We start from the raw sequence: 144,179 nt of genomic DNA on the forward strand, positions 1-144,179 counted from the left end.
CCCACCCAGAGCACTTTTCTAATAAACCCATTTTTAAATACTCTAATCTGGCTTGAATGGTTTCATTTCACCATCACAGAAATAATTATCAGAATCGTGTGTGGATTACCACATTGACTTGGATATAGATGGACATAGATGACTCAAGAGACAGAGTTGTGGGCTAGCCTTTCCTAACTCACTCAGAACTCTGTGGACAAGGAACAGTGGGTATAACAAGGTCTTGGGATGACACATGATCTTCTTTGTGCTATCCTTCTGTTGAAGTTCATGTGGTCCATTGGCAACCTGGGATAGCTGTTTCATTGAGCAGAAGGCAGTGATGAATGTCATGTGACTGGAAAGTATGTGGTCCAGCAAGAGTAAAAGTCAAGCTTCCTGTGGATGCTGGGGAGTCTGGCTCATGGGAAAGACATGTGTATTTAAGGTTTGCAAGCCTACACAATCTGAAGTGAATGTCCGGGAACATCATTGTGAAATGGCTGGTGAGTCTAAATCAGAGCTATTATTTTTTATTAAATATTAATGCTACACATTCCTGCAGGGTGCAGAGAACAGATGTTAGACATGACATCCTGTCATTTTTATCAATGTCTGGATTTCCAATGACTATTAAATTTGATAGTATAAAACACAGGAAGGAATAATTAATACTCCATTTCCATCCATGGCTCTCTGCTGACATTGGACCCTAGAGAGTCTATAGCTCTCTCTAGAATATTTGTTTAGAGGCAGAGATAAGCTGAGATGGTTGTCTCTTAGCAAATTGTTCCATTGGGCCTCTGGCTGGACAGCAGCCTGGTTTGTAAGCACAATTTTTTCTTCTTAGTTTTAAGAAAACAAATAAACTTAAAGTAAGCTTTGCTTTAATGGCAAAAAAATCTCCACAGGGGTTTCTTTCTACCTTATGTCTCTAAGTAATTTCTCTTAACATTACCCTAGATTTAAATAGTAAATAGTGAATTAATTAACTAACAAACGAACTAACTACCAGTAGACAAATTTCTGCTGAGAGACATAGAATCCAAGCAGGTGGGGAGGACCTATTTTGAGCAAAGTCACTATGACATAAAATGTGGCTTATGGTGATTTAGTACCAGGAAATATTTGTTAAGTAGAAATCTCCGGAAAGAAAATCATTCTTGGTCAGGTGCAGCTTATAATGGGCCTATTCATAAGAAAAATATGTACAAGGCCCACTCCTCACACAGTTATATTATTTACATGGACAAAATACAACCATGTATTTGCCTTGTAGCACACTGTTGTCTTGTAATTATTTAAGTGCTTCTGGACACCATGTTGAAATTTTTGGTATGTCTTGAAGGGAGGGTAGCCTGTTAAAAGAGAAGGAAAGAAGATGTCTTGTTTTTAGGTCTGAAAATAAAATCATTGAATTAATTTTTTTATACAAAATGAGGTAAATTTGAGCTCATGAAAACCTGCTGCGTGCTGGAGAGATGATTCTGCTCTGCAATTTATAGTGTTTGCTGCTCTTGCCAAGGACTGGAGTTCAGTTCCCAGTACTCACATCTGAATGGCTCACAACTTCAGGGGATCTAACACCCTCTTCTGACCTCTACTCTCTCCCTCTCTCTAAGACAGCTACTCAAATAATAAAACAAATCTTAAAAACCAAAATAAACAAAAGCTGTTTTGCTAAAGTGGACTGGGGATTGAAAGGTGCTCTTTGAAGCTAATTTCTAGGAAGTGGTGAGGCAGAGGAGTGGAACCCTCTTTGTCAACTTGAGAAGAGACAGTATGGGTGACCTTGGATGAGACCTTCTGCAACATATTATAGTATGTGCTTCTGGGAAGTAAGGACAGGTGCTTGGCCATGATATAATTTAACAGCACCCAAATGTCTTACCATGCAAGCCTGTCAGCAAAGGTCAGCATGATTGTTGAGGGAACCTTGCTAAAATGTTCTTCATTTGGATGTCATACCATAAAGTGATGAGCACACAGGATAGATTGATGGCCAATTGTATATTTGAGAAGCAAAGACAAAGATGAGAGCAAGATCTGACTGTGTGTGACATCTGTCACCCCACCTATTGCCATGGTTGATCTGATTGATCTGGCTGGCTACGCTGGTGTCCCATTCCTCCATCGCTGATCCATGCGTTTCCCTCCTGAAGCTGCAATGCTCAACAGAAGAGAGCCTTCCCTGAATTGGGAAAGGCAGGAGGATGGTAGCTGTACTCCCCCGCTAGAGCTTCTAAGCAAGATCATAAGAAGCTGGGACAAGTCTCTTGTAGTCACAGTATGAACAGCTAGTAAGTCTTACTAGCCTTAGGGAGAGTGGGACAAGCCTAGGAATAGACTTTATTTGTGTGGATGCCAAGTGCAGATTGAAAGCTCAATTGGGTGGCCCAAGCCACCAAGTAGTTGCAGAGTAGACAGCTGGGAAATGAAGAACCACTGGAAACTTTTTACTCTCTTTCTAGGTCCTAGCTATGTGGAGTACTGCCATTTAACACCTAGACAAGTGTCCCCACAGAACATGTTTCTAAGAGGACCAACCCCCAAGCACCTGGTTTTCTTACTCCTGTTCTCTAGCTAACAGACATGGGGCCCAAATGACATTCTAAAGCTCAGAGACAGGAAGACACAGCTTCTGTGGACTCTGCCTAGCATGCTGAGCCTCAGTCTCTGCTTTGCTGCTATGTTCGCAGGAACAGAGTGAGTGGGAATAAACACGTGGCCTAAGTGGAAACTCTGGAGATGTTTATAGCCATGGAACCAAAACACAGAAGGTGGCAGGTGGGCCAAATTTGCGTAGGTTGTCTCCATGTGAATAAATTGTGGGCTCTTGTTCATTTAGGAGGAAAATGAAGCCTTCCTGAAACAAACCTGTTCCCCTCAGCTTTTTTAATGTGCCTTTTCATGAGTTTTGCTTTCAAATCTGCATGAATTATTTTTCTTCTATTAAATATTAATGTGCCTCTCTCAGTAAAAGAAGGGGGCAAATTAGGTCTGGTACACATCTTCCCATCACTATTTACTGCTGCTGGGGGAATGAACCAAATGCCAGCTCCCAACACATTATTAAATCAGGTCTGCACAGAGCCCAGATGTTACCCAGGACCCAAGTGCAGGGTATGCAGGCTGAGAAACAAACGGGACTGAGTAGCAGGCTTTGTCTTCCCACATCCTCACCACGCCTTTCCACCCACTGTGCCCACCTGGCCCTTTGAGAGATTCACCCTCCGCTGGGCACAGCTTGCTACTCCAGAAACAGTACGTGTGTGAAAGGGGATTCATTTCTTAAGCCTTTACTTTACCCCAGTGACTCTTTCTCCTTTATTAGTTCAGGATCAATCTGTCTGTGGGCAGAAATGACCAGGAGAAATGATTGATCATGGTCAGAGGGAGAGTGGCCTGTGTTCCCTGTGGTTCTCCTCTTCCTAATACACACACATAGACATGCTAACACAAATGCATACACAGCACACAATGCACACACATGTGCACACACATGCTTATATACATACACATGCACATAACCACACACACATTTACACACATGTGTACATACATGCACAGACATGTATACACACTCACAGGCACACACACAAACATACAAATGCATGCACATACACATGCAAACACACAAACACCCACACACACCTATACACACATGCATGTACTCATGCAGATACATGCACACATACATAGATGTGCACATAAACCCACACACAGTCACACATATATGCACATATGTATGTGCACACACTGGTACAGAAACACATGCACCTGCACACATGCACATACACACACATGCACACCCATACATGCACATACACACAAACATACATGTACCCATGAACACACACATGCTCACACTCACATGTACACACAGACAGGTACATGCATACACATACTCATGCACACATACATGCTCACATGCAAATACACAAACACAAGCACACACATAGAGATGCACATGCATATATATGAACATACAGGTACACACTTAAAAATGTAAGCACACATGAACACATGCACATACACACTCGGAAGGACATGTACCCATGTACATGCACACACCTACATGCAGATGCATACACACATGCACACATGAAAGCATAAAAGCATGCACACACAGACCTGTACACACACATACACACAAATGCCTACACACACTCATACACATGCACACATTAACACAAACACAGGCATAAACACACACATGCACAAACATATGCACACATACACAGATATGCACACATGTACACATAGACACTCACTCACACACATGCACACTGACACACATACACAAATACACACATATGCACACACACTGGCACACACCCAAGTACATACACAAACATGCCTATACACATACATATGCACTTATATGAGCACATAAACACACATGCATACCAACACACACATGCACACAGACACACACACAAACATAGACACACATGCCCATGAACACATATGCACACATGCACACACATGCACACACAATGCTCACATACATACATGCACACAGACATGCATACACATGTGTGCACATGCATGCACAGAAACAAGAGTCAGAAATAGAGACAGAGACAGAGAGACAAAATGAGACAGAGAGACAGAGAGCAAGAGCACGCTTTTACCCTGCAATTTTTTCTCTAATTTTTCCGTCATCTAAATTTTATCAACTTGCACAGTCTAGATGAATTTGTCTCTTTCAAAACCACATTCTTTAATTCCTAAGTTGTAACTCTAAATGAACTATGATGTTCTTGAATGAGGTGTTACATGGTGTAAGTTCTCCCTTGACAAGGAATAAGACCTCTAGACCATGCTACCCGAGGAACATAGAGGCTTGGAAGAACATTGGTTTATGTAATTTCTGAGTAGCCACAATGTAACTTCAAGAAAATTATTAACCTGTAGAGATTATGATGTCATGTCTTTCAACATTAACACTTTCATCACCATCATCAGCACCATCATCAGCACCATCATCAGCACTATCATCACCACCACCACCACCACTACCACCACCACCATCATCACTGTTCCTAAAAGTCAGCTGGGTAGGTAGTGGGGGTTGGAGTAGGACCCCATTTCTAACAGGCTTCCAGGCAGTTTTGATGATCTGATCGTCACAATTTGATTTTAGAAGTTCAAGGTTAAACTGCTAGCAGAGTTGAAGTCTGCTCATGGCCAGTTCTTCAGAGATGACAGATGTTTTGCTGTTACCTCAGGAGATAGATGGGGCAACTGAGTTCTGTAAGGTGTCCTTTGAATTAATGCTTTTAGTTAGCATAATTGTATGGCTACATTTTCATACATATTTTCTTAGCTAGTGTTGCTATTGCTGTGATAAGGACCATGGTCAAAGGCAATTTGGGGAGGACCAGGTTTATTTCAGCTTACAACTCCTCGGGTCACATCCATTGCAAAGGGAAGTCAGGACAGGAACCTGACTGCAGGAACTAAGGAAAGGTCATAGAACACTGCTTATTGCTTATCAGCTGCTTCTTTTATACCTCAGGACCAGGCACCACCCACAGTGAGCTGAGCCCTCCCATTTCAATCATCAATCCAAATAATGCCTTACACATAGTTCCTACAAGCATGTCTTATGAAAGCATTTTCTCAAGACTGCCTCTTCCCAGATATGTCTAGGTTTGTGTCAAGCTGACAAAATCTAAACATGTGTGTGCACATGGACATTTCTGTGTGTATACACATATGTACATCCAAGGGTATATGTGTATAATTATCTAAGCAGTACATGTGCACATAAAATTATCTAAGCAGTACATACACACATATGCACATAGACATGTATATATGTATATATACAATGTAAATATATATATATATATATATATATATATATATATATATATATAGTTACATTTTGTTCTCATTCATTTCCGTGCTGTTCTTATCTTCTATATCTCTTGCTGGTCCCTCCATCCCTAAATCAGTGCCCTTTGTGTCATGAATTATTTTATTATTCTCTATTTCTCTATTGTTCCTTATCCTCATTTCTGACTCTTTTCTTTCTTCTCAAAATTCCCTTTATTCTTTCTGATCCTGCATATGTATATCATACACATTCCATAAGTCTAGATTCTGCAAAGAAGACATAATGTCACAGTTGTTTGAATCTGACTTATTTTGTTGAACATAACGATTTATAGTTAACCTATTTTCTTGCAAATGTTAATTTTTATTTTATCCTTACAACTAAATAAAATCTTATTGTGTATAGCTACTGCATTTTCATTACCTGGTCTTCTGTTGGTGGCCTAAGCTGGCTTTATGTCTCACTTATTGTGAATGGTGGAGGAGCCAAGATGGCAGCCAAGCGTCTCTATGGTTGCCAATGTCGAATCCTGGCATGTGCTCAGGAGTGAGATGTCTGGGTCATATGGTAGTCATTACTTTAGTTTTGCCAGACTGATGTTCACAGTGGCTGTACACTTCACTTTACATTCCCACCTATGATGTATAAGGATTATTCTTTACCCATGTCCAAGCCAACATTTGCTGTTTTCTTGCTGATTGCCACTCTGCCTCTGATGAGATGGGATATCGGGAAAGTTTCAATCCGTGTTTCGCTAATGGTTTGGGATGTTGAAAGTTGGCATTTCTTCCATTGACAACAGTCTACTCAACTCATTAGCCCATTTATTATTTTGATGATTTTTCTTTTCAGTATATAATTTTGGAGATCTTTCAATCTCCTCTAAGTGGATAACTGGTAAGGTATTTCTGCTATGCAGTAGGCTGTTTCTAATTTGACAATTGTTTCCTTTGAGAATAAAGCTTTAGATTGCGTGTGGCCACGTTTGTCAAATTATCCCCATGAAGTCTTGCATACACCTGTAGTAATTCCACTTACGATGACTTCAGTCTAATCAACCAATCATCTCTCACTGGTGCTCTCACTTCAGTAATTAGGGGTTCAGCATATGAACGGGAATACAAACCTTCAGACTAGCAACTATGTTGTCTCTTGCTTAGAGATGGTCCAATGATTCTTTTGCTTTTTTTCTTGTCTCCCTTCACCTGTTCACAGTGCACTTCATTTCTGAAATGCTCTGTGCTCTCCCAAACTCTTCAGTAGCTCACAGTGGCTTAACTCATATCATCACGGCCATCATTTCCTCCCTCAACTCTTTCACTTCTTCCTTATATGAGTATGTAGATCACTCTTCAATTTTACCTAGCTTTTCCTTTTCAACTTGTCTACTTAAAGTAGCAACCCCTCACTCTCATCTCTTATCCACATTTATTTATGTGCATGTGAGAATGTGCACATATATGTGTGCATGTGAGAATGTATAGATATATGTGTGCATGTGTATATGCACATGTATGTGCATGTGAGTGTGTGTTTGCATCTGTGTGTGGGTCCCCTATCACCACATAATTTTCTGCCTAGTATTTATATGTTTGTCTATGGTCTATCTTGTCGGTGACTCTATATGGAACTAGAAATAAGTAAGCTCCTTAAGGCAGAAGGTCATCTGCCTTATTCTCTTCCTTACTGTTAGCATGTAGAACATTGCGGAACACACAATAGACACCTTAGTTCCTTTTCATGTTGCTGTAATAAAATACCATGACAAAAGCAGCTTAAGGGAGAAAGGATTTATATTAGCTTGCAGTTCAAGGTGCAGTTCATCATGGCAGAGAAGCTAAGGCAGAAGGATCTTGAAGCAGCTGATCCCATCACATCCGCAGTCAACAACTGAAAGGTGAAGGCAATATTTGTCTCTACTCTTTCTCCATTTGTACAGTCAGGATCTCCAGCTCAAGCAACAATCATGCCCACAATTGAAATAGATATTCCCACATTTATTAATATAATTAAAGTGATACCCTCACAGTTATGTTAAGAGATTCATCTCCCAGGTGACTCTAGATTTTGTAAAGTTAATAATGCCAGCTATCACAACAGGTCTTTAGACACTTGCTCGGTTATAAAAAATAACAGAACAATTCTTATTTACTAAATTGCTTTGGACATTCTCTGTCTAACAGAGTAGTGCTTCTTAACCATTTCCTGCTCAGTCAACTCTGAATTGGCTCTCTAAATAGTTAGTCCTTGGATAATTTTTAGTGTCAATCAGTCATTTTTTCTGTGAATCATGCAAATTAATATGACTCATTGAAAATACATATGTATTTGCTATATAACCTAGGCTATCTTCAAACTACATAGGTCTGATTGACCTCAAACCTGCCATTTTCCTGCTTCTGTTTCTGAGTGCGGATATGTCAGTCACATGCTTCCAAACTCAGTTAAAACCAAAGCCCTGTTAGCAAGAAGTAGAGGTCAATGTCTGGATCCCAGGAGGCTAGGACTGTGGGAATTGGTATGAGAAGGAGGTATCTGGGGTTCCAGAATCTTTACTTGTGTCTTTGTCGAAATATCACAAATACATACATACATACATACATACATACATACATACATACATACACACACACTACCCTAATCAACTAAGAAGAAAAAGCATCCAAATCAAATCACCCAACTAAACATTAAACACAAAAAGTAACCACAGCACCACTAAGAACTGAAACGGCTCTATAAATTGAGAATGTGTTTCTACTTGGATACAAACATTTTATTCAGGGAAGGGCTTCTCAAGCTGGGTAATGGAATCCCTTTTCACTTCAGCTCATCTAACGTAGCACATTAATAAGCTGAACCAAATGTGGTGCTACAGCTGGTTTTATTGGTCATTAACATTTAAAGATCCACATGAAGTCATGTTTTCCAATTTTGACATTAAAAGACTAGCTGGCCTAATTATCGTCTCTAAATGGAGACGGCAGCAAAGCCTAGTCAGCACAGCAGAATCATTTGTCTTTTGTGATGCACTAACCTTCCCAGAGTAGGTGAACAGGAGACAAATGTGTTGATTGACCTTTGGCTAGATATGGCCTTCCAGTAGGGTAGTACTGGCAGCTGTTCTAGATTTCACTCTGGGCCTGTCTCACCAGTGTCCTGCATTCCTCTGAAGGCTGTAAGTTCACCCTAAAGCAAACGGAATCTGTCCTCAGAACCTGGATCTCGGCTTAGGTTCTCATTCTTTTCCTGTTTTGCTATTCCATGAGTTTGAGCGGTTACTTGTGTAAAGTTTGACTAACGTCTCCCGGTGAGATCATATGTGTCTATTTTGTTCTGAGTAGCTCAGTATTTGCATTCTAACTCAGTAGAAACAGGGCTGACCCAGACGTCTGAAGTTTTGATTCAAGAAAAATGACAGACCTGAGGCAAAAGGAGCAGAAGACAGTAAGAGAAGGAGGAAGGGGTGTACGAATAGAAAGATGCACACCCTGGAAATGCTAGTCCCCCCCATCCCATTTGAATGACAGACACTGACGGAGGCTGTGGAAGAGAACCATGGACTTGTTCTCGGGGCCAATCATGTACCTGTCCCTATCACAAAGCAGAAGGTGTTCTGCCATTTATTTGTACTTAGAAGCCAGTGGAGCTGTGCTGTAGGTGCACACATTGTATGTGGGGTTGTGGTTGAATCATGAACACTGCTTTTTCTTCCTGCTCACCCGAGATTCAAATAGATGTCACTAAGAAGCCATTACAATAACAGTTTTCCGATTAGTCACAGCTGTTTTCATTTTTCTATACTTTCTCAAACTTCCAAGATATAAATAAAATTTCATGAGGGTATTGGCAGTTTTTCTTTCTTTCTTTTCTTGATGGAGGACATTGGAGACACATTCCTAGTCTGCAATTTGCTCTGATATCTTCTCGGTTAATCACAGTTGGATCTTGGCTTCCCGTTTTCTCTTTCTATTAGCTATCAGAGAGTACACACTCTAAACAGCCTGCTGATACTCCAGGAGGCAAGTGGCCCAATGAAGATCCAACCCAAAGTCAGGAAGGCTTACTTTAATTTTGACCTCCAACATCCCAGCAACACACTAAATGAACATACAAATTCAACAATTTTGAGTTCAAAGCTGAAACTCACACCTAGAAAGAGTGAAGAGGAGTCTTTATACCTGCAGTAGGAAAGCAGGGCTATTAAAGATGGTGTGCTCCCCTTGGGCTAAACAATTGTTATGGAGGCCTCTACTAATTCATATGTAGCTTATGGGGAGGTACATTCCTGTGCATTTTCAATTTAGTATCTTCTCATCATGCACGTTTGACTAAGAGAACAGATCCTATCCTATCATGGCTACTAACTCTGCGAAATCTGAGTATTTCATGGCTTAAGCCACCCAGTTTCTGATATTTTGTTATAATATCTCTACCACATTTGTATTAGTCAGAATTCTCTAGACTAGTAGAATTTATAGAATCTCTCTCTCTCTCTCTCTCTCTCTCTCTCTCTCTCTCTCTCTCTCTCCATATATTCTATATATACATATATATGAAGAGGTTTTACTATAATGAGTTACAGACTGTGATCCAGCTAATCTAATGATGGCTAGCTGTGTAGAAGAATCTAGTAGTTTCTCAGTCTATGTGATTAGATGTCTTAGCTGGACTGTAATGTCAGTGAAGGAATGGACTTGCTAGAAGGCAAAGGCAAGAGTATATATATATGTGTGTATGTGTGTGTGTGTGTATGATGTATATGTATGTGTGTATACATGTTTATATTATATGTATATTATTTGTATATGTATGTGTATATGATGTATATGTATGTATACGATGTATATGTGTGTATATATATGTATGTATGTATATATGTATATGATGTACATGCATATGTAAATATGCAGAAGATGTGGTTCAGATTAGAGGTGGGTTTTCTCAGCTCAAAATATCTGGAGTAAAATCATGTCTCCCTACCTCAAAAATCTGATCTTCCCACTTCAAATTAGGCAAAAGTCTCTCATAATTGTACCTTCCATTTTTGGGTTTTAGTGAATTCCAGATGAAGTCAAGTTGAAAACTAAGACTAGCCATCACGCACACAGATACATTATGCTTCTGAAATTTTGGCTTTAGACATTTTCTGATACCAGCTGATTTCAATATTTTAGAGGATTAACCCTTGTGCTTCTTAGTTGACTGTTTCTTGAGTGGGATGCTGGGAGAGAAAACGATACCCTTGTAGACTGAAGCAGCTTGACCTCCTCCTGGTTTTGTGCCCACTTCTATGCTACCACCCGTGGTCTGCTGGAGCCCAAACCTTATGCATGCTTTTAATTTCCAGCTTCTGAAGCTTGCAGGAAGGAAAAACTAGCGATTTTTCAACTCATTTGCTTGGTTTCTGAGAACTGTTGTCATGCAAGCTCAGCATTCTTGGATTTGTGCCAAAATATCCAAATAGTTACTCCAGAGTATGACTCAAAAATTGGGGTGGAATCAAAGAAATCATAATTGAAATAATGTGATAATTTTGAACAATATTAAATTCTTAAATATTATTAAATGTTTAAAGTGCACACAAAAATATAAGAGCCCGAAGGGACTTCATCATCTCTACAGAAAGTCAGAAAGTATTCAATATGTATATTTTCATCAAGTTTCTTATTTAATATAACAACGGCATTCACTGAGTTTAAAATAGATGCTTTGGCCATTTCTGATCGGCCTCGATTTACTAAATTGAGTCAAAGAAAGCAGACATTGTTGTCTATAGACAAACCTTGCCCATTAAGTTGTGCTAAAAATATAAATTTGGTCTCTGTCCTGTAAAAGGTTTCCAAAAGTAGTTAAGGGATAAAATATCCAGATTCCAAGCATGTTGAAGACCATTAAATGCTAAGGTGTTGAACTGGTTTCGATGTAGTTGGAGTCTGACTTAATGGTTAAGAAATGTTTCCTCAGAAACACGGCACTTTAGTTGGTTGCTGAAAAGGTCAGGGTGCCCTGCCTATCTTCTCTTCGAACTGTCTACATTACAGGTTACTTGACTGCAAATCAGGTTCCAATACAGTATATAAAATGGCTCAAGGTTGGTGCTGATGGAGGAGACTGACTCCTTTAAAGCTGTGATGAATACTTTGTGTACTGGCTGGTTTTGTGGGTCTACTTGACACTAGCTGGAGTTGTCACAGGGAAAGGAGCCTCAATTGAAGAAATGCCTCCATGAGACAAAGCTGTAAGGCATTTTCTCAATTAGCGATCAAGAGGGGAGGGTCCAGACCATTGTGGGTGGTGCCATCCCTGGGCTGGTAGTCCTGCCTAGCTTCTATAAGAGAGAAAGCTGCGCAAGGCAGGGGAAGCAAGCCAGTAAGAAACATCCCTCCATGGCCTCTGCATCAGCTCCTGCTCCCTGACTTGCTTGAGTTCCAGTTCTGACTTCCTTGGGTGATGAACAGCAATGTGGAAGTGTAAGCTGAATAAGCCATTTCCTCCCCAACGTACTTCTTGGTCATGATAATCGTGCAGCAATAGAAATCCTGACTAAGATACCTTGGTAGTATGAACTTCAGATAAACACCTCTTAGCATCACGAGACAGCTTCCTGTCAGTCAAAGCATTTTCCTTTCCCTGTGTTATTCTTAAATTTCAAGGTTACTAATAAGATTTAAATGAGGGCCCTGGCAGTTTCTTTTCTATCTTCTTGGTAAAGGACTGAGAAGGCACATTTCCAGCTTGAAACTTACACACAATTTTTCCCAGTATGGCACTAGTGGCCTCGCGTCTCCATTGTTGCCCGTCTCTTAGCTACTAGGCAGTGCAGATGAAGTGTGAGCTCATGCACTTGTGGTAGTGCCATCATTCATATTTCTTCACATGCGAAGGGCCCCTTCCCTTCCCACAGAAGCACAGCTTTAATATGAAGCTGGGGGAAAGAAATAGGAAAAACAATGTTTCAAACACGAGGCAACATTTCTTCTTAATAGAGACCACATTTTCTTTCTAAGTTACGGTACCTGAGGGCCTCATACACAGTTTGGGAGCTGACAAAGGTGGGCTTTGGGAGGCTGAGAGTGACTGAGATGTTGGCCCATATGGTTCCCTACAGTTTGAATTTCTTTTTATTTTATTTTGAGATTCCTGGCACATACTCGGGCCCTGGTGAAACGTGTGAAACTCTTCAGAAAGATAACTGTGGAAATAAATCTCAATGGATCATGTAGTTAAACTATACACCAGACTGCTGCTTTAGTTCTGAGGATCATTAATGTGTTAAATAAGGTCTGAGGTCACTGACGGCAAGACCAAGGCATAGGACTTGGGGAAGAAATGAAGTAAAGAAGTGAGGAAATAGTGCCTATAACAGATTGATCGATATAGTCAACCTTCTGTGCCTTCTTTTGATTAAATTGTGATCTTTGACGTAAAGCAAGATTCTCATGATTTTCTTCATAAGATGGCCTAGGGATTTCTAAAGGGGCCTGAATATTTTTATAGTTTTAATTTCTATATGTGAAAGGTGATTAATATAAATAAAGAGTGAATATGCAGTGGATATGAGCTTGGGAACTTTTCTCCCACCATGGAATTCTCTCATGCTATGGGCAGGGACTGTTAACAATAATTGGTAGGAGACTATGTGATAGTTAGACATAATTGTCAACTTAATACAACCTAGAATCTCCTAGGATTCTCAGTGAGGACTGTCTAGTCCAGGATGTCCTGTGAGTATATCTTTCTGGGATTGTCTTGATTGTTTATGGATATGGGAAGAGATTGTGGATAATACTGTTGCATGTTTTATGCTAATTTGGTCCCCCAAATTGCACAAGAATCCTCACATCTGCACATAAGACCCTGAGGAACCCTGTCTCTAGTTGGTTTTGATTGGCAAATAAAGTTGCCAATGGCCAATGATTGGGTAGGGAGACAGAGGTGGGACTTTAGAATTCCTGGGCAAGGGACTGAGGAAGGAGCAGGAAGAGACATAGCCGCCATGTCAGGGAAAGATGTAGAAGCTACGCCTGAGGTGTGCTGGACAGAGAACATAGCCATCATGTAGGTACTGGGGAACTCGACCTGAGACAGTTACAGGTCTGGGTCTGGGGCAGCCAAGACGAAATATTAGTAAGTAATAAATAACTCAGGAATATTTGAGGGGAATGTGTTTGCCACGTGGAGGTTTGGAAGTGGCCCAGCTACTGAGCTGTTTAAGGCTCTCTCTCTCTCTCTCTCTCTCTCTCTCTCTCTCTCTCTCTCTTTCCCTCTCTCTCTCTCTCTCTCTCTCTCTCTCTCTCTCTCTGTGTGTGTGTGTGTGTGTGTGTGTGTGTGTGTGTGTGTGTGTGTGTGTGTTATGTAGCATGGAGCACCACTGCTGGAACTATTTGAGTAGAGATATTTGGGTTAAGCAACAGATGGCATCTAACCTGTAGGCTTGAGCTCAGTATTAAAAATTTGAGGTTCATGAATGGAAAACATACATTGTGATGTAAGATTAGGAGGTACGAATCAGTTTCTTAGCAGAACTGTGTGTTTGGTTTTTTTTTTCCCAGGCCACATGGTTTTGGGACCAGAACAAAAGGCATGCTAAACCGGTGCACATAATCCTGGGGTTTGTGCCTTAAGTCTGAGCCACACCCAGACTGGCCCAGGGACGTGGGCAGTGGGCTAATGATTCAGCAAGAGCTCTCTCAGGTTCTGTAAGAGCTTAAGCCCTGAATGCTAATGGCTCCTGTAGGGAGAAGGCAGGCAGCAATAAGCAGGCAGCTCCTGTTGAGGAGAACACAGGTCACTGAGAGCAAATCTAAATAAAATGTAGAAGAGAAGAAATGATGGTAATTGCTTTAAGGGAATTTTTAAAGTCTATGCTATAGTAAGCAACTGTGTTCTTTGAACATGGGCTCGGTGGGAATTCTGGGATTGCTTAGCCTGACATATGATAGAGTAGCAGTCTAGGTACAGGCTTTATACAGTAGGTAGAAGGGAATTTAATTGAAGTTATATAGGAACAGGGCAGGAGTTAGGGTAAAGACTCTATCTCAGTAGAGAGTAGAAACTTGGGCCTTTGATCTCATGTAAGTAAGAACGAAGGCAGAAGACGGTTAAGGAGCAGTGTCTCAATGGATAATGACGGTTTAGATTGATGTAATTGACTGGAATTGTTTTAATTATCAAAATAGTGTGGTTATAAGTTTGGTGGTTATGGTATTAAAAATCCTCTGTGGGACAGGTCAAAATAGAGCAGGCTTAAAGAGGATGGAGATTGCTAAGTTGAATCAATCTATACTTTTGATGATTTTTGCTTGCTAAACCAAGGATGTGCTATTTTGGCTCTACGTTTGTGGTAATAGGAAAGAAGAAAAGGCTTTGGATCCCTTCCAAAGGGACGTGGATCAGATATGATATAGGAAGACCCCCTGAAGATTTTGGTTACAGACAGAAAAGAAAAATTTAAGAAGCTCAAACAGGATAGGTAATATAATTTGCTGATTCCTCTACATGGAAACATCCCTGTAACCGACTTAGACATACTAATGTCTCTAGCCAAAACTTCAGCTAAAATTAGACAAGAAATCTTGTTGGTTTTGGGATTCTTAAGACTCATTATGCCATCCTTCATGTGGCATGAATTAAGATTTATTACAATTGATTATTGATCAAATTAATTAATAAAAGGGATAGTTGCCTTTCACCTGATCAGACAAGGAGCAAAAATTCATCCTTAACTGATCTTTGCACCTTGAACAATTCATATGACCATATTAATAGTACTAAAATTTTGGTTGTAAGACTCATATATTGCAGAATGTGCAGCTTTCACAAGATTTATCCTCAGTCATGCTGAAATGACGTGCTGTCCCAGCTCCCTGATTCTTGAAGCTGTTTCCAGAGTCTTGCTCACAGAACAGCTTCAGAAGAGCTGGTTCTTCCTAATGACCTTGGTTCATCCAGTCTTCCAGGTGTATCTAGTCAGAATTTCAGTCAAGCCCTGAACCGTCTGGATAGCATCTGTTATCCAGTCTCTGTATGCTTAGAAATCTTTATATTTGATGCAAAATTGAAGTTCTAATTTCTTACATTGGTACAAAATTTATATATTGATATAAGTTTAAGGTTTTTGTTGGTAAACATCGTTGTATATTGATTCGAAATTAATTTTGTTACTCTTAGATAGACATTGTATTGATCCAATTGTTTAAGAATACCATGCCTCGACCCAGTCCTTTTAATATCTGGTATTACAAACTGTTTAGGATGATTAAGTAATGCAAGTTGAGGGCCAGATAGTAAACTCACGGATATATTAGATTCTGATTTAATTATAATATTTTCAATATTATTCAAATAGAAATAGCTAAAGGTAGTCAAAGTTCAACAATTATGATATATTATACATATGCAAGATAGTCTTCAAAAGCATTAGAAATCCACAGAATATGGCATTTAAAATCATTTTATCATTAACAGATCTTTTGAGCAGGATTCGTGTCTGCTCCTGACAGTACCCCTTCATGGTTCAAAGAAGGAATTGAGCATTATAACCTCCATGCAAAGTTGCTCTGGTTGTGGCAAGGTAGCCGCTGGGCAAGAATGGCTCTTATTCATCTGCAGACAAATAATAATAATAATAATAATAATAATAATAATAATAATACTGCCCAGGAAAGGACATGAGATGCAGGATAGTTGACAGCTCAGCTCTGCCATGTCAGGGTAAGCTAGTCCTTCATATTTCCTGCTTCACTTAAGGTCTGTCAGATAGTTCTGGGCCAGAAGGCTGAAGACAGATGCTACGACATCTTGAGAAATAGGAGACTGTCCAGGTAGTCAGCTGTCTCTAAAATTTGTTTAAGTTTTGGAAGCTATGTTTTTGTGCTTCCTATATATTCAGATAATATTTAATTCATTCTCAGATCTCTGATGGGGATGAAGACTAAGATATAGTCTCATAATCAAACTTAAATTGTTTAGCATTAGGAAAGATGATCTAGATTTAAAAGGATGGTTTTCAGATGGTAACGTAAGTTGAAATCAAAACATAATTCAGGTATAGAATTGAAAACTCTTTAAGGTAGATGTTAGAATAATACACCTAAATTGAAAAAAAATTGATGGACTTAATGTTATAGATGTATATCATACCTTATAGTTTACATAACTGTTATAACTATTTTCAATCTATAACTATATCTGAGAGAAAAGACCTTTTTAGTGGAAAAATGGGGAAATGTGGATTGGTCTAATGCTGCATGTTAGTTGGTCCCTCAAAATTGCATGAGAATCTGCATGTCTGCACGTAAGACCCTGAGGGACCCTGCCCCAAGTTGGTTTTGGTTGGTAAAGTTGCTGGTAGCCAATGGCTGGGCAGGGAGACAGAGGCAGGACCTTAGGATTCCCAGGCAAGGGACTGAAGAAAGATGAGGAAGAGAGATGGTCACCATGCCAGGAAAGTAGGAGCTATGCCTGAGGTGTGCTGGTGAGAACATAGTCATCATGTAGGTGCTGGGGAACTCAACCTGAGAGGGCTGCAGGTCTGGGTTCAGGGCAGCCAAGATGGGATGTAGATTTTAGTAAGTAATAACTAATGAATATCAGAGGGGAGTGTATTAGCCATGTGCAGGTATGGATGTGGCCAAGCCATTTAATGGTTTTAGACATATTAAAAATAAGGCGCTCTCTCTCTCTCTCTCTCTCTCTCTCTCTCTCTCTCTCTCTCTCTCGTGTGTGTGTGTGTGTGTGTGTGTGTGTGTGTGTGTGTGTGTGTGTATGTATGTGTGTTTGTGTGTTTCATTCAAGAGCCCAGAACACTGGAGCAGGTAGCAATGAGTGATGCTGCCACTGCAAGGCTGATTTGAGTGGAGTTATTTGGGTACAGGAAGATCCAGCCTGAAAGTGGGTAACATCACTCCCTCATTTGGTGTCTAGGACTATATATAAGAATAAAGTGTAAAGCTTACTATTACACATGTATATGTCTCTTCTTCCTGTTCTTAGATATGATGTAACTCCTCAAGTTCTTGCATGACTTCTCCATAATGACAGATTAAACCTGGAATTGAAAGCCAAATAAATGTCATGTCCTCTAAATTGCTTTCTCTAGTACACTTTATCACAAGAGGAAGCTATAACAATGTAATTAAATGTTCGAGACTGCTCCTCTGTTGGCTGAATACCTTTGCTACCTCCATATGATTCCTGATATGGACTCAAATTTGCTGGCTTTGATTGGACATAGTAGCATTAGAAAGAAACATGGCTTCTGCCTTTTTAGCAACAAGAATTTACTGAAAAGTTTATGTGATATTTGAATCTTGCTAAGCTTGTAATCAAAGTTCTTTTTCTCCCAAGAGAAGGCAGAAATTATTTTGAATGAGGGGAATTATTATTTAGATAGTATTGTAAAATGGTACACAATAAAGTAGCTTAGATACAGATTTTAGTATTATATGGTACAAAGCTTTTCGTATCAGCAAAGGCTTGGAGGTAGTTTTACATTATTATTATTAATTATTATTTATTATGCTAATATTCTTTTGTTTTAGCTTTCTGTAACACCAGAGCCATACTTTTCAACCATTCATCATCTCTTTTTACTTACCTATACATCAACCTACAAGTAAATATCCATAGGACCTTCCTTGTACTGGGAACAGAGCTAGGAACTGAGAAATGGCTGAAACATGATGCTTGACCTAGAGAAACTCACAGTTCAGGGTATGTTTCTGTGGTCTGTGGTGTGTGTGTGTGTGTGTGTGTGTGTGTGTGTGTGTGTGTGTGTGTGTGAGGCAGAGAGAAAGAGAGAGAGAGAGAGAAAGAGAGAGAGAGAGAGAGAGAGAGCAGTTATAATGGAATGATGAATGTTCTAATAAAGCTCAGAGCAGGATGCTCAGCTGCCTCCACAGAGCTGTAAGTAAGTGATCATCTGATTTACTTCAGCTTTCTAAAGTTCTTTGATTCCTCCAAGTATAAGCTGTGATTCCAAATTCTCAGGGGTACAGGATAGTCTTAAAACAAGACATACAGAGTCAACAGCTACTACTAATTTGGAGATTGAAGGAGATGATTGTGAGACTTATTTCCAGAGTGCCTGGATAACCGTGCATAAATTCTCTCAACTTTCTTTTGTCTCTGGGGTGTAAATATATACCACAGTATATCAGGCTCCATTTCCACTATGGCCTACCTTTCTCCAACCTGCTACATAACTTGATTCTTTGGGAGGCCTGCCCATATGTAGTGAATTTCATATAAACTGATATGTAGGAAAGATTACTAGAGTTCAAATCTCTAACTCTACCCAAGATCAATCAGAAAACCACTGGTAAGGCTTGGGACCAGGTTGAACAGATACTTTGCAATTCCTCCAGATTTTTCTTTGTCTTCATCAATCCATAAAGTATAAATTGCTGATTAGACAAAAAAGACTCTTCTATTTGAAAATTGGGGCACAAATCCCTGAGAAGAAAGGAAGAAAACAAATACAGTCAAATACTCAGTGGCTTTATATTACTACCATAAGTAAGAATTGGAGGATAAAATTAGGTAGTCACTGTGGCTTGACTCATTACAGCATCAGTGGTCAGAGACTACATCACATTGAGAAAGATGGTTTTATTGACTTCATGGAGATATGTTTTTTTAATGGTGTTTATGACTTAGAATGAGATCTTCAACTGAAGGTGTGGAGGGTTCTACATCATACATCATGTTGACTGTAAATCCCCAAACCTCAGTATAGAGAAAAGTCCTCCAAAAGCTTCTCCCTTAAATGTCTATGCGAGTTTCTTTGGTTTGTTGAAAAGGTAGCTGCTTGGCAGACATTTCTGTGAATTACATGATTGAAGCATATTGATGGCTAGGCCACCCAGAAAATGTGATTTTTTTTAACAGTTAAGAAAAAAAATATGAAGACAAACTAAAAGAGGGGAGAATTAATTGGTATTTTAAGTCATAAAACCAAAATTTAAAACAAAACAGATAAGGATTTTTCATTATTGTTGCTTGGTATTTTTTGTTTTGTTTTGTTTTGTTTTTAGTAATGGACTTGCTATATAAACTTTTTGCTTGGTTTATATTAATATGACTTTGGGGAAACCAGGATGCAATTTTCTAAGTGTTGGCACTTGAGAGAAACATGCATTTAGACATATAGATCAAGGCCAACCCACTTGGGTGACTCTATTTGTTACTATTCCCTCTGAACTTTGGACAAGAGCCCAGAAATTGGAGCAGTCCTTTGAGGGCCTGATTTAGGACAAGGGAATGAATAGGATTTGGTAAGCTATGTGTCAACAATGCTGTATAAAGCTTTAAGACCATGTGTGTATATATGTATATATGACCATGCATGTATATATGAAGAGTCATGAATGTTTGCCAACCGTATTTGATGTTTGCTCTGCTAGCTTTGATTTTACTTTGGTGTTTCCTTACTATGTCTCCACTCTTTCTTTCTGGAATGGAATTGCTTACTCTATATGATTATATACTGAAAGTATGTAACTGGTATTTAAACTTGATTAGATGCTGTTAAGAAATTTGAGTCTCAGAAGAGAGTTTGGGCTTTTGAACAAGGTTTAAACTTTGAAAAGTATAAGAACTTTTGAATTTGAAATGAATACATTTTGTATTCTGAGATGTCTGGAATCTCATGAGACCTGATGCTATGATTGAAAAGTGATTTGTGTTGCTGTCAAATTGACAAATGGTAGAGTTGATCATCTAGTTGTCATGATTTAGAATCATCTAGGAGACACAATACTTAAAGGGTAGCCACTGAAAGATGTTACATAAGACATAACCTGACACAAATTATGAACTCGGGAGATAACAGTCCAAGAAGAGAGATAGATAGCTGTAGCCATACTGATGAAGTATGTGAGGTTAATTTTATTTTTGAGACAGGGTCTCCTGTATCCGGTGTTATCCACCAGTTTGTTGTGTAACTGAACCTGGCCCCAAACTCAAACTTCCTACCTCTATCTTCCCAGTACATGAATTACAGACATGACCACTCCAAACTTTGTGCTGACTAATCTTAATTATCAATCTGCTTGAGTTGAGCCACACGCATAAGACTTGTAAGAGTACATCTCTGAGTGTTTCTGAGGACTCTGACTTAATTAAAGGGTTAATACATCCATGTAGTCAATGCTGAATAGACTATTAAGAAAGGAGATGAGGCCTGGATGAAGAAAGCAGGTAACTGGGGCAGGTCTTGGGAGCTATATCTTGCCCCGGCACACTCCTCGTAGTGCCAGACCCTGCTTTCTATCCACTACTATAATGTGAACTACTTCTCTGTGCTCCCTCCCTGCCATGACATTAAAACTATGAAAAATTATCGGGTATTTGGTGTAATGTGCATATATAATTGTATCAGACATTTTCTTACACCAATGCTAAGTCTAAATAACACTCTATCACATTGTATAACATCAAAGAATTGGGGTTATGGTGGGCCAGTGGAAATTAGATATTAGACAAGGGAACATAAAATACATCCTAGAGGATTTTGAAAGGAAGAAATCTCAGATTTGTTTGAAGATGATTATAGATAAAGCAAATGCACTTACATTTTTATTATTTGAAAACATGCATATAAATTTGTTTGATCAAATCTATCACCCTGTTTCCTTTCCTCCACTTCTTCCCCACCCCACCTATCCCTGATTAATTTGCCTGTGGCAAAGCAAGCATATAATTTCAGTAGCACACAGTAAAAGATAACCAACTACCTCATGCTAGGAACGATTAAAAAGAGTGAGAAGGGAACTTGGATCTGACAATACCCTTGAAGAGCACCTCCCCTATGACTTAAAGACCACCTGGGTCTGTGGCCAGAGTCTTACTAGCTTTTCCCAGAGGCCTTGTTGTATGGAGAAGGAACAAAGTTTCTTTCCTAAAAGCAGGAACAAGCTTTGCAGAGACAGTAATACCAAGGAACAGGGCACAGGAGGAGTTTTGGGTTTGGCCACTGAGAACCTACCTCTTCTCACCTAAGTGGTATCAGTTCCATAGTTCCAAGGCCCACCATATGCTCAGTCTCTTATGTCTTGACCTGTGTTTCCATTTTTTAACATTCTTTTGATTAACGTCTTACTGAATTTTTTTCATTGTATAGTAGCTTTCCATCAACTCTGTCCCATTTTTTCAGATACACACACATTATATATACATACACACACATATTATATATATTATATATAAAATGCTGTACTTCTTAATGAACTTGCTTGGCATAAGACATAGCTTATGCTAGATCTCTCAGCCCCAGTTTTCTGTCTTTAGCTTCTACTCTCCTGTCCCTCCTACTTACGACATTATTATTGAAGAACAATCTGCCCCTCCTGGTCAGTTGCCCACCAGAACTAGTTGATTTGTTGAGGATACAATATATTTTGTTCCAACATATAGAGAAATCAAGCTGAATTAAACCAGAAGCTCAATTTCTTGTTTGCTATTGTTCATACTGTTGAAAGGTTCTAGACAAATTGCTAGGAGGGAAAAGACATACATGGTCTTACACAGCTGAGAAACCTTATTGTGGACAATACCAATCAGTTAGGCAGTATTATACCCACCTGAACAATAGTGGTGTGACTATGTAGAAGTAATTAACTACTCTCTGATTGAATTTGAGGTTCACTCCACAGGGGGAATCTGTAGTTGATACTGCAAACCCAGTAGAAGCAAACAAACAGACCAAACAAACAAACAAACAAACAAACCAAAAAACAAACAGGGTGGAGGAGATCCTAGGCCCTGAGGATGAACTTACTACTTTTCTTTAGCCAAGTTGTCATTGTGCCAAGCTATTCATTAAAAGCTCTGTCCGCTTTAGTCAAGGAAGACTATCTTTGCCATGATCTGTGGTGAATTCAGTTCTATGGCTTCCCAAGATGCTGAGAGTATGTTGAGTTCTCAGTTGAGCATACAGTCATAAACAAGACATTTCCCATCATCTCTAATGTGCAGGGGTGATTGTGGAACAAGGAAGAGAAAGAATTAAGATCTATAAGACAAGGAAAATGGCTGTGAAATGCTGCCTATTGGGTGTGACAGAGCCAATGTAACCATGACCTCATGGTAGCAGTATGACTTCATATGCTACTTACAATGTGTCTAGACAAGACAGGTAATCATCAGCCAATTCCAGATTGGTGAAGGGCCCCTAGGGCTCTACCACTCTCTGCTGAAGTATTGGCTACTCATGAATCCCTGGGTAGAATAAGTCTTTGTATTCAATTGTACACCCACTAAGGTGTCCACTGTGCACCAATGGATAATTCCCAATCTGTGTCCATATATATGGTCCTTGTTAATCTCAGTAGATTTTACACGTACACACACACACACACACACACACACACACACACACACACACAATCATACACCAAACAGGAGACATGAATCTTTGAGAGAATTTTAGAGAAGAGAGAGCATCAATAAGGTTGGAGGAGAGCTTGGAGGAGGTAGGAATTATACAAAGAACAATGTACCTTACATGTGTATGAAATTGTCACTGGACAAGTAAAATGAAATAAAAATATTAAGAACCTTTCTTTATGACGCCATCATGGAGATAAAATTCTTTAAGAAACTAAGGATTAAATAGCATCTGCCTATGGTCCCTGGCGCTCAAACCCTAATCAGCTCTATTAATTCCTAAGTGAAGCATGTGCTTTTAATGTCTACAATGTACTGTGGGGTTTACACTCACCCTCACTTTGAGGATTATGAGACTTAGCATTCAGTTTTCAGCATCCATGGACGTCTGTGTCTCCAGACGAGTTCCTTTCTTTGGGATGCTAGAGCTTAGTGCCTATGTCTGTAACCTTCCTGCGTTAAAGATGTGGGGGTGCTCAGAGTGTAAAATGAAGTAGAGGACGCAGACTTGTATCTTAATTGTGCTGCAAGTTTTCGGAAAGGCTTTAGGCAGCTAACTCTAGCCTTTTGAACTTACTTAAAGTTCATTCATGGACCTCATTGATGATAGTCGGGCTCATTTCCATGAAACCTTAAGAGGATCCATGTCAAGTGTTTAGGAGTTTGACAAACCTTCCATTTGAATTTCTCTTGGAGAATATACTTTGAACATTATTTTAGAGACAGCAACAAATACAAGATACATTTGGATGTGTTTTATTTTACATTTTAACGTGTCTGTGAACACCAATATGTTAAAATGTGTTGCTAGATTGAGTTGGAATGAGCTTCAGAATAACATCTTGTCATCTGGGTGCACATATTTAATGGGTACTGCTGCTTTCTGCACTTGTCTGACTGACTTGGTCTGACACGGCTGCTGCACATCTACAGTGACATAATTTTGCACGTGTGTGTGAGAGACCAGGGTGAATTCGCACCTGCTCACTTAGGGGCCAGGTCAAGTTAATTTACATGTGCCCTCCTCACAGCATGCGACATGTCTGTAGGGTCCAAACCAACTCCCACATCTTGAAAACATCACATTAGTGCTAAAGCGGATGCTTCCTTTCTGACTTTATGATGAGGAATGCATGACTTTATTAGGTGTTGTTAACAACTCAAGTTTGAAACAGAGATTTCCTACCACTTCTCCTGTGTGCTTCTGGATGAGTTGAGTTGAGCAGGGTCCAAAGTTGCTGCGAAAGTTTCTTTGAAACAGAACAGAAACTATGACCATTTGCAACTGTTTAACTAGAAAAATAAATATTTTACAAATGTGCAAACAAAGTAAAATAAAAGAATAAGCCAGATGCCGAGGATAGTGTGATTATTTAATTTTTCACATTCCCCACAGCTGGCTCACAGCCATCAGTGATGCACTTTGTCTTGTGAAGTTCTGTGTCTGTCTGGATATTGGGATTCTATACACAACTTTATTTTCATCAGGGATACAGAGAAGTCACTAGTTCAAGTGACCTCCAATATTCCTTTAGAACAAACCCTTGAGTCTTTCAAAGTAGGTGTGAGCAAAGTATAGGGAAGAATGAGTTGGTGACTCAGGCAAGGTAACAGAGTGCCAGTCTCTTTAACAGAGAGGACTGCATGTCTAAGTACACACACACACACACACACACACACAGAGACACAAACAGACACACACACACACACACACGCACACCCCTTTGGATACATTACTTTTATTCAATATTCAACTATAAATATACATGGTCCAGGAAAAACAACATGGTTATCAAAAATTCTATATATTTTTTACATAACTCAGAAATTCGGAAAATCATTTATTATCATTACCAAGCATTGTACACTATATACAACTGCATGCTGTATACATTAATATAACTGGCAGCACAGTGGCTTATTTGTAGTATTCTCACCACAAACACAGGAGTAAGACAGTGACAGATCCATTATGAGACTTAGGAAGGCAATACAGCTCTTCAGCTGCATTAGAATCATATCAGACTACCACTGTATATTTACTGTGACATTTTCAAAATGTTCTTACATGGTCCATGACTTCACTTTTTTATCTCTTATTAAGAATAGATTTTTTTCATACATTATATTCTGATTATGGTTTTCCCTCCCAGTTTCCACCACTTCTTCTGTCTAGATGTACCCCTTTCTGTCTCTCATTGGAAAACAGGCATTTAAGGGGTCATAACATAACATAACACTATAAAACAGAACATTATACAACAACATAAAACAGAAACAAACATGTAGGGATGGCACAAAACAAACAGAAGAGAAAGAACCCAAGAGAAGGTACCGGAAACAGATCTAGACAGAGAAATACTCACTAGCACATCCAGGCATCCCAAAAGAACATAAAACCAGAGCCATGATTTACATGCAAAACCTGTAGGGTTAAAAAAATTAAAACCAAAACCATAACAAACTAGTCATGATTCAACATGGTTGAGACAAGAAACTTCCAAAAAAATGTCATTGAATTTGTTTTCTACTGGCTATTTCCTGCTGGGCATGTAGTCCAGACTTAAGAGTAATTTGTTTCTCTTGTGAGACTTCCTTGGAGAAAACTAATTTTTTTATTTGAAAGTGGTTATCAATTGGAGAGAGCTTCTGGGTTTAGCAGCAAGTGTTCTGATGTCTCTCATCTTCGTGTGTTGTCTGGCTGTGCATCTCTGTCTTTAGACCCATCCGCTGCAGGAGAAAGCTTCTCTGGCTGAGCAAGGCACTGACCTAGGAATGTAGTATGGGCTTTAGAAGCCATTTTATTACTATGTTCCTTTTGTAGAGCAATAAGATTTTGCCTTGCCAAGTCCCTGGTATATCTAACATCAGGTTTTGATTCACCTAAGCAGTACTGTGTAAGGGGTCTATCTCATGGGGTGTACCTCAAATCAAATGAAGCATATTGGTATCAACTCTTCTTTGAAAGTCTGCTAGAATTCTGTGCTAAAACCACCTGGTCCCGGTCTCTTATTTCTCTTGGGAGATTATTAATGGTTCTCAACCTATGGGTAGCAACATTTTCACGAGGTATCCCTAACATAGAAAACAGACAGTTACATTGCAATTCATAATACTAGCAAAATTACAGTAATAGAGTAGTATCAAAAATAATTTTATGGTTGGGGTTGACTCCCACATGAGGAACTTTATTAAATAGGAGGGTTGAGAACCACTACACTGGGGTTTATAGGTCTGTTTAAATACTTATCTGATCTTGATTTAACTTTTTTTTTTGGTTCTTTTTTTCGGAGCTGGGGACCGAACCCAGGGCCTTGCGCTTCCCAGGCGAGCGCTCTACCACTGAGCAAAATCCCCAACCCCTTGATTTAACTTTTATAGGTGGTATGTATTGCAAAAATTATCCATTTCTGTTAGATTTTCCAATTTGTTGGAGCACAGGTTTTAAAATATGTCCTCATGATTCTCTGAATTTCCTTATTATTTGTTTTTATGTCACCATTTCCATCGCTACTTTTGTTACTTTGGGTCTTTTCTCTCTACCTTTTAGCTAATTTAGACAAAGGTTTGTGAATCTCATTGATTTTCTCAAAGAACCAATTTTTTTTTGTTTCATTGATTCTTTGTGTTGTTTTCATTTGTTTGTTTCTATTTTATTGATCTTTATCCCTGAGTTTGATTATTTCTTGCCATCTATTCCTTTTGGGTATGATTCTTCTTTTCATTCTAGATCTTTCAGGTATGCTGCTAAGATACTAGAATAAGATCTCTCCAATTTTTTTTTATGTAAACACATTGCTATGAACTTGCCTTTTAAGCTGCTTTGTGTCCCATAAGTATAGATATGTTGTATATTTATATCATCGAATTATAGATGTTAAGAATTCAAATGACATATTAATGGATTTTTTCTTTGGTGAGTATGTAGTGCCTTTTTGTATTCCTTCTTATTAGTTTTGCTTTGAAGTCTATTTTGCCAGATATTGCAATGACTACACACTTGCTTGCTTCTTAGGTCCATTTGTTCAAAATAATTTTTCTTGTCCTGTTGCCTTGCGGTGCTGTCTATCTTTTATGTTGAGGTGTATTTCTTGGATGCAGCAGAAAGATGACCCTGTTCTCGCACCCATCCTACTAATTTTTGTCTTTTCATTGGGGGAACTGAGACCATTGATGTAGAGAGTTACTAATAAACAGCGGTTATTCACCTCCTTTTATCTTTGTTTTCCCTACCTCTTTTGACTTTCTGGACTTGGATTATTTATCCTTGACTTTTGGTTAGTGGTGGTGAAGGTAAAGGTGAAGGTGATGGTGGTTGTGATGATGGTGGTGGTGGTGGTGATGGTGGTGGTGGTTGTGATGGTGGGTGGTAGTGATGGTGGTGGTGGTGATGGTGGTAGTTGTGATGGTGGTTGTGATGGTGGTGGTGGTGGTTGTGATGGTGGTGTGTGATGGTGGTGGTGGTGGTGGTCGTGGTGGTGGTGGTGGTGGTGGTAGTGGTGGTGGTGGTGGTGGTGGTGGTGGCGGTAGTGGTGGTGGCGGTAGTGGTGGTGGTGGTGGTGGTAGTTAGCCTCTTCAGATTAAAGTTGTCCTTCAAGCACCTTCTGTAGGGCTGAATTTGCTCACATATATGCTTAGATTTGGTTTTATCTTGTAATGTCTTTGTAATGTTTATTATGATAGAAAGTTTTGCTCTATATAGTAGTTTGAGTCAGCATCTCTGGTCTCCTGAATTTATAGAACATCTGTCCAGGCCTTTCTCGATTTTAGAATCTCCACTGAGAAGTCAGGTGTTATTCTTATAGGTCTGCCTTTATCCGTGTTATTCCTTGTGGCTGTTAATACTCTTTCTTGTTCTGTACATTTTTTATTATTATGTGCCTAAGAGACTTTCTTTTCTGGTCCAGTCTATTTTGTGCTCTGCATGCCTCTTGTATCTTTATACATATCTCCTTCTTTAGGTAGGGGAAAAAAAAGAGTCCCAAGAACAGTCAAAAAATGCCAGAGATGCACCTTCTCCCACTTCTCAGGAGACTACTAATCTAAGAGTCATAACATGTGTTGGGGAGCCAGTAGAATTTCACTCAGGCCCTGCTTTTGCTGTTTCAGTCTATGTGAAGCACACAATCTGTGCTTAGCTGATTCAATGGGCAATGTTCTCCTGATGCCATCATTAGAGAGCCTTCCTCTTGCAGCAGATGTGAGCAGGTGCAGAGATTCACAGCCAGACATTGTATGGAGAAAGTGTAAATTGGAGGTCTCTGTCTTAGTTAGTGTTTTATTGCTGTGAACAGACACCATGACCAATGCAAATTTTTATAAAGACAACATTTAATTAGGGCTGGCTTATAGGTTCAGAGGTTCAGTTCATTATCATCAAGGCAGGAACATGGCAGCATCCAGGCAGGCTGGTGCAGGAGCTGAGTTCTACATCTTCACCAGAAGGAAGCCCTCAGGCAGCTAGGAGGAGGGTCTCCAAGCCCACCCCACAGTGACACACTTTGTCCAATGAGGCCACACCTTCTAGTAGTGCTTCTCCCTGGGCCAAACATGCAGACCATCACAGTCTCCATCAGGTTTCTCCTGTCAGACACCCAGGAATCCTGTAGGAAAGAGGGAGGAAAGATTGTAGGAGTCAGATGAGGTGAAGAACATCAAGAAAGCAAGCTTCTTTGTGTGTGTGTGTGTGTGTGTGTGTGTGTGTGTGTGTGTGTATACGGCTGTCTTTCCCTAAGGTGGGGTTCAAGAGATCAACCCCAGACATAGGGAAGATGATATTTTATACCTCAGGAGTAGGTGGTTTCCAAATGAGGGTTTGTTTAGGCAAATAGTGGGTTACAGAAGCAGAATGCAATCATAACAAGTTGACATAGTGACATCCTGAAATAAGGGTACGGCTGTAAGGTGGTCATAACAGGTGGTCTTCTCTACCTTCTGAAAAAATGCATTGTTGTCCTTTCCTGAAAAAGACAGTACAGAATCATCTGTAGTTAGGGTTATAGGTGGGCATAACTTAATCCTTGAAAAACAGGGATTTAATCATAAACAGATATGAATCTAGTTTGACTTTGCTATGAGATGGCTTTCAAGCTCAATCTGGAAAGTTGGTTTATCAGAATGATGAGAGGCTCGAGCTGGTAGTCGCTACAGAGCTAAGGATGAGAGAGGGAGATTGGATTCAGATCAAAGAGGAGAGAGTGAAGATCTAAATCTTGCCTATCAACTTAACAGTCTCACTTGATTCTCTGGGCCAGAGGACTCCAGGGAATGGCTGCTGGAGATGGTGGCTGAGACAACGGGATGAGTGGGGAGAAAGTTTGGAGGAAATGAAATGAGTAATCAATCTATGGAGATGGACAAAGAGAGGGAATGGAGGCCACAGCAGTCAATGTTCTGCTCACCTGGGCATGAGACTGGGGGATGGGATTTCAATAGAGTAGGGAGAGGCAAAGAAGATCAGCAGTTAGACTCCCTGCATCCCTAGACAGTGTGGCCAGCAGGTTCCCAGGGAATCCCGTAAAGAGCTGTATAGTATTATTTTGTAGGTTCTAGCACAATTGTTTTGGGACTTATTTAAAACATGGAGCACATTTCCTTAGATCTCTCATCCCTAAATAGATTTCTTTTGGAAGCGGTAGTGGATATGATGTCACGAACAATGGAACCCCAGGCCACTGTGCAAAGCTGCTGAGCATTTGTGTGATAGGCAGTGAGTGATATCACACAAATGATATTAGCAGTGTCACAGCCCTTGTGTAGTCCAGGTACAGCTCCGCAAAGTTGGAAGCAAAGGCACTGGTTTGTTTCAGCTCGCACCTTCAGAAGTTACCCCTATCAGAGCTCAGCATGCTACAAGGCTCCCCTTGCACGGGACACTCAAGCCTGCCTTTGATGGCTGATTCTATGGGTGAATACCTCTGACAGGGCTTGGGAAAATTCAGAGATATAATAGAGAGGCCCTGAACTGCCTGGTTATGTGCATGAGCCTTAGTCCAGTGGTTCCCCCAGGCACATTAAGATGAGAAGAAAAGGCTGGATATAGAGTGCTAGAAGAGAGCCGTCAGGGTTTGCCTTGAGACTAGACTGACCCACTGGAATAAAAAGCGTCCTCACTAATTTTTTTGTGGATAGAGGACTAGCAAGGTTGAAGTAGTTTCCTGACTTTAATACTGATTATTATCACGGTAAAATGCAAGAGGCCCTAAATAATAGCAGTTTAAATAGAATAGGGTATGTTTTTCTTTCTTATAATAACCAGGATACAGGAGAGAGAAGACATTGTGCTCTGTTCTGAAGAGATGTCTTGAAATCCCAGTTCCCACTGTTTTATTCCATTTTAAGGATATCACCTTTGTATGTGTGATTCAAAATGGCTCCATGTCAGTGGAATGGAAGATTGGATGTTAAAACAAGGGAAGGGGTGTGCATGGTTAAATTAGAGAGTTTGAAGTTGACTTGATCATTTATGCTTGGATTATCTTGCCTAGACTTGGGTATATTCATAGTTGTAAAGATATCTGAAGATGCTAATTTTATTATTTCCTTTTTGGAAGAGGAAATAATAGCTGAGAGCATCCCTGACCTCAAGCTTCACCCACCTCAGCCCTCGGAGTGATGATGGTAATAGAGGCATATGTCACTGTGTCTGGTTTAGAATTACAGTTCTTACTTTGAATCCATGTAAAAACGGTGGGAGAGTGGATATTAATGTAAAAGTTCCTGACCTGGTTAGAGTTTTTAATGAAATATACAGATATTCCGGCACTGTGTGCTGCTCTGCAAACCTGCTCTACTTCACAGAGCGAGATGGCCATGTTGATAGGCGCAGGCAGAGGGAGGCACATGGTATACCAGGCCTAATGTCTTTCACATGGACACCATCTTGTCTGTACTTACTTTTTTAGGTGAGAGACTCAAACTTTTACTGACTATTCCAACTGCATGAGTATATAAAGTTGTAAAATGTTGGTCTAGATACCCAAATAACCCCCTAAAAGGTGATGTGCAGATGAGAGGATTTCAAACCATATGTCTAGTGCTTACAGTTTTAGGAAGAGGAGCTAGAAATGGAAAACCAGGCTTTTAATTTGAAACTCCATTGTCTACTTGACTTACAGCCAGAATGTCTCATGTTTATATATTTTATTTCTTTAAGTAACACTTTTGGCTAAAATATGGAGTTTACATCTCCAAGGGGTCATCAGAATTGAAGTGCTTATGATTTAGAAAACAGATCAAATGATGTATTAAGTACCAATATCATAAAGAATAATTTTCTAATGTAATGAGAAATGAACTTGACCACCTTTCTGCCAGGAAACAATTTACAGTGAAATGAGAAAAAGAAATGCCACAATCCAAAAGCAAAAAGTATCAACGGGTTCTAGTCATTCTAAAGAAGCAATTGCATAACATTTATTATTAATTTCTCCCATGTCTTCCGTGTGTGTGTGTGTGTGTGTGTGTGTGTGTGTGTGTGTGTGTATGTGTGTGTGTGGGGGGAGTTTATACCATACATGGAGACCAGAAGATGTGGAATATTCTGCTCTGTCATTCTGTGCTTTTGTTCCTTTGACACAGGGTCTCTCACAGAGGTGAGAAAATAGATGTCAAAATCATCTCCTTTTCTTTGTCTGCCAAATCAAGATGTCCCCAGGGAACCAGGACCAGACACATTGCATGAAGTGACCCCATGGTTATGTAGCCAGACCTCTGCTCTTGATCTTCTCTTCTCCTATTGAACAATTCCTATTGAATGAAATGTTCATTTCCTGTTGAACATTTATCATAAGTCAGTCACTGTGCCAAGCCTCGGAGAAACTCCAGTCAATGCAGCCCATAGAACCTCCAGGGAACTTAGTAGAACTTGACCAGAGCTACAAATCAACAAAATCCAAAGGAAACATTAGCAGTATTTTCAGAGTAGCAATTCCCTTGAAGAAACTCAATTGGGGGTAATGACAATCTTGAAGTCCTATCTATGTTCACCGGGTGATACTTCAGCTCTCCTAAATGAAGCTAAGGCCTGTGTGAAGGTAAGTAAGATGAGACACACAAATCTCTTGAGGAAAAACATCCCAAGATAATCTGAGAGCAAAGGAATGAAGTGCTCAGTGGCCACAGCACTGCAGGATCAGCAGGGCTGCAAGCATAAGCAAGGCTCCAAAATATATTATGCTTTATGATACAGAAGAATGAGTAGAATAGTGGAGGGGGTGGAACTCCGTGTACAAACTGCCTTGGATAGGTGGCTGCACAGTTCATCCCTGGAAGGGATGGTAGGTTTTCTGGGAAAATTAGGTCTTTTCTACTTGGTTCTACTTGTCAGTAAACTCATCAGGTGAAGTCTGAAGTAGGATGATGCCGAGAAGAGAGTGACACTTTTCTGTGATCATCATAAAGTGAACTTACCTAAAGTCAGTGTGCAAGGGACTCTGGGTGATTCTGTGGATCTCTTAAAACCCATAGCGTTTGGCCTATAGGAGATCATTCTGCATAGCTGTGTAATTTTCTCTGCTATGCTTGGAACCAGGAAGGCTGAAGAAGAGTGGCGAATTCACTCACGTAAAAGGCTTTATTTAGCTCACCATCCTTCACTGAGTGTGACACCTTAGAGGGCTGACATTTATGGACAACTCAGTGAATCTCTTGGCCTTGGGATTGGCTTTGGCTGGTGGCAGGCATGGAGGAGGATGCAGTGGTGGAGACCGATTGGTACTTCCACTTAGTCTATCTTTCCTTCTTCTCACAATGGCCTCTGGCCAGTCATATTTCTCTGAAGAGGCTCAACTCTATGGCTCTTACGCACGGCTTTAGGTTCTCCCTATAGAAGTTAGGTCTGGTTCATACTCCCAGCCCCATCCTCCCAGAAATAAGACGCAGACTTCAAAAATGTTTACAAATACCTTGACCATATGGCTAGTCTCTTCTCTGACTAGGTCATAACTTAAGATAACCCATTTACTTTTACCTACATTCTGACACATGGCTGGTTGCCTGTGCTCAAGTACTATGTGTCCATCTTATCACATCTTCCCAGGTGAATCTCCTGTGCCTGGTTCTATCCCAGAATTCTTTGGGCCTCCCAGATGTCCCACCTTCTGTTCTCTCCTTTCCTATAGATGATAGGTTTTTTTTAATTGACAGGCGAAGAATCCATACAATACACAAGATATTCTTGTTATATTCCCAGTTGCTAGGAACTTTGCTTATTTTTGCAAGTTTGTATGAGGTCTTCTTTCCTGCCAGGTTGCCAGTGCTTGGTTCCAACACCTCCTTGTTTTCCCTCTCTGTGTCATCAGGTTCTTGGTTAGATGATAACTCATATATAGCTGTCTTGGGCTTTGGTGATGGAAGACTGGCAAAAGGGCATGAGAAACATGACATTTGCGGACACAAAGGGAAGAGTTACTGTTAGAAAAATAGTCTAAGCTCAGTATAGTGGGAAGTTGAGGGCAAGAGGAGGGTGGGGAGACTAAAAATGTAGCAAAGTAGGTCTGTGAAAATTCCAGGAATGTCAGTGATTTGGGGTACTTCAGCAAGCTGAAAATTAGGAGGTCATCTTCAAAGGATAGAGAGCTTTACTGAAAATAGCAATTTCCAGGTTAATGGTTCTAGCTCTGTCCCATATATTAAAATTATCAGGGACAATGGCCAAAAATACCAATGGCTGATTTCACCTCCAGAGAGTCTGGGTACAGTGGCTCTGATATGGGCCCTGCACATTACTATCTTTATAAAACTGTCTCAAATAATTCAAATGTATGGCTGAATTCAAGGACCACCAGTCTGGGGCTTGGAAGCATCTTTTGTGTTTCCCCGGAGACTGAAACAGGAGGAAGAGATCGGGGTGGGCTAGAGAAGCCAGCACTGCTTCTGTTGTTGCTAGGATTGAGAAGCTGCTCGAAGTTGGAAGAGTCAAGTTTTATAAATTTTCTGGGCCAAGGGTCTCTCCAGTAAGCAACTGTCAACACCTAGGGCTTCATGTGTCTTGGTCAATTGGTCTTGGCTCTCCCCTTCCCCAGTCTCATTTGCATTTTTGGTTTTCATCATTTGCTCTTAGGATTGCTTTGTCTCCATCAGTGGTACTTGCAGACCCAGATGAGAGTGAGGGTTTCTGCTGTGTCTTTCCTGGCTCTGGGTCTTTTGTTCTTTACCAACCTTTAACTTTCTTCCTTTACTCATCAACAATTTCCTTTCCTCTGTACTGCTCCCTTAGGGATCTCTTCCGGACTGATAAATTTCAAAGGCCCATTCAGAGACCACACCAGTGTATACTGATAGGTAGGATGGGCATAATTATTTAAATCTCCCCAGGATAGTGCATGCACAACTCCCTGGTTTGTAAAAAGAATAGGTCACTGAAGCTCAAAGTTTTACACTCTCTTTGGCTTTCTGTAAGCATGCCACATTGTAGGGCCATTGAAATAAAATTCTTCTCTATAACTGAACAGAAAACCTGCACATTTCTGATTTTGCTCTTTCCTGAGTTAATTTCTGCTGTTTAATGAGATTGGAGAATGAAGTCAGGCATGAGGAGGAGAAAGGTCACAGTGTGTGCTCAAAGGTATATTAACGACTGCTGGAGCAGACATCGCTCTCCTTCCAAGAGGACAAAATTAAGCAGCAAATAGTAAATACGTCCAACAGCACTTTATTGCCAGTAGGACCATTTACAATGAAATAAGAATATGAGAATGGTTTCACAGAGAAGATGGAGCTGCAAATAGAACACATCTTTCTGGTTAGCCTGTGAATGTGATTCCCACCAAGGTTAATGGGGAAGTGGGTAATGAAGGGCACAGATTCCAAAGCTGCACGATGCCATATTGTACCTCACAAAGGTAATTAATACTAGACACTCTGGCTAAATGGAAACATTCTGCACCACAGACAACCTAGCATTATGTGTGGTTCTTTATGACTTCTCCCAGTCCTGACAGGGTGACATTAGAGGCCATGTGCTCCCTCCCTTTTCATTAGGAAGTCTGGGTAGCAAAGGAAGAATGCCAAGCAGAATAAAGCTAAGGGAAAGGGGATGCAGGCTGTGTTCGGGTGTGGGCAGAGGTGTGTGAGCCTGGGCAAGTTACTTCTTTCTTCTCCTAGGCTTAATTTCCTTATCCATAAAATGATGGAGACAAGATGTATAAACTTGAACTCTATAAATTCTAAGTTTGGAGATTGTCTGTACTTGCTGCCATGCCACCATTATTGCTTAACAACAGCCTGGTTATAAACAAAGGTATAAACAGAGGTATATCTGGATGAAATATTGCATCTGTAAACATGGGCACAAAAGGACACTAGTTTACTCTTCTCTGTGTGTAAAGGTGAAAAGGATGGTTGTGAGTATCTTGAGGAATTAAAGCATATTATTATTCTTTAATTTTTTTGTTTCATTGAAGGAATCTGTGTTGGAAATCAAACTCAGAACCTGCACACAAGCTAGACAAGCACCAGGCCACCGAACTACATGCCCAGAATTCAGGGTTTTGTGATGGCAAACTGTATCTTCCTCACTATTCTGTCATCAACAGTCAATGCCTTCTCCCATTTTTTTCCTTCCAAAAGTGAGGGTACTTATGGACTTAGAAACCTGAAAGTAAGATGAATTTGGATGAGAGAGCTTCGTTGGCTTGCTGGCGTTGGTGCTATCTGTCCCTAGTAAGCAACCTCTTTGTCATATTCTTTCTCTGACCAGTTCAAGAGGAGAAAAAGGCTCATGTGGAAAATGCGGCTGTAAGGTGATGGATGGATGAGGATCACATTATATTCTTTACATATTTATATATGTGTCTGCATGGTGTCTGCAGAATCCCTGCCCCTATCCAGTATTATGTAAAGGGGCTTAAAACCAGAAGCTTTGGACAAACATTGTGTCCCAGGGATCATTCTGTTGGCAAGCATTGCCTTAGCTGAACAGTTTTGCCCCTGTGTCCAGGCCTGTTTGTAGATAGAATCCTGAGAGCAGATTTCATTCTGAGTCTGGTCTTAGAACTCACTGGCTGAGATATATATATTTACAAATCCCAGGGACTCTGTGTATTTCTCTGTTCTTCCTTGAAGTCTTCTGCCCTATCTTTGCCCTTGAACAAAAGAAAAACAACGAGATCGACAACAAAAAAACCCTCCAACTATTTCTGGATGTAGACGTCAGATTCTAGAAGCTAGTTGTGGTCCTTACAGAAAGGGAATAACATTCGAAATGTAAATAAGAAATACTCAAGTTAATAAAAAAAAAGAATATCACTTGGATATACCTGCCTCAGAAAGACCTGTTTGGAGGTCAAAGGGATGAATGCAACAGCTTAGTTATAGATTTATAAGCTAAATTTGCACCTCTCAAGACCTCATTCCCTCCTCGAACAATGAGAAAAGAAACACGGATGGTTGGCAGCTTCCGGGCCAAGTTACCAAGGATATTGACAGATGCAGCACTGTAGCTATGGATTGCGGTGTATAAGTAAATGTTTCATCAGCTTTTAATTGAGCCGTTTCCTAAATAGAGCTAGGCCAGCCTCCACTGCGCTGCTCAGTTTAAGGAGCTGTACTTAAGCTTTAGTTGAAACTTCCTTAATAGACTTTTAAATTGCTCCTAGAACTATGCTCCTCTGCTGGGAGTATTTATTAGCATCCTTTACGAGACCAGGTAAAATTAGTGCTTCGATCCCCATCAGCTGATTCACCACAAGTGGGGACGAACTGGGCAGCTATATCTTCAAATTAAAAAATTATTTTAAAAATGATGCTGGTTAGTGGGAATGTACACTGAGGATTCCACACACAGCATGGTAATCAAATTAAGTAAAAAAAAAAGGTGAAAATCCTGGAATTCTGGAATAACTGAACCATGTCACGTCTTTTTCCAAGGGAGGGGAAATATCAGCGCGGAGTTATTTTCAAGTATAAGGATATCACTATTTTCCTGTTGTTGCTCTATGGCTTGCTTCATTTCATGAAACAATTATTCCTTCTTGGATGAACCCATATTCAGATGCAGCTTCCCTTCTGATTCCTTGGTAGGGACCCTCCTCAGTCGTGAAGGTGGGTACGTTGGTAAACTGGGTATTTGCCGAAAAAATAAACTGTATTTCACTGTACGATACTGTGTAATGCGAGGTGACCTGTTTCTGGATGCGCAGGCAGTTCTGAATTTTATTTCCTGGCTTTTATATCCTCATGGATTTTTTTTTGGGGGGGGGAGGGAGGAGACACTCCCCCAAACATGACCGATCTGATCTTGCATCGCCATTCTTCAGTCTCCATTAAGGCATGACATATCCTTTAATGAAACCCCAGCATACTGTGCTGTGGCCAGTGAAAATCAAGAAGCCATTCCATCAAATACCAGTGATAGAAAAGCCTATTCTCATTTTGAACTCGTGTTTCTTTTCTGCTGCTCTTGACCTAGAGGGATCTGCAAAGGGGTGACTGGAAATCGGTCAAAGGCAAAGGCTCCCCTGTTAAGAGCTGCTGGTTTCTTTGCATCCCTGAGCTGCCTTGCCTTTGAAACCGCTCCTCATTGGTGGACAGCAGAACCCTATGGCTCCTATAGGCTTTAAGATGCATTCAGCGGAGATGGTCCTGGCTACAGAGACCTGCACTTTGTCTCTTAAGCAGATAAAAAGAGGGGTCAGTCAGAAGTAATTCCCCCACTCCTCGTATAAACAGTTTAACGGCTGCAGCAACATACTTGCTCGGAATTACTCCCTCAGATTCAATTCTCTTTTCCTGTTCCACTTGTAAAAATGGTTAGTGTCCTCTATAAACTGCAGCTCACAAAGGTACAGGGCTTGCTGTGCCGTTGTAGAATAAATGTTAATCTAATACAGGTTACTAGGTCAAATGCAATCACAGGCTTGTGGGAAAAGCACAATATAGCTCTGCTTCTTCTAACACAGTAAACCCGGATATTATATGATAGGTTAAACACCAGTGAGCCATAGCAGGAATTTTCTTGAAAGTAAGATTTAGTTGAAAGGAGACTACATTGAAATAGTGACCCGGGATTGACTTTGCTCTCCAAGAGAGCATTCTGAGACCCTGACGTGCACCGAGAAAATGGACTTCTTGAAAATGTGTTGTTCCAGAATTCCTTGGTTGTGGGATTAATGCCAGCCGCAGCAGCTGTGGCACATCTGAAGGCTTCGCATGTTGTCAGCTATGGCTTCAATTTCTCTTCATTGCTCCCAAATCCACAAATGCATAAACATACCCGCAAGCATGCACACGCGCGCGCGCGCGCGCACACACACACACACACACACACACACACACACACACGCACACATGCACACACGCACACACCAGGGGAGAGGGGAGTTCTTATAAAATGTTAATGTAGCAGTGGGCAGCCTGTTAGGATTCGGATCCCAACTTGAATCTCAAGTAAACGTGGTATGAAGCTTTTAGGCTATGTGGGCCAATTGCGTCAGGATGACTGCACATGTGGTAGACTCCTCACCATTTATAGAGATGCTGCTCTGGTTTAGTGTTCCCAGCATATAGTAGTGTTTAGAGGCCAAAGCTAAGACGTGCTAGCAGATATATGATAAATGCTTAAGCGAATAAGTGTTAGATCTCAGGGCGGTTGTAACATTCGTTTTTGCAAGGCCACTTAGGTTGTGTTCTGCACAGACAAAGCCTGACGAGGGCTGTTTTCAGCCTCGTGGGTTCAAGAGGGCGCTCTTACAGTAAGTGTGGTAGCATCAAGGCCTCTTCTCTTTTCTGCTGAGGTCATATTTGACAAAGTGCTGTAGCATAGAAAGGATTCCTGAGGCGCAGGGCTCCTTCATATTTATATTTATAAATGTACTCATGAATATTTTATTTATTATTATATATTTGTAATGATAATACAAATACATTATATGTTCAATATATTTTATATGTTATTTATTATATTTAAAGTACATTATAAAATATTATATTAAACATATTATATATAATATATATGTGCCTTTACTGATTGAGCAAAGCTCTGTGGCTATGCCTGCTTCAGCTTCACCTCTGTGCGTGTTATCCAAAATAGAATGCGTAGACATTAGACAAAACTCTGTTTGAGTTTCCTGTAAAGTAGCAGAATTAATCAGGCCTCTAGCTTGCTCGTAATTTTGAAACTATTAATGAAGATTGCCCTAGATATGTCAGTGGCCCCACCCAGGACAAAAGAATATATACAAGCTAGATATAGCTTGTGGTGAAATGCATCTTTCAATTCAAGGAGAATTTAGAGAATTAACCCAGCAAACTATTTCATCCGTAAAGTCAGCCCTGTGAGAGAATCAAGAAACCTTATTTAGCTACTTATCATGCTGTGGCCATGCGTGGCCTTCATTCCCGAGCCAGCCCTGACCACTGACCCTGCAGTTCTTAGCTTGTGTTGAGCAGCGGACCCACCCTTTCCCACGCTGTCCCATTCCCCTTGATCCCATGTCAGTGTACTTTATATCTGGCTTGAGGTCCTTGACTTTGTCTCTTCTTTGGAGGCTTGGTCTGATCCTTGGTCTTTGTATTATCAGGTTTTCTGAGATATTCTGATCATGTGTTTCCCTCTCAATTACTCTGCCACCTCTCTTGCTGCCACCACCAAATTCTTTATTAACTAGTCAGCTTAAATGGAGAATTCAGAGTAGCCCACAAAGTTTCTGGGTACCCAATGATGGCTTCTGTGTGAAGCCCCTAAAATAGTTGGTTTGTGTTCTTTTGCCTTTTCTGAGAAACACTGTGTTGGTTTAAATAAAAACGGCCCTCATAGGCTCATAGAAAGTGGCACTATTAGGAGATGTGGCCATGCTGGAGTAGCTGTGGCTGGGTTGGAAGATGTAGTCACTAGGGGGCAGGATTTGAGGTCTCAGAAGCTCAAGCCTGGCCACTGTCACTTTCTCCTCCATGTGGATCCAGATGTAGAACCATGCCTGCTTGAATGATGCCATGCTTCCCCACCATGATGACAATTGACTAATGAACCTCAGACTAAGCCCCAATTAAATGTCTCCTTTATGTAAGAGTTGTTATGGTCATGGTTTCTCTTCCCAGCAACGAAACCCTAAGACAGTGTTGCAGCTATTACCTGTGACAAAGTCAGACAATCTCAAAAACTGAAAAACGAGGGAAAATGACATTCTCCAGGGTCATAAGGAGGGCCAACAAGGTAATGATGACATTCTATTGGGTCATAGGGAGGGACAAGATAAATGATGACATTACTTTGGTTATAGAGAGCACTAGCAAGATAATGCAGATTAGGAAGTCCAAATCCTGTCATTTCCACCTGAAAGAAATAGAGAGACCACCCAGCAAACAACAGAATCAGAATCATCTAAGAGGTGGGAACCATCTGTCATTAGAGCCACATGCCTCACAGATGCACTAAGCAGAGTCTGGTGAGGGTTCTAAAGAACGATGCAAATATCCAAGTTTTAAAAAATGAGATGGAAAAAGAAAACTTTTAGTTAGAAGAAAATATTTTAGTATAAACTATTAATGTATTAATGTCTATAGCAATACAGTTCCAAATATAAGCAAAAATATGCACACGCATGTGAATATACATGGACACTAAACAAAGGCAAAAGTTTCTGATGGCTCAGGAAAGTTGTGCATGTACATGCCACTGTTGGCAATGACACTTCATGACCGTTGCCTTGGAAATGCTAACTGCTAAAGGACATATCAGCATCTAAAACACAGTGCTCTCTTCTTCCACCCATTAGAGAGGGAAGCCTTGTGAGTAGACTCACTTCAGCTGCTAACGTCTAAGAAGGAGAAAGGGATTATAGATACTACAACTAAAATGTGATTCTTCTCCACAGCAGGGAGGCAACTGTGGTTAAGGAGACCCAGCCTTAGAACTGGGAAAAATCTCAAAGGTATTTCCACGTACACCTTTCTTATGACCTCAGAATTGAAATACATCATGTTACCAGATGGTGGAAGTTCTAGAACAAGCTGAAGTACCAGGCCAGGGCCTTGTCAGTTGTTAGGTTACATTGGTCTTCCTATGCACCATGCATGGACTCTTCACCCTTAAAGCTTCTTACATACAGGGAATGCAAGTGCTTCTGCCTCCCATTTCATAAGAAGATAGAAAGCTATGTGTTTTTCACCAAAACTACCTCAAATACCAGAGTCAAAATGCCTCACAGTGGGGGAGTCAAGACCCCCTGGAACCTGTGAATTATTGCAAGGGTCAAACAGCTGCCCTTATTTGGTGACTTCTATGCCCCATTTTATATTGTTTGTAGAGTTGAAGTTGAATTTAGCCAATCTGTACGAAGAGAGCAACTGTGTGACCCACTGTGGCTTCTAATTTCTTCACAACTTTAGGAAACTGATCAGTTTCTTTGCATAAAATCATAAAAAGTCTCCACAGGCTCTCTAAGCTGAAGAAGGGCTTTGAAAGCAGTTCAGGAAATTACCATCATGAAAGCGATTTCCACGTGTGTCTCTCAATATTACAACCTCCCCCTTCAGGTTCTGGTCTTTTCTAGACCGTAATAAGAAATGAAAGAACAGCTTATTTTATTTTTAAAATGAGGCACGACTTGGCAGCCGGGTGGTGGGGGAGTTCTCCAAAATCCTATGTATGAGGATCCTGTGTGGACCATTCAAATGCTTTGCCTTCAGGACCCAATGTGTATTCTCAATTTGCTATGACAATTCCATTCCATCTAGGTCAGGAGGGATTATGTGTGTGTAACTGAAGTGCAGTGTGCATTTTAAACAGAGCATAGCCTAAGAATACAGAAAGTTAGTATACCTGGCACCTTCCTAAGAGGAACCCCTTCTTGAAATGAAATGAGACCATTTTCATCCAATAAAATTGAGAGAGAAGTAGTGCAAGGGATGCAGAGGACTTCATACAACCTTTTATTTTCACTAGAAAAAAGAATTAGAAAATCATCTGTCCTCCTGGGAAATGTCCTCTGGCCCTCTGAATTTTGAGCACTTAGTATCATGCCCTGTAGACCAGAGCAGCCCCCATTTCTGTGAAATGACTCATAACTAGCTAAGGGCTCTGAGGAGTAAAACTAGAAGCTGACTTTGGGGAGAAAGAACAGGACATATAGCACATAGCTTTGCTCTTGAACGTGACCCTAAAACTCCCAGATAGTTCATTTTCACACATAGATTCTGAGTGCTCCTATGTCACCAGGTCTACCATAGTCAGTACAAGGCATGGGAGAATGATGATACAGTTTTGTGTCACTCAAAGATTTCAGTCTGGTAAGGACCATTCCAATATATGGCATGAAGGTCACTGTGGGCCGCTCCTTGATCTGTCGTGTAGGCAATGAAACCCTGCTGCGATGGGATAGGAATGGGAAGGGGAACTAGGGTTCGAAGAATAAGAAAGAATTTTAGTTGTTAGAGAATGTAAGAGGCCATTGTGAACCCAAAGGAACGCCAACAGAAGGCATAGAAAAGTTTTTGCACTTGCATTTGGAGTGCAGGTAGGTCTGGAGACTACAGAAGACTGAGTCACGCACAGTGGATCTTCCTAGGAATATAAAGGCACAGCAACTTCTAGGGGATCCTCACAGCCTGAAATACCTAGAGAGGAAGATACGTGTGCATGACTAGGAGTATCGTGAAGCAGCTGAGAGGGATGCTCTGAGTGTATCTCGGAAGAGCTGAGAGAATTTGGCATAATTACAGCCAGAGAGTAAGAGAACTAGAAAGGCAAAGATGATTCTGGCGTTCCGAAGGCAGTACTTATGCTTGCCTCCTGTTCAGTCAACAGTTTATAGCATTTTCCCTCTAATTCAAGACAATGATGACGTGTAATGGTTTGACTCATACTTTAGGAGTATTAAGTTTAGGAAGGATTCTGGCTCAGTAGTAGAGTACTTGCCTAGGAGGCATGAGGCCCCAGCATTGTGCATAAAACAAAATATGAGCATAATTTACATGCTGGTATACTAACTTAACAGATGGCTGCATAAATGCATATTAAACCAAAGTTGAAACCAAACGTATACAATCGACTTCCTCACTATCCTAAAATCTCCTCTGTAAATAGGGAACAGAGAATGAGTTTAAAACCCAAAGAAGTTCTAGAAAGCTCCACTTTTTTTTAAGTTCCCAGTAGGTATTAACGTAGCAGAACAAAGACAATTTGTTGGGATTGTGGCATTTTGGAGTTAAGAATAATGTCTATGTCCAGTTAAATCACAGCTACAGGAATAGGCTAGAAAATGTCTACAGTAAGCACTTTGATGGAGAAAAATGAGTTGATTTAGAGACAGAAGGCCAATGTCAGCTATTCCCTGAGCACTTTCTTTGTAGTCCACAGAGACGAAGCATTGTACAGCTGTGAACTCAATTGAAATTCGTAACTGTACTATGAAGAAGAGAAATGTGTCTGTACTTATCTGCAAATGACTAAACTGGGCTTTTATGCTTAACTAACACGTCACAATTTGCAGTAAGTGGTACCCAGTGCCTGTGTGTTTAATCCTTTTACTGAAATAAAATCCTGATAAGGTGAGAAAGAAAAGAAATTTGTGAAATATCCTCCGAGTTAAAGAGACTGGATTATAGAATTATACAATTTTAGAATTCTGAAGCAATGTAATCTATCTGTAGTTCATACTAGGTTCTTGGTCTTCAGATGAGAAATCAGGACTAAGAACAAAAACAAAATGTACTGGGTCTTCGCTGGAATTCAAGGCACTGAGCACAGGAAAACTGGGCCTAGCTAGGCTAACAACTTGCTGGCCATGTTCTTGGCATAGCCACACAGCAGGATGGATCACTAAGCAGTGGTAGGGATCCAGTTCTCTTGAGAATCTTGTATCAAAGGGGAGATTATGGGCTTGCTTTTTAAAGGAAGCATTTTGGATGTTCAGTGGACTTCTGATCCAACCTTAAGTGGGGGTCTTTTTTCTCTCATAGAATTACATGTAATAAACTCCCCTGCAAATTACAGAATATGAGCGCAGTGACAGCTTGCTTCTCTGTTCATCTAGGATGCTCGCTTTTATATTGAGTGGGTAGGGGACATCATCCTATGGTCTGTCTAGGAGCTTATGGAGCAGGTTTGAATAGTGGTATGGAGTCAGGGGAATCATCCAAGTTGAAGTCAAATTCCTGGTCCTCCATAGATTGTTAATTGTGGAATCTTGGTCAAAATTCTTTACCTCTATACATCTCAGTCTTTTCATGTTCAAAATCAATGGAATAACAATCCTTCTGTATCAAGATTTGGTTGAAGGTTAAAGCCAATGCAGACAAAGACTTGGGAGTTTCTTAGTTCACAAGGAAAAGTCAGTAAAATTTAGTAAGCTTTTCCCTGATATTATGAATTGAATCCAGGATTTGAGCATGCTGGAAAAACACTTTGCCACTAAGCTATATCCATATTTAGCTAATTACAGTGAACAAGGTAACACCATATAAAATTTGTGTTGTGTAAGCTTATAGTTTTTGAAAATACCAGTTGCTTTAAGATAAAGGATGACTCAAACATTACTAAAATTTAATTGCACACAGCAAATCTCCTTTTGTAATTAAATTTGGGCCCCTAATTGGTAGCAAGTGCTTCGGTTTAGAATCCATTTTGTGGAGAGTATCTGGTTCAAAATCACTCATTAAAGACTCATGTGACAAAAAATGCCCTTGTAGAATTGAAAGATGAAAGCAACTTGTCTTGGTCCTTTGACCTTGGTGTGGAGGGAGGGAAAGGAGCATCTTTACAACATGCTTTTTGCCCTGGGTCAGGGACCTCAGTGCTGCTTTATGTCACATCACAGAACTCTGCATTAGCTTAGGCCTTTTTTCTACATATGTTTTTAAAACCGCATTTTAATGACTTCTCCGTTTTATTATATTTATGCTTTATAGTTTAGAGTTCTTCAAGCTGTAAGTAAGGGGAGAGGAATAGACGCCAACATCATTTTAAAAAAATCCAATCTCTGATTTTTCTTATGAATTATCTTATGCTAATTTTGGCATGCCTATCTTGAAACAGCCTTTATTTTATCAAAAATCCAATAAGAATGCCAAAATTGACTTATGCAAATATTTCTTTTACTTATTTTTCTTTAAAAAAAAACATAATGGGAGTGTCTTATAGTTCCCAGCAGTTTCATTGCAATGAGAGAAAGGATTATGGGAGTGTGGTCCGAGGCTGTTGTGTGTGCTGATCAGCTAGAGACATCTCTTTGCTAGTTAGTCAACACAGTTAATAGTTATAAAAGTTATAAATCTAAGCCCAAGTAGACAAACTGAACAGCCGCTCCCATGCACATAACATTTTACCAGGAGAAAATCCTAATAAACTTACTTAGTTCTTACTTCATCCCTGAAAAGTGAGAAATACTAGTTTCAGCTCTATTTTATGTAAGAACTGCTGTAGGAATCATGCCCTAGTCTCAGAGGGAATAACCATTTATGGCCAGATTTTAAAGTGTGTCTTAACTTCCTGACAACCATTGCAGGCTACTTCCTTAACACTTCATCTCAGGGATGTAACAGGCAAAGGTCCCCTTTAATCATGGCCTGACATCTGAAGGCTGCTGGTTAAGGAAGGATGGGCAATGGGCAGAGGGCTTCACTTAAGTAGGAATTGTCTGGGCGTATATTCCTGGTGTAAGTTTTTCTTTCCCTAACATTAAGGTATTCCTTCGAATCAACAACCTCATAGTAAGAGACTGTGTTAGAAGACAATTTCACAAAAGAAGTAGGAAACTCCACCAAGGTTGGCCAAGAGTGGCAGCATCTGAAACCACTGTGTCTATGTAGATCTGTAGTCAATTAGCTCAACTAGAAATACCCTTTATTCAAACGTGAGTCTTCAAACTCATCAATGTTACCATGTGCCTGACATCAAGCTAGTCTGAGTCCTCTGTCCTCTCTCTGGACACTTGTTGAGCTTTTAATGTGGATCAAAATAAACAGATAAGCCTTGTAATTCAAGGTCTCAGAAGTTACCCTGAGACGCAAAGCCTATGCTTCACATTGCCCTTCACAGAGCTGAAGCTCCCTCCAACTGGAGAGGCGGACAGACTCATTTCACCACTGAAGTGAGGTAGTTTCTCATGGGGGATCTGTCCAGTTTCAAGTGGTGATTGGTTGGGACTAAAGGTGTCTGATTGCTTTCTTCAAGGGCAAAGCCTTCTGGGTTTTTGCATTTACTAGGAAGAACTCACTCACTGTAGTCTGATGCTAACTTCCTTCTCAACCTGATGCCACTTCCTGCTGAGTTTTAGGGAGCATCCAAGGGCTCCATGGCAACAGCTGTTGTCAGATGGTTACTGTCTTTGCTTGGTGTGGACAAACCTATGTTGGCACACTGAGGTCCTCCGACATGGGCTCTCCTTTGTTGGTGGCATCACATTCAGTCTTCCTCCTTGATAACTTCTGTGCACTTAACATCGTGACTCTTCCTGGAATGTCATCTCTCAGTTCTTAGCATCTCAGTGCTAGTGCCTCTTACTGACTTCTACTGCATGGTAGCTGTTGCATCAAATAGTTGGTATGGTAACTCTAGAATCCCAAATGAACTTCATTAAAGGACAAGAACTGAGGCCAAGAGAGACTAAGGTCAGAGCTTTCTAAGTTCCAAAACTTGAGCTGAACTCTTATAATTATGATCTCTATCTAAATATAATATTTTATAGTTTCATGGGACTTACATATAATCTTTGAGATAATTTCTCATTTACTTCAGATAAACTTTTTACCAGAAAAAAATTCAGATATATTTGCATTCATTAAGTTGGGAATATACACAGGCATGTGCACAAAGGTGTGCATACACACATACACATACACACACATGCACACACACTTATATATAGAATATATATATATATATATATATATATTAAACACCATAGTCCTGGATTGTGTAGAAATATAAACATCTGATGAGGAGGAATGGGTAACTAGTTAGCACTCAACTTACGACTGTTTCTACCTGTATGAGTTGCATTTTTATGTAAACTATAACGGGCTGAGGTGCAGTTTGTCTCATTGAATGAATTTGGTCCTTTGGGCCTCTTCCTGTGGTGATCGTTATCAATGCTAGTTCTAAGTTACCCTCTTTTCTAGTGTACATAAGATGTCAGCAATTTGTGGGAACCCCACTTGCACTTACTCTCATTACCCTGTTGCTTCTGGGAGTGGAGGGTATAGAGATCTGTGAACTCTTCCATTTTCATCACTGCTTCTGCTCAGATGAGCCGTTCCTTACCAACGAAAAAGTTCATGTGACGATTCTTCAGCACATTTTCTTCTAGAGATCAAGTCTTTTTTCCTACCTAGATCCGGCATATCTGTGCAATCCCTCTTCCCAAGTCTTGAATTTCAGATTTTGAACATTTAAGTGTTCAGTTGAAAATTACTCTCATTTCCCACAGAGGCAAAGAGGTATTTAGGCGGCATGAATTTGAACATCTCTGCTTTTCTACTTTAGTGTTTTGCTTTTTCTGCTTCAGGCACACTCCTTATAAAACTGCATTTCCCCCCTTTAATTTGCAAGAGAGCAAAAGTCACACCAGGAGTCACACAAAATACCTGAACCATTCTTTTCTTATTTCTAGAAATACTTTATAGGGCCAGTGAAAGATGCTGATGCTATCTTTTTTAATATTCTGAAGAATAATCCTATTAAATAAAAAACAAGGAAACTGTTATACCCACAAGGCAGAATTAGCCAAAGCCGACTGGCAGGGGTCAAGTTACTTTACAAAACCCTGGCTGTGTGCTGTTCCTATCATTCCATCAAGGGCTTGGTGAATGAGAAATAATTTGTGGGTTCTGCTCATCTCTCTTTGCGAACTTTGTTCTGTGGAATTAGATACAACTTTGACAAATTAGAAAAAGCTCTTGGGTGCCCCACTGTCCCCAGAGAAGTACAGTCCACTGATTGTGTGCTGCCCTTCTGCAGGCCTGCCATGTCAGGCCATCAGCCTCAGTCAGTCCACTGAGCGTACTTTTTAATAAGCAAGTCTGTCAGCACCAAGTTCTTCCGATCTTCTGACCTCGTCTTAATCCGCAGGACATGCTGCTTTCTTCTTTGTTTCATTTGTGGCAAAAGGCCCTCTACAGAGAAAGAAATATCTTCTTTGTTTGTAGATCACGGACAACAAAAATTAACCTTTCAGATTAACTGTGGGTGCAGATCGTGTTTTATCATTTTGCCAAGACAGTGGGGTAGGATTAATACTGGCATAAGGGACTGATCACAGGCTGCATTCTCTGTTCCTAGTGGCTATAGCTAATGAAGGGGGTTCTTTCATTTTTTTCCTCTCTTTCAAGTTGATTCACATCTTGGAGAAATGACAGATATAAAATATCAACATATAATTGATTCCTGATAAGTCTAAAGATAAAAATCTCATCTTTGTCTAAAAACACATGATCATCTTTGCCTGTTGCAAGTCTTAGATCCAACACTGTTGAGCCGGGACCCTAATTGGTACTGTAAAGAGCCATATTTAGGGGAAGTGTGTCTCCTTCTTGGTTTATACAGCCGACGTTCTCATGGTTGACTATGTCAGGTAGAAAGCTATGGTCCTGTAGGATATAAATAATACCAGGCTGGTATGCAATGTTTTATGGCTTTTCATCATTAACCACAGGCTATTATATAAGATGAGCAAGGCAAGTGTGTGCTCACTTCTAGGTGACATAATCAAGATGAAGCTAGACTTAGGTATAAAGTTATTTCCAAGTGACGCAAACATCAAAGTGTGTTTGTAGACATGTTTGTGGTGACAACCGCTGTTTGCTGCTCAGAGCACTGGCTACTCTGCTCTCAGTTCTTTTTTTGTAATCTATGACAAGATACCACCATCACTAGGGTCCAAACCTAGGTACCCAGTTTCATGCTCAGTCCTTAAGTGGCTGAAATGGGTCTGGAACTTGGGGCAATGATCTATATGGCTTTAATCACTTCCAGAAGCCAAATGGTTCATCTATTAGAATCACATTCTGATTCCCTTATCTAAAGACTTGAGTGGATTCTGGGCATCTGACCTTTTAGAATTGAGTTCCCTTTCAAGGACATACAAGATTATGTCCCCTATTCTCTGTCTCTGTCTCTGTCTCTCTGTCTCTCTCTGTCTCTGTCTCTTTCTGTGTCTCTCTGTCCCTCTCCCTCCTTCCCTTACCCCCTCTCTCAATTTACTTTTTCCTCTACAGGAGCAATTACCATAACAAATAGTAGAAAAAAGAGACTTGCTATAGGTGAAAGACTAGGGTTATACAGAGTAGAAAAATGACCACATCAGTCCCCATAAGCCCGTTACATCATGCTCAAAGTTTCAGAGTAATGTGAAAAAGGCATGTTGGGATCCCCAGCTACTCATTATCACTGTCTTGAGGTAGGCACTTATTGTGTGCATTGTGCTGGTTTGGGCTAAAGAAAGTGCTTCGGTGAAGCAGTTTTTTAAGGCTCACTTAATGTCTCTGGAAGGCAATAAAGATTTGTATTTGCAAGTAGCACCCATTTCTAGGGAGTGTCCTGTGCCAGCATCATCAACTCCAGTGAAATAATAGGCTTTTTATTTGCTTTGGTGGGAAGAATAGCAGGTCTATTTCAGAGACGTGGTTTGAATGTGGACACTTTACTTTCTGGGTGTGTGATGTGTTCAGGTCATTTCACCACCTTCTCAATATTCACATTAGCTGAGTAGAGTTAATGTTGCCTGTTAAACACTTCTAAAGAGCTGCCTTAAGGGCCAATGAGGAGCAAGTGATGAAAGGCTCTATTTTACTGTTCTACATGGAATCTAGCTTTCGAAGTGCATTTACAACCCAGGCAGATGCCTGAGACCACTGCAGGCTTCAGAACACTGCATGCAGACTTGAGCTTGCATATCCTCCCACTTGTCTGGAAGACCCTTGAGGAAGGAAATATAACTGGCATCTTCTTTTTGTTTTTAATTTATTGTATGTATATGTGTATGGGTGTTTTGCCTGTATGAATGCCTGTGTACCATTTGCATGTAGTAACCCTGGATCCCTTAGGACTGGAGCCACGGATGGTTATAAGTTGTTTCTGGGTACTGGGACTTGGACTGAGGACCTTTGGAAGAGCAGCCAGTGATCTCAAACACCAAGCAATCCAGTCATCTTGTATTAATGAAGCTTAGCGTTCAACTCACTGGCTCGATTGTAGTAAGTAACCAGTCAAGGAGAGCAGATGAGCTACTCAAATAGTGGATAGATTTGTGAATGCCTGTATATTTTCTCAGGAAAATATATGTTAAAATGCAATTTTGATTCAGGTTTTACAAATTCATACCTCCATAGATGGGAATTCCCCTGAAAGTCTTAGGACATTTTAGAAAACTAAAAATAAATTATTAGTTGAAAAAAATAGGTTTGCCATTATGCTTCCTGAATTCATTGCATGAGATGTAAGAGTGAAGGTTTGCGTGATGTATGCTCTCTTAGAACACTTGATTGCATAATCAAACCAACTACATCCAACCATCTCATGTGACCAGAAAAACACTGTGTAGGGTAAGGTCTTTTTACAATGGAAATTTCCAAAAATTTTTACAATGAAATTTCCAACAGATAAGGATTGCTCAAAAGACATGAGCAGTGCATTGATTGTGTGCACCAGACTTTCAGTAAACAATTAAACTAAACAAAACTCCAATAAACTAATGGGTGTAATTTGTCTTTAAGACACAGAAACAAGGAAACTGAGTGAAAACACTCTCTGTATCACTTGCTTCAGTATTATAGAGAAGAGGATGTGTAACCAGGTCAATAAATCACAGTGGGCATCACAGAAAGGAGGAGGGAAGAAGTACTAAGAACTCTGATTTGCAGAACTTTCAAAGGGAAAAACTGAGGTCAATCACTTCTTCTACAGAAGGGAAACATTCTTCATTTATAAAGTGTAAGGGAAAAAAGTCTTTCTTTATATAAGCAACCCCCTCCTCAGATAGCAATATTGAGGCTCAAACCAGGCTTTGTTTAGTGTTGCCTACTTATTAAGTTATTTTATTTTCTTAGGTATGATCTAGATTTGACATATTTATATTGTTTCCAAACTATTTCATGTTGACCTGTTTCTATTCTCTCAAAACCCAACTTCAGAAAACAGAAAGCTTTTTCCCACCTGTGAAAATGGAGTGAATTTTTAGTATTACTTTCCTACTAGTTGTAAAAGTGGAATTTATTTACTATGGGAAAATTATGAAAACTGAAAAGGTACATAAAAAGGGAAGCAAACCTCATTAATAGTCCCTCACTTTGAGAATTTCTATTTGACTATTATCTTTTCATACAGGTTTATAGGACTGACTGTTCTGTGTGTCTGATTTCACTTGAGGGTGTTTCATAACATTATAGTTTTTCCTAAAATAAGACTCACAATTACTTAATATAATCCTGCCAGATGGATAAGTCATGCAGTATTTGACAAGGTAAATATTCTTAAAATTCATTTGTCTCCAGTATGAGTGAACAGTGAACATTGTGTACATATATTCTACACAGATTACGGACTTTGTTTCTTGTGCTGAATCTCTTTTCTTTAATACAGGTTATAGACAGCTTCAATGTCCAGTTGCCTCACAAGAGAGAGATTCATCCCAAAGGGCAGGAGGGTTGAGCCACAGGTGCCCTGGTTACCAGGAGATAAATCTTGCATCTATCCTGAAAGAAGGTAGGTACTGTTCAAAGGATAATAGCACAGGCCTTAGGGTGAAGGGGCAAAAAAATCATAAAATTAATGAATCTAAAATATTTTCATGCTTCTATGGGAACAAATGAGAACAGAGAAAAAATTGTTGAGACTGTAAAATGACATTGTGGTGCTTTGAATGAGAATGGTCCTCATTGGATTAAAGATTTGAATACTTGGTTACCATAGTGTGGCACTGTTTGAAAGGATTAGGAGGTGGGACCTTGTTGGAGGAAGTGTGTCACTGGGGGCAGGCTTTGAAGGTTTCAAAAGCCCATTTCAAGCCCAGGGTCTCTCTCTTTCTGCTGCCTGTGGATCAGGATGCAGCTCTCAGCTGTTGCTCCAGCACCGTATCTACCCCCATTCTGTCAAGCTCCCCACAACGACAACAATGGACTAAATCTCTGAAACCATAAGTAAGCCCCAGTTTAATACTTTTCTTTCTTAAGAGTTGCCATCATCGTGGTGTTTCTTCAGAACGATAGAACAATGACTAAGACAGCCATTATATGCAGAAGCATGAGAAGCCAACTTTAAAAAGGCAACAGACCACAGTAGAGAAATCTATTTACCCAGCTCTCTCTGGACTTGTGTATCTTCACCAACAATAACATCATTCAAAGTTCTGTCCACTCTTCTTCCAAGAGCAGTATCTCACTCAGACTTTCAGAGGTGATCCCTGGCTTCTGTGATTGACACTTTCCCTAACTACTTAGTGTGACTGGTGCAAGCTATGTTATGCAGATTTCCTCAAAGTCTGTGAGATTGTCTTTTGTATTAATCGAAAATTCCTTTGGTTAAAAGAAATTGAAAATTGACTTATATTGGCCTTAGCAAAAGGGCCCATGTACCTGTAGTGTTTTAGGGGAGATATAGGCATATGATCAGAAACTTAGTATAATAGGACCCAAATCTTGATTTCTCTTTGTCTGAGTGGGTTCTTCCCTTACACTGGCTAATGTAAGTGGCAACTCCAATCCCAAATTCACGTGTTTGTGTCAAATATTTGAGACATATTGTCCCCCGGTTAACTCTCATTGTACTTACTTAGGTTCCATGCCTGTCAGTAATTCTTTATTCACTGGCCTTGGTAACAGACTCTTAGTCATCTAAAGCAATTTCTCAGCTAGAATGGAAATCTATATAAGGCAGAGAAACAACTGGAACACTATCAGGAAATACATCTAGATGAGGATATTAACAAACATCTACTTACATTTCAATTAGCAATAATCACTCCTCGGATAAACCTCATTGGCTACAATGCTACCACTGCGCAAAGCTAACATTTCATATTACTTCAGTTAGAGGCTTTAACTTCTGTGTTGTTGTGGAGGCAAATTGTAGGATGATGTCATACAGGTGAAGGCAGGTACAAGATAGAACGAGGCCTGTCATTGGATGAAAAGGAAGGACGGGCAGGAGAAAAGTTTGAGGGAAGAGGAGAAGACTGAGATGGAAAGGAGGAAGCTGCCAAGAAATATGTAGGCTGATGTTAAGATTCCACTCTGTACCTTTACAGGTTGTTATGAATGTTCATAAGGGATGGATGTGTACAGGGCTTTGTATGTCTAGGTGGGCAATTATATCTCATCCATTGGATCAGAGGTTATTGTGTGTTCGTTTTTGTGGTGATTTAAGTTCAAGAGAGTATGTGGCAGTTGGTGACACTAAGCTGCCAAGGAATTAGGATGTATATTTCTGGCATGGTGCCACCTGCCTTGGGAACTAGATGGATAGAGAAATTGCTGCCAGGCTCAGAGAGAAGCCTTTGGCAGTGTGATATGGGATAGAGCAAAGTGGATGAGAGGATTTTCTGACTGAGGTGAAGACATCTACCAGATATCTTGGGGCACTACGGTGCTGGACCTAGAGCAGGATAAAAGACACCATTTTTAAATAATTTTACAGCAACAGCAAATTCTACCAAGGGTGGGACAGACAGTAGAAAGGAAAGAAGAAAACAGAGAAAAGATATGGAAAGATGCTGACAGACTATTTGTTGTTGCTTCTAGATCTTTTTCAAGGCCTATTCCATTTCTGCCACTGGTCCCTGTAAAGTCCTCATGTATTTAAATAAAGTTCCCTCTCTTATTTAGATCACTCTTGGTCATGACTCTACATTTACATCCATAAAGGTGTAGAAAACATTTCTGACCGTCCTCTGAGGCTGCCTGCTTTTATTGTTCCCATTGCCTTGCCTGTAGACCTTCCTTTTGATAATTGTTCTCCCTATATTAAAGATGAGCTCATAAGTACCTTGAATGAATTATAGCAGGGAGGAAGAGAGAGACTTGGAGATGACCATGAACCTGAGATGAGCTGGCCGTAGTTTATCAGGTGACTAATACAGTGTAGAGAAGACTTGGTTATCACTTTCTTAAAAGATCAGTTCCTTCAAAAGAAGTATTGCAAAAACCTTCAAACAAGTTTTCCTTTTTCTTTTTCCCTTCCAAGTTGTTCCAAGGTGTGATGCTGTAGGAAATATGTTGTGCTTCTTTTTTTAAAACAAAACTTATAATAGTGTCCTGGTTGACATGCAACATTGGGACAACCCTACTGTATCGTTTCATGAAACACTAAGTGACATACTGTCATGCGATTGATACACCACAGGACAGCATATCACAAAGGGAAAGACTGCAGAGGGACAGAAACAACAGGGGATTTAAAGTCCCAGTTGGGAATTGCTTAAGTGCTCCTGGCTTCTGCACATTGCACCTTTCTTCTGTAATTAGCCAGGAATGTGGAAGGCAGCACCATTCTTCACAGCTGAGTGGATTCTGGGCTTCACTGAATATCTTCGAATTTCTATCAGCGTTCATAGTGGTAACATTTTTCTGCACTTTAAAATTGCTTTTAGAACTTTCATATCAAAATGATACGACGCCTTGCTAAAGCATCTTTTCTCTTTCAATTTTCCAATGTTTTCTGTCTCTTCTAAATCTGGAGGCATAAGAAGAGCCTAAACGGGCTGGAGAGATGGCTCAGTGGTTAAGAGCACCCGACTGCTCTTCCAGAGGTCATGAGTTCAATTCCCAGCAACCACATGGTGGCTCACAACCATCTGTAAAGAGATTCGATGCCCTCTTCTGGTGTATCTGAAGACAAGCTACAGTGTACTTATATAGAATAAATAAATAAATCTTAAAAAAAAAAGAAGAGCCTAAACAAGTGAAAAAACACCTTTTTTTTACGTTTTATTGTAAGGTCCATGAGAATCACACATAACGAGAGTTTGTTGAATGAGTAGCTGATCAATATTCACCTCTGTGACTTGCTGTGTGTTCTGTGTGACATTAACTAAAACACAGTCAAGCATTGTGTGTCGACTTCTTAAGGTTTGCCTAGCAAATAATTACAAACATGGAGAGATAATGGAGATAAGACCCTGCCCCATACTTGAGATGACAGAAGTCCAAATTCAAGGTGCTGAAAAGACCATGCGTCCACAGCAGTCTTAAGAGGGGAGTCTGTCTAGCCTCTTCCAGTGTTCTCCAGAGAGGTGCTGCACAGCCCCAGTCTCTGCTTGCAAAACTGGCCCACCTTTCATGTCATAGGTTTCCATGTCATTTCCTCTTCTTTTAAGGGCACTGGTCTTGGAATTAAAAACCACTTGGGGCATCCAATATGACCTCCTTTCAGGGTCCTTAATTTGTATTTTCAAACTTCAGTTTTTTCTGAATAGGAAACAGATCCTAGTAAACAGAAATGCTGGGCATGTAGGATACTGGAAGTGGCCAAAGTAAGAAAGAAATATGAGATCCTGAGAAATTAGCAGTTTGTGTATGTGGTTACCAATTCTCTGTTTACTTTCATGTCTTATTGATGATAGAAATAGAAAGGTAAATCTAATCCACATATTCTGTCATAGGGATTCCACTTGAAATACAAATTTTTATTATATAAAGAATTTTTAAAAAATTCAGATGAGCTTACACAGGCTCTAAATTCTCTCAGAAAAAAAGAAAATGGACTTCACATCCTCCCTAGATGTGCTGATGTGGGAGGCATGTGTTATCTTTCGTTCAAACAGAGTGTGGGGAGAGGGTCTGGTTACTTGAGAATTTGGACCAGTTAGATCCCATCATGATTCTTAAGCATGGATTCTCTCCCTTTATTCCACAACCCATCCTCTATATCTAACTATAGACAGGAGTTCAGAGACGAGAGAAAAATGTTTAAGGTGACAAAGTCTTAGTGAGAACCATTGGCCTATAAAGGGAGCCTGGCACTACCACTTCAAGGGAGCCAACCATTCCCCTTAAAAAAAGATTTGAAAGGGTTAGTGTGAGTGGAAGGAGGAGTGAGACGGAGTGGTAGATAACTTGGAAATACATTATTATGTGTTTGGAAGTGTTATAATGAGTCTCATTGTTATGCATATTTAATTTATGCTATTAGAATGGGGTTTATTACTAATAAAGAGAAGCCAGACTGGGGTAGCCAACATCTGCTAATCAGGCAGAGGAGGGTGAGCCTGTCTTACCGTCATAACAGCATGACAGCACAGCCATAGGCTGGTTGCTCTCTTTAGTTAATGTTTCTGGGTACATAGAATTGTTGGTTTCTTTAGATTCAATCTCACGTAATCCAGATTGGCCTTGAACTTCTGTTCCTCCTGCCTTCGTGTCCCAAGTGCAGAGATTACAGACCCATGCCATCTTGCTTGGCTGCATAATTTACTAAGTCAAAGTTATTGTTTTCAACTTTTATTTCAGATGCATGTTTCTGTGAGTAGGGTTTAATGGGATATATTGCTTTAAATAATTTTGTAGCTCAGTCAACATATAAAGCTTCATAATAAATATTGATGCCCCTTGATGATCATACCATCATCCTAATCATTTATCATGGCTGGTAGATTCAGGAAGCTTTGGTGATTAATATCTTTATTTTATTCTTAACATTGAGCTCTGTCATATACATCTAAATGTGTCTTCTTCAGAAAGGCCTGGAAATTCTGAAGCAAATGAAATCACCTAGAATTCATTATATTAGAAACTCTTCAACAAGTAGGTTGATATCTGAAATTGGTTGTGAAATTTCCTTTATATAAAATAACCAGACTCAACTCATTAAAGAAATCCAGTAGCTCAACTTCCCTGAGTCATAAGAAATGGTCACTGTAGAAAAAATACATTTTTCTTAGTATGTCTATAAAACAGAACATCTTAATTTGGCTAAATCTAGTTATGAAATACAAAAGGCTTCAAGGGAGGAAAATAAAGGAATCTTTTAAATGTTCAATAAAAACCAATTTTTTGATGGCTCAAATGATACATTCCTAAAACATCTTTCTTATGTAATTTTACACTTGGTTATATTCTTATAATCAGTTACAACCAACAGTTTATCTTAAAATTCAATACATGGTGATATGTCTAAATTTTAAATATATGTTGATTTCTAGTAAGAGCTCAAGCTTCACTTTTTATGACTATAATAAAGTATAAGTCTCAGCTACATCGTCACAAATTAGGTGGCTGTTCATGGGTTTCCTCTCAAACGGGTCATGCAGTTTGGCCCTACACACACACACACACACACACACACACACACACACACACACACAGACAGACAGACAGACAGACAGACAGACAGACACACACACACACACACACACACACACACACACACCTTTCTGAAGGCAGGCATATGCATGGCTTTTCCCATTCCTTCATTTGTTAGCTCTCTGGAATGTAGAATATTAAAAATATCTGCTTAGTGGGAGAAGTCAAGAGAACAGTATAACAATTTCAAATTAGGTCCGGAGGGTAGATTGTGGAATGGGTAGGATTGTATGTATTCATTCTGTAAGAATGGAGAATTTTTCTCTCCCAAAATTCAAAGGAATGGCTGTGCCTTCCCACCATGTGTTGCATGCTAAAAATGCACCAAGAATGATTTTATTATCTATTTATGTATTTACTCGTGCATGTGTGTGTGCAAAAGCCTGCATGAGTTTATGTTCACCGTGAAACTCGAGCTATAGGTGGTTGTGAGCAGCCTAACATGGAGTCTTCTACAAGAGCGTCAATGGCTCCTCACCTTTAAAGGTAACCGTGCCTTCTGCACGCCGTTGTGTCAGGAATCATGAAATTGAGTTTGAGTTCTTGAGTTTGATTTCAGTGCTGATTCACGACTCTGGAATATTCTAGTTGGATGTTTCAAAAGGAAAGCTAAGGCCTCCTCACAGGCAGCAACAGCAGAATAGCATCGCCCCACCCTTGGTATCCTGAACGCTGCACCACTAGAATTCATTTAAAATCTTTTCATACCCAGATCTGTACACATTTTGCATTTTCATGTCCTCACTCATTTTTATGTCTTCCAGTCTCAAAATTATAGAGTAGCACTGTACAGAATGAAAAAGTTTGACATAAATGAGATCTGTGGGCATAGATTTAAGGCATCCGAGTCGCTTTATTTCTGTGTGCGTCTTTGATAAGAGCATTGAATGCGTGAAGCGAAGAACGAACAACATACGAGAACGCATTCATGGCGCACTCAGACCTTATCAGGCCTGTGATCAGTTATCTCTTGAAGAAAATTACATTGCATCTGTCAATAGGCTTAATAACTCGGGGCCTGTGATTTCATAATGGATAATCACACAAATTCAGGAAGCTATACCATATGCCATTCCAGTTGTCTACTCTCTTATTCACCTTAATTTTCTAGATGACTGGAATTATCTATCCCTGCCCTGGAGATGGTCCACATGGAAATCGGGCCCTGCCGGAATCCAGCCCCTCCCACGCCAGGCCTGCGCAGGTTGAGGCTGCTGGGTTTTGTCTGGGACTCCGGCATCTAATTGAAGTGAGCGGAACTTGGAAACTGTAAACCCGGACAGTGCAAGTGATTAATGAAGCGGAAACAGAACACAGAAGATAGGGAAAGGCTGAGGGAACCAAGGAGGGAGATGTGGGGCAGCTTAGGCAAACAACTCAGCATCGATGAAGAATTCCGCATCTCCGCATGTGAGCAGAGGGAGATAGCCTAAATGGTACAGGCTGTGCTAGGAAACTTCCCAAAAGCAGGGACTCTCAAAGACACTTCATTTTCATTTATTAAAGGTGCTGTTTCTATTTAAAACAGTTTCTCCATTTCCACACAATATGGTCACTCTATCGGTATTGACCACAAGTACTGAATGACTTAATTTCAAGCCGTCTTACCAAATGGGCAGCTGAGATCTGATGAATGAGTTCCTGGTGTGTTTGAGGATGCTCAGTGAAGTCGTCAGCATCTGAAACTCCTTCTGTCTTTCTCCTGTCCCCCTAACACAGCTCTTCTCCTCATGCTTGTTTGCACAATGTTGCCTGGTAGTCACTGACACTGCAGAACATTTCTTCCTTGTGAAGGACAGATGCCCTTAACATACACAAACCTGTCCAGAGATTCCCAATAGGTGCTTGCTCCCATGACATTAACCCAAACTGCTTCTCACAGAGAAGGGAGCTTCCAAAGAAGCTGTGTAAGTCACGATCTCACTTGTGGCTAGCATGCTATCGCCTACAAACACCTAGAGACTAGAGATGTGTGAACAAGGAGGGAGAGAAGGACACATGTTAGTTAAGCAATGACCAGGGACTGCTGCCACCCTTTGCTTATGCTCCTAATAAAGGTAACAGGATAAGCTTTTGATAACTATGCCATTCCTGGAATGTGGTGGTCCAAGTAAGGGAAAAGGAGGAAGGTCACCAGGACACTACGGTTGCCCATCTTTGCAGATAACAGCAATTGTTGTGGTTATGACTTGCAATGGTTGTGTTGAGTCTAGAGAATGACATTTCCCAGCCCTCCCCCAAATCTTCCGGCTCTTCTATACCCCCTACCCCTGTCTCCCATGTATTAGGATTTAATGCTTTTGTGTACACGCGCACCTTTTTCTTCATGTTTAGGTTTTTAGTCCTTTGGTTTTGTTACTGAGCCTCTGTTGGATACACAGCTGGCAAGGGAGTTTTTCTTGATCCTGTAGTCTGCCTCATCACTTGACTGACAGGTTCTTCTGCTGGCCTTTTCTAAATTCCGTGAAGTCCTATTTGTCCATTGCTGGTCTTATTTCCCATCCTCCAGCTCTTGTATACTTCCTGCCCCTCTTTACGTTCCCTGAGCCTGAGAAGGGACAGTCTACATGACTTGTTTAGGGGTAGACCCAACGTCTGTCGCTTGTTTTCTGTATCTTGGGTAGCCACTGAGCCTCTGGATTTAACATGTTTTGTTGTAAAAAGAAATTCCTCTAAGACTGGGAGCTGCCTTTGTCTCTGAGTGCAAGCGTTGGTACCGAGAAAGCAGTTTGCTGCAAAATCAATTTAGTTAATTATCAGAAATATACTCTCCCAGTGGACTTATGACTTATGCGGGTAGTTTTCTAGGCTTCCAGTACCAGGCATTGCTTACCTGTTCCATTCAAGGGGAAGCTGGTGTCCTCCATAACAGTCAAAACACCATGGCACAGATGGCCACATCTTATTTTATATATGCTTTCATGATACCCCCTTTACCACAATTAATTCTCACCCCATCCTGTATCCTGCCCTCCATAATCTTTTCTCCATTCTCCCTGCCATTTCTTTCCTCCTTGAAGTATCTCTCCTCTTTACTTTCTTCTTACCCGTGTTCTACTGTCTCGTCCCTATCCTTGAGGATAATCCCTCCCCTTCCCTCTCCTCCGATATCTCCCTCTACCCTTCCCTGTGTCCTTCCTTGCTTTCTGGCTCCCACAGATATTCTGCATTAGAAACACTGAACTAAAGGGTCAGAATTAATATCTTCACATGAGAGAGAATATGTAGAATTTGTTTTTGGCGCTTGGGTTACTCTACCCAAAATGTCTATTTCAGCTCCATCCATTTCCTGAAAATTTTTCTTCTTTACAGGTGAACAGTATTACATTTATGTATATATATATATATATATATACTGCATATTCATTATTCATCCATGAAGTGAAGGGCGTTTAGGCTGTGTATAGCCTAGTTGCTATAGTGGTATACTTGGTTCATATGGTATTTGTTTATCTATCTATGTATCTATGTATCTATCTGTCTGTCTGTCTGTCTGTCCGTCCATCCGTCCATCCATCCATCCATCCATCCATCTATCTATCTATCTATCTATCTATCTATCTATCTATCTATCTATCTATCTGTGGGTGTTTGGTTTGTTTGTTTGTTTGTTTTGAGAAACATCCCAACTGATTTCCAGAGTGGCTGTACACACCCACCAACAGTGCATAAAGATCCCTTTCTACACATCTGCACAAGCATTTGATGTTATTGGTGTTCTTGATGATGCACATTCAGAGTGTGATAAGGTGGGATCTTAAAGTGTGTATGTGTGGCCCAGAACTGGGGAGAAGTGTCTCTCTATGTAGCCTTGGCTATGCTAGAACTCATTAAGTAGACCAGGCTGGACTTGAACTTGCCTGCCTCTGCAACTTGAGTGCCAACAATAAAGGTATGTACCACCAAACCTGGCTTCTTAAAGTGGTTTTAATATGCATTTTCCTAATGGAAAAGGATGTTGAATAACTTTTAAATTGTTTCTTAGCCATTTCTCCATTAGAAAGAAATTTTATCTAGTTCTGTAGCCTAACTCCCACCCATGCCATCTCTGCCTTTTTGTCAGAAAGGATCTCACTCTGTAGCCCTTGCTGGCCTGGAATTTTCTTTACAGACCAAACTAGACTGGAACTGCCAGAGCTCCATCTCCAAGCATTGGAGTAAAAGGCCTTTATGTGTATGCAGTATGCTGCCCATTTTTAAATAGGGTCATTTGTTTAGGTTTTCAGGATTAACAAATCCTTGTTGTTTTGTATATTCTTGTCATTAATCCTCTGTTGGATGTATAGTTAGCAAGGAAATTTTCTTCCTTATGTGGGCTGCCTCTTCATTTGATCGACAGGTTCTTTTGCTGTGCAAAAGCTTTTTAAATTTTATGAAGTCCAGTTTGTCAATTGTTAGTCTTATTTTCTAGGCTACTGGAGTCCTATTCAGAATAATCAGAAACTACGCTTATAAGCATCTGGTCTGATGTTAAAGTCTGTGATCCTTTTGAGTTGAATTTGGTGTAAGATTAGAGACAGGGATCTAGTCCTGTCCTGTTCCTTGTTTATACCCGTGTTTCCCAGCACTGTTGAAGATGCTGCCCTTTTCCCAATGTACATTGGTGGCATTGTTGTAAAAACTCAAGCAGCTGTAGTTTCATGGACTGTCGGAATGGAAGAGATGTTTGGAATTCCTCTCCATGTACACTTTTCTCATTAGCTTTCAATCTCCACCCTAATACTCTCATTTTCCTTTGTGCTGTATTTTTCTTGTATTTTGTGTGTGTGTGTGTGTGTGTGTGTGTGTGTGTGTGTTTCCTGCTGTCCTCACCTCTCTGTCTTCTTTCTTTCCTCCTTTCTTTTCCTAGCACATTTTCCTTACATTGTTCCTTGGTCTCCTTTAACAAACCAAGTGACATAGCTCCCTTTTCTTCTATCTCTCCATGTCTGTCAAGCTGTTGTCATCACAAAGGTGGTCATGGATGTGTATTTTTTGGTTTTCTTTGGGGGTGGCCACTCCAAGTGCATAAACAGAGTCAAGACCTCCTGTGGCTCCCCTGGAGAAAATAAAAGCATCCTATTAGAATGAGGAAAGGAAGAGATTTTGTAATGGTGGCAATGTCATAACCTTTTGGCTTTGGTCAGCCAGCTAACAAGGAAACCAAGTATATAAGGTCCTTTGAATTCATTTCCTTGTCCAAGGTTCACATAGCAATGATGTTTCTAGTGACCAGTTCTTTCCAGAAAAACAAGACTCTCAGTAAGTGGGACTTGTTTCCCATTTGTAAATGTCTAAGTAAATTGGAGCCCAGAAGGATTCTAATAAGATAGGAAAGACCCCAGGGAGTAGATGGGTAGTGTGCCTGTGGCTTTTTGAATGTGTTTTCTTGTGCTGGAAGAAGTCTTTCTGGAGATTTGCTATTATCTCAGAAAGACTCTGCCAGGAGCTGAACTTTACACCATCTGCTCCTTTGTCACCAGTTATCTGTCTCTGATCTCATGGCAGTGGGACCCATTCCCTGTTCTGATACATAGTTTAGGGAGATGCCGAATACACAGGGGCCTAGGAGGTGGTGCCTAGGGAGCTGATGTCTAGGGAGGTGATGCCTAAGAAGGTGATTCCTAGAGGGGTAACAGCTAGAGAGATGATACTTAGGGAGGTGATGCCTAGGAGATGATGCCTAAGAGGTGGTGCCCAGAGGGGTACTGCCTAGAGAGATGGTTCTTAGGGAGCTGATGTCTAGGGAGGTGATTTCTAGGGAGGTGGAGGGTGGCCAGCTTTTAATTCTGCTTGAGAGAGGACTCCCTGCTATCCAGATGAAAAGGTGCTTTGGAAAGTCGTTCAAAAGCATCAGGAATCTGTGAGTCCTCTGAGGTATTTTCCCTTTCCTTGAAGTCTTTCCTTCTCTGCAGTGGCCTTTCAAGCCTCTGAATGCACATTCCCCTGGCCAGCTGTTTCTCACAGCCACAGGGAAGGCGGGCCACAGACCCAGCTCCTCTTTCCCTTCTGTCAGCATACTACTTGCCTTTTTTTTTCCTGAATACAGTTTTGTTTTGTTTTCTCAAGGCAGATGAAACTTCATGGACCATTTCTTCCTACTTTCCTAGAAACAAAGGCTGACCCAAGGGAGGGAGTGTGAGACAGGAGACTTACACAGAAAGTCACTTCTCAGCATCCACTAAGGAAAGTGCTGACCTAGTGGAGGGGCACTGGGATTTGGAGTCAGTGCTCCAAGCAGCTGTGCAGCTGCACGTGCACATTAATCACACAGCTTCCTCAGTACCAGGGACTTCTGTGATCAAGGGCTCACTATAAAAAATCTCTCTCTCTCTCTCTCTCTCTCTCTCTCTCTCTCTCTCTCTCTGTCTCTGTCTCTGTCTCTCCATCCTTCCCTCCCTTTCTCCCCCTCTCCTTAGTGTCATCCACTCACTCAACCCCACCGTGTCCTCTTTAAAACGAGAAGATGCTTTTCATTTCTCCCCAAAATGCTATTATTTCCCCAGTCTTTGCGCTTTGCCAGTTGAAGTGCAACAGATGTTTCAAAAAGGTTCAGAACAGAATTCCTCATTAGAGACCATGACAAATAAATCATGTCCCTAACAGCAGAACCCCCATTTGCTCAGATCTTGGTAGATTTTTTTTCCTCAGGGTAAGAAGTGGAAGAAGAATCTATAATAAAATGATAACAAAAAGAACATAATAATAATCACATTTATTAACTGAGCTGGGAGTTGCTGCTCGTCTAAGGACTTTCCCATCTGTTATTTCATTCCATATTTGCAGCCCAGCCTCTAGGACAGGTATTAGCATTACCACCTCCAGTTAACTTACAAGAAATTGAAATATAAACAGGGTTGAGGAATTAAGGAAAAGAAATTAAACCGATGCACAAGTGAAGAATTTGATTAAAACATAGGGTGCTACAATGTCTATACACATGCGTCCTTGAATTCCAACAATATAACAAGCTTTTAAGTGTTACCAGTAAGAGGATTCCTACTTCAAGGTGATTTGGACTTCAACTTTTCCTCCATTATTTCTATGAATCTTCAAGGTTGTCTTAAATATATCCATCAACTTTTTTCTCTCAAATTGTTTATTAAGTTTTTTTTTGCAAACATTAATGATGACAACATAGCTAGCAGCAGACTCTCAGAATAAAGCAGCCTGCATTGTAGCCCCTTGCTGTACTTATATGCACAAGGTTGGCTTACCTGATATCTGACACCAGATGAGCAGTCTCATCAAGTCTCTAAAGCAAACATTTCTTCAATCAGGTATAAGCATTTAATAACTATAGCTTACAGTTTATTAGGAGAGGGTGTTAGGGTGAAGAGACAAATGTTGTGGATTCTTTTGTATCCCTCATCTCTCCTGTGCTCCAGTCTTTCAGTCTCAACAATAACTTTCTTAACCTCTCTATTTGAACTAGCTACACATCAACTAATGAGCCAACTGGTCAACCCATTTATCATTGATTTCTGTCCGTTTTGGAAGGCACAATGTCCCGAGATCCTAAAACAGAATTTAGACTGAAGCAGACATTTAAAAATATTTTCTGAATGGATCAGAAGTTAGGAAAACAAATCACAAAATAGAACAAAATGCTTTGAGGGGTTGTGCTTTGAGGTGTATAAAAGAGTCTCCAAATAAGTACAAGGTTATAAGGATGCCAGTCTTCAGATTGCTCATTGACCAAGGTTCTAGTCTTTCTTCAAAGGTCAGTTTCCTAATCATGATGCTAAAAGTCGTGTATCCATATGTGACCATCCTTGCAGAGGATGATGAGAATAAATGTAATAGCTCCATTTCTCAGGCCAGTAGCATAATTTTTCATTATTGTAGTAAGTTTAATGCTGAAGCATGAAGCTTGAAGGAACTGGGAGGGAGAGAGAAGTTCTTTTCCATGTGATGTCTGGCTCTTGGTGGTGTTGTTGCTGCTGCTATTCTAGTCATCTATATAGAGTACAGATTGTTAAGGATCCAGAATCCAAACAATACGGAAAACATTTCTAAGTGCGTATTGTAGCAATTATTGTTCAACTGAAGCCTGACATGACTAGAGGTACCTTTGAAGTCATCAAAAGGGCATTGTTCTTAGACTCTTTAAGTACATACATCTGCTATCAATTTTTCTAGAAGCTGATTACGTGTAGACATTTTACTTTGAGTTGGTCCAGCATCAGTGGTATCTAGAAGAATCTTTCTCATATGGCTAGGGATGAGCGATGCAGTTCAGTGTTAGTGTGTTGGCCCAGCGTACCCTGGGTCTGTGCCCTGTGGATGCAAAGAAATACATTTAAAAGGCACTATTTCAGACATTTCCCCAATTCACTGAATCACAGTTTGCATTTTAACAAGATCCCCATGGACTCAAGTGCATTCTGAAAATCACTAGCTTAGGGCATCAATTCAGCTAAATAATGGCAACCTTTCCTCACAGTTAGAGACGTTTACCTTTTCTGTAATTACAGAGACTAAACTTTTATCTCACTCCATAAAAGTAGTTTAGGAACCTTGATATTTAAATGTGACATCAATTGCTATTTTTCTGTTTCATTTTCTAAAAGGTCTGCTAATTTTCAGATTCTGGAGGTAACATTTTGAAATCACGACATTAGGATAGAGCCTATGCAGTTTAAAATTCAGGAGTAAATTTTGGAGAAGAAAAACTTTAAAAAGATAAATTGTGTGACTGGAGAGCTGCTTTTTTTTTTTGCCAATTAAGATACCTATTGTTAAGCCTAAGGACCTCTTTGCCATTTGTAGGACCCACATAGTGAAGGAAGAGAATTCACTCATTCAGTTTGTCCTCTGACTCCACTTGTGCCTTGACTTACACATGTATGTACACACACACGCACACACACACACAGACACACACACACACACACACACACACACACACACTATATTTCACAACGAAAGGATCAAAACCAATAATAGTTTTTTATATTAAATAATGATTTTCTGGTCTTTTCTTAGAATACTTAAGTCCCTCTTGGGCATTTTTCATAAAAAGTAAAGAAAGAGCTTAAAGTAAATTAAAGTCTAATATATGCATTCATTTTGCCCGGTCTAATCTTAAAGAGCTTGAGCATCTATCGTATATCCAAATTCTCTCACTGTATTAAACAGGTCGCTAGTATCATTGTTCTCATTCTTATAGTAGGACATGGAGCACAGCTGTCTTTTGGTGATTTTAGATTATTCATACTTTTCTCCCATATCTGAATTATTTGAAGATTTAAACACACACACACACACACACACACACACACACACACACACACACACACACACACACCTCAAGAGAGTTACCTTTATGGCTCTCAGAAATCATATCAAATCAATTGAGTAATCATCTTAGCTTCTTTCTTTCTTCCTTCCTTCCTTTCTTTCTTTCTTTCTTTCTTTCTTTCTTTCTTTCTTTCTTTCTTCCTTTCTTACTGGAAACATTTCTGTACCAGCCATTGTTCATAAAACGGACCCAGGGTTAACAGTTTAAGCAACATTTGTTATGAGGCTATTCACCTTGTTAAAAATGTGGATACCTTTGCCTTTAAACAAGCAAAAATACAACCTTCTACATTAAGACATCTTTCTGTTCTTTATGTGTGTTTGTAAAGACAGGAGATTGAATGGAACAGAGCAATCAGTGTAACATTCGTTGTAGTTTAACCTCTTTCTTTGACTGATGGGGAAACTGCAAGTTAGAGAATGTGCTTGATCCAGTCCATGGAAGGTCAGAACTCAATGGTGCTTTTCCATTGTATTAACAGAAAATAGCATGAGGGTGTGGGGGAGGGTGGTGCTGACTGCCACCCTGGGGCTGGATGCACTTTATTTAAAAATATAAGCAGGCATGCAGGTATGCCTCCCACTTAACCTGCCCTTTGCTAACTCCTGCTGTGGAAATCATTTAGCATGCTATACAAGAAGGCAGTTTAAAATAAGCAAATGGATTTGGAAGTTCATATGTCTAGTAGCATTAACAGTTGGTTAAAATTGGCCGGCGATGTACTGGTGACCTCTCACTGTCAAGGCCTCTATAATACTTTGATTTCCTGTGAACCACTCTTTCCCATTTCTGCTGCCTTGAAGTCAAAGCATAGAAAAACCATATAGGATGCTTCAATTTGGATCAAATGACCTGTGTAATAGCAGCAGTTACAATTGATTCCAGAGGACACACACTCTTTGCTTCTTCCATTTCTAGGTTATGAGGCAAATAGAAAGAAGAATGAATATTTGGGACAGGGGGTGAAAAAAATTACCAACTGCTTCCCTGGATAGGCACAGCATGAATGCATGAATCCTTATTCCAGAACAGATTAAAGCAGGTTTGACAGAAACAGAGCCAAGCTGAGACATCAGAATTCAAATAGAATCATTAAAGGATGTACCCTTGGGGGTTCTTAGCATTAATCACAGGTGATTATGAGGGCCTTGCCAAGTTGTGAGTGTCTGTCATGCATAGAAACTTGCAAATCTCCTCTAGCAAAATGATAGAAGGGCTGAGTCATAAAACAGTGATGGTTAACTGCTACTTTAGAAAAATGGTCCAAGTTGTCAGGGAAGCTGAGTTTAAAGGAAAAGACACTGAGAACAGGGGTGGGGTAGGGGTGGGAAAAGGGAGGAAGATAGAGAATAAATAGAGAAAGAGAGAGAGATAGAGACAGACAGAGACAGAGACAGAGAGACAGAGAGAAATAGACACAGACAGAGACAGGGAGAGAGACAGAGAAAGACAGAGAGAGAGAGAGACAGAGACAGAGGGAGACAGAGAAACAGGGGGAGAGAGAGAAAGAGAGAGAGGGAGAGGGAGAGAGAGAGAGAGAGAGAGAGAGAGAGAGAGAGAGAGAGAATATTGCTGCTTTAACTTATTTTGGTTCAAGATGTTTGGGAGGACTTATATCAGCCAGAGAGAGAGATGAGTTTCTCATTAACATAGATGGCTAAGGAGCTCCAAAATGGATGTATGAGAATCATATTTAGTGCCTTAGCTGGGGGAGGAGGCAGAAGGCCTCTGGAAATGTTGGTCAAACATGGGGCCTAGAGTCAGAAGCTGTTCCTTCATTCTGGAGAAGATCAAGACTACCAGGGGAGGACCTGGGTCTGTAGAGAGAATAGGAGGCACTCTTGCAATCATTCCCTAGAAAGTGAGTCAGCCATTGATTTTGCATCTGTGATACAAGAGAACTGACTCACCAATCCTATGTTCAATTCCACTGTGAGTGATTTCACCATTAGCAGGATGAAATCTGGTTTAATTCATTATTGGCTCAGCATCCCTTGCCTTTCCCAGAGGCTATGGCATCTGGGTTTATAAGCTCAAGTCTCTTAATATGTGTCCCCATGTTGACTTTCCCATAATTACCCTCAAACACTTGAAATACTACTTGTTTTTTTATTTAAACCATGAAGAAATGAATAGTTAATAGACTTTTATGGAACTGTTTTCTTTAGAAATGAGAGATAGTTACTTGCCAAGTGCGTAGGTGACTTGCCCTTGAACCTTCTGCCCAAGACCTTTGAGCACATTCTGGCTGATGCTCCCCTTCTGTGCTGTTGTATCCTTGAGTTAGGATGGACACGGGACTCTTTCCTGTAAAGCCATTTGGTACACCAACATCAATTTTTCATTCAAATGTATTCTGACTTCATAGATATGTTTTTACCAAGAAAGAGTCAAAACATTCAGAAACGTTTATTTCTAGGTGGTTGATTTTCTAACCTTTTGGGCAGTTGTAGGAGCGTCACTGGTTACAATCTGTAAATTAACAAATTGTGTTCTGTCGTGCGTGGTTGCAGGTTTTGTTTGTTTATTTGTTCTTTATCCTACATTAACAATCAAACTCTGCCATATTTGTTGAGCCACCTCGTTTTAATGATCCTCTTTAATTTGAAGTAGTGCTGTGGGCATCTACATTGTACCATTTTCAATGATGCGCATTCAAAAGACAGTAACTTTAAGAAATTTAAAACTAATTAAAGATTTAGGATATTTTTAAACTAGGTCACATATCTTTTAAATTAGGTCCCATGTCTTTAAATTGTGGTCACGTTCAGCAAATAAAAATAGGACATCTACTTTTGAATTTAAGATAAACCACTATTATTTAAAAAAATAGTATAATATTTATTGAAATATTTCTGGCATATTTATAGTTTTCATTTGTTATTTTATCTGAAATTTAAATATTAATCAGGAATTTATATTTATATTTCCACCCCATCTTAGGACAACGGGGTGAGGTCATTTTGTATAAATAATCTCTTGTGTACTGTGTGACAGTATCACCTGATAATAGAAAGCTGATGGCCAAGAAGCTGAAGCAGGATCTAGAAGAGAAAGAAAGGAACTCTGGGAAAGAGTAAGACATGGAAAGATTCACCATCCAGACTCGGAGGAAGTCAGACATAATGAAACTGAGTAGAGGGAACTAGCCATGTGTCAGACATAGTAATATCAGTGGGTTAATTAAGTTGCAAGTTAGTCAGGGAACAGGCCTAGTTTAAGGCCTAGGCATTTATTAATAAACAATAAGTCACAGAGTAATTATTTGGGAACAGGAATAGGGGTAGAAAAGCCTGTGGTTACATCATTTTATAAAATTATTGGAGTCAGCTTGTAGTTCAGATTGTAAAATCTTAACCAAGAGGTCGTATCTATAGAAAACTCAAGGTGGGTGACCTTACTGTGATCAATAGCTAAGGAGAAAAAATGAACTCTTTGCATCATGTCTAAGAGATGAAGCTTGGCCAAAGACTCAAAGTGAGATTAGGAAGCCAGACTGAGTCTGGTGACCAAACTGAACTGTTTTTAGTATGTTTTGTTCTTCATTACCCAAGAGTTTCTTTTTCCTGTTTTCCCTCTAAATATCTCAGAAAGATGGATGAGGTTTGTGATCTAGTGATGCTATAGAAGGCTGAGCATTAATGGAGAAAAGATGGCCATCTGTCCCAGTTCACGACTCTCTGGGCCTTTAATACTAACCAGCTTTTCCCCTGGTTAGAGTTAAGCTGGTGTCATAGATCCTCTTACACAGCTGGTACTTAATGCGCAGAAAAGGCTTGATAAACCTGTTAAGGAAGCAGACCTGAGCTCATAAATCTGACATGACTCACTGCTCTGTTCCTCTCTGCTGGGGGGTGGGGGAGAGCGTTACTGCAGATGGAAAGAAACTATGGAAGAAAATAGGCAACGGGGCATATGGAGAGTCATGTCATCTTATTCTTCCGTTTGCTCATTCTCCTTGAAATTAGAGACAAAAATCATTGTCCTTCCCATATACCAGAGTAATGACCACCCAAGGCAAAGGATGAAATGGCTTCCAGAAACGAAGACAATGTCCCACAAACTCCAAAGGAAGACGCTTCGCTTTCTTGGCTCTTCTTTTTTTTTTTTTCTTTTTTATTAACTTGAGTATTTCTTATATACATTTCGAGTGTTATTCCCTTTCCCGGTTTCTGGGCAAACATCCCCCTAATCCCTCCCCCTCCCCTTCTTTATGGGTGTTCCCCTCCCCATCCTCCCCCCTTGCCGCTCTCCCCCCAACAATCTAGTCACTGGGGGTTCAGTCTTAGCAGGACCCAGGGCTTCCCCTTCCATTGGTGCTCTTACTAGGCTATTCATTGCTACCTATGAGGTCAGAGTCCAGGGTCAGTCCATGTATAGTCTTTGGGTAGTGGCTTAGTCCCTGGAAGCTCTGGTTGGTTGGCATTGTTGTACATATGGGGTCTCGAGCCCCTTCAAGCTCTTCCAGTTCTTTCTCTGATTCCTTCAACGGGGCTCTTCTTTTAACAGCTGCATATCCCACTTTGTCGAGGATAGCCCAGATTTACTTACGCTAACTCATAATAATTAATAACAGTTCTTTCATGCCAGAACATGGAGGATATCATGAATTCAAGTAAGTTTGCTAATGAACACCAACGTCAGATATATCAGAGAAGCAGGGTATTTGACGCTAGAGTTTGGTTTTTCAGAGCTCTCACAATTGCCAACAGACTAGGAGTACCCAGTCTTCCATTGCAAGCCTGTTGCTATACTGAGTCTCACTTTAACTAGGAAAGCTGATGAGGTTTTAAGTAGAGATAGACGTAAATAAATAAATAAATACATAAATAAATAAGAAAAAAGATTATTTTTCTCTCCTTTCAATAGCCCCACAACATAGTCTTATTCAGCTTATTTTTATTAGGGGAATCTTAGAACTAAAAAAGCTTCATCAAGATTAACATGTGAAAGAAGCCAGTTTGCAAAGAACTGGAGACCCTTCCTTCCCAGGCCATCATTGTAATACAAATGGAAGGGAGGGGGTGGTCACTTATACTGTGTGGCAAGATGCTTTGGGCTCTCTCTTTATGTCACTAGCTCATGTCCATTCTTTTTTGTAACAAGCTATTTCTATCCCATGCCTAAATTACAAAGCACAACGTTTTTCCCTCTCTCCGGACCACTGCTGGGAATTTCACCTAAACTCTTGTGGTTTTCTACTAAACTCCAATAGAAGCATCCTAGCACTTCCTTTAGAGTCCATTTCTAAGTTCTTTTATTATTTCCCAGAGTCGAACCTGTTGTTGAACTACATCTTTGCCTTCAACGAAACAGACTTCTTTTTTATTCTTGCAGGGATCGTTTGAAAGGCTACATGAAATTATTAATTTCCTTGAAGCTCTTTTTACCATTACAGCCTCCACGACCAGGTCCTCCATGTAGATTATTCCCAACAGTAGAGCAAACAAATAGTTGTCCAGTCTATTCACTCCTTAATTGCTTTTGTCATAACTATACTTACAGATTAGGCGTTTTACTGACTTTGGGCACCCTAATGCAATATGTTTTTTCAACAGTTCTCACCATCTTACTTGAGGCCCAGATAAACTTAAGAGGTCATGGAAGATTTCGCATAGGTTAGGAAGTTGAACCACTTTGTGGATCTCTGGGCTCACACCATTGGTATCTCTGAGTCCTAAGTGAAAATCCAGGATGGGTTTTTCAGGTTTGTAGAAGTTGCCAGCCTTTTGAATCCTGTTTTGATGTAGCTGTTTATATTTCTCATGAACTACAAGGCACTTGGCTTTTTCAGAGACGAGCTTTTCTGACTGGTTTTTGATACACATTTTGGGCAAACATTTCACAAGTTCTTTCTTTCAACTTGGCAATTCTTTGACTTCTTCTTAAAAGTTTCAGCAGACCAAGAACTTTTTGGCTTTTGCGGTAAACGCTTGTGAGTCCATCCAGGAAATCAATTAAATATCGTTTGAAGCCCTTCATATTAAGAGCTCTTGAGTTCTCTGGACTTCAGGTCATGATAACCTTAAAGGAAAGAATATAGCCATTGCTTCATAACCTCTCTATACCTTGTAGCATCTCAAGGCTTTGGAGAGTAGAACAGGTGATTGCCAGAACTACCTCATGTTGTCCAGTGGTAGGAAGTCTGGAAGGATCTCAGGCTGAGATATCATGGACCAAAATACTGGAAGGATTTTGACACAGCCTTTATGAGGCAGTGAAGAGTTGACTGGTACTAGTTAAAAGCATACCTTATCATCAAATCATTATGTAAATTTGACTCATCTTTATAAACAAAGGTAAGAATTTGCTGATGCTTCTTCATGGAAAGATCACTGCTTAGAAGCTTCTCTGTGCTCTTGACAATCTCGACAAGATTGACTTCTTGTTTCTCAGAAACATTTCTATTAACTAGTAACCCTTAATATTTATTATTCATTCTCTTAGAAATAGTAGTCTCGAAATCCAGACTCTTTACCAATCAGTATCTAGTATGCTGAGAAAACGCTATGTCTGGGGCTCTTTGAGCTGACTCCTCATTCCATAATATCAGTGATTTCCTCTGTCAAGTCTGAGTGTTGACTTGACATCTGTTCTACTCTTCAAAGCCTTGAGATGCTGTAAGATACAAAGAGGTTATGGAGCAATGACTATTCTCTTTCCTCCAAGGTTGTCATGATCTGAAGTCCAGAGAACTCAAGAGCTCTTGAAACCAAATTCCACATTGCTTCTGTAATGTAGCTGGATCCCCTGCTGTGGAGAAACATGGACCTCATGATGACCCTTTGATACTATATAAACATGCTCCTGAGACTCAGAATCTAGATGTTGGCATCGTTCTTTGTTCCCTTCATGCCCAGTAATATAATGCAGACCGAACACTGAGTTTTGGAGCGATCCTCCTTTGTTTTGTTTTCTAGTGCTATCCTTCTGTCCCTGCTGGTAGCCTGAAATTCTAGCCTTTGACTTCAGGTAGAAGAAAAGGAGCAAGGATTGGAAAAAAACTTCTCTGGGACACATTACTATTGATGGAGAGTGAAAGTAATCAGCAGGGACATTGGCCAGTTATGGTAACAACAGTAACTAATCGATGTTTTGGAGGGAAACCTTTGCTATTGAACAAAAGCCAGTGTGTGTTAGTATAGGGTAGGTACTACAACATTGTATTGTATTTTCAGACTTTGAAAAGAACTGGATAGTGGTCTAGAACTTGAGAGAAGAAAGCCCTACATCTTGTTGAGCTGAGCTGAAAACTTGCCTGTCAATTCCAAAGAATATGGGAAGTAGGGACTTGTAGTAGCTTTTAGGTCAGTAACCATTCTCAAATACTAAAAGATTAGTTCCTATTAATGAAAGCTGCATATGCATGTGGTAGAGTAATGTAGTAACAGATTGGCGTAGTAGACCATGGTCCTGGGAATAAACAGGTAAGAAGAATGGCTCTCCAAGATCCTATGCAGCCCAGACTGCAATGTTGTCAGGGAGGGAACATTGGAAGAATGTGAAACCAGTACCATGAGGCCCTCCAGCCAAACTCTCCCAATTGAATAGATGAGGTAATTCTACGGAACTGGCCAGTAGATGTCTCTCTCTCTGTTATTTCCCTTCTGATCATTACCTTGGCCATCATACAGTTCTGCTACATTACTCGATTGTACTGGCGAGAGAGAACTGACAATATTAAAATGACTCCATTGCTTTTATGAACTGGCTACAGGAGACTAGAGTACATTTCCATTACTGAGATGTGTTGCATGCTTAACCAAATGCTTTTGGAAGCAGATAATTACGCATTGTAGACTGTGATTGTTTAAGGAAGATAGACATTATGCTTTGAGACATGGCCAGGGGGATGTCTGACTTTTGTGAATAACCTGGGGTGATTTGGGCTGGGAACCTGTAAAAGGACAAGACTTCTTCCTGATGCAAACACTGCCAGTGTTAGTAATGACAGTATTTTAAAATACACAGAGTTGTACCAAAATGATTGTGGAGGAGTTCTCAGTCCTGTCTACCAAACTAGGATGTTGCTTTTACCAAAAAATTAACTTTTTGGGGAAAGATAAAGGGTTTTTCAGAGAAAGGGAGTGTGTCTAAAATGTCCAGTGCCAGCACACAGAGTTTACATGCGCTGACATAAGGCATATTTGAAATCTGAAAGCATTTATGCATTAAATAATACAAGATCCAATATCTGGAGTAAATTACTGAAAATTCTAGTTTAAAAAGAATACATTTAAGGCCCCTAAAAGAATACTTTTTGAATGAACTATGTGGACAATCTGGAGCCAATAAAGAAGAAATAGATAAGGAGAGTTTTGCTAGACATTCCTAGGTAGTCATGACAAAAGGTAGGAAGATTCTTCACTCATGTGACTCATAAAGTATCATAAAGGTTCTATAGTCCTCATCAAGGCTTCCAGAAGATTCCAATGAAGCTATTTAGTAGACAGTCATATTTGAGTGAGGTTAATTTCTAGGTCTAGATCTTCCAAAAGTCAACTATTCAAGGGTGGACAACAGATAAAGGCTCCCAGCTACACATGTGGAGCTTGTTGGAAGCACAAACACACCTTCACTTAATACTGCAGAATCAGGGTGTCCATTTTCACAACATCCCCAGGCCATTTGTTTCTCTTTCAAAGGCAGAAATGCCATTTAGCTATTCTTTTATTTATTTAAGTACTTAATGAGCAATTAAGTGTTTAGTTGGTACCAGACTTGGGACTAGGATCCGTGCCAAACAGAAGAAGACATACAGGATTTATAAAATCATGGGTTACTTTTATGTTTATTTATCAAATAGTCATAGAACGATTTTTTAAACCATGACTATATGAATTGTTTTAGTTATAGTGACACATTTTAATCTTGCAATAACTTTGTGAACTGTGCACTATGACTCCTATTATTGTTTGACCATTAGTAATAAGGAGATGGAGATGTAGAGAGGTGAAGTAACTTTCATATGCATCAGAATACAAAACAAAACAAAAATCCTGAAGGTAGAAGAGCAATGATTTGAATCCAGAAGTCTGACTTCAGAGTCCACATCAATAAATCAATCAGCTAGTTATGCTATTCATCATATGATGACGTAAGCAAAATGTTAAGAAAGAAACATTGGAAATCTATTAACCAAGCTGGTCGTAAACATACCTGTGTGTGTTTACATATAAGAGGGGCTACATATATGTGTTTACCTGTATGAAGATTGCTGGGGCTAACCCTCAAAGTATATCATCCGCTGAGTAAAGAGTAAAGCATCTTCACTGCAAAGAATATGGCTTCTCCTGAGAGCACCCAAGGCAGCCTGGCTAACCATGCATAAGGTGGCAGGGAAAGGTTAGAAGTGAGACTGTGGAGGGGGAAGGGAAGCCAAGCTGAGGGATAAAAAACATTGAAAACACATGAAAATCAGGTCTAATGCTAGGTATTCTGAGAAGCCAATGAGGGTCTGCTCAGGAGAGTGTGGCGAGGTGACCCCTATTGTGGCAGCTGAAAGGAGTTGTAGAAAGGGGCAGAGGCATCAGAACTACCTGGAGTTGATTGAGTGGCCAGGTTGCAAGATGGCATAACTCTCATCCCAGAAGTAGCAGGAAGGATGATGATGAGTCCGTTGTAAGAGCTGCCTTGTAGGCAATACCAATAGGAACGATTGTTCACGCACAAGGATATGTGTATTTCTAAGAGTCAGTGATGCTCAAAGGACAGAATTAGGATATCACCTGGCTTTCCAATGTGAGCATATGGAACACATGGTGTTCCTTTTTTCTAGGCTGGGGCCGAGCAGTTGGATGAATGGGAAATGTGTTTTCCTGTTAAGCTATATCAGCTTGAGTTGATACTCAGACTTCCAAGCGGGTATAGAAGAGAAACAGCACGTCTTTGAACTCTTTCCTTCTGGGTCTGGGATAGACTTGCAATTACTTGATACTTACTAAATGGATTTTCAGAAGACTGTTATGAAAAGAGCTATTTAGCATTGCCCGATGGTTATTATCAGAATGATGCTTAGCTTCGTGTGGTAGGATGACATACAATTGTAAGCACCACCTCAGAAAATGTCAGAAACGATCAAGCTAACACAATAGTGCAGTTTGCACTAAGATGTGCAAGCAAGTTTAATTCATCAGAAGATGGTGGCCAACCCAAGGGTTTTAGATGCTGCTGCTTTGGATAAGATGCCCATGGTGAATCTTACCCAAGGCCAATGCTATTCTATTAAAGCAGACATTAAACGTTTTAAGAAGTATGAAAGCCATTCATCTCTTCCTAGTGATGCTATATTCACTCTGTACCTTCTTGATCTCTAAGCTTCATTTTCTTATTTCAGTCATGGATACAGTTTTGAGTCCCTTCAGATTGTTCATGCAAAACTGAGATGTGCAAAAAAATAAATAGATCCCATGGCTTCTGAATTTGTTTTCAGGGTGCTTATGAATCTGTCTGATTGGTGAAGGGAAAGAAAGCAACTGCCACCCTAATTTTAATAAAAAATTTAGGCCAGTGCCCTAACTGTCTCTCCGAGCTTCGGATCCAGTTTCTTCCTATACCACACCCTATTTTAAGATGGATTTGGATAAGAAGAAACATTTTCAGTGTCACAACAAAGGTTTCTGCTTTGTTCTTTGTGGGTGAGTGACTGTGCTGAATCTGGCTTGTAAAATGCCTCCACTGGGCATTCAGTTGCTAATAGTTTCATGGTGCATTTCCTAGCCTGATCAATAGCATTAACAGGGAGAGAGGAGATGAGATATGTACTCCAAAATATAATATTATTTATACACATATGGATTCCATAAGCGCAGATGAGAAGTCTAAGTAGAGTAAAGTTGAGGCATGGAATACACTATTCATGATGAGAGTATGTTTACCCCAGAAGTTAGAAAATCAGCTTTTAGAGACGAACCTCATTTCTAAAGAGTTCTTTAGTTTTTACAATGGATTTGGACTTCATTGGCAAATAAAAGGTCCCCAGCGCCATAAAGTAGTGTTTTAAAATGACATTAATCCAAAGAGCAAGATCTCATGGAGCCTCCCATCTAGTTTTCTTTCTTCTAGTGTTATAAAAGAAAACAAACCAGGCATGGACACGCTCAATTTCCACGATTAGGCCACACGCTACTGCGGAGAAGTGTTGCCCAGTCGTGAGTTCTGGACTAAGACGTGCAGTTGAGTTGGGGATGTTGAGGCCAAGAAGTGGCCTGTGAAGATGGTGAGTGTTAGAAGAAATGAGGAGGGGCTGGGGATTTAGCTCAGTGGTAGAGCACTTGCCTAGGAAGCGCAGGGCCCTGGGTTCGATCCCCAGCTCCGAAAAAAAGAACCAAAAAAAAAAAAAAAAAAAAAGAAATGAGGAGCAGGAGATGAGATGACTCTGAATTTGGGGATCTCCATGAGTGATGATTTACATACAAACTATTGAGAACATCTACACTGGAAGAGACATTGGGAAGGTAGAGAAATTGAGGGAGGCATAAAAATTTTCATGTGTGACTGGATAGAATTACATTGTCTAATATGGTGGCTACTAGCCTCATGTGGCTATTTTGCATTTAAAATAGGGTGGTCCAAAACCTGTGGGTGACTAGAGGAAAGACCTTTGGCAGCAACCTAGTACTATTATTCTGTCAAATGAACATAATAATAAATTATCCTATATGCTATTTTCTTTATGTACATTTCTCAACTCTCTCAGAGAAGCTTCTTTTGTAAGAAATAAAAATACGGAGACCAATAACTGGTCAATGTACAGAACAGACTGGCATTCTCACCTCTAAATAGAACACCTATTTCAAATCCCCATCCCCTAAACCCTGAGGGACCACTGAGGAAGTGAAGGTAGAAAGATTGTTAAGATCTAGAGGGACCTGTAGCCAAACAGTATATCCTGGACATGACTGCACACTTGTGCACACACACTCATAGTAGCTGGAACTGCTCTCACAAGAGTTTCACAGGGTTAAGCTGGCCCAAATTACAGCACAGATGGAAAAGAAACTCATGTTGCCTCACCCATAGCAGAGGAGCTCTGGCAGTTCATGACTGCTGGGAGAGGGAGGACTACTCTTCTTTAGGGATGTGGGCCTGAGGGACTATCCACTTTCCAGGGCATGATCCCATGCCATTACACATTAGCACACAAAGTGGTCTCAGTGGAGGTAACATTTAAGAGAGAGAAAGAATGAGTGAGAAAAGGCGAGGCTCCTGATGCTGTGATAATAAATTGGCAGGAAGGGAAGAAGCAGTAGATTGGATCCAAAAATATCATAACCAGTTATGAATAGTAAGTAGTTTTGGAAAAAATGGAAGATAATGGCCTGTAGTACTTTCTTATTTGACTAGCAATGTTTCTTTAATGCAATTAATTTACATATTGACTAAGTCACATGTACAATGTTTCAAAATGCTTTTAAAACTATGTTTCATTTATTTTTTCCATCTTTATTAAATTGGGTGTTTCTTATTTACATTTCAAATGTTATTCCCTTTCCGGTTTCCAGGCCAACATCCCCCTAACCCTTCCCCCTCCCCTTCTATATGGGTGTTCCCCTCCTCATCCTCCCCCCATTACTGCCCTCCCCCCCAAGAATCCCGTTCACTGGGGGTCCAGCCTTGGCAGGTCCAAGGGCTTCCCCTTCCACTGGTGATCTTACTAGGCTATTCATTGCTACCTATGAGGTTGGAGCCCAGGGTCAGTCCATGTATAGTCTTTGGGTAGTGGCTTAGTCCCTGGAAGCTCTGGTTGCTTGGCATTGTTGTTCATATGGGGTCTCGAGCCGCTTCAGCTCTTTCAGTCCTTTCTCTGATTCCTTTAATGGGGGTCCCGTTCTCAGTTCAGTGGTTTGCTGCTGGCATTTGCCTATGTATTTGCTGTATTCTGGCTGTGTCTCTCAGGAGAGATCTATATCCGGTTCCTGTCAGCCTGCACTTCTTTGCTTCATCCATCTTATCTAGTTTGGTAGCTGTATATGTATGGGCCACATGTGGGGCAGGCTCTGAATGGGTGTTCCTTCAGCCTCTGTTCTAAACTTTGCCTCCCTATCCCCTCCTAAGGGTATTCTTGTTCCCCTTTTAAAGAAGGAGTGAAGCATTCACATTTTGATCATCCTTCTTGAGTTTCATGTGTTCTGTGCATCTAGGGTAATTCAAGCATTTGGGCTAATAGCCACTTATCAATGAGTGCATACCATGTGTGTTTTTCTGTGATTGGGTTACCTCACACAGGATGATATTTTCCAGTTCCCTCCATTTGCCTATGAAAAGTCATTGTTTCTGATAGCTGAGTAGTATTCCGTTGTGTAGATGTACCACATTTTCTGTATCCATTCCTCTGTTGAAGGGCATCTGGGTTCTTTCCAGCTTCTGGCTATTATAAATAAGGCTGCTATGAACATAGTGGTTGTATCAGCTTGCAATCCCACCAAGAATGGAGGAGTGTTCCTCTTTCTCCACATCCTCGCCAGCATCTGCTGTCACCGGAGTTTTTGATCTTAGCCATTCTGACTACTGTGAGGTGGATTCTCAGGGTTGTTTTGATTTGCATTTCCCTGATGACTAAGGATGTTGAACATTTCTTTAGGTGCCTCTCAGCCATTCGGCATTCCTCAGCTGTGAATTCTTTGTTTAGCTCTGAACCCCATTTTTAATAGGGTTATTTGTCTCCCTGCAGTCTAACTTCTTGAGTTCTTTGTATATTTTGGATATAAGGCCTCTATCAGTTGTAGGATTGGTAAAGATCTTTTGCCAATCGTTTTGTCCTAACAACAGTTTCCTTTGCCTTACAGAAGCTTTGCAGTTTTATGAGATTCCATTTGTCGATTCTTGATCTTAGAGCATAAGCCATTGGTGTTTTGTTCAGGAAATTTTCTCCAGTGCCCATGTGTTCGAGATGCTTCCCCACTTTTTCTTCTATTAGTTTGAGTGTAACTGGTTTGATGTGGAGGTCCTTGATCCACTTGGACTTAAGCTTTGTTTTATTTATTTTAATAAGGAAAACTGATATGTTATAAAAAGATTTTCAGAAAATATGAGATGATCTAAACTGATCTGTATTGTTTGTGTAAGTATATGGCAGGTGTTGGGCTCTTAATACCCAGAAACATTTAATATTGCTTTTAAAAGTTCTAGTTATTTATTTTTTGTTTTAGAGTGCTCTGTCTGCTTGTAGGGCAGAGAGGGCATCAGAGCTCATTAGAGATGGTTGTGAGCTGCCATGTGGTTTGCTAGGAATTGAATTCAGAATTTCCAGAAGAGCAGCCAGTGCTCTTACCTGCTGAATGAACTCTCCATCTCCTAATGTTTAATATTTTAATACTAATTTTAAAGTGTGATATGTTGAAATTGTAATGTTTTGGACTTGTTATAATAAATCACTGTATTTAAATAAGTGTCCTTGTTTTTATTTTATTTCACATATTGTTACTAGGAACTTCAAAATTATGATTATAGCTTTCTTTAATTTCTCCTGAACAATACTGGTAGAAAAAGTTGAGAAAAGATTGGATACTGAAGAATTAGTTTTGCATACTCAGGAGGCTCTGTTCTTTCAGGAGGCTCCTTTCTCTCAGGAGGTTTCTTCAGCCCCTTTTCTGTGAAGAAAACTACATTCTAGAACTCTTACAGGACAGTAATTGCTAATTTATACCTAAACAGTCAAGAAATTTGAGTTAGTGTTTGTGTGTGTGTGTGTGTGTGTGTGTGTGTGTGTGTGTGTGTGTAGTATAGTATATAGACCCATATTATATCAATGTTCAGTAGTTTTATGTGCATAAAAATTTCAGGTGATACATCAGCAAGAAAACTTGGGCAGGTTAAAAACCCTGAAATCCCTATTATAAATTTAGTTTTGTTTGTTTGTTGACTCTGAAATTGTAATTCCTGAGTGGTAGGGTGTGAAGAGTATAGGCAGTCTGAATAAGATAGCGTGCTGAAGAACACTAGTTGAGTTTATTTCCTACATAGAAAGAGAATTAATATACTTCACACTCTACTTCTGTCCACCCAGCAGGGTTCTGGAATATCCTTGCCTTGTTTTGGTGCTGAATTCTCCTCTCTTGCAGCTTGGATCTTGCCCTTAACCTTACTTGATGAGGAAGTCCAGTGGAACTAAACCTCTTTTACAATCACTGTCTAGTAAATATCCAGGTTTGTCAAGTGAGCACATGTCTTCATGACAGCTACAGAGTTATCATGTAGCTAGAACTGCTGCTGAAAGCTGGTCCTAGATTATCTTGAAATCTCTTCTCCAGTTCTGTTTGCAGTCTCTAGCCTTGCCCTGGAGGACTGAGAACATCCAACTTACCCGACAAGTCAAATATATCTATGACCCATTGTATAGAGTCTGTTGATTCTGGAACTGCTATGCTGGGAGCTGCCTTTACCTGAGCAAAAAAATGTGTCTTCAAAGTGTATATCAGAGGCTGGAGATGATTCTAGTTAGGGGTACTCCCTTAAAAGGGATTAAGAGGCAACGTTACAAATATGAGTAGTCTTGCTACCATCAGGGACATGGAAGTTTTTGTTTATCAGATTCCCCACGTGTTTCTCAGGAGACTTGGCTTGACAGTTGCTTCATAGGAACCTGTCAGCAGTGGCTGTTTGCTCACTTAGCAGATGGAGATATTTGCCAACTAAAACTCATTTGAGTATTAGCACCATGAAGTGACTATAAATTATGCATGACCCGGAAGGCCTTGTTTCTTTTGCTTTGTCCTGGATATTTCCGTTATGAAAACACTTGACATTGCTATTAGTATTATTGTTGGCAATGGGAATTAGACACAGGCCCTTTCCCACACCTTGTGGATAGGTGGATGGGCTGTGAGGAGTCTACCCTGAATGTGTTGGTGGAAGGGTGGACACAGTAGCCCATTCCAGGAAGACAGCTGTGACATCAAGGTTTCTGACTGTACTCACATCTATATATGAACCCATAGACATTGTTCCCTTATCATCTTGGTAGTAGAAACGTTCCCAATTCACCCTTGCTCAATTTTTGGGGCAGAAGTTTTGTGGAAAGGGATAAATTATAGAAAGGAAAAAATGTTGAATTTCAGCCTTAGGTGAATCTTTAAAAAAGGCACACTTTTCAGCCTCTCTTTGACCAGGATATCTTTGGTCATCATTAACACTGGTTGAGCTGACACTGTAAACTAGAAACAAAACTAGATGTTCTATACGGACAGTTTTCCCTCCAATTTTGTGACAGTATTGAGTCCTGTCTGCTTTCATTCTGTCCTAACCACTTGCATGATGATAAAATTTAATTGCAGTTTAGTCACAGTGAGATACAGCAGCCAATAATAAGATGGGACAATGAAAGCATTGCTCTGTGACAGAAACTAAGCTGTGGTTCTTTTTATCTTCATGTAGCTGGCTCAGTGACTGCTGGTGCCTTGTGCTGCCATCCTTAATATCTCTGTTCATGTTCTCCTATGCACAAATGCAATACCGTAAATTTATTTTTTCTCTGTCTGGGTTTTATTGAGTTATTTGATTTTTCTAGTAAGAAATTACTATATTTGTCTTTATCAAATTCCTGCCCTCCAAGTTCTAGGAACCCCAAGGAAGAGAATAGAGAAGGGGTGAGGAAGACAGAGGAGATAGAGGACATCAGGAGAACAAGGCATGCTAAGTCGACTGAGCATGCGCATATGAACTCACAGATCCCAAAGCATCAATCACAGGGCCTAGACATGTCTGTACCAGGTCCTTGCCTATATACTATAGCTTTCAGTTTAGTACTTTCATGGGCCTCCTGAATGTGTCCCCTTGAGTGGGACTTTGATTCTTGTGCTTGCTCTTGGGGATATTTTACCTTTCTGTTGGTTTGGCTTGTCTAACACCCACATGATGTTTTATCATATTGTATTTTATTTTATTACATTTTGTGATCTCCTAGAAGCCTGTTCTTTTTTAATGAGAGACAGAAAAAAGTAAATCTGGTTGGGAGAAAATGTGGGGAGCAACTGGAAGAAGTATAGGATGGGGAACATGGATTAAAAAAAAATAAAGGCATAGAGGCACTTCACATGAGATTAATACCAAAATAGTATGTCATTTCCAGTTACAGCCACCGATTAAACTCTTAATATTAAAAAGAAAAATTTTATTTTTGATAATTCCATCTATAATTTATTGTTGCCATATTCACTTCAATACTCCTCTTATCCTGCTTCTACTCTAGCTATTCCATTCATATTCCCAGCTAGGCTCCTCTTATGAATGTGTGTGTGTGTGTGTGTGTGTGTGTGTGTGTGTGTGTGTGTGTGTGTGATGTGTGTGTGTATGTGTGTGTGTGTGTTCTGCATGTAGTCATAGACATAGATGATATCTGTTCATGCAAGATCTGAGTCCTATCAAGAAAGCAGGATTTACTACTTTTGCATTTTGAATAGGAGCCCTGAGCTGTGGTGATCATGCATGTGGTAATCATCACCACTGACTAACAGATGGGTAGTTATACAGTCGGGAAAGCCTGGCAGTAGGATTCTGCATGTCCTGAGCAGTATGAAACAGTGTGTTGTGAAGGTACACACTGCTTGGGACAGGATTCACTTGAAAATGCAAGCCACTTAAAACTTCCGTTTAATATTTTTGTGCCTCAATTGGCCACTGAAAGCATGAAATTCGATAACATGGATATGGACAGTGTTCTACTTTTTCCCTTGCCTTTCATAGCATCCTGGGAGGAGAAAATTGTTATTTTTTTCCATTTTTTAGGCAAAGGAATAAGGCATAGAAATTTAAAAAAAATTGTTCGAAAAAGAAAGCCAAAGTCGCATATTCTTTTCCATATGTAGACTTTTAAAAAGTTGTCCATTGCCAAAGCTAAACCAAAACTGTCATCTCAAAGCTGATAAGAAGAGATAATGTACCCTAGAGTCAGCCAAGACTATAGATGATCAGGATGACCATAGCCCTGGAACACAGATTCATGTAGCCCCAAGTACCACATGCTGAGAGTTGCATGAAATTTTATAGAAACACAATAAAGAAATTCATATATTATGAAATTTTCAAATAGTGCTGTGGGAAGAAATATAAGCAAAGTTGGGTTAAAGAGGAGTAAAAGAAGCTCTGCTGTAGGCTTCTGAGGCTCTCTGGTGACATCATTAGCCTTTGTGTTAGTGAAGCTACAGGTCTGCTAAGTTTACTTTCTGAAAAGATTCACTCAGTAGTGAAAAGAATGTTAGGTGAGAAAGAATAGCTCTTAAGAGAGTTAGAAGACAAAGATTAATTGTAATTGAGCTCCTGACCTACAGAATTCCAATTTATGCATGACCACTGAAGTTCTTTCAGTTAATCAGCTTTGCAGAAGGTCCAATATAAAAAAGGTTTTCCCTCCTTCCGGTTTCCATCTGCGCCCTGAGCTGACCCTGTGTCAAGTTCTCCATTCCGAAATACCACCAGGAGAGAGCTAGTTTAATGGGAGTACTGACATGCCTGAGAGACAGGGAAGACCACCACTTCTGCTCAAATACCTGGCCCAAGAGGGACCTGCCTGGAGCCCTTAGAACACAGGAACCAATGAACAGTCTGGGACAGGATCCTTCTGGTCTGAGCCCTGGAGCTGATCCTGTGACACAGCTCTCCATACCCAAAATCTGCTCAGAGAGGGCTGGTCTTCCAGGAGTGTTGACACACAGGCTTACAGGATGGAAAAGCCACAGTCAGAGACAGCAAGACCACCTAACACCAGAGATAAACAGATGGCAAGTGCAAGAACATACACAACAGAAACCAAGACTATTTAGCATCATCAGAACCCAGTTTTCTCACAATAGCAAGTCCTGGATAACACAACACAGTGGAAAAGCAAGACTCAGATTTAAAATCACATCTCATGATAATGATAAAGGACTTTAAGAAGGACACAAATAATTCCCTTAAAGAAATACAGGAGAACAGAGGTAAACAGATAGAAGCACTTAAAAAGGAAACACAAAAATCCCTTAAAGAATTACAGGAAAACCCAAGCAAGCAGGTGAAGGAATTGAACATAACCATCCAGGTTCTAAAAATGAAAATAGAAACAATAGAAAATAACAAAGGGAGATAACTCTGGAGATAACAAACCTAGGAAAGAGATCAGAAGTCATAGATGTAAGCATAACAAACAGAATAAAAGATATAGAAGAGAGAATCTCAGGTGCAGAAGGTACCAAAGAAGACATTGACAGAACAGTCAAAGAAAATGCAAAACACAAAAATCTCCTAAACCAAAACATCCAGAAAATCCAGGACACAATGAGAAGACCAAACCTAAGGATAATAGGTATAGAAGAGAATGAAGATTCCCAACTTAAAGGGCCAGTAAATATCTTCAACAAAAATTATAGAAGAAAACTTCCCTACCTAAACAAACAGATGCCCATAAACATACAAGAAGCCTACAGAACTCCAAATAGATTGGACTAGAAAAGAACTTCTTCCTGTCACATAACAGTAAAAACATTCAATTCACAAAAAAGAAAGACTATTAAAAGCAGTAAGGGAAAAAAGGTCAAGTAACATATAAAGTCAGACCTATCAGAATTACACCAGACTTCTCAACAGAGACTATGAGAAATAGAGCATCCTAGGCAGCACAAAAACAAGCCCTGAGCTGCCCAAATGACTAAATTTTATAAGCCATTAGTGGGACTAACCAGAGGTCAAAGGGCAGTATTTGAATTAACAAAATCAGAAATGAAATGGGAGACATGACAACAGAAACCAAGGAAATTCAAAAAATCATCAGATCCTACTACAAAAATCTATACTCAACAAAACTGGGAAATCTGGATGAAATGGACAATTTTTGACACAGATATCAGGTACCAAAGTTAAATCAGGATCAGATAAACCATCTAAACAGTCCATAAGCCCTAAAGAAATAGAAGTAGTCATTAAAAATCTCCCAACCAAAAAGAGGCCAGGACAAGATGGGTTTAGTGCAAAATTCTATCAGATCTTCAAATAAGAACTAATACCAATACTCTTCAAAATATTGTACAAAATAGAAACAGAAGAAACACTAACCAGTTTGTTCTATGAAGCTACAGTTACACTGATACCAACCACACAAAGGCCCAACAAAAATTAGAACTTCAGACCAATTTACCTTATGAACATTGATGCAAAAACATTCAATAAAATCCTTACAACCTGAATCTAAGAATACATCAAAATGATCATCCTTCATGATCAAGTAAGCTTCATCCCAGGGATGCAGGGATGGTTCAATGTATGGAAATCCATAAAATTAATCCACAACATAAACAAACTCAAAGAAAAAAATCATATGATCATTTCATTAGACACTAAAAAAGCATTTGGGAAAATTCAACACGTCTTCATGTTAAAAGCCTTGGATAGATCAGGAATTCAAGGCCCATACCTAAACATAGTAAAAGCAATATACAGCAAACTAGTAGCCAGTCTCAACAAATGAAGAGAAACTTGAAGCAATCCTACTAAAATCATGGACTAGACAAGGCTGCCCAATCTCTCCCTATCTATTCAATACAGTACTTTAAGTTCTAGCTAGAGCAATTAGACAACAAAAGAGAGCAAGGAGATACGAGTTGGAATGGAAGAAGTCAAAATATCACTATTTGTAGATGATACTAGTAATTCCACCAGAGAACTCAACTTCAGATAAACAACTTCAGCAAAGAGGCTGGATATAAAATGAACTCAAACAAATCAGTAGCTGTTCTCAAAGGATAAACGGGATGAGAAAGAAATTAGGTTAATGATAACCTTCATAATAGTAGCAAATAATATAAAGTATCTGGGCATGACTCTAACTGATCAAGTGAAAGATCTGTAGAAGAACTTCAATCCTCTGAAGGATTAAATTGAAGAAGACCTCAGAATATGGAAAGATCTCCCATGCTCATGGATTGGCAGGATTGAAATAGTCAAAATGGCCATCTTACTGAAAGCAACCTACAGATTCAATACAATTCCAATCAAGATTCCAACTCAAATCTTCTTAAAGTTAGAAAGTGCGATTCTCAAATTCTTTTGGAGTAACAAAAAACCCAGGATAGCAAAAAATATTCTCAACAATAAAAGAATTTCTAGGGGAATCACCATCCTTGACCTCAAGTTGTACTACAGAGCAATAGTGTTAAAAACTGCATGGAATTAGTACAGAGATATACGGATCAATGGAATAGAATTGAAGACCCAGAAATTAACCCACACACCTATGGTCAATTGATATTTGGCAAAGAAGCTAAAACCATGAAGTGGAGAAAAAGACAGCATTTTCAATAAATGCTGCTAGTTCAACTGAAGGTCTGCTTGTAAAAGAATGCAAACTGACCCATTCTTATCTCCCAGGACAAAACTCAAGTCCATATGGATCAAGGACTTCCACATAAAACCAGATACACTGAATCTAATAAAAGAGAAATTGGGGAAAAGCCTTGAACACATGGGCACTGGGGACATTTTCCTGAACAGGACACTAATGGCTTATGCTCTAAGATCAAGAATCAAAAATGGGATCTCATAAAACTGCAACACTTCTGTAAGGCAAAGGACACTGTCAATTGGACAAATGGCAACAAAAGATCTTTACCAATCCTATATCTGATAGAGGGCTAGTATCCAATATATACAGAGAACTCAAGAATTTATGCTCCAGAGAGCCAAATAACCCAGTTAAAAATGGGGTACATAACTAAACAAAGAATTCTTAGCTGAGTTATATCAAATAGCCAAGAAGCACCTAAAGAAATGTTTAACATCCTTAGTCATCAGTGAGATGCAAATCAAACAACCCTGAGATTCCACTTCACAGCAGTCAGAATGGCTAAGATCAAAAGCTCAGGTGACAGCAGATGCTGGCAAGGATGAGGAGAAAGAGGAACACTCCTCCATTGGTGGTGGGATTGCAAGCTGAAACAACCACTCTGGAAATAAGTATGACAGTTCCTCAGAGAGTTAGACATAGTGCTACCTGAGGACACAGCTACACTACTCCTGGGCATATTCCCAAAAGATGCTTCAACATGTAAGAAGGACACATGCTCTGCTATGTTCACAGCAGCCATATTTTTAATATCCAGAAACTGAAAACAACTCAGAGGTCACTCAATAGAGGAATGGATACAGAAAATGTGGTACATTTACACAGTGGAATACTACTCAGGTATTAAAAACAATGACTTCATGAAATTCACAGGCAAATGGATATGTCTAGAAAATATCATCCTGAGTGAGGTAAGTCAGTCACAAAAGAACACACATGATATGTACTCACTGGTAAGTGGATATTAGGCAAACAGCTTGGAATATGGACCACATGAAGCTCAAGGGGAAGGAAGACTAAAGAGTAGATGCTTCAGTCCTACTTAGAAGGGGAACAAAATAATAAAGGTAAGTAGAGCGTGGGAGGGACTGGAAGGTAAGAGAGGAGGGGGAGGGGAAAAAGGGAAAAAATCAGGTTTGGGAGGAGATGAAAGACATATGTAGAGAGTCAGGAAATTTAACAAAGGTGTGTAGCAATGGGTGATGGGAACTTGGCATCAGAACCAGAAAGTCTCAAATGCCAGGAAAACAAGAGCTTTCCAGGACCCCCACCCCCCCGGGATGATATTTGCTGAAATACTGCACAAAGGGGAGGAAGAATGTGTCAAGACCATATCTAGAGGTTAGGCATGACCACCCACCCATCTCCAAAATTTTAACCCAGAATTGCTCCTATCTAAAGGAAATACAGGAACAAAGAGTTGAGCAGAGGCCGAAGGAAAGGCCATCCAGATACTGCCTTACCTTGGGATCCATCCCATCTGCAGACACAAAACCCTGATACTATTGCTGATGCCACGAATTGCTTGCTGACAGGGGCCTGATACAGCTGTCTCCTGAGAGGTTCTACCAGATCCTGGTCAATACAAACGTGTATGCTTGAAGCCAACCATAAGACTGATCACAGAGACCCCAGTGGAGATCTTTGGGCAAGGACTGAAGGAGCTGAAGGGGTCTTATTTGGCAGAACCTTGATCCTGTGAAGGATTGATGCCGCAGTGTAGAGGAATGCTAGGGTGGTGAGGCAGGAGTTGGTGGGTGGGTGGGGAAGCACCATTATAGAAGCAGGGTAAGTGGGGATGGGATGGGGGTTTGCAAAGGAGAAACTGGGAAAGGGGATAACATTTGGAATGTAATTAAATAAAATATCCAATTTAAAAACAAAAAAAGAGAAGTTCTTCCTAGAACATTTATGTTCTCTCTGTTTCTCCATTTCTTCATCTCTCTCTCTCTCTCTCTCTCTCTCTCTCTCTCTCTCTCTCTGTGTGTGTGTGTGTGTGTGTGTGTGTGTATGAGAGATAAGGATGAAAACAGAAGGTAATCTATCCATATGGGGGAGAGAAGTAAATCATGGGAGTGGAAAGGGTGGAGTGAAGGATGACTATAGTAGGGGTGAATGTAATTACACCAATTGTAGTGAGATGTATGATATGGAAATTTCAACATGAAAACCATTATTTTATATCCTAATTATAAAAGAAAAAGAAAGAGAACTTGTCAGAAGTCCCCTGGCATCTGGATGGCTTCAGAACAGTTGGTACTGGAAACTGACGTGATGAGGTTATCCAGCTGAGACATAGCCTTTACCTCTGTGCTCCCCTGGTGGGCACAGGTTCAGCTGATAAGCAAAAATATGAAGGCACTGTTGTGACTGAAGCTGGGGCAGGATGTGACATGGATTTAATCCACCCAGTTCCACCTGCTCACCCTATCATCCTTGCTCAGTGGGTCCAACTGAGTTACGTGGGGTTGATGTGTAATGTCTCCTAAAGAGTCAAGGATTTGACTATTAGACCACAGTTAACTGAGCTGTTTAGGAAGGTTAATGAACCTTTGAGAGGTGAGAGCTAAGTAAGGAAAGTGGGTCACTGAGGGGTCAGTCCTTGGTAGACTGTCCCTGCTGTGAGAATCTGTTTCCTCACCCACCCAGGTTAGAGCAAACAGCCTGGAGCTTCTCCCAGCTTTCCTGTTACCATGCCTTCCCTGATATGTTTACTTTTACAAAGTAAAACCTTCATCCTTTAACTTGCTTCCTTGTAGAGTATTTAGTAACACTAATTAGAAAAAAACGACTATTAAAACACACAATATAATCATGCTTTCTCATAGTCTTGCTTGATGAAGTGAAGAAGTTGTGCTTAGAAACATTATTAGCAGGGCTTGGTTATTTCAAGTACTGCTATTGTAACCGGCCTGTAACAACTTCAGCAAAGTGGCTGGATATAGAATTAACTCGAAAAAAATCAGTAGCCTTCCTCTACTCAAAGGATAAATGGGATGAGAAAGAAGTTAGGTTAATGATAACCTTCATAATAGTCACAAATATGTCAAACTATTCAGACAAGGGACCCCCAGGAAACTAGAGTTCCTCCAGGAATCTGAGAACTCTTGGAAGTAAAAGCTGGAGTCCTGGGGTGGGATATCATGGGAGGAGCTGATCTTCTAGAGAAAGAACCTGGAGGAAGGTCTTATAACTGTCAGATGACCTCACAAGAGAGACTTAAAGCTGAGACGGTAGTGGGCAGGGCCCTCACTCTGGCAAAACTGCTCAGCTATCTATATCCATTATCTTCTATTTAAATTCTACCCTCATGGCAGGACCTCAAAGACAGACTTAGGAGGGAGATGGGTGTGGATGGCTCTGTCTGACCCTATTCCAAATGGGGCTACATTGAATAAAGATCACCGTTTTCATTTCTATTGCTGTGATAAAATTTTCATAGCCTAGGCAACATACAAAAGAATAAGGGTTACAGAGGATTAGAGTTCACTGCCATGGTGGTAGGGCGCCTGACAGAAGGCAGGCAGCAATGGTGCTGGAGCAGTGACTGAGAACTTATATCTTGATTCACAAACGTAAGTGAAAGAGAGCTAACTGGGAATGGTGTGGGCTTTTGAAACCTCAAAGCTCACCCTCCCGTCCCCGCAGTGACACACCTCCTTTAACAAGGCAAGACCTCCTAATCCTTCCTAAATAGTTTCATCCACTGGGGTCAAGCATTCAAATATGTGAATTTATGGGGTTCATTCTCTTTCTAACCACCATACCTCTTTCCTGCTTTTCATTATCGATTACCTCATCGAGGAAAGGGTCGCTGAGTCTAGCTTGATGAAGCACAGGCGAAGATGTTAGGTTCACTAGTATAAAATCGCATCCCCAAGAAGCCTGTCGTCTGCGGCTGAAATTGTATTACACGATTTTCTCACAGTCAGCAACTGATGATGTCAGTCCTCCCAATGACTAGACTGCCTCACAGAAACAGAAATGCGTGTTAGGACTAAGTGACAACACCTCTCCCCAGGCTTGGACAGCAGCTGATGTCGCACATCTTCCGAAGCTGTGCGTTCCCGGATGAGACTGGAGAATGTTTGGCCATTATTCTTAGAAATTCTTACTCACTCTCGGTCCTTCCCAGAGCTGCGGGCTTCATGGTCTAACTAACGTGCTCTCCTTGCCCCTGACACTTGCAAGCCTGGGTCACTCGCTTTGGTGCACAGTGATTTTACTTTGTATTTCCTCTTACTACGCAGAACTGGCCTTGTCCAAATAGAGGGCTTTGTTGTTATTCAGGTGGTCTGTCCTACAGGTTAGAAAGGTACTTTACTCTATGGGTTAGCCACTAGATCTGCTAAGTGGCTTAGAGCCCAGCTATTTAGCTCTTTCCTGGTCTGTGGATGAAGGTGAAAGGCCCACACAGTAAGGAGGGTTCCCACAAAAGTACTGGGAGGAAAATCGGTTGTCTTTGAATCTGTATGTTTCATTCTTGGTTATAGATGTGGTCTGACCCAAAGTCAGGTCAAGACAAGGTTAAATGGGTTTACATTTCTGAAACAAAGAATTCGTGTTTAAAAACTTCCAGTTCCTTTTTTTTTGTGCAGATTTTTTTTAAAAATTTACTTTACATTCCAGTCACAGCCTTCCTTCTCCTCCTCCCAGTCCCACCCTTACAAATTCCTCTCCCCCACTGCCCATTCCCCTTCTCTTCAGAGGAAAAGAACCCCCTTGTGTACCACCCCATCCTGGGATATCTAGTCCCAGCAAGACTAGGAATATCCTCTCCTACTGAGACCCAGTCAGGCGGTCCAGGTAGCAGGAAGGGGAGCCAACGGCAGAGAACAGAGACCAAGCTAGCCCCTACTCCACTTTTAAGGAACCCACAGGAAGCTGCATGAGACCATTAGATACACAGGAGGGCAACCTGTGCAGATGTCCAAGGCTGACCTGAGATGCCTCTACCCTTAGTTCAGGTGCTGAGTCTACGAAGTTGATTAGAAAAGAGAGTGAGCTCAGTGTTAGACAATGAAACAGAACCTGAACTCAGTATTAGACAACGGAGCACACAAGGAAAAAGCAGTCGAACAAGGAAACCTCTTTTGCAAAAGACCCACACTTGGCTAGCAAGCACTATTGGTCAAGATTGCTACTTTCATTTATCCCTGTTATGACCAAGTGGTGGGAGCTTTCCTTCACAATCTGATTTAATTGGATAATTGGCTCTCAGGGGATAGGGAAAGAAGGAAATATTAGTATGTATCAGGCTCACTATCCATGAAAGAAAAAAGTTCCTCACAGACTCCTCCCTTGGTTCAAGAGCCAAGTCCAGAAGGGTTGAGTTCTCCGCTAGCTCAGGGTTGAGCCCAGGACCTTGGTTTAATGCACATTGTCTTCATCCTGAAAGTTTTAATAACGTTTGTTGGGGATTAAGGGACTAAAGGATGCATTTCCATCTCCATCTCTAATTGGTCCTTATAAATTATGTAGACCATCTAGCCTATAACCCAGTTTTGGAATATGTGTTTTAGGTGACAATAGATTTAAAAAGTTGTGTTTGCAGAATAATTAAGATGTCCTCTTAATTATTCCCATTGTTGCTATAGAAACACACACACACACACACACACACACACACACACAGAAAGACACACACAATTGGAAGACAAAAATGTATTTCATGTGAGAACCATGGGTAACACTGGATTTGGATCTTACCTTATGAGAGAAAGGAATAGTAGTTTCTCTCTGCTTTGTGCTTTTTTCCTGAGAGAGCCTGAGACTCCAGCATATGTCTCTTTAAGCAGCCTTCTGGCTTAGGGCTGCCTGGGTCATGGCATACCTCTTTCATCTTTCATTTTCCCCTTGGGAAAGAATGAGACTTAATAATGAAGCGAGCCAGGAATCTCAGTGTGGCTGTCGTTTTTCTTGTTGATAGTATTTACAGTAAATTATCAAATTACTCCAAGAAATTTCAGGTTGCTGCTTTAAAAAGACATAGTGTTATTTCTCAAGGTAAATGTTGAAAAATGACAGGATCATGATGATTTAGTTTATTTGTGGCATCCCTATTAAGGTTGCAAAAAATATATTGAGTTTGGGAAAGAAGATATTAGAAAGTAAATATTCATAATATAATTATTAGCAAGATTATCAATATTGAGATTTAGATGGCATAACAAAGGAAATACAACAAAATATAAGAATATAGCTAATTTGAAAATGGCAATTCAGTTGCTAATTTTATTAGTTTAAAAATATCAATAGCAGAAGTTCATTTTGTTTTGCAATTTAAAGTAAGGTGGGGCCTAACTGTCTGGGTCTATGGCTATTGATTTTACTTTATTTTATTTTTTATTATCTTTGAGAAATTCATACAATGTATTTTGATCTCATTTGCTCTTGTCCCACCCCTTCCCTACCCACCTAGCATCTTGTCCTTTTTTTGTTGACCCATTGAGTCCAATATGTGCTGCTCAAATATCATAAATGTGTGTCCTTACACTGGCCTGTGATCTACCCACCAGTGGATACATTCTTAAGGGAAACCGACTCTCCCACTCCCAGCATCTACCAACTGAGAAGAACTCCTCAACTAGGGGTGAGACTTCATGCTGAATTCTCCTCTCCATGCTGGGCTTTTGTCTGGCATGAGCACAGGCTGTGTTCATCTTGTTACAATCATGTCAAAAGTTTTCTCTCATTGTGGATGCTAGCTTTGAACATTGTGTGTGTGTGTGTGTGTGTGTGTGTGTGTGTGTGTGTGTGTCTGTGTGTGTGTCTGTGTGTGTGTCTGTGTGTGTGTCTGTGTGTGTGTATGAATATACATTGAGGTGGAAATTAGGATGGGGACATAGGTGAGATTTTCAAAGAGAAGAGGCAGAATGGGGTTTGTAGGGAATAATTGAACAGGGGAGATTAAATTAGGGTCAGAGAAGAGAGGGGAGGGTAAAGGAATATACAATAAATAACACTAAAAAAACTTTTAAAATCATATGGAAACTCATAACTATAGAAGCTTCCTAAAATATATACATAAATACACATTAAAAGAGTTTAAATGGAATTACCTTATAATGGAGCTACAATGCTCCTACTATACACCACAGCTAACAAATAAATATCCCGGTGTGAGGAGTGGTTATCTCTTTCAGTGCTTTTGGCCAGTGAGGCCTCATAAATCCCCGTCGTCTACTGCCAGTGCTACTGGTTATCTTCAGAACTCAATGGCAAGATGCTATTGATAAAGACACCACTCATTCTGAGTCATAGAAAATGGAGACATCAAGTTGCTACAGACCTGAAAGCTTCACCCAGACTGCTTAGTTCACACAGTGCTGGGAAGCGCAACGTACAGGACCAGAGGGAAAAAGCTGTCATCAGTCTTACCTGGCTGAGAATTCCGAGAGCTACAAAGGTCTGGCCTGGCAAGACATGGCCACCGGTAATTAATGACAAGAAGGATGAGAGAAAACAACCACTATTGTATTTAAGGCCTTCTCCCCAAGAGCAAACCCATACCTGGCATCATTACTGGGAACTAAAACTGGTGGCTTGGCAGTCTGAAGGCTCGGGGGAGAAGCACTCTTAATTAACCAGTATCAAACGGATTCCTAATGAATTCTCCTCGTACCCCATACACCAATGCCTTCTTCAGTTCTCATCACAGAAGCTTCTACTCGCAGCAGTCAGCAGTTAACAGAGACACCCACAACTTGTCAAGGTGCACAGAACAAGAGGGTCTCGTGGAAGACTGACTTTTCTGTCCACACTGAGCATGATACCTCACAGGGTCATTTTGACCCATTTTCACAGCCTTCTCTGAGACCAGCAGACTCGTGGCCACTGTGGAGAAAGCTCATGGAGCCTTGAGATTTCTGTTAGAAAACTGGCAGTTTGGGCTGAAACCGTGACAACCAAGCAGACAAAAACAGGGACTTACAGAAAGCTGGTTAAAGCCAGCGACCACCAAGATGATAGACAACTGTCTGAGATCTCTCCTTGTGTCTCATTATACCTTTGTGGCAATAAGTTAGACTAGTGAAATTTCTGCCAGGGGAACGGTTGCTACTAGACTGTATGAGCAAAGCCCATTTAATTCCTGTGCAAATCAGCCCTACTAAAAGTCTCCCCACTTTCCAGAAAAATCCATGAATAATCAAAACACTTCCCAGAAAAGGCATGAATATTCAAACCCTTTGCCATAAAATGAAATGTCTGACTTTGCTTTTGGCTGCTCTGCTATTGGATTCGCTGCGCTTCTCCTCTGGAGTCTCGCTGTGAGCTTTTGCTTCTTCAGTTCATGAGTCTGTATCTGGTTGCATCTGCATTTTCTCCTGGAAGGGACTGAAGATCCAGTCACTCACCTGGGGGAGTTTCTTCCATATAAACCTTGTCCCAGGCCAGCAGGATGTCTCAGTGGGTAAAGAGCTACCCACAACCAATCCTGGCAACCTGAGTTTGTTTTCCGGACCCAACGTGACAGAAAGAGATGATGGACTTCTGCAAGTTGTACACATGTTTACTGCGGCATGCATGAGTTACACACACACACACACACACACACACACACACACACACACACACGAGGGGGCAGGAGAACAAAGAAATAAAGAAAAGAAAGAAAGGAGGCTGTCTATAAATACAGTTACTAAGGACGGAGTCCACCAATGGGTTACTCATACCCTACATGAATATATTTAATGAAGCCTAGATAATAGATGAGGTTAAGGGAAGACCTCTGTCGGAATGTTACTTTCAGGACTTAAATATTCTAACAAAATGAAGTAAAACCCATTCTTATGTTAGAGTACAGGGCAGCCTTTGTTCCCACTTAAATATGGCTAACACTGATCTCACTGTCATCCTGAGTGAAATTCATTTTCCTAACTACGCACTAGGAGGACAAACAATGCTTGTTTTTGCCTCATATTGAATATTAAAAAACAATGTAGTAGGTGGACATTCCTGGTTAAGTCATGTGTCATGAACATCCTCTAAACAAGAGGGAAAAATATTGTTTAAAAATCTCTTTTGACTGGAATGCTATACTGTCATCCTGACACCTTTACTTGCTGGCTATTATTTGTAAATAACCTAAGTGACCATAAGAGAAGTCTTTTGTTAGCTCTGGAGTATTCAAAAGTTCACTAACTGACCTTTGAAGAAAGGAATTATGGGCTGTTCTTACCCGTAAGCTGGTTAGACTGAGCTAGGTTTTTTTTTTTTAAGAAAAATTAGTGCATAAAACAATTTAAAACTATTCTTGCTTGTCTGTAATGGATTCATAACTATTCTCATGTAAAATGTATTAAAATGCAATTTAATTTATTAATAAATTATTAATAAATGATTAAATAAAAACAATTCAATTTTATATTTCCAAATACATATACTTCTATAGTAATATATCCTTTGCCAGAAAATTTCAAAGCTTCCCCATTCAACAGTTTTCTGTTATTTTATGTTTGAAAATCAACTAATGAAAAGATTTATTTTGGCTTCTCATTTGAAGGCTTCTGTCTAGATGTTGGCCTTCACTCTTTCGTAGCTTCTTATGACTGAGAACAGCTCATGGGGTAGAGCACAGGGCAGAGGACCACACACCACACACAAACACACACACACACACACACACACACACACACACACACACACACACACACACACAGAGCAATGGTTCATGTGTGAAATGCTCTTCTCAGGTCCTTTGAACTGCCAAGAAGTGGTTGTTCTGTTTCAGGAGGTTATGAAATCTTCAGATGAGGCCTGGTTTTAGAAGTCAGCCTCTCTGTTTCATCGCTTTCCTCCCTCAAACAGAACAGCAAGCGTATGCTTTAATCAATACTTTCCTCCTTATTCCTTTCTAATAGGGCTTTCCTCATCCTCTCCCTTCTTGACTTCATCCTTTTTCGGCTGCTTGCAAAATGCATTGGCAGCAGCTTGTCCAGGTGTTTACGAGACAGTGAAGTTAAGTACATTAAAAGGAGATGCAAAGTTGAAAACCAGATGTAGAGACGCTGAGGTCTGTGCGGTCTGCTCCCTAGGAGTCTGACTCTGTCTTGGTGATTTTCCCCCTTATTGTGTGCCTCGTAGAGACCTCCAGAGCTGGAAAGCATTGTGATAAGTTAGCCATGCTGGAGTTGAGCTACCAGAGCTGGTCTTTATGAGAGCGCAAATGCCAGTCATCTTATTACTGACCTTTTCTGTTGCCTGCTTCTCAGAAGGGATGGCTGTCACCTCCCTGACATTTAGGTCTCATCACATGGCAACCCAAGGGTGAGTTACCCATTATCTCCCAGTGAAATCGTCTTAGCTGTCCAGGGCTGTACCCACTTCTCCTCATCCAAGTTTGTCAAAATTCTGCAGGAAGGTTTCTAAGCCCTGCCAAACACACACACACAAGCACACATGCACACACACACACACATACACACATACACACACACACACGCATGTGTGAGCAAATGTGAGCTCACACATGCACACACACATGTACACACACAGACACTCATGCACAGACACAGACACTCATGCACACACACAGATACTCATGCATACACACAGAGACACAGACACAGACACAGACACACACAGACACACACACACACACACACACACACACACACACACACACACACACACACTTGCTCCCTTTGGGCTTGATATCATTTCACCCCTGGAGTTTTCTGAAGCTTGAGAATGCTGCAGTTCCTCTATTGTTAAAAACAGTTTTTTCTTGCCCATTTCTGTCACTAACCACCATCTAACTCCTATTTTCAACGAACACTCCAGTGGAGAGTTTATTTTATTCCTTTGCCTCTTCTAGTAACACATTTCCCATGCTATCCCTCAGTTCTGCTGCTCCTTACACCCTTCAAGGTCTTACTCATTTCAGCCTCTTTTGTCATTTATTTTTGGATCTTTTCCTACTTTTGCTTGCCCTACCAATTTTTTTTGTATTTTATTTTCTTCTGTCACCTTGAAACCATCCTCTCCTTGCAGTTTTATACTTTGCTGGTATGTTCCTTGTCTCTCACTGATGCCACTGGCTCCCCCACCCCCACCTTCTTCCTGTCCTGTGCCTTTGATATCTATTGTCATGCGTTTGACTCTCTGGCAGTCACTTGTCTTTATTTATTGTTATAAATAAGAATATCTGGTTGATCCTCAGGCGTGTCCACTGCTCCAGCACACGCTGAATGTTAGACTCCAAGGAGTGCATATTTTTAAGAAATTCTGATTTCTACTCCTGCTATATTTCTTCTTCTCATACTTAGCAGAATCTCAATGGTCCAGTTTTTCCAGTGAAGACACAGGAACCAGATGCTAGGGTGAAAGATTGCTAACGCAGAAAGCCACACTACAAATAAAGACAGGTTTTCCCAGTAACTAACACAGTCTTTGGGCTCAGTGTGAACAGATTCCCTGTAATGTCAGTAACAGTAGAGCCCAGCCTGAATTTCTCCTTCACACCCCACTTTCCATATTTGCTGGTTTTCTTTAGCAGAGAAGGTAATGCTGAGCTCCCAAGTGGGATTTTTCCTCTCAACTGACGAGACAGAGGAATTTTAGTAAATACATGTTGAATAATTTTTCCTTACTTAATGGAAGCTTACTGTGAAATTAAAAGGCCTATTTTATTTAAGCTGATGGGTTGAGGGGTGGTGTGAATATGCACATGACACTTTCTAGACTATGTACAGAGGCATATGATAGCTACCCTAAGTGCAGCATCTCATGGGCAAAGCCATTGCAGCTGTACGCTCCATCTCGGGTCATGTAGATAACGGCATTTTCTCTCAGAAATGTGGATTTCAGTGACAGCAGAAGTAGGAACTAACTGTACACAGAGCAACTCTGCAACATTCCATCCATCCATCCATTTCCACATCCATCCATCCATCCATCCATCTGCCCATCCATCCATTTACACATCCACCCTCCAATCCATTTACACATCCATCTATCCTTCCATCTACACATTCATCCATCTCACGCACCCATCCATCTACCTAATCATCCATCCATCTATCCAACTTTCCATCCCTCAATCCATCCATCCATTTCCACATCCATCCATCCATCCATCTGCCCATCCATCCATCCATCCATCCATCCATCCATTTCCACATCCATCCATCCATCCATCCATCCATTTCCACATCCATCCATTTCCACATCCATCCATCCATCCATCCATCCATCCATCCATTTCCACATCCATCCATCCATCCATCCATCCATCCATCCATCCATCCATCCGTTTCCACATCCATCCATCCATCCATCCATCCATCCATCCATCCATCCATCCATCCATTTCTACATCCATCCATCCACCCACCCACCCATCCACCCATCCATTTATCCCTCTATTCATCTACCCATTTACACATCCATCTATCCTTCCTTTTATCATTCCTAAGGTTTTCTGAACCTAGAAATAAGTCCAGCCACATATTCCCTTTGACACAGCCCATCTCCTCCTGGGAAGGTGGGCCAGTGTTTCTAATGATGTCATCCACAGTTCCTATTAAGTATTTACTTTGGTAATGATTCCTTAACCTGTGACTTCCTGTGTAGTGGTGACAGCATTACTTGCTTGTACAAAGGAATCAACCAGCATGATTATACTCTGGTACCACTGTAGGTCACCTAGGTGAGGTGTGTAACTTTCCCTGTCTTTTTCGTCAGTCGACAAGATTGAGACAACACAAGTTGTAGGAAGCAATGAAAGACAGAGCAGAGCAAAAGTACATACTATTAACTTAGTGAATGAAATGGAACTAATTATGACAGAAATACAAAACTACCTGGTAGATTTCCAAATACCAGTCCTTTGAAAGCCTTATTTTCTGAACTTCCCAGAAACTTACAACATATAACCCCCTAAATGAGCCATTACCTGTCTTGCTATCTGATGAAATGTTTTAGAAAGTAGGACTTTTCTGTTTTTGAGAAAGATAGTCATATTAGCATTTTCTTCCCGTGTTCCACTTGCACATCTTTTAAATTACAGCTATTATGATAAAATGATGGATTATCTATTACCTTTATAGGATTGCTTCCATATTCACGATGTATGGTATTTCTTCCAATGCTTAGATAACTTTCTAAAAAATTGTACATTTTCAGGACTTTGGGGACAGGATTCCTTTCATCCGACAAAAAATCACTGAGTAACTTTCTCATGCCTACTGCTGTCTGTAACAATGACAATGACAATGATAATGACGATGATGGTGATGACAACAGTGATGATGATTTTATTATTGCTGTTACACAGAATATGCTGGATTCCATTGTTAAATATTTGTCTGTTATGAAAATATCTGTAGGGGAAGATTTTAAATTTAAAGTGAGCCAAGGTTTACACTGGGTTCTTAACTGAGAAGATTTTTGTGTTCCCAACTGTGGAGAGTCCCTCTGGTTTTCTAGGAAGTTGGAGAAATAAACACACAGAGGAACACTTTCTGAGCCTTTTCACACTTACAGTTTTGTCTCTGCATTTTTGTGGTCTCTTTCACCTCTGGATCTTTGTCATTGTTTTAAATGACGTATTCTTCTTTTTAGAGCCCCTGGTTTTCTAGATTCCTTCATATGGAATCACCTGAACAGAACTGACTTTGACCGGAGACAAATGTGCAAGACATTGGTTCAAGGTTTTGGGAAAATCATCAGCAAACTCCCAGGATTCATTCCCATAATCTCCATACTACAAAGCTCTGACAGTAGCTTCTGTTCCTGCCATTTAGCACAGAAGTCACAGAGGATACATGCTCCTGACCCCCTTCCCTTCCAAGAGGAGTTGATTTATAGTTCTTTTGTTTGTTGTTTGTTTCTTTGCTATTGTCACTATAATACCCATAGAAAACCTAGTAGTGTAAAAAAATGAGCATTTACTCATTATTCACACACCTAATGCTCAACTGAATTTCTACCTGATAGACTTCAGGTCTACTTCACATGGCTGTTATCACCTGAGACCCACGGATTTCTGGAGTTATGCATTTCATGACAGCAGAGCCATTTTGGAGTTCATAGTATGACTATAATTCCAAGTATTCTTACTGTTCCAGGATACCAAAGTGGATCCCATAGCCAACCTGGAAGTCATGGTACACTCTTCCTACCGGGGATCCCTGCTAGGGTGTAAGATGTTTAATGATACTGTAGGACATTGAAAAATCTACCACCATGTAAAGAAATATCTCTGGCAAACTCTGATCAAATGAAATCAAAATGGCTGTTGATCCTTAAAGGCAGAGTTTAGACTTGCAAAACACAATCATTGATAAATATAAGGCATTTTAATAGTAAAACTGTAAGATAATGGACTATTTCATGTTATTCCAAATTCTTTCACATTTTTCTTCCAGGGTTGATAATTGCCTTGGCCCTCCAACATCCTAGGCAAATGCCCTATCATTGAGCTATATACCATGCCCTACATTTACTTTGCATTTTCAATCAGAGTCTCACTAATTTGTCCAGACTGGCCTTGATCTCTCTGTGTAGCTCAGGCAGGCCATGACCTAGTGATACTGCTGATTTAGCCTCTCAAGTAGCCGTGAATATGGGTCTACACCATGCAGTCCAGCTTTCATTAAATCTCAGGTTTCAGAACAAGTGTAAAGTGTGTGTGTGTGTGTGTGTGTGTGTGTGTGTGTGTGTGTGTGCGCGCGCGCGCGCCATTTTGAACATTTATTGGTCATTTATTCTAAGGTAGGTATTATGCTAAACAATTCCATGTCTGTAGTCTATCCTACATCTCTGTTTCTATGATGATGATCTGCTTTGGAGGCAGAGACAGGCCTTCCTATAGTTGCTTCAGACAACTTTCTTGAGTACTGTGTATGCCTTCATGCATTTCTCTCCAAACCTCGGAAATCAGGTGAAGAGGTATAGAAGACATACTTGTGTTTTCATGCCATTGATCACAGATATGTATAAATAGACACTAGATACATACAAGTCATACTCATTATAGGATGACCTAGTGAACAGTGGCCTGGAGCTTGCTGTATAATCTGAGCATTCTAGCCCACAGATGACTCTAGGCTGTGTTAGTTAGGTAAGCTGCCAGGAGTGGTTTATTTTTAAAGCCTTATGCCTTGTTTCTGTGTAGTCCATTTTTATGTTGCCTCTTACTCTTTGGTTCTTCAGCCTTTGCTGAGAGCTGGCTGCTTTATGGAGCTCTTGGGAGGCTCTTGCTATGATGAAATTGCAACGGCTGTGCTCCTCACCTCTCTGCCAATTTGGGTTTATTTCTGTGTGGACACAGATTTGGCAGGCCCTCCTGTTGACAATTATAGGCTAAATCCATTTCGGGTTGTTCGCCAAGCTGGGCCCACAAAAGGAAATCAAAGGAAAGGATATAACAAGTGTGTTAGGAGGAATAATCTATAGGGACCAAGTCTGGGCTTTAAATTTGAGGATGTCCAGGGTGGGAATTATTATGGTGTATCAGTGGGACAGATTATCGTACATTTGCAAAGATTTATACTGTGATATGAAATGTCTTCTTAGAGCAGTTTTAGATGGCAAAAGAGTCATAAGAAGCAGCCTGGGGACTGAGTAAACTGGGAGCATTAATAGATTGAACTACTTTACTTTCTGCCTTGTCAAGCTCTGTATTATTATTGAAAGTCACCTTCAGTTACATATGCCTCCTCATCCTTTCTCATGGCAAACAAAGTGGATTGACACATATGTACAAAAACTGCTACAGTGAAACTTTGTATGGCAACCTAAAAATTGTAGTTAGAAAAAAAAGTCATTCTGATTCTCCTGCATGCACTTCCCACAGGTACCTTTTTATGGGTTTTATGCTTCTAAAGCTTCCTGAAAGATTCAATGAGTCCAGAAGTGGAGTGACTGAGGGGACAAAGTTTGTAAGGAGTCACGACCTAGATGGAAGTTACGTGCCTGCAGCTACTTTGCCTGGACTGTTGCCAAGAGCCGGTTTCAATGCTTTCTTTGAGAAGTACATTATCTCAGTCTTGGGCAGATACGTCCTTGTGGATCAGTAGTTTTGTGAAATGACCTTGTGTAGAATGGGAGCTATGAACGTCTTACTTGGTTCTGAAGGTCACGGAGCACCCAGCATTTGTGAATCTAAGGGAAATAAATACACATGAGGAACCACACAACAAGGGCTCGTTTGAAGATCTGAGTCCCTTTCTACCTCGCAGACAGTGTGTTTCATATTTTCCTGGCAACTGCTTTTTAACAGTGCCTTCTTCCTTAACCTGGGCATGAACACACGGGAAAAAGCAAATGTATTCCACCTGCTGTACAGGGACTTACTAAGATCTGTGCACGGGGACAACACATGCACATTCAACTCAGTAAATACAAAAACAAGAAGGTCATGAGTCTAAGAGCCCACCTTAGCTTGATAAGCATTCGAACACCTTTAGATAATGAGGTTGGTCAACTAAACATAAATCTCCAAGGAACTAAGAGCTATGTAATATCACTCCCTTATACTTGCCAAGACTTTTCCACACCAATCCCTCCTCTTTGGTGTCTAACATCAGAGGAGAGAAAAACAAAACAAAACAGAAAAACAGTCTGAGGCCAGGGTCAGGAAGAATGTGGGGACCACTGGCCTCTGTAAGGACCATGGCACAAAGGCACCATGTCCCTAAGCTACTAAGTTACAGCAATAAAATGTTAAAGCACACACACATTGGATGAACAGTCTTGGGTGGAGTACCGTATGCTTCATTGCAAAGCTTAGCGTGAATAAAGAACCAAGTGGGAAGGCCTGAAATGTGGCTTATTATATTCATATTCTGGCAGCATTTTACGATTTGATAAGATTGCTGTGGTAGCTGAAATAAAAGATATTCATACCAGATTAAAGAAGATAAAGATACCCATTGGGAAAACTCTGGCCTCACCAAGGGAATACCAGGTTATGGTCCTGTTTCCATCACAGGTTCAAGGACAAGCTAGTTTAAACTCTCTGAGCTTTCAACCTTCACACTGGCACGATAGCAGCAGATGCTGCAAGTGCCTAGTGTAGAAAGCTGATCTGAGGATCATCCGAGATAAAATATGTAAAGCGTTTTATATATCAAAAATTACTATCCACATACCGGGATTTATTATTCTTGCTTAATCCTCTCATTTCTCTCCCTTTCTGTTGAGAGAACAGAAAAAAAAGATTGGCATAGGGTAGTTCTGAGCTTGGAAATAGGAGTAAGTCGTTGCCTTTGCACCCTTCGCTGCTAACATCTGTCACCACCCCCCTTTGAAAGCTGCTTCGAAGTTTCCAGCTTGAGAGTAACACAACAAGGTTGGGTCAGCCTCCAATCTCTAGTCAACCATGCCCTAAACATTATTAAAAAATTAACATCTCCTCTTTTCCCAGATGCTTGGAAAGATGCCATGAGAGAAAGCTCCCAACAAGCTCTTCATCCTATGTCTCATATGGTTTGGATTTCTCCCCCAGCCCAACACGAACAAAGTCCAAGGCACAAGTAGATCGTCAGCGTAGTTATAAGGCATGGCTGGAGCATCTGCATGAGAGGCTGCATTTGCAAGCTCTTTCTCTCGTACTACGTGACTTCAAGTCAGACTAAACTTTGAACCAAACCAAAAGAGGGTTTAATTTCTTGGTACCTCATCCAAGAAAATTTCCCATGCAGTAATATTAATAACAGCATATTTTAAACCTTGACTTATAATTGTAGTAAGTGCCAAGAGCCTGTAGCTGCTATTTTGTTGAAATAATATCTGATTTCCTGTGACGCTTTACATAGCTGTCATCTCTGTGATATGATACATCCATGATTTATTGACCCACTGAAAGTGCTGTCACTGGCTTGTCATGGTAAGCTTTTCTTAAGATGTTAAAGTCTAGAATGCTGTACAGCCATCCAAACCAGAACAGACGATTGGTTTGCTTACGGGTTTGAGCTTGGTGACTTACACACCTTACATGTCAATGTGCTGCCTTGTTCCTGTCCCACAGCTTATTCCTCCTTTCCTCTGGGTTTTTGTTGTGGTGGTTGTTTCGTTTGTTTGTCACCAAACAGGCTGACAGAAAGGAAGGGACATGGTCTAGGAAACTCTGAGGATTGAAGTCTGACTTCAAGTTTCAGGCCACGGAGTGGTGCTGTGGCTTAGGTTAATTGTGACCTTCAGCAAAGCAAAACCCCAACTCATGATCTTCACCAAACCGCCTTCCCTTGGCGAAAAGCATATCCTTTGGGCTCAGGCTGTGCATTAAGTGTGTGTGTGTGTGTGTGTGTGTGTGTGTGTTCAGAAAGAGATCATATCTAGCCACTGACCTTGAGCTTATTAAACTTACACTAGGAATATGAATGACTCATTTATAGCTCTACACACACACACACACAAACACACACACCACACACACACACACACACACACACACACACAAACACCACACACACTGAAACAAGTATATAGTTACAAATATGCACGGCCAAATCCATAATAGATTACTACCTTAAAATTTAAGACTAATTTGAAGGTAGATTTCAAAATGTTGTTATTATTACTGTTAATTTAATTTTCCTAAATAAGGTCTTAAAATGTAGTCTAGGCTGTCTTTGTGATGATATTCCTGAATCGGCTTTCCTCAACTGGGACGACAAATTTGCACACTTATGTCTGGGTTAGATTAACCATTATATGAACTATTAAATTTTTGTTTTTTTTTCCTTGCACAGAAATTTCACCCGTGAGACCCTCTCTCCAAAAATAAATAAATAAAGTGCATGGGAGAATTTTATAGGTTATATTCTAATACTATACAAGTTTATATAAGAAACTTAAGCATTCCTGGCTTTGGGCATCCAGATAGAATACTACGACTGATCTTTTGTGACTATCAAGGATCAATGCTACCTATTGTTATAGTATCATGCAATTTTTAGTCACTTCATCCAATTAGAATCACTCATGTCTAAATACATGAAAAAATCTTAATACCCCCAATATGATCAGTTCTTCTAGAGAGTAGAAGATCAATAAATTGCGTTCCTGGAGCATGATGTGCTAACCCAAACTTCCTTCAGCAAAGATTTAAAAAAGTAAGATAATAGATACGGATTTTATAATAAGGAAAACATTTGTGTTTAGTTTCATAAAACAAATAAAATGTGCCAAAGGAGAACAGATTTCACATTTGTGACGTGAATATAAGAAATGAACTGTTCTTACCCAGCCTGCCGTTCTGCGACTACTGCTTGGTGCTAGCAGTGCCAATGGATCAAAACAATTGAGTGCCATTCAATTATTTCCTCTAAGAATATTACATACAATCACAAAACCTGTGTCACAGAATCACTCAGACAATGCACAGTAAATAATTGAAGGCTATTTTATGTGGCTTCCTCTATTTATAATTTAACATTGTAGTCACCTGCTATTGAAAGTACACTAAAAATGATTAGTTCCTGGCTAGCATGGGTGTTTAGCCTCTTGAGTACAGACAGCTACTGCGACAACTGAATACAGGCACTGTACCAAGCTCTGTGACAATACTTCCAATTTTCCCTCCCAGAATCAAATTTTATCTTTGATCTTTTATTGTCCCCCTGATCTTCTACGTACAACTCATACCTCAATAAACGAGGACATTTTCACCTGGTTGAAAGGACTAATGAAATATGGAAGGGAGGGTTTCGTTTTTTACCAAATTTAAGACTACCTAGAAATGGGATTGGAGGGGACAGAATCAAATCTGAAGCTCCAAATACAAGATGGTATGTGGTAAAAGTATACATTTCAAGCAAAATCTACAAGACAGGGAGGAATTTAAAAGGACACGAGGTGGGTTTGAGATTTGAAAGGTGAATGAGATTGGGAAGGAAGGAAGTGAAAGTTCTTGACAAGAGAACAGGAATAAGAATGAAGGGTTACACACACACACACACACACACACACAACACACACACACCCCACACATACACCACACACCACACCACACACACACACACACACACCACAAACATACACACACCACACACACACCCCAGACACACCACACACTACACACACATACACAAACACACACACACCACACACATAACACACACACACACAGCAGTATAGCAAGTGTGGTTCCACACACACACACACACACAGCAGTATAGCAAGTGTGGTTCAGTGCCAAGGACTCATTGGGCATTTTGTAGGGACAGCATCCTTCCCTGGTCTCCCCAAGCTTCCTGTCCTTATTGTTGGGGGTTTGAGGAAAGCCCAGCTTACAGCACATGGGAGGGTAGGCAATATTCATACAGGGAGACCTGTCAAGGGAAGCTTTTACTGGCACTTGAAATCAATGCCTTGTTCACAGGACTCTTTTTTTAGAGCCGGAATCCTGGCAGTTCCACAGACCTTGCAGTGCTGTCCCCAGGAAGCCTGGCAAAGGGCAGGAGAATCTTGTTCCAGCTTACTCAGAACGGCAGTTGATTGAGTCTCACATAAACCAGACCTCAAATACAAGTCTCAAGATTCATCCGACGTTGCCTACCTCATGCCCAAATTTCAAGTTTAAAGGCATCTTTCCCCTGGGGCTGGGAAGATGCTCTGTAAGACAATAGGTATCAGTTCTCTATTAATTTTTCACCAAGTAATTTCACATGGTGGGAGGATTTGGAGACTTAACAGAAACAAGATTAGTTTAAAGAAAGTCAGGTAAAGCCCCTTGTTTGCTGTTACTGAAAGGCAAACAACAGCCGGATTGGATTGCTTGATATTAATGTTTTTACTTAAAATTATTTTTAAATCTTGAGGTTACAAAGCCCACATTTACACAGTCTTAGATTAATGCCATCGCTCGCATAATCTGTAAGAAAAAGGAAACGCATCAGAGAAAGTCTGATACTCTAAAAACAAGTACGCAGACTCTGTGCAAATAACCACAGCGAAATAAGTTATCCATTAAAAGAAATCAAACAAAATTGTGGAGGGTACAATTACAAATTCAACAAAGTGCTCTGTGATTTCATGAAGGAAGTCATCTGTGCCTTCTAAGGAGTCCTGGGGTTTCTCTGCAGCACAGTGTGAGCTGACGTGCTTGCCGAATTCTTTGATATAAAACTGATGTTAGCGCGAAAAGGGGTATGAGGAAAAATGGGTGGACACAGTATTAACTAAAAGTGGGGCCTAACAGGAAAATAGTCTTCATGGAAGCACAGATCACAGCAGAGCCACTTCTCAAGCTTCATTCTTTTTGTTCTTTTAGGGCAGGAGGCAGGCATAGTGGCTTGTTTCCACAGAGGAGAGAACCGGAGGAAATGGAATTTCTTGCCAACCTGCGTTCTCATATCTGCAGAAGTACCACGGTCACGTGCGAAGCTAGCACTGGAGGTGTTGTGTGGACAGCAGACACATGGTGCTCCTTGTTTTCAAACTGTTTTAAAAAACTATTATTATTTTTCCTTTTCTTTTCCCCACTTAGGTTCCATGAGTCTGGGACTTAACACCTTCAGTCAGTCTCTGGCTGTCCTTTTCTAAATAAGAACAGATAAAAGAATTTTTTTTTAATGTTCCTGCCATGTGGTCCCAATTTATTTATTAAAAAAGACCACGCTTATCTTTGTTTGTAAAGTGTAGAGAAAGTAAATTTCAAAACTTATAAATAAACGCATAGCATGCCCCCAAAGACTAGATTCAAATGAGTATAAAGAGGTGGGCTCTCAAGGGACGTTGAATCAAGAGGAGATTGTCAGTTCTAGGGAAATGTTACCAATCTTGAAGTTCTCTTACAGACTCCTCAGTGCAGTAGCTCAGAGTGTCCGGGTAAAGTCAAAGGTAAAGTGCTTCCTATTTCCCAAGGCTTTTCTTCTCTTTTATTGCAGGGTCTGGGAGTAAGCTCTCGGCATAAGCTTACTGTTCACCAATCATTTGCTAATAACTGGAGCTGAAAGAGAGCTCTGCCCTAATGCTATTATGTTCAGGAGCCATGATTGATTGTGTTATAGTATGTTTTTGAAACCTAATTACTGTCTGAGTGAGTATCTGTACTCATTAATCTTTAGTCCTGTAAATAAGTAAAATTGACTAAATAACTGGATTTCTCTAATGATGGCTTAGGTTATCTTTGAACCACTGCCTTGCCCTACCCTCTTCAGAGCAGCAAATTATTTTCTTAATGGTAATTGCTCCCCAGTTTTGAAATCAATTTGTAAAAGTCGGCTTATAAAACAATTTTCCGTGTTGCCCTGTGGTTGCTTGGTCCCTGCTCTGTGTTTGTGGTATAATGAGAGTCTCCTGTGCTGAGCTCACATCCACTGTGCTTGCCGGTGACCTCCATGGTGCAGCGGGGTCACATCACTTAAGGAGAGAAGAGGCTCGAGACGGGCTTGGGTCTGCTTTCACCTTACTGAACTCTACTTCATTCTCAACCAAATGGAAAGAGTTCCATTTAGTACAGCCTAAGCCATGTACTCCAAACGAGGCAGTAATTATCACAAAGACAATTTCCATTTCTTAATAACCAACACAGCAGAGCTAAGGTGTGGGGTTTAATGATGTGGGTTTTTTTTCTTTCTCTGCTTCCCTTCCCACCTTCCCACCATTTTATTATCCATTGGAATTGTACCTTAGGTAGCCAGCTTGAGGGCTATGTAATGCTCATAAACTCCAAGGGACTTCTACTTCCTGGCAAAATCAAGTAAAATTGACCAGGTGTGCTCTATTCTCAGAACAGTCCAAATAATAAAATGTTCACAGAAGAAATGATATTTTGGCACACTGGACTTAAGATTGAAGGTAAGTGACCCTTGGGATAAAGGTCAGATGAGATGAACTCTATCGCTATCAACCTCAGGGAAATTTTACAGTGAGAGTCCTGGAAAGAGAAGTCCCTGGAACAAGGCAGTCAATGCTCAGAAAGAAACTGATATACAAAGAAAATTCTAGCATTCTGTGGAGAATCCACTTTGAGTATCCAGTTAAAAATGAATCGAAACATCTGCTTATCAGGAAGTAGAAAGGTATTTGGTAGAACCCAGCAGTATAGGATGCTGGGAGTGGTCAAAACTCTGTGAATAAGGATGCCGGAAATTATCTAGGTCATGGGGACTTTTGAGCGGAAATGTGAGCAATGACAAGATGGACCATTGTTAAAATGAAGAAAGAGATTTCCCACTTGAATAACTGCTAGGCAATAGGGCCTTAAGGTGGGTCAGAATGAAGACATTTCTAGAATTGTCTAGGAGCCCATGTGATAAGCGTTCAGTAAAGAGGGAAAGCTAGGGGTGACGCAGAAAGGAGCAAGAGTCACATACACACACGGACTTGAAATTGCTCAGGAATCGGACTTCCTTCTAAACATAAAGGGAGAACACTGAAGAGTTTTCAGTCTGTACACTAGACGGCCTGGTTCACTTTAAAACACAGAGGCCATCTTGTTATCTGCAGAAGGTTAGGAGCAAGGTTAGGAAGATAGGAGACGCCTTGACGTAAAGGTGAGCGGTACTGGAGAGATGAAGGCAGGGACAAGATGAGGGACAGGGGTCACTAGATTAGGCATATATTTTAGAAACGGAGCTGACAGAACTTGACAGAACATGAAGAGGACCTAGCCAACAATGAAGATGGGCTACCGCCCAGTTTTACACGAGTAAAACTGCTTTGCATTGAGTGTTGTTATTAACATGCTGGACACTCACTATGGATGACATATGAAAATGCACAACCATAGACTCTGTCGTCAAGGACACTGACAGTGGATATAAAAAAATGAAGAAGTCTAGGTACTAAGTGACCTTGGGCCAAGAAGGACAAAGTTAGATCCATGGTATTTGGCAAAGGAGGGGATAGTGTTGTGTGGGGGAAGTGAAGTCAAAGGCCTGGGGGGGGGGATCACATATTTGTCAGGGAATAACAACAAAATAGATGTCCCACATGAATAAACTCTGCAGAGAGTGAGGTTTGAAAAGGTAGTTATGGGTGGAGCTAAGGTAGTTGTGGGCAGAGCTGAATAGCTAGCTAGATTGACTCTGTCTAGTATACAATTTTTAAATGGAAACTCTCAAGCCAATTTATCCTCACCATGGAGTTATTGATTCACAGTAGAGAATTAATGTCACATATTACGTTCCTCGTAGCTTCATTTTAGGTAAAAGTTGAAGGTGCCATTCGTTGGCAAGCATAGAGACACAGCCTGGCACAATATAGGGAAAGCAAAGTTTGAACTTTTGTGCGATGTTTTTCTATCACTTCATAGAAATGAAAGGCATTCTTCTTGCCCTCTGCCATCTTTTTCTTCTCCTCTGTTCCTTTACATTTGACTCTAAGTAGAAAGGCACTACAGGTCCTGACTGTGGGGATTCATCTGCTGTCTAATTAGCTGGTTCTTTCCTCACTTACAGGAACACACAGATTTTGGAAACAGTATTATTCTTTGCCACTGATTTCTTTTTCTTTTCAGAAAAACTGTAACCAACTCCCTGTACCAAAGGGAAACACAATTGAGATATCCATAAATTGGGTCCTGGGAAGCCAAGCCTCCATGTATCCAGCCCCGTGGCTATAGGGAGGGTCCACCGGGAGAGTCTGCTACAGTCTCGGTAGTTGGTTCTGAAACCTAAGGGTGTCACTGCCAATCTTGGGTCCCAACCTCAGGGCTGGCTGGCTGATAAGCAGTTTATGAGCTCAGTTGCAAATTGCTTCCAACTGAATCCTACATACTGAAATATTCACCTCTGAGCTTCCAGCTGTGCAGTGAAAGGAAATGAGTCATTTTCTGAAAATTTAACAACTGAATCAAGCTTTGCTGCTCTCCTTCAGCCCAGACTCCATGCTGTATTCAAATGAAGAACAATTGGCATCAACACACTTTATCACCGTCCGAGCTCTTGTCAAGCTCTGAGTAGTCTGAGCTTGTCTGGGCTCTAAATTAGTTTTAAGTTATGAATCATTGGTCCAGTGTGCTATTATTCACATTCTACCTGCACATACACACACACACACACACACACACACACACCACACACACATATACCACACCACACACACACGTACACACACACACACACCACACACACACACACACATACACACACAACACACACACACACACACACACACACACACACACACACACACACACACACGCCCCTCAATTCTTGGACAAAGTATTCCATCCAGTCAAATGATTCCTCCTTTGGTGGGAAAAAGTCAGAAAATTTATTAAGATTCATAGGCTGAAAAATTAGTTGTTGTTTTGATCCTCATGAGCAACATTATTAGTTTTATATAGAATATTTGAACACATGAGTAAAAAGAACATGTTTCCATAGGTTTTCACCTATTTCATGTGCAACTGATCCATTTCCCTACGAGTGATACATTTTTTTTTCATCTTGCTAGTGATAATATGTAAAACTCTGACATTTGATTCAGACTATAAATTCCACTATATAAGTATATATATTATAATATAAATTATATATATATGATATATATATGATATATACATATATATATTTAGTCCACTATGTAAGAAAAACTTCTGCTGTTTAGAGAGGGGCTGTTTGCTGGTCATTATTACATACCATCTAAAACTATTTTTATAAAAAGTCTAGGACAAAGTCAGAAGCCAGGTGCCCAGTTCACTTAAACTAACCGTTCACCAGGCCTTGACCTTGCCATTGCTTTTTCTGCCTCTGCACATTTGCTGACCAACTTCTGTCTTTCTCTACTGTGTTCTGTTCCTCCAACATGTCACTGCCAGTTCTCTCACAAAGTCACTTAACTGTACTGACCTAACCTGGTGACCTCCTCTTTTGAGATCACTTCTTTGACTTCTTGCTGCTCTGGGTTACTAATTACAGTTGATTCATCTGCCCAGCCTTTCCACTAGGTTTAGGTAGGTAACTACAGAAGATGTTGAGGCAGATGATCCCTTCCTCCAGCCTTCCAGCTTCTATATGGGAGTTCCTTGTGCACTTTCCCATATCTGATAACTTGTCTGTCTTTCTTTCCTTGTATCTGTTGAGTTTTTCCCTTTTTTATTCTTTAGAAAAACAACCGTAGTAAGATCCTGTCTGGGGCCTATGACTCCCAAAGCCCTGAGCTTTTAACCAGGCTTTTCAGTACCAGTTCTGGATTCTTACCTGTGGAGCAGGCTCAAATCCAATCCGCAGTTGGTTCCCCCAGTAACCTTTGTACCACTGTTGTACTCATGGATCTACTTTGTGTAGCTCATTAGTATCAGGGTGCAGGGCTGGCTTCAGGAATATAATTAGCGTCATTTCTCTGAAGAGAGGTCTGTTTAGCATTTCCCAACACTATGATACCTAGTCAGCAGAGGAAAAGCTACATGTAGTTTTCAACTTTACTTTTAGGGGTCCTGAACCTGAAATATGTTGTGTAATCAATGTAAGATTTTACTATCTGATTCTGATGCCAAGAGCAGTGGCAACAGCCTGTGGTGTTTTAAGAGGCCTCTTGGGGTCTCCCTAATCAATAACTCATAGGGAAGCATCCTATATCTGGTACTGAGAGATGAGAGATTTTCATTTAACAACTCGTGTCTACTAGGGAAATCGGTTTCTACGCAGTCAGAGTATCTCTGGTTTTAATTATATTTTCAGTTATCTTACAAAGTAGTGGCTTTCTGAAGTTTTTATATATTCTTGGTTTTCAGTACCTTACCCCATCCCTTCTGTTAACTGTCGAGGGAAACAATCTATCCTTTCTCCATAATCATTAAGTATCTACAGACTATCAACTAGATTCAAGATAGGACAGCACTTGTCCACTCTCTCAAGGAGCATACATTCTAGGATATTTGGAATATAATAATTTAGGTTAAAAATTGAACAATTTTAAGAAAGTCAACAGACTACAGAGAGAAATGATAGTGTAAGAATATTGCTAGGGATTTTTTGCAAGGATGTCAGGTGGCAGCATTTGAGCTTGGGTCCACTTATGACAATTTCAGGGAATCTGGAGAGAAGTGATGTATGCAGAATGAGTGAGGACCGATCACGGTGTGCTCAGTGTACATGACAGGAGAAAGATACCAAGCTTAAATGGAGTCTGCAGAGGAAATGGGGCAAAATAAATGAAAGATAAATTTGGAGGTAGACATACATGACGCAGAATATCAGTGACTATTTGCTTGTACTTTTACTTTATTGCGGGAGGGAGGGTACATACAGCACACAAATTTTTAATTGTTCAGGTGCATGAATGTATATATTTTCTTCCTAAAATGCAAAATATTTCTGATTTCTTTTCTTTTCATCTTTTCAAATACTTGCTATTAATATTCTTTTCATTCCAGCCTTTCTGCCAGGCATGCATGGGTATCATTTTCATTGTGGATTCTTTTTTAAGTGGGGAAGATTTTTTAAAATAGATCATTTGTACAGTATTCCTATACCTTAGGTACTCGTCATTGTATTCTCATAGATATTTATCACTATGTTTTATATATGCATAGGTGTATGTACATGTACACACACACATGCACACACACACACACACACACACACACACACACACACACACACACACGTCAATATAATGCCAGCACACCCTAGAAGTCTTTCTTCTCTCCTGCCAGGAGTGATTCGTCCTTGGCACTTGTCTTTTATTCTCTATACACAACTTTTCTCCCAGATTCTTTGTCATTGTCATCAGACAACCTCAGTTCAAATGCCACCTCCTGAGAGGCTTTCCTTACTGCCCTAGCTAAAACCTTCCACAACTATCATGATGCCTTCTTTCTCTATTGACTAGTTTTGTTTACTTTTGAAAAGAATATTAAATATAAGTGAGCACAGCATGTGTTTGTTTGTGTTAAGAAGAAATGTGACTGTTTCATAATTTGTCTTACTCTTGATAGATCTTGATAGTGTCTAAAATCAACCTATTATGAATAAAGGTATTATAAACATCCTTATGCATTCCTTTGATAGACATGTGTACTCAGTTTGAGCATGTAACCAAGAGTTCATTTGTCAGGATTGTTTAACAGATGTCACACAACAGTTCTTTAAAGTGATGGTATTGGTCTGTACTCTATATAAAAATGCAAGAGGATTATAATTTCTTCCCCTTTTCACAAACAATTTTTACTCTTTTTAACTATAGCCATTCTGTTAGGTATATATGAGTATGGTTTTCATTGTGGAGATATTGATGGAGTAGAAAAGGTTTTTAATATGTTTTTAATATATTCCTATATCTTCTTTTAAAATATTTATTTATTTATTTATTTATTTATTTTTATGTGCATACACTATAGCTGTCTCCAGACATACTGGAAGAGGGCATCGGATCCCATTACAAAAGTTTTGAGTCACCATGTGGTTGCTGGGAATTGAACTCAGGACCAGTCAGTGCTCTTAACCATGGAGACATCTCTCCAACCCACATTCCTACATCTTAGAAACTTGCTATATTGTCTTCTCATAGAATTCACCATTAGGTTATTGATTATACAATTTCAATTTAGAACTTTTTAGATTTCAGGCTTCCTGGCTGACATTTCTTAATTCCAACATCACACCATTTTCCGTCTGTAATATCCCAGTTGCAGTGTAAGGACTCAAATATGTTGACATGACATCATAAATTCATTGTCTTTTGAGAGTGCAATATTTCATCTTTTATAGGGTGACCTTATTCCAGGATTGAAGAGAAAATAGAAAACAGGACTTAGAACTTGAAAGAGAAAAATATGAGTGAGTCTCCAGTTTAATGCGGTTTCCATTCTTGGAGCCAAAAGGGTGTGTAGTGAATACACAGGACTTGTGGGGGTGGGGGAGTGAAGATTGTTCGTTTCCTTACATACTTCCTGTTCTACTGCACCAGGGTATCTATGATTTTTGCCCTCATGATGAAATTACGGGTGTTATCCTTCATTTCCTGTTTTGGAAAATAGTTTGACTTACGAAAAAAAGGTTAATTGCATATTGTTTTTGTGAATTAGGTTGATAAATTTTCATATCATAATTAAGCTAATTAGAATTCTATTATTTTCCGACAGCTTTAATGAGGTCTTCTACTTGGCAAGGAACCTGTGAGACCAAAAACCATTGCCATTTGTTAAAGGATGGAGAAACCCCGATGACAAGCAGAGTTTCAATTGCATTTCAGTTAATAAGATTTATTCGTTAAGCTGTTTATGTTTTGTTGCCTCAAGTCGGACAAACTTCTAAAGTTGTCCACTTCTCTACTATGTCTCTGTTGCTCTCTCCCCTCCCGCCTCCACCCCTCCTTAGAGAATTTGTGGCGTCTGGGTTAAAATAGGTGGAAACAGTCTCTGTTTCCAGCCACGGCTCCCCAGCTTGGTTGGAATGCTCATCTGGTTGTGATAGAGCCTGCGGGTTCGGCCAGCAGTTCTTAAAATAGCTCTTTGGCTTATTAAAAAAATAGACATTTGGGCAGCTCGGGGTTTGCTTTCTGGCTGCTTCTGTTAACTTGCTTTGGGGGGCACTGTTGCTCCAGTTTGGGAGTTCCAGCCAGACTCTATTGAGTGATGGCTCTCTCTTGCGCAATCTCGGATCTGCACCCCCTGTCAAGTAATCATTACTAATGTTTCACATAGGAGCAAGCTGGGACTAAGCAAAGGTCTGCCTTTTAGAAGAAGCATGGACCCGAGGGGTGGGGACCACTCTGTCCTGACCATGCTAACATTTCCCCCTTTGACAGTGTAATTAAGTGCTAATTAACTAAATGAGTGTAAATGTTGAAGGTTGAGATAAATATCTACATCTTCTTAATCTATTTTCCCCTTGAAGATTTGATAAAGGAAATTTGGATTTAATGGAGGATATCAGTCAATTTTTTTTTTTTTAGAGATAGCAAATCTGTTTAGAAGGGACTCCAATGCACCCGTTTTAATTTCTACAGGACAAGTTAAGAGCATATGAATATAGGAGAGGTGCAATAAAACGCGGATGTGATGCTGCAATAATTATGGTAGGGAGGCTTAGTGAAACTACCTTTTAGAAACATCTGCTTTCGGTTTTTTTTTTTCCTATCCTGCAGATGTTGCTGAACTGATGAAAAATACTGACAGGAGAATACATTAGCCCATGAAGTCATTCCAATGAATAAAGCAAAGACTGGCTCTTAATTTTCTAAAAAATCTACTTAGAAAAGAACTCTGCTTCCAGAATAGGGGGAGATTATGGCAATAATTGAGTGGGGCCCAGGGCCTTCTAAACGTGTCAATAGTGATCTGCTCTTGCCAAAGGGGAGAAGAGATGCTTTGTGGGGGAGCAGCCAGGATAATAGATGGGCATCTTTGTAATTCAGGCACTTTCCCATTACCTTCCACGGTGAGCGATGAGAAATGAAGCTTTGGGGGCAGCCATAGAAAGCCTACGGTGCTTAGCCATGGAGCAAAAAGCTGCTGAGTTTTGTCCCAACCACCGTGCCTACCTTGCTAGCCTCTGAGGCTGAGCCCTGAGATAGATAGAAAGCTCTTGGGTTGGAGCCAGAATCTTGGAAAGGAGGTGCTATTTGTCGTTCAGGACAGTCAATACGCTTCCCAGACAGGAAGTGGCAAGTCAGGCACATGGATGCTGAACTGTCTGGAAAGCGAGGGATGAGCCTGGGAAACTGCATTTAATGGGGTTCAGTTGTATGTGAGATCAAAACCCTGAAATAAATGCAAAAGAACTATTTTGGCCTATACCCTAGTTGGCAGGAGGATTCCGAGCCTGAAATAGTCTTCTGGCTGCCTGGGAACTCTGAATCACTCCCGGTATTGGTATCGCCACTTTGATTCACAGCATCGTGTGTTTAGAAAGCCCCAATTAAAATGTATAACAAGTGTTGCTCTGGTAACCAACCTGGCAGACAAGAAGGACATACTTATATAAATGGACTTGTAAGAAAGGAAGGAAGGAAGGAAGGAAGGAAGGAAGGAAGGAAGGAAGGAAGGAAGGAAGGAAGGAAAGAGGGAGGGAGGGAGGGAAGGGAGGGAAGGAAGGGAGGAAGCCGCTGAAACAGAAACGGCTCTTTTCTGGTTCTTCTCTGAGTTGACCTTTGATTGCTCGTAGAATCATCCCTTTTTCCTTCTGAGGTAAAAAGACAAATCTGCACCCTGTCTCAGGAGAGACTTTTTATTGTCTGTTCTATGAGGCCTGGAGGTCCCTGGAGAGGGATTCTCTCCTGGCCACACAATCCTTCCACTTTAGCCACAGTGCACGGGTGATACCACCAGCCACCTCTCCCTGCCCTACTGTTCGTCCTGGCACCGGGCGTGGCACATTTCATACTGGCATTATATAAAGGCTTTGCTTCATCTTTCCTCCTACCCAGCCCTTCTTATCTCTGCACCTGGCTAGTTTCTGATTGTGATTTATCAACTGTATTTCTCAATACAGACTGTCAGGTTAAACTCAATATGACCAGTTCTTGCTCCTTTGGGGGAATCCTGGCCCTAATGTAGAGTGGTATTTAAAGGCTATTTAGCCTCATTGGCAATATCATCATAATGACTTTTAACATTTATGCCTCTTTTAGTATGAGTGACATAGCTCCTCGGCCTTTTTAATCCACTGATCATCTCTTCTCTGCCTTTGGCTAAGAGCAAATGTTGAGTCTGCTGGTCCTCCCAGAGGGAATGATACAGGTGAGCAGCAAGATAGGATGCTGAGGTTATAGATGAAGAGATAGATGCTCACAGAGACTAAAGCAATTTATTTAAGATCATGCAGTCAGTGAAACGAGGATTCCACGTATTGTAGAATCTTTGCTCAGGACTTTGGCTGCGCATGGCAAGCAAACCTCTACTACTACAATAACACTGTAAGAGCCTAACTAAGATATGTCACACAATGGGAATTTCTTGTAAGGTCTTGTAGATGTGCCAAGAACGGGACAAAGTAGGGAATATGGAGGTAGGCAAGGATGGGGTGAAACTGGGAGATTACATCTAGAATTCATTTGCTTTAAAAAAAAGTGTTCTGAAAACTGTCAATAGGTATTTAGTTATGAAATGGGTGCCCTAGCTCCATAAACTTGATAAATATTTAAATACAGCTATACATTTTTAATTAAAATGTTATCAGAGCATTTGACATACATCATCAATTCCGAAGACAGAAATCAGATATCCTGTAAGCATTTTACAAACATCAGACATAGAGCCAATTCTCTTCTACCCGGGGGATCAAATATTGGGCCTTACTCATGTTAGTGAGTGCTCTATGACAGAGCCATACCTGGCCAAATCTACAGACAAGCCTGAGAGGGTAGGTCAATAGGGCAGAGAAGACAGCTGAGAACTGTTCAGATTTTAGGAAGAGGTTTGGAAGTCATATTTATTCTGCCACGCAGTTATTGAATCCAAAAATTTAATCATACAATCCAGTAGGCTTGAAGGCTCTGGAAGAGGAAAACTGGTCGGTCAGACGAGTAAACTAGGACTGAGCTAGGTGATCTAATGGGAGTCCGACGGGAGTCCGACGGGAGTCCGACGGGAATACTATTGGAGTATGATGGGAGGTTGGAGGAGCGCAGGCTTCCAGCTCACCAGTTATAGCTGTATGACCCTGGTCAAGCCACCATGCCATCTGTATTTTCCTTCCTTCATCAACAAAGCAAGTAGAATGGATTAAAGTTTTTCTTACAGATTGAAGTTTAATGATTCTGTAAATAATAGTTGTAAGTTATAAAAAGGAAAAAATGGATACATAATGTGGGAAGGGCTGGGAGAACTGATTGCTTAGGTAATGAATGGCTGCTTGTTCAATGTCACCAGGGAGAAAGGCTGAAAGCCTATAATAACTATAGCTGATAAGCCTTGAGGATAGCAACATGGCGAGGGGCACTTCATATTACTTGCTTAATACATAGAGGCCAGCTGTGCAGGCTGCAAACAGTCATTTCTTAGAAAGTTCCTTGGCAAACTATATTCTTGTTTTGACCACCTCAATTGCTCAAAGATTCTGAGAGGTGCCGATATTAAACTGAAAAGTAAACTAACCAGCCAATGGGACACTTCTAAATAATGTGGACCTTTTGCAAAACATGGCAAACCTCTTTTCAGCCATTCCCACTGACAGGGCACTGAAGTGTCTTGCCCCCCGGGTGTGTCTGCATTCCTATGAGAATGAAACAGAATAGGTGAGAAGCTTCAGCCAGAAGAGAAAGCGGAAAGTTCAGGCCTGTCTCACCCTGAAATTATAAATCTGTCCTCCGGCAAAGCTCAGCTTCTCCTTCCTGTCTGTGATGTGTTTGATGGCTCAAGAAATGTGCGTTGGTGCAAAAAAGGTCAGTGCCAGAATTCTTCAAACTCCTTTTGCTGATCAAGAAGCCGTGGAACTCTGACTCTCTGGTCTGTGGGGCCCGGCAGCTTGCTGTCAGGGACTAGTTTCCCTCTTCTCTCTGGAGATTTGCTCACTCTTTGTGATTTGTCCCCCAAGAAGGACAGAGCAAACCCTGTTTCTTTTTCTTTTTTTCCTTAATTTTTAAAATGTGCGTGAGTATTTTGCCTACTCCCATGTCTGTGTGCCATGTACATGCCAGATTCCAGTAGAAGCCAGAAGAGGTTGTTAGAGACCCTGAAACTGGATAGTTATAGATGGTGAGGCATTTCCTATGTGGGTGCTGGGACCCAGGTCCACTGGAAGAGCAATGGTATCTTATCCACTGAGATGTCTCTCCAGCCCCCAAACCCCACTTGATAGTCTCCCGTGCTTTCTAACTATTATGCATGTAGATGTTTTACAAAAATGGGTGAAGTGAAAGATAATCCATAGAAGGCAAAACAAAATACAAACCTTCTAGGTCAAGTCAGGCCACAGTGCTCCCTGCTGTTACTTTCTGTACCTGTCACCTCTCTTTCAGTCTTTCAAAGTTCCTAATGTCAATTGGGTCAGGAATTAACATGCTTCAGTTTCTCTTTTCTGTTTTGCATCTTGAGATAAATCTGTTACTATAAAACTTAGATATAGGGCTGGAGAGATGGCTCAGCGGTTAAGAGCACTGACTGCTCTTCCAGAGGTCCTGAGTTTAATTCCCAGCAACCACATGGTGACTCACAACTATCTGTAATGGGATGCTCTCTTCTGAAGTGTCTGAAGAGAACTACAGTGTACTAGCATAAATAAAATAAATAAATCTTTAAAAAACTTAGATATATAGGCTTAGATTTATCAAAACCCACTTTAATAAGGGTTCTTAAATGCTTTAACCTCCCTTCTAGCCCACCCCCCAGCAGATGTAGCAGAAAGGAAAGGTTAATAAGGCAAAGGGGGAGTGTGAACCTCTTTGAAACTAGTTCTTTTGGGTGATTCCAATCTTCGTTGTTAGGATATCAGCAGTTCAGTTCCCAGGAACAGCAGCAGTAGCTGTACCCACTCACAAACACTACTCAGGAATCATCAGTGGCAGTTCAATCCAGAAGAAACTGCAAAGCTTTACCAATTGGCCTGAGCCAGTGGAAGTGGCAAGAAGTCACCAGAATATCATAAGAAGTTCTTTAGTGCATTGCTCTCTATAAAGTCACCACAAGTGATGATCAGCGAAGAAGGGAAGGTGAACCAATGTCACAGCATCATCAGTGAAGACCAGCAAAGACTGGCAAGGCAAACCAATGCTGGAGCATGGTCCACTCATTGTTGAGTTGTATTTATACCCTTTCCAAACATCATGTGTCCTCTCAAACATGCACTGGAACAAATTATCACATGCCCTTTCACCAGGCAGCTTCTAGGAGTGAAACATGCTCTTATGTGTCTGCAGCATAACATCCTCTCATAAGATGGTTCAAGAATGTCACATGACAAAACTGAGTCTCCAAAGATACCAGAAATTTCCATTTCCAGGACCATTCTTAGAAATCACAGAAAAAAGGCAATAAACAGAGTTGAGTATGTTGATACATAATTCCAAAACTTAGGGGACTTTGGGGGAAGGATTATTGTGATTTCAAGGTTGAGATTGGCTGCACAGTGAAAACCTGTTGTTGTAAGTAGACCAATGAAAGAAACAAAAAGCGGAGGAAATTAACAATTAGTTCTGCTGTGACAGGTTCCAGTGACGTAACTTCCTCTGCTTCTCTAATCTCTTCAGCTACCCGCAGAGCCTCATACAGCCATTGGGATGCCTGGCCTTGTCTACACATAATGATATGGCATAGATTCACAGAAAAGGCAATTTATCAAAGGAAAGATGACTCAAAGAGCCATACATCTTACTATTATAAAAGAGTAGGTGGGCTTCCGGTTTCCATCTGCACCCTGGACATAACCATATGCTACAGCTGTCCATATCCAAATCACACCCAGAGAGAACTGGTCTCCCAGGATTGCTGACATACCTAAGATCACAGACTCACAGGCTCACAGGCTCACAGGCTCACAGGAGGGACAAGTTCCAGTTAGAAGCAGCAAGAGCAGCAAACACCACAAATAGCCAGAGGGCAAGAGACAAGTACAAGAACTTAAGCAACAGAAACCAAAGGTACTTGGCATCGTTACAACCCAGTTCTCCCAACACAGCAAGCCCTGGACACCCCAACACATGAATAAAACAAGATTCTAATTTAAAATCAGATCTCATGATGATGATAGAAGACTTTAAGAAGGACATAAATAACTCCTATAAAGAAATGCAGGAGAACACAGATAAAAGTCAGAAGCCCTTAAAAAGGAAACACATAAATCCTTTAAAGAAATACGTAAACAAACAGGTAAAGGAATTGAACAAAACCATTGAGGATCTAAACATGGAAATAGAAACAATAAAGAAATCACAAATGGAGACAACTCTGGAGATAGAAAACCTAGGAAAGAGATCAGGAGTCATAAAAACAAGCATCACCAACAGAATACAAGAGATAGAAGAGAGAATCTCAGGGGCAGAAGGTACCATAGAAAACATTGAAACAACAGTCAAACAAAACAAAATGCGAAAAGCATCTAAAATATCTAGGAAATCTGGGACACAATGAGAAGACCAAACCTAAAAATAAAGGTGTAGAAAAGAGGGAAGATTCCCAGCTCAAAGGGTCAGCGAATATCTTCAACAAAATTACAGAAGAAAATGTCCCTAACCTAAAGAAAGAGATGCCCATTAATAGACAAGAAGCCTACAATATACCAAATAGATTGCAACCAAAAAATTCTTCTTGTCACATAATAATCAAGACACCAAATGCACAAAACAAAGAGAGAATATTAAAAGCAGTAAGGGAAAAATGTCAAGTGATATATAAAAGCAGTCCTATCAGAAAAACACCAGACTACTCAACAGAGACTATGAAAGCTAGAAGATTCTGGGTTTATGTCATACAGACCCTAAGGAAACATGAAGGCTAGACCAGGCTATTATACCCAGCAAAACACTCAATTACCATAGACGGGGAAAGCAAGATATTCCATGATAAAACCAAATTTACACAATATCTTTCCACAAATCCAGCCCTACAAAGGATAATAGATAGAAAACTGCAACACGAGGGAAAATACATGCTAGAAAAGGCAAGAAAGTAAATCTTACAACAAACCCAAAATAAGATAGCCAAACAAACACAATTCTACCTCTAATAATAAAAATAAAGGAAGCAACAATCTCTGGTCCTTAATATCTCTTAACATCAATGGACTCAATTCCCCAATAAAAAGACATAGAAAAAATAGACCGGATATGTAAACATGACCCAGCATTTTGCTGCATACAGGAAATGCACCTCAGACAAAGACAGACACTAATTGGAGTAAAAGGCTGGAAAAAACTCCCAAACAAATGGTCCCCAGAAACAAGCTTAAGTTGCCATTCTAATATCAAATACAATTGAATTTCAACCAAAAGATTTCAAAAAAGACAAGGAAGGACACTTCATACACATCAAAGAAAAAATCTACCAAGATGAACTCTCAATTCTGAACATCTATGCTCCAAATGTAAGGACATCCACATTCATAAATGAAAATTTACTAAAGCTGAAGACACACACTTCACCTCACACAATAATAGTGGGAGACTTCAATAACCCATTCTCATCAGTGTACAGATTATGGAAACAGAAACTAAACAGAGACACAGTGAAACTGACAGAAGTTATGAACCAAAAGGATTTAACAGATATCTATAGAACATTTTATCCTAAAACAAAGCAAAAGTATGCCTTCTTCTCCACACCTTATGATACCTTCTCCAAAACTGACCATATAATCAGTCACAAAACAGGCCTCAACAGATAGAAAAAGATTGAGATAATCCCATGCATCCTATAACATCACCACGGACTAAAGCTTGGTCTTCAATAACAACAAAAACAACAGAAAGCCTACATACATATGGAAGCTGAATGACTCTCTACACAATGAAAACTTGGACAGGGAAGAAATAAATAAATTAACTAAAGACTTTAGAATTTAGTGAAAATGGAGGAACAACATACCAAAACATATGGGACACAAAGAAAACAGTGCTAAGAGGAATACTCTTAGCTCTGAGGGCCTCCAAAAAGAAACTGGAGACAGTATACACTAGCAGCTTAAGAGCACATCTGAAACCTCTAAAACAAAAAGAATCAAATACACCTAAGAGGAGTAGACAGAAGAAAATAGTCGAGCTCAGGTCTGAAATCAACCAAATACAAACCAAAAGAACTCTACAAAGAATCAACAAAATCAGGAGCTGGTTCTTTGAGAAAATCAACAAGATAGATAAACCCTTAGCCAGACTAACCAGACTGCACAGAGACAGTATCCAAATTAACAAAATCAGAAATAAATAAAAACTGAGGAAATTTCAAAAAATCATCAGATCCTACTAAAAAAATAGAAAATGTGGATGAAATGAACAATATTCTAGACAGGTACCAAAGTTAAATCAGAATCAGTTAAATCAGGTATACAGTCCCATAACCTCTAAAGAAATAGAAGCAATCATTAGAAGTCTCCCAACCAAGTGAAGCCCAGAAATGAAAGGGTTTAGTGCAGAATTCTATCAGACCTTCAAAGAAGATCTTATAACAATACTCTTCAAACTATTCCACGAAATAGAAACAAATGGAACACTACCCAATTTGTTCTATGAAGACACAGTTACACTTATACCTAAAACACACAAGGACCTAACAAAGAAAGAGAACTTCAGACCAATTTCCCTCATCAATATCAATGGAAAAATTCTCACACACCCAATCCAAGAACACATCAAAACAATCCTTCACCATGATCAAGTGGGCTTCATCCCAGTGGTACGGAGATGGTTTAATGTAAGGAAATGCATCAAAGTAATTCACTATAAAAGCAAACTCAAAGAAAAAAAAACACATGATCACCTCATTAGATGCTGAGAAATCACTTGACAAAATTCAATACTCCTTTATGTTAAAAGTCTTAGAAAGATCAGGAATTCAAGGCCCATACCTGAACACAGTAAAGCAATATACAGCAAACCAGTAGCCAACAACAAACTAAATAGAAAGAAACTTGAAGCAATCCCACTAAAATCTAGGCAAGGCCGCCCACTCTCTCCCTATCTATTCAATATAGTACTTGAATTCCTAGCCAGAGCAATTAGACAAAAAAGGAGGTTCAAGGGATACAAATTGGAAAGGAAGAAGTCAGAATACCAGTATATGCAAATAGCATGTTTAAGTAACCCCAAATATTCCACCAGAGAACTCCTACAGCTGATAAACAACTTTAGAATAGTATCTGGATATAAAATTAACTCAAACAAATTAGTAGCCTTCCCCTACTTAAAGGATAAACAGGCTGAGAAAGACACTAGGGAAACAATACCCTTCACAACAGTCACAAATAATATAAAATATCTTGTCATGACTCTAACCAAGCAAGTGAAAGATCTGTGTGACAAGAACTTCAAGTCTCTGAAGAGAGAAATTGAAGATCTCAGAAGGTCAAAAGATATCTCATGCTCATGGATTAACAGGATTAATATTGTAAAAATGGCCATCTTGCCCAAAACAATCTACAGATTCAATGGAATCCCCATCAAAATTCCAACTCAATTCTTCACAGAGATAGCAAGAGTAATTCTCAAAACACCCAGGATAGTGAAAACTATTGTCAACAATAAATGAACTTCTGGGGGAATCACCATTCCTGACCTCAAGCTGTATTACAGGGCAATAGTGATAAAAACTGCATGGTATTGGTACAGAGACAGACAAGTAGATCAAAGGAATAGAATTGAAGACTCAAAAATGAACCTACTCACCTATATGTCACTTTATCTTTAACACAGGAGCTGAAACCATCCAGTGGGAAAAAGGTAGCATTTTCAAAAAATGGGGTTGGTTCAACTGAAGGTCAGCATTTAGAAGAATGCAAATTAATTCATTCTTATCTCTTGTACTAAGCTCAAGTCCAAGTGGATCAAGTAACTCCACATAAAACCAGATACACTGAGTCTAATAGATGAGAAAGTGGGGAAAATCCTCGAACACAGGGGCACAAGGGCACAGAACAGTAATGGCTTATGCTTTAAGATCAAGAATCAACAAATGGTACCTCATAAAATTTCAAAGCTTTTGTAAAGCAAAGGACACTGTCAATAGAACAAAAAGGCAATCAACATATTATGAAAAGATCTTTACCAATCGCATACCCAATAGAGGGCTAATATCTAATATATACAAGGAACTCAAGAAGTTAGACTCTGCAGAACCAAATAACCCCATTAAAATTGGAGTGCAGTGTTAAACAAAATTTCTCAACATAGGAATATGGAATGGCTGAGAAGCACCTAAAGAAATGTTCAACATCCTTAGTCATCAGGGAAATGCAAATCAAAACAACCCTGAGATACCACCTCATACCATTAGAATGGCAAAGATCAAAACCTCAGGTGACAGCAAACGCTGATGAAGATGTTGACAAAGAGGAACACTCCTCCATTGTTGGTGGGATTGCAAGCTGGTACAATCACTCTGGAAATCAGTCTGGTAGTTCCTCAGAAAATTGGACACAGTACTTCCTAAGGACCCAGCCATACCATTCCTGTGCATATACACGAAAGATGCACTAACATACAACAAGGACACATGCTCCACTATGTTCATAGCAGCCTTATTTATAATAGCCAGAAGTTGGAAAGAACCCAGATGTCCCTCAACAGAAGAATGGATACAGAAAATGTGGTTCATTTACACAATGAAGTAGTTCTCAGCTATTAAAAACCTGACAAATACAGATGCAGATGCTTGTAGCCAACCATTCCACTGAGCACAGGGATCTCAGTGGAGGATGTAGGGAAAAGACTGAAGGAGTCAAAGGGATTTGCATCCTGATAGGAGGAACAACAATAACACACAAGTAGAACCCCCAGAGCTCCCAGGACAAACCATTAACCAAAGATTACATATGGATTGACCCATTGCTCCAGCTGTGTATATAGCAGAGGATGGCCTGGTCATGCATCAGTGGGAGGAGAGGCACTTGGTCCTGTGAAGGCTCGATGACCCAGTCTAGGGGAATGCTGGAGTGGGGAGGCAGGAGGGATTGGGTTGGTGGGTGAGCACACACATATAAGCAGGGGAGGCAAATGGGGTGAGGTGGGGCAGAGGGTAAACTGGGAAAGGGGATAACATTTGAAATGTAAATAAAGAAAATCTCCCCCCCCAAAAAAAACAAAACCAATGAAAAACAATGACTTCATGAAATTCTTAGGCAAATAGAACTGGAAAATATCATCATGAGTGAGGTAACCCAGTCACAAAAAAAGAACACAAATGGAAATACCAGGATAAAGTGTGGAGCAGAGTGTGAAGGAAAGGCCATCCATAGACTGCCCCACCTGGAGATCCATCCTATATATAGACACCAAACCAGACACTATTGAGGATGCCAAGAAGTGCTTGCTGACAGCAGCCTAATATAGTTGTCTCCTGAGAGGCTCTGCCAGAGCTTGACAAATACAGAGGTGGATGCTCACAGCCAACCATTAGACTAATCATGGGGACCCCAATAGAGGAGTTAGGGAAAGGACTGAAGGAGCTGAAGGGGTTTGCATCCCTGTAGGAAGAACAACAATATCAACCAACCAGAACCCCCACGTCTGGACTTCAGTAGGAATCGTTTTCTGATCAATGCCTTAGAAGATATCACTGTGAGAGAGCATACCACAAAAGAAAACAAAATAAAACTATTGCCCTGTTTCTGTCCTCATTGAAAATTCCCACAGTGACCATAGCTGCTCTCTCCCAAAATAAAATCGATTCTGGTCTCACAATTTCCTATTGAAGCCAAGCTTCTCAGTCCCCAACTCCTCCTCTCTTCTCTTATCAGACCTTTCTCTCCAGCTACCGTCTCTATTTCTACTCAGACCAAAGTTCAGTTCTTCCTAATCTTCATACACACAACTTGAGGGAAGGGTTGGATTGTGCCTGTAGCCCTGCTTTCTTCCTTCGGGGGAATGAAGAGGAGGCTGATGGAGATCCTCGAATCTCTGGTTGTTTCACAACGAGTCGTCTGCTTACTGCTGTAAGAGCTTATACTGACGTGGAGGCTTAAGGCACAGTTAGCTCCTGGTTTTGCAATCTGCAATCCTTACATGTTCTTCTGAATCTAGAATGCTCTTTGCATTTTTTTCTCTGTTGTCTTTTTTTAAAAGATGGGCTCTCTCAGGATAATCTTAGCTTTCTTGCAAGTCACTATGAGGACCAGACTGGCCTCTGCCTCACACAGATCCAAATGCCTCTGTCTCCTGAGCGCTGAGATAAAGATATGGACCACCGCACCCAGCTTGTAGTCTTACACAGATAAGACACTCTGTCCACACAAGTTTCAGGTAGGAAATTTCTCTCTCAGTGTTTCTGAGAGGGGACACCCTTCTTCTGTCCCATAACCCCACCTGGAGTCATGGTCTCTTTAGGACAACTGTTTGCCATGCAATTTTTTAAGTAGAACTGGTATCACCCTCAAGAGTGTCCCAGTATTCTAGACTTTGAAAACAAAAACCAAACAACCAGGGTATGACTAGCTGACATCTAGATATCTTTTCAACTTCGGGGTATTTGAAACTAAGTATTGTTGGACAATAAAAATTAGACCTCAATTTTAAGTAAAATTGAAGGTAATGATTTATGATTGTGCTTTCTAACACAATTGTATTTCCTTTTGAATTATCAGATTAGTAGAATCACTAAAGCGATGTTACATTTCAGTATAGTATTCAGAATAGAGGAGCATAGAAACAGAGGGAAGGAGGAAAAGAAAGACACCTGTGGGACGGTCCTGAGGAAGACTATCTTTCTCTGGGATATGAAATGGTTCCCAAAATTGAACAAATGTCAAATGAAACATCAAAGGTGGATGGACCTTGAAAAGTAGATTATGCCCCTCTATGTGTATAATATGTAGATTATGCTTGCTTATTTAACTACCTGGTGATTTTTGTTTTGCCTTTTATCTTTGTGCAAAAGGTTCCTTTGCTGAAACACCTGAGCTTCTCCTCTATTCTGTCCCACTCTTCCTTATGGACCACTTCCAAACAGAAGGAGGTGTTATGAACTTGAGGTCTTAGGCCAACAGCAGCCCAATGCACACAATCTTAAGCAAGGATTGATTCTGAGCCTTGACTCACCCGTATGAAGTTGTTATATCATATAAGGCAAAATGACGTACCCAATAACAGGCCTATGGTCTCATGTTGATAAAATTGTGTTTTTTGGTTAATTTCAGTGACCTTCACAGATCATCTCTATAAGGGAAAGTAGCCCATAAAGAAGATGGAGACAGAGGAGGGGAAATTTGGGTTCTATAGCAAAGAAACATTAACTTTCTCAAGGAAGTAAATACAAAGACAAAATCCAAATGACCAGGTCAGTGACTATTCAGGTTTATTGAGGACTTGCTGGAGCATATAAAGAACACGTTTGGGGCTGGTAGGTTAGCTCAGCAGGTAAAGGAGCTTGCTACCAGGCTTGATGACCTGGGTTTAATCATCGAAACTCAGATGGCAGCAGGAAGAACTGATTCTCTGACCTCCACATGTGGTACCATAGCACACACAGCCCCCTCCATCCTGCTAAGTAAATACACAAATAAATGCAAATTTCAAACATTTTGAAAAAGAACAAGTTTGGGAAGTGGTTTTGTTTGGATTGTCACTCAAAGGATAGCTTTGGCTGGGCTTTATGCCTTCTCATGAACTTACCCTGTGAGCGAGAGCTGTGCTTGGTTTTACTGTGCATATAAACCAAGGAGGCAATTTTGATTTGCTCCGGAATATCTAACACAATTCTTTTTCAAAAAGTTAGCAGAGGTGGAGAAATAACCTTGAATGCTGTTTTTGTGTTATTGTAGATTTCTGAAAAGCAATAAGGAGACGATTTGTAGAGAAAGCACTAGCCCAGGAAGAGAGCCCCAGCTTCGGTCTGTTTTGTTTGGAAAGTGGCTTTTAGTTCAGCATGACTAGCAGGATAACTAGGCAAATGATTCATCAGCCTTGTAACTCAGCAGGTGCATAGCTGTGCGCCCAGCCAAGCAACCGTTCATGGCTCACTTCAAGCTGTGACTTTCTCTGTGTGGCAAGAACAGGAGAGGAAGGCTAGGCACTCAGTCTTTCTCTTATCAGTGCACCCCACATCTTTCTAGTTGGTTCCACTAAGGACATCCTTATTAAACATTCATTCTTGGTTAACGAATAATTCTGGCTGCTGGTGGGAGTGAGAGTGCAGGTGTGTAAAGAAAAGAATAAATAGGGGGAAAAGATTGTTCCTGACTCAAGGAATTTGATATAATTAGAACATCTAGTTTCACTTTGTGAGAAAACAAAACAAAAAACTTCAACTAAAGACATTGCTAAAATCAAAGAGACAGGATATAATAGTAAATGAAAATAAACAAATTATCTGAATTGAAATTGTATTCAGTAATTATGTTGGAATAAGTGTATGCATAAAGCTGACTTACATGCTCACAATATTAAAAAGCTACATGCTCAAATGTCAATTCCAGATATTTCCAAATATAGAATTATGCTAAACATTTTCTTTATTTATAAAATTCAGTTTCTTTTATCTCTCTTGCAATGAACAAAGTTTACTTTCAACAGGGAAAGAAGTATTTCAAACTCATCAGGGAAATGAGTGGGAGTAGCATCTATAGATCGAGTTGTCCACAGGAGAGAAACTTGTCTCATAGAAAGAGCTTTCTCATAGTTCCAGGGCATAAAGCAACACCTCTCTCTCTCTCTCTCAGTTACTTCCTATTGACCTGCTACAGAAAGGGGCAAAGAAAACTTGAAGTTTGTCTTTCTGTGGCTTGAACAAACTGCAAGTGATGCATTTCCTGTATCAAACTGTTTCCTAATGTATCTAAACATGCAACTACTTAGTGAATCTGAATGTGCTTAGTAACAACTTTGGCACACCAGGCGGGAGATGAATTTGCCTCTGATTCCTGTGGTTACATGCAAAGTAATCCCCAGATTTGGGGAATTTTCCTATGGTTCCCTTGGATATCGGCTACCTATCAATCCTTACTTTTACAAAAAAGGATTTTTGGATTTTGGATTTTGACCTGGTATTATTTTTTAAAGAATACTCTACTCCAAATCTTTGCATGATTTGGAGAGTGTCTGATAATAGAACTCATGGTCTGAACTCTGGTTTGTTGTGAAAATTGGTAACGAGGGTGCATTTGAAAACTCTGCCATTTGAAGGCTGCATCAAGGTATTTGCTGACCATTGTTTAGTTACATTACATTGAAGTTCAGGTTAGCACAGTGCTCATTCAGTTTACTGTTTCATGTAGCCTGTTTTTTGGGGAGAGGGAACTTAATTTTTTTATTTTGGATTCATGTTTATTTCTGTGGTTGGGATGAGAAATACCAGCTTAAAGGAAATACATGGTATCTGCTGTCCGAGGAAGGCAGCTTAATTGCAGAATTAAGATTAAGATTCTTGAAAAACTTGCTTCCTGTATTTTAATGTCTACATTATACTTTGTGTACACATAAAGAATAGTTTTATAAAATGTATTTAATAGATACATACAAGCAGATCATGTTATAAACATGAACATTTAACGAACCCAAGTATACTATGTAATCTCAGCGGCACCTAGGGAGACAAAATCCACTTACCTAGAGTGTACTCAGAATTAATGAAACAATTTTTATGTGTCATTTTGTATATCAGTCCGCATTTATGATGACTGGTTAGAGGGTGAAACTTTGGTGGCAAGTGCAATAAACCAGCAGGAGATTCACTTGCATAAGTATCCTCTGGGCTCCAAAAGCAAGAAACACATGCTGTCTCTGACCCAACATGATTGTCTCTAGAAGAATTTTAACAGAGGTATACAGGATGCCTGGGTAGTGGTCTTATGGGAAATGATATCAGAAAATGTTCCCATTCCTGCAAGGTGGCAATAAGGGTTGTTTACTGCATAGTATAAACTACTCAACGCTGCTCAGTGTTGCAGCATCCTAAAATATATCAGGAGAGGAATCCATTCCTTGGTGATACCTGCTTGGGCCTAGGCTCTTAGCATGATCTGAATGACTTCTGTGTGAATCATTCTGTCAAGCTTTGATCACCATAGCTACTCTACTTGTGAATCAATATCAATTATCTCAGAACTGAACTTCATGCAGCATCTGTTTAAGCCAAGACAAGCTAAGCTAAAGGAACACTAAACACCTATTCAAGCATTCCTTCTAGCAAGTTCTACAAAATTATTTTAAATGATAGAACAAACCCACAGATCCCTTGCAGATATAAATCCACAGTTTAAACCAGTACCTGGTCAAAAACCACACCCTGAGCCAAAGACAAATCTGAAGTAGGAACCAGAACCAGATAAAAAAAAATCATTGCCACATATCAGAGCTGGTTCCAGAGGCAGATTCAGAATAGTCTTCATAAGTAGAGAAGATAGGAAAGTGACTAGGAACCACAGAGGAACTAGAAACTGCAAGATAACTTTTTAGGAGCTGGGATAGCAATATTAGACACAACAGAAGAAACCACAAAATTAAGAACAGGACATATCCCTGGAAGGCAATAATTTATCCTCAAGGCAGTTCTGAGGATCTAACTTTATAGCCCAAACAACCAGCCTAATACAGGAAAATGATGCTTTAGTCATATGACAACTTAGTCTCTTCAGAACATTGCAAATGCTCCCACTGAAAGGGGAAAGATGACAAAAAAGAGAACACCACAACAATTGAATTCCTGACACACAAGTTCCAGTGGAAAACACTCCTCAAACTATTCCATACTATAGAAACAGAAGGAAGATTACCCAGTTCATTCTGTGATGCCACAGTTACTCTGATACCTTAACCACCCAAAGACACAACGAAGAAAGAGAACATCAGACCAATTTCCTTTATGAGTATTGATGCAAAAATACTCATAAAATTCTAGCAAACCAAATCTAAGAACACATCAAAAATCATCATTAACCATGATCAAGTAGGCTTCACAATAGGGATATAGGGATGGTTTAATATATGAAAATCCTTTAAGGTTATACACTATATAAACAAACTAAAAGAAAAAATCACATGATCATCTCATTAGATGCTGAAAAAGCATTTGACAAAATACAACAGCCCTTCATATTAAAAGTATTAGAGATATCAGGATTTCAAGGTCCTTGCCTCAACATAATAAAAGCAATATACAGCAAACCAACAGCCAATATCAAATTAAATGGCGAAATTCTTGAAGCAATCCCACTAAAATCAGGGACAAGACAAGGCTGCCCACTTTCTCCATATTTATTCGATATAGTACTCTAAGTCCTAGTTTCTAGAGCAATAAGACAACAAAAGTAGATCAAGGGGGTGCGAACTGTAAAAGAATTCAAGGTATCACTATTTGCAGATGATATCATGGTATACATAAGCAACCCCCAAAATTCTACCAGAGAACTTGTATAGCTGATAAACAACTTCAGTAAAGTGGCTGGTTATACAAATAACTCAAACAAATCAGTAGCCTTCCTTAATGCAAGTGATAAAACTGCATGGTATTGGTACAGAGGCAGACAGATTGCTCAATGGAATAGAATTGAAGACCCAGAAATAAAACTATACACTTATGGACACTTGATCTTTGACAAAGGAGCCAAAAATATAGAATGGAAAAAAGAAAGCATTTTCAATAAATGGTGTTGGTCTAATTGGATGTCTGTATGCACAAAAATGAAAATAGATCCATATTTGTCACCCTGCAAAGCTCGAGGTCATGTGGATCAAGGACCTCAACATAAAAGAAGAAACAATGAATTAAGAAAAGAAAGTGGGAAAGAGGCTCAAACTCATAGGCATAGGAGTAAGGCGGGTGGTATTTCCTACACAGAACTCCAATGGCTCAGACTCTAAGATCAAGAATTGGTAAGTGGGTCCTCATTAAACTGAAATGTTTCTGTGAGGCAAAAGACACAGTAATGGGACAAATTGGCAACCTACAGATTGGGAAAAACTTCACTAACTCCACATCCCATAGAGGTCTAATATTCAAAATATATAAGGAACTCAAGAAGCCAACCTCCAAAAAAACCAAATAACCCAATTAAAAAATGGGGTACAGAGCATTCACAACAGAAGAATCTTGAGTGCACAAGAAGCACTTAAAGAAATGTTCCAAGTCCTTAATCATCAGGAAAATGTGAATCAAAATGACCCTGAGATTTCATCTTACTCCAGTCAGAATGGCTAGGATCAAAACCTCAGGTGACAGCAGATGCTGGCGAGGATGGGGTGAAAGAGGAACACTCCTCCATTGTTAGTGGGATTGCAAGCTGGCACAACTACCCTGGAAATCAATCTGATGGTTCCTCAGAAATTTGCAAATAGAACTACCTGAAGACCCAGCTATACCACTTTTGGACACATACCCAAAAGATGCCCAACCATACCACAGGGTTACATGCTCCACTCTGTTCATAACATCCTCCACTGTAGTAACTAGAAGGTGGAAACACCCCAAATGTCCCTCAAACAGAGAATGATGCAGAAAATGTAGTTATTTACACAATGGAATACTATTCAGCTACTAAGAACAAAGGCATCAGGAGTTTTGTTGGCAAAAGAATGGAACTAGAAAATATCATCCTGAGTCAGGAACCCAGACCCAAAATACACGCAGTGTATGTACTCATTAATAAGTGGATATTAGCCACAGAGTACAGAATACTGAGAATACAACCTACAGACCTCAAGAAGGTTAACAAGCAGAAGGGCAGGCCAAGTGAGGTTGTTTCAAGCCTTTCCTGGGAGGGAGAAGAAAGCAATCATGGGAGGCAGGGACGGGATGAGACCTGGGTGGGAGAGTGGAGGGGGTGCCTAAAAGAGAAACTGGAACTGGTATGGGACAGGGAAACAGAATAGAAGTCCCGAGGGCCAGCAGAATTAATGGAAATATTCAACCTTTGTGGGGAGAAGTGAGGGAGACCCTCCAGAAAGTACCAGAGTCCTGGGAGGTGAAAGACTCGCAGGACTCAATGAGAGTGGCTGTAGATGGAATGCACAATAGTGGGCAGAAGGGCATGGAAGAGCATACCTCCAGTAGATAGAGAGGACCTCAAGTGCACGGATGTAGTTGCTAATGCACACTCAAAATTTTTGACCCAGAATTATTCCTGTCTAAAAGAACTTCAGGGACAAAAATGGAGAAGAGACTGAGGGAGAGGTGGTCCAGTGACAAGCCCAACTTGGGATCCATCTCATGGGGAGACACCAAGGTCTGACCCTGTTACTGGTGCTATGGTATACTTACAAAGAGGAGCCTGGCATGACTGTCCTCTTAAAGGCCCAACCAGCAGCTGACTGAGACAGTCATAGATATCTGGCCATTGGGCTGAAATCCCAGATCCCTATGGTTGAATTAAGGGAAGGGTGGAAGAAGCTGAAAAGGAGGGTAACGCCAGAGGAAGACCAGCAGTCTCAACTAACCAGGACTCCTGGAAGCTCCCAGAAACTGAGCCACCAACCAGGCAGCATGCAAGAGCTGTTCCAAGGCCCCTGACATATATACAGCAGAGAACTGCCTGATTTAGCCTCAGTGGGATAAGGGGTGGACTAATCCTTGAGAGACTTGAGGTCCCAGGGAGTGGGGAGGACTGATATATGTAGGAAGCATCCTCTTGGAGACTGCAGGTAGGAGAATGGGATGAGGAACTGTGGGAGGGGTGCCAGGAGAGGGAGCAACACCTGGATTGTAAATAATAATAATAATAATAATAATAATAATAATAATAATAGAACATATACAGCAATGCCAACAAAATGATGCAAAATAATAAACATCTCTCTAAAGTTATTAATGATATCAACTTCACAAGTAAAAGACAGATTGAATTATTGGATAGAAAAACAACATCTAGGTTCTGGTGAGATGGATCAGTTAAGTGGGGGACTTACTACTGCCGAGCTTAATGTCCTGAGTTTATTGTCAGGACCCACACTGTGAAAAGGGAGAACCAACTTCTACAAACTGTTTTCACACACACACATCATGTTACATGTTTGTAGAATGCCATGTTACATGTTTATATGCATGTCATGGAAATAGTTCAGTGAGTAAAGCACGTACCATATAAGCTTGAAGATTTCGGTTTTATTGATCCCTGGAATCCACATAAATGTGGAAGGAAAAAGCAATCTTCAAGGAGTTGTTCTCTGAACCCCATAGTCATGCTTTGACAAACCCTAACTAGAATCATTCATACATACATACATACATACATACATACATACATACATACATAAAAAAATTTTTTTAAAAGTAAGACCTGCTTCTCGTTTTTGCCTGTGCCCTGAGCTGAATCTGGGGCACAGCTCTCTGTACCCAGATCCCATGAGAAGAGAGCTTGTCTCCAAGAACCGCTGACAGATCCAATAGCACAGGTGAGAACACCGTTTCTGCTCACATTCCTGGCCCAAGAGGAACCTTCAGGGAGTCATCTGGACACAGAAACCGAGGAAGATGGGGCAGAATACTTCCAGTTTCCACCTGTGTATGAAGCTGACCTGTGCCACAGTTCTCTGTACCCAGATCCTTTGGGGAGAGAACTGTTCTGCTGGTAGTGCTGACACAGGGTCAAGCCACTGTGAGAGACAGCAAGACCAACTAACACCAGAGATAAGCAGTTTGCTGTTCAGGCTATAGGGGGAGAAAAAGCACTAATGATCGTATCCAGCTAGGTTTCCTACAAAGTACAAGACCAGCTTACAAGGCAACATTTTTGGGTAATAGCGATACTATGGTTATGGGTGTAATTCATTGCTCTTGATAAGACTTAAGGTCTGCTTCACAAGAGGGAACTCACACTTGTTGCTATAAAGCTGGTCAGAAATTCATAGCAGTGTGGTCTGGGGAAATCATGGGCCCTAACAGGGAATTAAACATTGCTGTCTAGCTTAATTAACATAGTGTTAATTAAACCTTCCAAGTGTTTATTTATAGCCATATACAAATATTTCTCTCAGATTTAAACAGGGGAGACTTTTTCCCACTGGTGAATTTAGAGGCTCATGGCTACATAAAACAACAGGGCTAAGTGACAGATGAGTTCCCAGCACAAATCAAGATATCTGTTCACACCCTTTAAGGACCTGGGAACGTTGCTGAATTGGGCCCTGAAAGAAGGTAAGAGCTGCAAGATAAAGGGAGTACTGCAAAACATCATCTTCTGGGCAAGATGTGACCGTTCCAACCATTCACAGAAACTGCACCAGCTCTGTACAAGAATGGGTCAGTCAAAAGTTGAGCATGAATGGAGGAGGGGCTCACTGGACTTCATTCCTAGATGCTGAGCTTCTTGATAGTCATAGATTCAGGGAACTATTGAGTCATTACCTTAAATTATGTACCTACTTGTGACCCCAGAAAGCTGCGTGTAGAGTTCTAAATTAATTCTCATACAGAAAAATTATCCAGTTTCACAATGCATATGGATATCAAGTTAATAAGCAATGGAGCTTTGATGTTACTTTATCCGAGCTGAGGCTGGGTCTCTCGCCTATAAATTGGAAACGACAGAACTAACCACAGCCACAACTCTAAGTTCTGTACAATCTGCTGCCAACATTGATCATCCTAATGAAGGGGTGTGGTGCATTTTTGATCTCACTAAGCATGGATTACCCTGGAATTACCCTGCTGGATGGGTGTGGCTGAGGATGCTTGAGTAGTCCATTGCCCAGATGGGAAGCTTCAAGTCTTGCCCCTCTTGGCTTTCTTGTTTATGCGGTCCCTGCATCTGTTTCTAGGCACTCTCCAAATGTTCTGTCACATTTCTTGTGGATTTCAAGAGCTATTACTTTCTTCAACTAATTAAAGTTTTTATTCTATTTATTTTTTTATTTGTTGTGATGGAGCCCAACTATTATGCACATGTGGAAGTCAACCTTCCCTTCTCAAGCTGACTTGGTACACACTTTTACCAGATGAGCCATCTCACTGGGGTTCTTCCTTTCCTATAGATTATTCTTATTCTGATTCTTTTCCTTTACATGGTCTCATAGAAGCCGCTTCCAGTCCATCATGTTACCTAGAAATTCAGATAGTTGATCTCATAGCTTACTTATTCACAGGTGATCACTAGTAAGTAAAGAATAGGTGTCATCCTACTTAGACTGGTGTCTATCATCAGTTTTGAAGTGACAGATAGTGATATTCTCCCCAACAATGACATTCACAAATCTCTGTCAATCGATCCATTGATCCATTGATCCATTGATCCATCCATCCATCCACCCTCCCAACCACCCACCTACCCACCCAACCCAACCTATCTATCTCTCTATCTCTCTCTCTATCTATCTGTATAAAAATTGAACACTATACCAATAAAATAAAAAAATTTAGATTTTGCTTGTTTCATATTTTCCACGCTTTCTGGAATTATGTTAGCCTTTAGATATCTGCTTAGTTCGCAAAAAACAAAAACAAAAACAAAAGCCGGACAATATTGTCATAATAAAATAGGGGACTAATACATGCACACAGAGCACATATATACACTCAGGCAAAACACATACACATAAAATAAAATAAATAAATCTTTTTAAAATAGGGGACTAACATCCAAGACTTGTCTCACTCTTTAAAGTAATAGTTTTAATAAAAATTTCAGAAGTAGGAAATAAATCAGCAAATATACTGTACTTTTTTATAAATAAAAATCTCCACTCTTCATGACTAGCTATATATGAGATGAGCTCTGAGAAAAAGTTCAGATGCTCTCACTGCAGAGCTGCTGTGCTGGACTGGGTGGGTATCTTCTGGGAATAATATAAATATTTTTCTCATTTTGCAAACAGCTGGGGGAGTTATATGGCTGCATTCAACTTGAAGATTCTGGAGTATCCTTAATAAAAGCCTATCATTCTACCTCACTTATAGCAGAACACATTTTAAGAACATGCATTTATCAAATGTTAATTTAAGGTTAAAGAATAGTAAGGTGGAGGCATGATTATCTAATCATTTAAATTCAAAGCTATGACAGGGACTTATATGTTCTCATAGAAAAGCCATATTTGATTTTTAATATGTCTTTGTTATTAAAATACAGAGATGATCAACTTAGAAAGTAATCCCCAGAGCACAGGTCGAGGAGGTCTCTGTTATGTAAAGAGACACTTGCTGCAGGGGTGTATGCAGTTTTCTTTGGACTTGAAGTTCTAATTTTCACCTCATCAGTCATTTAAGAAATGACAAGGAAGTTATAACTGAAATGGAAAAAAAAAAGAACAAAAAAACGAGTTGACCTAGGAGAAAACAACTGGAGTCAAGTCCTATTATTAGCACGAGCAGCTGTTTCTCCTCCAGCAAATGTCTTGGTGACTGAGGCCTCACACTTCTCTTTTCCCCAAACAAAATAGTAGACAACTTGAGAGATTTCCCATGTAGCCTTATAGTCCATGGCTTGAAAGTAACGCTTTTGTGAAAACATTTTGACAGGCATTGAATCTTCTTATTTGGGTCTCCAAGGAGAGTCTGGGCTTCTATGATGAGTGTTTGGTGTAGCTCAGTTCATCACTATTTGGGTTACATTAGGAACTATCTAGTTAGGGCTACAGAAGACATGTTGCTTTTCTGGAACATATGACGGCTTAGTATATTTGTATTATTTTGATGAACTGGACCGCTGCAGTCAAGACACAGGCTTTTAAACTTAGAAACCATGTGCTTTTTTGTTAAATACCCACATAGGAATGATAAACATTTCTTTCCCTTCAAGCACTATTTATGTACTTCGTCAGAAATATGATTGATCGCACACAAGCCAGGAGGTGATGATACACTTATGGGAGACCCAAACAGAGTAACTTACAAGGAGAAATACCCTATCACACAACTATCAAGAGTGAGTTCATCAGAGTGCTCTTTTTCCTCCAGGGAAGAATGTATCTTTTAATAACTGAATAATTCATCTATTTTGATTTTTCCGACTAGATTATGATGTGAAGTTACTGTAGTAGTACGGGAAATCAAGTTTGATTTTGTAATATAGTCAAATGAGTACTTTAGAGTGCCATGTCTGCGATCAATAAGGAAGCTGTAACTACATTTACTGTCAGATGATGATATTGATGTAAAAACATAATGGTTCAAATTATAAAATCAATTTCATAATTTAATCAGAAATGTTTATTGATACTGTTAAAGTTGAATTCAATAGCTTCTAGTATGTAGTTAATTTCCTACCTGTCAGAAAAATGTATTGAAATGCTCTTTCTTGAAAATGGAGTTAATTCAGAAGAGAAAGCAGTAAACTTTCATACTGAGGGAAGAAATTGTTCTCCAGTTCTTGTTAGAGGCCAATACTGGAATCTTACACACACACACACACACACACACACACACACACACACACACACACCCCACATGATGAGAATGCCCTCTGTCCCCACATTGTTGGGTTAACTTCCCAAACATGGCTGGAGAGAGACTTTACACTCATTGCAGTGCTGCAGAGAAGCTCCAGCAGCATTTATGGGGAGATATGTGGATGCTAAGTAGGTCTTTCTGGAATGACATTCAGTTTAAAAATGAAGAGAAAGATTATACTCTAAGGACTGGGATCTTTGATGCTTTTGCTCCTGCACATGGTATTAGTTTTTAATCTGTTCTTCCCTGTTATGTTGAAACTGTCTTAGTTGAAGCAAACATTACTTCAGAGAATGTCTAGATGTGACTTCTAAGTTTGTGGTAAAGTTCTTGTGAATTTTGAGAGCCTGTCTGGATCGCAAGAGCTAAAGACCAAACTTAGTGGCTTAGCAGTTAACTGTGTGTCTGTGTGTCATGGAAAATAACATGAATTTTCAATTCTCTATAATTATTCAGAAATGATCAGTTTTCCTATTATGTAGTGAATGTAGTGGCACTTTCTTGTAGCAGCATCCAAAGGATTTCGGTAGACAGCTAAACTATTGTCTGGGCCATTTGCTTGCTACTCTGTCGCAGGCTCTACTTTGGAAGTCAAACTTGAATTTCCACTGACCGTCAAGTGCTCCACACTCTTTATTGGGCCATCTTACAATTCTCCACTATATTACCAGCCTGGCATTTTCAGCATTGACTCACGTCATCCGCTGGCTTTTACTTGAATGTTCTTTTTGGCAGGTTTTGTTTCCCAAACAACACTGTTGGGTTCCCAAAGACTGGTATTGTGTCAAATATCCTCCAGAACATTAAGCCATTAGACAATTGCACATCAAACCACAGCTATCCACTGTCTGATCAACTGAATGTTTCAAAAACGCTGATGATTAGGAACCTAGATGCATCATTTGGGATGCAAGCATGTTGGACTTTGATGTATGTTCCTTTAAATTAAATCTTAAGTGGAATCACAGAATTTTTGGAAATGTTCTCATCGTACAAGGGGAGTCAAAGTTCAGATAATTCTCAGTATTTTAGACATTATTGAATTCCTGGCCTCTTGACACGTGCCCATTTGTCTTTTCACTGTACCATTTTGATTCCTAGGAAACAAATTTGTATCTGATAAGGATAGAAAGAGGAGTCAAGTTGCTTTACAAATGAACAAAGTACTTTGAAAAGGGAATTCTCCAGAAGTATTGAGAATTGATGTCTGAATACATAAAAGGTTTTATTTGAGTCTCTAAGCATTGATTTTTACAATTTTGAGTATGTCTCCTTCCTACAATAAGTGAAGTCAGCATTTAACTACTTGGAAAGATATACAATGACAGCTAGACCATTTAGATATGGATCTACCCCTAAACTTGAGTGGGTGTTCCTTTCATAGCCTCCTTTCCTTTTCAGTTGCTCAAGCACCACTCTATGCCAGCCCCTACTTCCTGAAGTTTGTGATTTTTGCTGTTTTGACTATACACAAAGTATTTAAATTACTTTATATCAACTGTTTATAAGGACAAACTGTTTGTGTAAGGATGAAAATATCAATAAGCAAGGAAGTATAAGCCTTCATTGAAAGCCAGCATGAGTCTACCTGTAGAAACCAAAAGATTGAAAAAGACAAACCCCATTTTCTCACAAGCCTCCTGATATCTGTCTGTAAAATGAAATGGCTAATCACATGGCTTCAGATGACCAAATCAATACGATGAGTCATTGATTCACACAAGGACCGTCACCGCTTGTTTGGTGATGATATCTATACTTCATTTAATTGTTATCATGTGTTATACTTTTGATAAGTATAATATTCAATTATCCTGATAACTTTACAGTATCTGTATCATCACCCCACAAAAATAAACTTTACAAAATGCTTTTTGAGAATAGAGATGCTTGAGTTTAATTCTCATTTCCTACTTTTATTAATAATGAGGCCTTAATGACTTTCTCATTCTAAACTTCAGTTTTCATATTAAAATTGTTTTATAGTATATTTGTGTGTGTGCACACTTCTGCCATGCACACATGAAGACGTCAAGAGTGACTTATCAGGAGTTGGTTCCTTCCTTTTATCATTTGGGTTCCAGAATCAAATAGGTTATCAGGTTATCAGGACTGGCAACAGGCATGTTTACCCACTGAACCCTCTTGTAGCTTCCTAAACTTCAGTCTTGTTAGGTATGGAAAGGAGAAAAATTAGGGTTGGTGACGTAACAAGGAACTTGTCATGATAGCTTGATGACCCAAGGTGGAAGGAGAGAACTAACCCATAAAGTTGATCTTTAACCTCTATACTCAATACTCATGCCTGTGCGTTCTCTCTCTCTCTCTCTCTCTCTCTCTCTCTCTC

At 40.1% G+C, this 144,179-nt stretch overlaps 1 pseudogene; it reads right to left on the minus strand.

Moving 5' to 3' along the window:
• Window positions 1-53,079: 53,079 nt before the first annotated feature.
• On the minus strand, window positions 53,080-53,153 carry LOC120096862 (U4 spliceosomal RNA; annotated as a pseudogene).
• Between the last annotated feature and the right edge of the window lie 91,026 nt (window positions 53,154-144,179).

The sequence above is a fragment of the Rattus norvegicus genome, chromosome 14 (genome assembly GCF_021556685.1).
Source record: "Rattus norvegicus strain SHRSP/BbbUtx chromosome 14, alternate assembly SHRSP_T2T, whole genome shotgun sequence".
NCBI lineage: Eukaryota > Metazoa > Chordata > Mammalia > Rodentia > Muridae > Rattus > Rattus norvegicus.